Raw genomic sequence first — 142142 nt, 5'->3', positions numbered from 1 at the left:
CATTCAGTGGCAACCGCACCTCCCTAGACCTAGCGGATATTCCTCTACTTGCACTTCTAAGGATGCGTTATTGCCATAGCCACACATATCCCCATGAGGTCATGATCAGCTGGTTTCCCCCACACCTCCTCTCAGAGTCCCATGGTGCCTTCCCCCACCCTGGCCCTGGGACCGGCCATCTTCGTTCCTACATGCGTGAGCTTGCGTTTACATGTATTAACATGCCTGTTGTTTCCATGAGCTCCTCTTACCAAGCAACCCAGACAGCTCTGGAGAACTGCCCTGTTTCCATCGCTCTTCCCACTCGGCGTCCCCCACTCTGTGTCATCTGCAGGGCTTGCCAGGAGCGACTGTACAATTTCTTCCGGACAGCTGGTGAAGATGTTGACTCACCCTGGGCGAATGAGCTAGATACACCCTAATTATTTAGCCCGCAGCCGTCGCCAATGGGGGGCTCCCAAGCAAAGTGCTCCTGGGAGAAATCTGTGCCATTGCGCAATGCAGAATGCTGCAGAACTCAACGTGTGCGCAGAATTTCCTCCCCCTCCTGCAGGAATGGGCTGCAGTGCTCCTAGCCACCAGGAGGGGCGGCTGGACCCCGCCAAGCCCAGCTCTCTCTCATAAGACATTGCTGGAGGGAACCAGAGGGTTCCTGGCAGCAGGAGTTCCCCACGCGCCCTCAGGGAAGGAGGCGACAGGCAGGAAACTTCAGGCAAGCCTGGGACAGAGCATCAGGCACCAGTCTGTCCCGGAGGAGCAGGGGAGGTGGGCTGGGGAGCTGGAGTGGAGAGGGCGTGCCCAGGAGGCTGCCTGGGAAAGGTGTGAAGAAGGCAGACAAACGGGGCCTGGAGGCAGGCACCAGAAGCAGAGTGGAAGGGGCAGTGCTGTGGGGGGCGAGGGCATGAGGAGCACATCCCGGGGCCTGCAGGCCAGGAGGAGAAGCTGCATACGATGAGGGGGAGCCGCTGGAAGGAGTTCCACTGGGAGCGATGTGGCCAGAGCAGCAGGCCAGGTTGTCTTGGTTTGGGGGTTGCCTTTGCTAGGGGCTGCGGGTGACAGGGATGTGGAGGGGGCCGGAGAGGAGGCCGTGGCACAGACTGCCAGCTCTGGGGGGCAGGAATCGTCTCGTTCTGTTTGTCCAGCACCTGGCGCAGCGAGTCCGTGGCTGCCGTGACACATGTGTAATGAGCGTGGCGGTCGGGGGGAGAGAGTGAGGACTGCTGCCCGGCAGTGACCACGTCCCCTTCTGTGGACACGACCTCTGGAGGTGAGGAAGGCGGGAGAGGGAGGAGGCCAGCGCCTGGCCGGGTGACAGGGTAGATGGTTCGTGGTTCCTGGTCCCCCAAGCTACAGCAGGGCAAGATGGAAGTCAGGCCCTCGGGCCTTGCTGGGAGTGTGGGCCCGGAGCTGAGTATCGAATCCAACTTTGGATCCCTGGAGACCCCAGTGTTGGCATGTTTGGGGCACATCTGCCAAGGATTCAGCTCTGGGAACCAATGGCCAGGCGGGCCCTGGGGCGTAGGCATCTCAAGGCAGTGCCTGTTAACGTTCACTCGGGCTGTCGGGGCAGGGCTCCACGGGGGGCAGAGTAAAGGAGATGGGGTCTGGATAGGATTCCTGGGGGCGGGGGGACTGCCTAGGAAAGGGCTTCCCTGCCGAGCACTGTCTGAGGAAGGGCCTTGTGGGAGAGAGGCCCCGGGAGGTGACCATAGGGGGAGGGGCGATTTGCACTGTCTGAGGTAACCCAGGTCTGAGGCTGGGGAGCCAGGCTGGGGGGGTTCCAGGCATGGCAGGGGGACTAGCCATGGCAGGAGGGCAATTTGGGCAGCACAGTGCCCAAGGAGCGGGCTGTGGGCGGGGGGAGGCTCCCCAGCGCTGCTATCACACGTGCCAGGCTCCCCGTCAGCAGGGTGTTAAACTTCCCAAAGGCGTCCCTGTCCTGCCTGCCTCCGAGCAGAGTAACGGGCCGGGTTCCCGGGGATCAGACGAATGGGAATGTAGCTGTCGCCGCGGCCCCGTTCCGACTGGCCGGCTCGCCCACGCGCTGGGTAATTGACTCTTCTCCCTGTGACAGACCTTCCCGCCGTGGCAGTTAATGAAGGAATCGCAGCTTAATGTCATCCAGCTGGCTGCGCCGGCCACCCAGCCCTGGGTCTGTCTCGGGGCTGCCCAGGCGTTCGCCGCGCCGCTTCTCTCATCCCCCCAGCAGGGGCAGTGGCCTGTGGCACTCACCGCGGCTGACGGGGGAGCGGGGTGGGGAGAGTGAGCTGGGCCAGGCTGAGAAGGGGCACGCGTGTCTCCTTCCCGCACGGGCCCGTGCGCCCACACAACGCCTGCCTTCCCGTGAGAGGGGCGGGCATGATCTAAAGGGGAGGAACATGGCCGCCCCATGTGTCTCCTCTGCCCTGTGACCCCCCTCCAGCCTTGCACCCAATCCAGGGCCACGGTGCTCCCCTCACCCCCCCATTACCTGAGAGAGGGGCTGGGCCTGGGACTGCAGCACTCACAGGGAAAAATTGGTGGGTGCTGAGCACCCTCCGGTGGCCCCCATCAGCTCCCCACTTTCCACTCGCTGGTGGGCCTCTCCCTGCCTCCTGCCCGCCAGGATCAGCTGTTTTGTGGCTTTCTAGAGGCTCAGGGAAGGAGGGGGAGGAGCTAGGATGTGGGAGAGAGGGGGCAGAACTAGATGGGAAGAGATGGGGTGTGGGTGAGGCCTTGGGGGAGAGTGGGGGCAAGACCTGGAGCAAAGCCAGGCATCAAGCACCCCCCAGCACTTTTGAAAGTCATCGCCTAGGCCACAGCATATGCTCCGAGGAGAAAGTCCGGGATCTATAAACTTGAACATGCTCAAAACTGCCTTGTGCAAGCCAGGACGCTCCAGAAGAGAGACAGATCACGTCTCGGAAGGGCCAGCCACATGCCCACAGAGAATCTGCCTCAATACAGAAATAAAAATCTGTTCCACACCCCTAGTTCTCACCCTGCACTGGGACGCGTCATCATTCCATGATGCAACTAGGGAGGTCCTCGATGGGGACACCATCCTGAGGGAAATCTTTCCTGAACCCCCTCTTCTGGCTTCAACCGCCCCAAGGAGACCCCAACTCAAAACAGCGCCAGACCCTGCCAGAGCAACAGCGGCAAACCTGCAGACACAGCTCCGCTGCTCCGGTGGTCAACACCCAACCCGCCATACACCTTTCAAGTCCTCCTCATGCCTGTCATACTGTAACCCACACACCTGCTGGGTGTGGGGCCCTGTCCCTCCCACAGAGTGGCACTTAGACCAGTTACAGAGAGGAAGAATGCGTGTGCGCTACAGCCCGAGCTGAGAGCCAGCTGGCTTTTAGCTCAATCTGTAGAGCAGGGCTACTTAACATGCGGCCCGTGGCCCATTTATTTGCAGCCCGGGGTGTGGTTTAGGTTTATGCGGGGCTCAACACATGACCCGCGGGTGGGAGCCAAAACAAAAAAGTAGTCAATATAATGGTCTTCAATTGCTATGCGTTTTAGTAGTTCAATTCCTGGACTGTCATTGCTCATTAAAAGTGCTGGCATATGGGTGGAAATTGGGTAAATATTGCATTTCATTAATATCAGCAGAACTGACTTCAATGGGGCCTGTGTGTTGTGTAGTCTTGCCTTCATCTTTGTATTCATGCCCGTCAGTGTGAAAGAAGCTATTGGCATCTATTTGCATGTCTATGCAACCATACTTAAGTTGTGGCCCTTGGGATGTGCTGTGAGTATCACTGTGGCCCCCGGGGCTTCCAAAGTGGAGTAGCCCTGCTGTAGAGGCTCATGCACTACAGCTCCAGAGGTCCCCGGTTTGGTTCTGCCTGTTGGTGTTACAATAATGTGTGGTGTGTCTTAGCCAGTTCACTAAATACCCCAATAACTATGTGGGTGAAACCAGAAAATCATGATCCTCTCAGAGAAAAAGGCAAAAACTCCCTCTCACTGGTGGGGGAACACGTCTTCCAAAGCAATCACTCTAGCTGACCTTGCAGTCCTCATCCTCAAAGGGAACCTGCACAACACTTTCAAAAGTTTCAGTTCCTACGTTTGCTAGAAGCTAACAGTCATGGTCTTGCTCATTACAACCTGTAAGCCACTAACCTCCCCTTAATTCTAAGGCTGCAGGGGTGTTAACAGCCTGCTTCATCTGGAAGGGTCCCTTAGAAAAAGTGTTTCTCAACCAGTGGTCTGAGTACCCTAAGGGTTACTCGAGAGAAGTCTGGGGGATGCGTCAACACAACTGAAATTTGGAGAAAATGGAATTTTTGTTTTAAGTTTCACAGCGTTTTATTATTTTTGTACTTTTTACACCCAAAAATTTAATCACCCACCCAGCTACGATTAAGTTGTTTAAACAAATGTGTTGCAACAGTAGGAAAAAAATGGTGTGTCTGAAAACTGTAGGTACTGGGGGGCCATATAATTTTTTTTTTAAAAAAGGGGTACTTTATAAAAAAAGGTTGAGAAACACTGCCTTAGATTATGTGCTAATTACTTCTGCTAAACTATCTAACTTTCCACCTTGTATTTAGCTGTGACACTCTGGGTATGTCTAGACTGCATGGCTCCATCGACGGAGCCATGGAGATGAGTTTACTAGACATAGGAAAATGAAGCAGTGATTTAAATAATCGCCGCTTCATTTACATCAAAATGGCCGCCGCGCTGTGCCGATCAGCTGTTTGGCGGCACAGCGGGGCAGTCTGGACGCGCCGCGGTTGACAAGGGACGTCTTTGTCGATCGCTCTGGTATGCCTTGAGAAATGAGGTTTACCGGAGCAGTCGACAAAGGCTTCCCTTGTCGACCGCGGCGCGTCTAGATTGCCCCGCTGTGCCGCCAAACAGCTGATCGGCACAGTGCGGCGGCCATTTTGATGTAAATGAAGCGGCGATTATTTAAATCGCCGCTTCATTTACCTATGTCTAGTAAACTCATCTACACGGCTCCGTCGACAGAGCCATGTAGTCTAGACATACCCTCCGAGTGCTTTTCCCACCCCCAAAGCTACAACGCTTGTGCCTCTTACCAACAGAAATTGGTCAGTAGCAAATATTACCCACCGTGTCTCTCCAAAGCAGTGCTTCTCAACCAGGATTGTGTGCTCCTGGTGGTACAGGCAGGCAGCGCTCTCCCAGGAACTAAAGTAACAATGTCGGTACAAACTAAAAGTTCATACAATGCCTTGTTTATACGACTCTGTGTGCTATACACTGGAAGGCCAGTGCAATATTTATATCCCTATTGATTTATTTCGTAACTGTATGGTAAAAAAGAGAGCGCCATCAATTTTTCAGTAACGGTGTGCTGCGACACGTGGATTTTTATGTCTCCGTTTGTGGGCTGAGTCCCTCTCTCTGCAGGGTGTCGCAGGGACTCAGATCTAACACTCTGCACCTCTTCTCTTTACAGAGCGGCAGTGCTGGGAAGCGAAAGGACAGAATCCCGCGCCCCGACTTACCGAGATGAGCGGCAGATGTTACGGCCCAGGGACGTGGCGAGAGGCTGCAGGACCCTGGGGGAGCTCCTAGCATGCAGGGGGCAGGCCTGCCCCAACATCTGTAAGGTGGGTGGTGAGAAGTCCTGTGTCAGAGCGTGGGCAGGTGGGTTCCTTCCTGCCCCATAAGTCCGGGGCCTTTGGTATGCACCCAGCATGGTAGCGAGAACCTGCCCTGGCTTTTCCTGGCATAGGAACATGGGCAGAAAACTGCAAACGAAGCTCACAGCTAAACAGGCCCTGTTGTCCAACCGCAGTAAAAGGGCACCAGCCCTCCCCAATTTCCAGTGCGGTTGGCACCCGCCATGGGCACGGGGTGTGGCAAACCAGCTCTTCCGCTGTGGAGTCCGTCCACCAGGAGGTGACAGTGGGCCTGAGGCAGCAGACTCCCACTGGCGCTAGCACTCAGCAAGAGCAGTGTAGATGGCATTTGACATTGTGGCTCAGGTCCGCACTCAGGCTAACGAGCCTGCTCCCCCCACCGCCACCAAAAGCAGAGCCTCGTCACCCCCAGAAGGCAAGAACTGAGGCACAAGACCAAGGAGGCACTTGCCCAAAGTCTCTGGCAAAGCTGAGAACAGAACCCTGGGCTCCCCTTGTTCCACCCTGTGCTTTCGCCAGCACCCTGTCTCTTTTCCCATCACGTGGAAGGTGGCTGGGGCTAGCCGGCCACTTGTCCGGGTGGGGTCAGGGAGACAGCACTGTACCTGGCACAGCACACACCTGCTGGCTTGGAGTGGCACTGACCCCCGGCTGGGGGGACTGTAGCTACAGCGCCTCCAGGCAGGGCCAGGCACAAAGTAAACTCTCCTACCTGACTCTAGACCGCCCCTGAGAGTCCTCACACCAGCCAGTGCCTCCCCATCTGGCCTCAGGCGATCCCAGATGGAATTGCTGTGCCCAGCTGATCCCAGGGGCCACATGAGGGGAGCAAGACAGGGCTCTTGCTACAGTTCGAAAGCAGAAGCCCCGCAGGGAGCGTCCACTGGGGCTCTTGTACATTTCAAAAGGAAGCCCCCTGGCCCCATGCTCCCTGCCCGGTGGGGCTCCTGTAGGTTTCAAAAGCAGAATCGCAACAGAAGCGATGTGAGCAGAGATCGCTTCAGTCCCCGCTCGGGCCATTTCCCACTGTGCCTCTACCTCCCTCGTCCCCCATGGAGACTGTGCTGGGGGGAACCGGCTTTTAAGCCAGCTCCCTCCAGCACCGGCTCCTACCCCCCCCCCCCTTTGCTGCCTCTCTCTGATAGAGGCACCAAGGGGGGGCGGGAAACAACTAGTCACATCACTAGTCAATTTATCTGATAAGCTTCTGCTTATTGGATAGTTGACTAGTCTCTTAGGGTCTGTCTCCACTAGCCCCCTGGTTCGAACTAGGGAGGCTAATGTAGGCATTCGAAGTTGCAAATGAAGCCCAGGATTTAAATATCCCCGGCTTTATTTGCATGTTCCCGTCCCGTCCCGAACTAAGGACTTAGTTTGAATTACCGTTTCACTGCCGCGTGTAGCCACGGGCAGCTACTTTGGACTAGTGGAATTTAAAAATGGCAACCAGACGGGAACATGCAAATAAAGCCCGGGATATTTAAATCCCAGGCTCCATTTGCAACTTCGAATGCCTACATTAGCCTCCCTAGTTCGAACCAGGGGGCTAGTGTAGACAGACCCTTACATGCCTAGCTCTCTGGGTTAGAGGAGGCTGCGGTCATGCCACTCACCGGCTCTCAGAAGCTCCAGGGCTGGGGGAGGTTGGGGACTCTACCCTCGGGTAGGGAGGAGCAAGGGCCGGAAGCCACGTTGCAGGGGTGGAGGCTGGACAGGGGCCAGCAGTGCCCACAGTGGAGGGTACGGCCTGGGCTCTGGTGGACGGGGCTAAGGGGGCTTGCCTGGCACCCACAGCCCATGGAGTTGATGTAATACAAGGCGTTGAACTTGGCACTGCACCAGCATTTTGATTCAAACATCTAGACCAGGATAAAATTCACACAGCACGTAATAATTGGCTCAAAAGACGGCTAGGGGATAGGTCCCAGACATTAATTGTAAATGAGGAATCCTCACGGAGCGGCTGTGTTTGCAGAGAGGTCCTGCGAGGCTCAGTTCTTGACCTGCTACTATTTAGTATTTTTATCAAAGACCTGGAAGTTAACTTAAATAATCAGGGCGATGGGGTGTGCAGTAATTCCTCATTTAACACCTGCCTGCTTAACACCTTTTCGCAATAGCATGATTTTTGGGGGGGGATGTTTTTGGAATTACACGACCGTCCCCGGAATAACACAATTTCCCCAGCTGGCCCATTGCCTGCGGCTGCGTGGGGCTTCCCCTGCCCCCCTGCCATTGCATGATGACTCCCCCTCGCCGGACGCCTTGCCCTCTCTCCTCTGCCCCCGCCTGCAGGCTAGCAGCTGGGTTTCCCCAGCCGGCCCATCGTCGGCGGCTGTGCGGGTCTTCCCCTGCTTCCCTGCAAAGCGGCAGAGGGTTTGCTGCTCGCCGCGCCGTTCTCTGGCGACCCCCCCTCGCCGGACGCAGTAAGGGTCTCAGCAGACCCGTCACAGGGGCATACTCCCAACCCAATCCCCCTCTCCTCCCCTTCCCTTCCCTAGAGTCAAACACCTCCCCTCCCTGCTGTACCCCAGTCCCCTTTCTCCCCCAACCTTATGTCCTGGTCCAACAGACACCACCGCTTGAAACGTACCCCGCACCTTTTCCATTATTTTCAATGGGAACATTGACCCCGCATAACACGTTTTCACTTAATACGATCATTTTCTGAAACATCTCAATAGTGTTAAATGAGGAATTACTGTACCTGGGCCTTTGTGGCCCCCTGCTGGAGACTCGGCCGTCCTTCGCTGTGCCCTGCCCCAGGACGGAGCAGTAAAGGTGGGTCCTCCAGGCCTGCCTAGAAAAGCTGCACAGAAGCAGCCAATCAGAGCACAGCAGGGTCAGATAAAAAGAGCTGGCGGGGGTGGGGGAGGGAGGAGAGGGCATTCCCTGGCTAGGGCCCTAGGAGCAGTGGAAGAGACTCCTGGTTGACTGTCAGAGCTTGAGGAAGTCTCGGGGGATGGGTTCGGGTGGCAATTTGCACGTAGGGAGAAGGAAGAGGACCTGAGAACTTCACCCCTGAGGAGAAAGGGGCTAGGTGGGAAAAGGCCCAGGGAGCAGCAGCAGTGAGGGCATGTGGCTGGGCTTGCGCAGTGTCCCTGGGAGTTGAGGGGACTGGATTCCCCCACCGATGAGGTGGCCTAAGCCTGGAGAAGTGAACCAGGCTTGTTTAGAAGCTCGAATGGAGGGTGGGGCTGCACCGGTGGGGCTGCAGACCAGCGCTCCCTCCCATTTTCCCCGCCCTGCCTATTGGTGCATGTAACAAATGACCATGGTGGGGGAGCGAGGGAGGCCAAGGGGTAGAGGGGAGGGGACTCAGGCCTGGGGCAGAGGGTTGGGATGCAACGGTGAGAGGGCACTGGCTGTGGATGCAGGCTATGGGGTGGGGCTGGGTTGGAGGGTTTGGGGTGAGGGAGGGTGCTTTGGGGAAGACTCCCTCTAGCTCTTTCCTCACAGCCGTACCTAGACTGGGCGGAGGGGGAGGAGAAGGCATCTCTCCCCATCGTGGCAGCTCTGGGGCTGGGGCAGCGGGATGGGACATCCTTTCCCCACGCTTGCGCCCAGGCTGGGTTGGAGCTGGGGCTTGGCTGTGGTGGGGCTGGGTGTGTTGAGGCCCTGCGTGGTGCTCAATAGGCAGCCGTGCGGCCACGCAGCTTATAGGGAGCTTTGCTGAAGTCCCTGTTTCATGCAGAGAGTTTGAACTCTTTGCTGTGAAAGGGTTCATCCACATTGACTGTGTGACTTGGCTGGAGGGCTGAGCCGCCACAGACCTGCCTAGTGAGGTTGGCAGCCGACAAGGGGGGAGCAGAATTGCAGCGCCACCCAACTTATAGGAGGCACTTCCAAGAGGTGAGCGTCCCCCTTTGCAATCCCTGATGAAGTTTGCAGACGACCCAACCACGGGGAGAGTAGTGGATAATGTCGAGGGCAGGTCAGCATTGGAGAGGAATACAAGCCATGCTTACAGAACTGGGGGGTGGTATCGGAGAAGCAGTGACTCTGAAATTGCTAGGATTTGAGTTTCTGTTTATATATAGAAAAAATCCCCAACCCTTCGTAGTCATCAATTCCAAGACCAGAAGGGATGACTGAGCATCTTGCCTGACCTGTATAACACAAGGCAGAGACCGTCCTCAAAAATAATTCCCAACCCAGATCCTTGGAAAGACATATCCAGTCTTGACTTTAAAACGTCAGGTGATGGAGACTCCACCACCCCGTTGATAAAAAGGGATAACGCGACCTTTGGATGGCTAGAGGGGGAGTACGCAGCATTCTGAGACCAATCTGGGAGTAGAGCAGCCAGTTCTGACAGCAAACTTTTAAAAAAGGGTGTTGGAAAAATGGGAGTGGTGCAGAAATTCGAGTGATGGCAAAAATGCCCTAGAACAAAGGTAATCATTTATTTTTGTCAAGGTCCTACCAAAAAACCGCCCCTAAGTAAATTAAAAGATTTGGGGGTCTGTTCAGAAGTGTTGGGCTTTGGCCTGTGGCTGCCTGCCCCAGAGAGAGACTTCAAAGGCTCCATCTGTTTCGTTTATCAAAGCGGATAGTGTGAGAGGACTTTTGATTAGTGATAGGTGCCTCCATGGAGAGAAAAACTAGGGACTAAAGGGATCCTCAGTCTAGCAGAGAGGCAGAACAAGAACCAAGCGCTAGAGGATGAAGCCAAATAAATTCATTAGGTACAACTTTTTAAATGATGTGGGGGAGTAACCCCAGGAACAAACTACCAGAGGAAGTGCATTGTCCGTTACTTGATCACATCAGGATGGAATGCTCTTCTGGATGATGTGCTTTAGTTAAACAAAAGTCATTGGGGTCAATACAGTAATAGAATCATACAATACTAGAACTGGAAGTAGCCTCAAGAGGTTATGTCCTGTCGCCTGCACTCATAGGAGGACCAAGCACCATCTGACCATCCCTGCCAGGTGTCAATCTAACCTGCTCTTAAATATCTCCAATGATGGAGATTCCACAACCTCTCTAAGCAATTTATTTCAGTATTTATCCACCTTGACAGGAAGTTTTTCCTAATAGACAACCTAAACATTCCTTGTTGCAATTTAAGGTGATTGCTTCTTGTCCTATCACCAAAGGCCAAGAAGAACAATTTTTCTCCCTCCTCCTTGTAACACCCTTTTAGGCACTTGAAAACCATTGTCATGTTTCCTCTCAGTCGTCTCTTTTCTAGACTAAACAAATCCATTTCTTTCAATCTTCCCTCATAGCTCATGATTTCTAGATCTTTAATAATTTAGTTTTACTCTTCTCTGGACTCGCTCCAATTTGTTCACATCTTTCCTAAAATGTGGTGCCCAGAACTGGTCACAATACTTGAACTGAGATCTAATCAGTGCAGAGTAGAGCAGAAGAATGACTTCTCGTGTCTTGCTTAAAACACTCTTGTTAATGCATCCCAGAATGATGTTTTCTTTTTTTTGCAACAGTGTCACACTGTTGACTCGTATTTAGCTTGTGATCCACTATCACCCCTACATTCCTTTCTGCAGTGCTCCTTCCTAGACAGTCGCTTCCAATTCTGTATGCGTGAAAGTAATTATTCCTCTCTAAGTGGAGTAATTAGCATTTATCCTTATTAAATTTCATCCCATTTACCTCAAACCATTTCTCCAGTTTGCCTAGGTTGTTTTGGACATATTGGACAGAACTGGAGAAATGCATGGCCCTGTTGTACATGGGATGTCAGACTATATGATCTCATGTCTCTTCTGGCCTTAAATTTTCAAAATATCTGAAGTGCGGCATTAGAGTCAATCTCCCCTTTTTTATTCTTTTAATTTACAAGCAATAAAACCATCACACACACCCAAAAAAAACCCCAGTTCCGTATGTGAAATGTGCAGAGTTCAGAATTCACTTCTTTGGTCCTGAAATGAAAACAGACAGGTCAATTTCACAGGTTTTAGTCAGTTTCTTGCAAACATTTCTATGAGCTAGCACAGTGCAACATTACTGGCTTTCAGATGCTGCTGGGCAAGGTTTGTTTAAAATATTTCTTATGATTGGACTTCTTTTAACATAGCATGAAAGTGCTGCTAGTTTTCTAAGTTTTTTTTTTTAATTAAAAGCCTACATTTGGAACCAAGTTTGGCCTGTAAGTTCCCATTAAAGATCCCCAAAGGTCCAGTCTAAGCAAAATTACTTCACAGCGCCATCTAGTGAAGCGGAGAAGCACATCAGAATGAAAGTCCCTAGTTTTGAATGTCACATGAATTACATCTGTACAATCCAATGTAGCAACTCTGTAATTAAGAGTAAACAGTAGTTTGTCATAAGCCTGTTTTTGTATGCCACTATTAAGCCAATCCTAAAGCAGTACCTCATTAACCCACACTTCATTAATCCTCATGTTCAGGGAGCAATTAAGACAGGATCCACAGAGCTGGTGTTTTCTTCTTCCCTGACTTGACGGTTTGTGTAAGTTCCCAGCACAGTGTGAATTGCTAATATTACAATCAAATATACGCATCAAATCTCATTTGCAGTCAGTAGATCCCTGTACAGATACAAAATTGGTATCTGCATTCACATCTGCAAAAATGATCTGCGGATAGCCACATCCGTGGATGCACATACCCGTGGATATCGGCAAATGTGTAGGGTTCTAGATACAATTTGTGTTCACGTCCACATCAGCAAACGTGAGCTGCAGAAATCCGTATCCACATCTGTGGTTACCCATGGATGTAAAACAAATAGTCGTGGATTTGCAGGGCTCTATCTGCCAGCATTCTAGCTTAATTTGCTTCTCTGGCATCTGTGTCAGTGAGGCTGGAGTGGCTGGATGGGGCTGCAAAGCAAACCTGGAAGGGATGCAAACACTCGCCAAGAAAAGTCATTGTCAGACTGACAGATGTTTGCATGCCGTTTTGTAACCTAGCTACAGTCAGCTGCCATGCCCAGGCTTGGCGGGTGATCGCTAATGCACAGTCAGGATGCCCAGATGCAATCTCAAGGTAAGTTAGACTAGAGATGTGAAAAATCTGACATTGCAGTGCCCACATACCACTTAAGTCCCACTTAAACCTAAAAATAAGCCTTAAGTGGGCCGTGAGTGGCTCATAGACCTTTGTTGGATTGGCTTCCACCTCCAGGGCAATAATTAAAGTGTGTATTAGAATGAGGCAGAAACTGTACAATCGCTTCAGTTGGCTCAGCACCCGGGGGGAAGGGGAGACCCGAGCTGGACAGGGCTTTTGGTTAGGTTGGATCCAAGACTCAGTCTTAAATCAGATCTGCTCACACTGCACAGTACACCACAATAAGAGGTATGACTGCAGCCTGTGTCAACGTGCCCGACTAGTCCTGATCTAGCTACCCGGAACAGCAATAGCGCTGAAGAGTTGGCAGAACGGGCTAGCTGCTTATGTATCTACCCAGGGTTCCAAGCAAGCGTGTATGGCCCACACTGCCGTGCAGTGATTCTCCAACTGGAGTCTGCAACCCTCTTGCAGGTGGGCCGCAGGCTTGGGGCGCGCACCCCCCACCCAGGAGCCAGTGCTCTCTAGCCCTCCTCCTCCCCCAGCGAGGTTGGAGCACCTGCACTGGCTTCCCGTTGTTGGCTGGATCTGGCTTGCGGGGGAAGGAAGTAGTTCCATGTTTTGCCACTTCCTCTTTCCCCCAGCTGTGGGAATGGCAGTGCAGAAAACTGCTTGCCCGGAGGCTTTCTCTGCTGCTCCCATTGGCCAGAATCACAGCCAATAGGAGAAGCGAGGGGGTGCCTGGGAGTGTGGAGCCACATAAGCACTCCCATCCCCCTCCCACCGAGACCCCCAAGCCCCCGAAGTGTCATGTGAACCAGGTTCTCTCGCTCAGATGTATTGATTTGTGAAAGGCAGCTGCCTCCGGTAAGACTCTTGCTTTATTCTTTGCCTCTGATCTGAGTTGAAGTTGAAAGGGTAGGAGGCAAAGAAGGTCTCTAGAGAAGTGTTTGGCTCGACTCTGTATTGAATTTGCCCTCCAGAGTGGAAAGTGGAGTCTGGGTGACTTGAGCCTTGGCTGCTTGTTTAGAGTCTGTAACTACAGCTGCCCAGTATTGACATGTATCAAAGACCCCCCCAAGTTGTCTGGTGCTTGTAACTTCCCCTCTGAACATCCCTATTTGCTTTCAGAAGGGAAATCTCTTGACAAGCGGTTTGGTCCCTCCCCTTTCTCTCTGATGGGCTTGGGGTGCCCAGACCTGTGTGGCTGCAAGAGCGGAGGTTGCGTTTGCCTGACTGACATGAGTATCCTCGCCGGGAGGGGGTTCTAAAGGAAGGGAATAACTCAGGTCTCAGGCGTAATTCTGCCAGAGGATCATGCCCAGCACGAAGATCAATGATTCAGAAAAATGGCCCAAGGATACTCCAGTCCCCAGTGTGCCAGACCAGTGCCCTGGGATCAGCAACCCTTTTGCTCGCAACGTTTAAGCATTAGACAGGGACTCAATACAGTGTGGAAATCTCTGGCCCTGGGGCGGTTTGGGAATGATGGATGGATTGATTCCTCCCTGGCCCTTTCATCTCCTTTACTGCCCACGCAAAGGGGCGGGCCGGTTTTTGCCAAGAAGCATGTTGTCAGCAGGTGTGTTTGCAGCTGGAGCCACGTCATGGGGGAGGGGCGCTGTTTTGGCTCTGAAAACCCCCCCGCACAAGAGGGCTGGCTGGGCTGAGCGAGAAGCTGGAAATGCTGTGGCAAGCGGTCTGGGGCGCTGGGAGTGTGGCAAATGCGAGTTTCCACATGCACTGTAGAGAGGACTCAGCCTGGAGCGAGTGTGTGATCACAAGGGGGGCTCTGTGTGTTCTACCCACGGCTCCTTACCAGGAACAGGGGAGGGTGTCATTATATGAGCCAACTGCAGGGAGGCTGGGACAACAAAGCAGGCCAGGGCCCCCCTTAAGAACCAGCGTGGCAGAGCATTGAATGCAAAGTGTGATCCAAAGGCCGAATGCCCCATTGTAGCCTCCCTGTTCCCTCGCAGCTTCTCGGGGGTGCAAGCTGTAAGATCCTGCCTCTGCTCCCACTGCCTGGAGGAGCCGCGGGGCGAGGGAGGGCTGGGGATGTCTTGTCAGCAATGAAAACCGTTGCTCTCAGCTGTAAGGAGCTGGCAGCTGCGAACGTGCCCTCTGCCATGCTAGGCACCGCTCGTGCCCTCGGTGGGCTTGCATGGTTATCGCTGCCGGACCACCCCCAGGCCATGCCCACAGCAGATGCGTCCCAGCATCCGGCCCGGGGACTGTTCCGGCGCGGCCAAGGGTGGGTAGAACAACTCGTTATCGGCGACTCTGGTGATAGTCACAAGTGCAACCCTGGTCTGCACTTTCCCAGCATCTGGGGATCTCAAGCGCGGCTCCTGGCAGCGCAGGGATGCTGCAGGTCTGGGCGAATCCCGAGCTGCTGCTGGCCCCGGCTGCAGGTCCAGCTGCTGCCTGCAGAGGCTGCCCCAGGGTGGGTTCAGTCCCGCCCCTGCCCAGGACATCAGCTGAAGCCAGCGTAGTGGGGTGGATCCTGGTGGCCTAATGGATAAGGCTGGGGACTTGCCTGGCCCCACATGGCACTGCCCTGGGGAGAGGGGAGAACGAAGAGAGCCAGGAGCTTGTGCCCTCTCCATGCCCCCAGCCCACTGCACTGCCAGGCATCTGGCACCTGACATGGCACTCGCACGTAGCAGCCACCAGCAGCCCCACACGCCTTCTGAGCAGCAGCAGGCCGTGCCTCTGGCCAGCAAAGACCACCGAGCTCTCGTCTCGCTCCACCCCCTCTGCTGGATCCCTGGCGCGAGGGGCCCACAGGGCAAGAGGAGAGGCCCAGTTCAGTGCCAGGCCCTTGGCCTCCCATCTGCAGCCGGTTACAACTGACTGCTCCAAGCAAAGATGCCCGGCCCAGCCACTTCCCCCAGGCTGCCTCCCTCAGCATCCGGACCAGCCCCAACACGGCTGCTGCTCCCCAGGCCTTGGCCACCACCCTGTCTCTCCCGCAGCCCCCACCCCACTTCCAGCTGCAGTCCCTGTGCCCAGCACCCCTCCAGCCCTCGGTGTCTGCACCAAACCCAGCTGCTACCCTCAGCTGAGCCGCCCCTCACAGACACCGACTTTCCCCAGGCCCATGCAGCTCCAGGCCCAGTGACCAGGGTTGCCAGGCGTCCGGTATTCACCCGGACAGTCCGGTATTCGCGTCCCCCGTCTGGACGGTATTTCCTGTTTCCCTCGGACGGAAACCCGGTGGGGACAGTTTTCCCCTGCCGCATCTGGCGAGGGTTGGGGGAGTGAGGAGCGCGGGGCCGTTTAAAGGCGCAGTGCTTTTTTTGTTTTTTGCTTAACAATTTTGGTCCCCCTCCCCTTTTTTTCTCAATAGAATTTTCCCCCCTTTTTTGGGGGGGGGGTGTTTGGTATTTTTGGTTAAACCATCTGGCAACCCTAGGCCCTGCCCCCACTAGGCTTTGGGCAGGCCGTGTTCCCCTGACGCCAGAACCATCGATAATAAATTCACCGAGTGTGGGGGCCAGGCAGGAGAGCGCAGACCAGAGAACCTTGCCCCTGCAGAGAGCCCAGTGCCCCCAGTTTGGCAAAAGCCTCGCCCAGAAAGCCAGGGACTGAGAACTGGCCGCCTCCCGGGGTAGCTTGTTCCAGTGCTTAACCCCCCTCGCTCCTGATATTGGTGCCAGATCTCTGACCTGAATTTGTCTGGCTTCATCTTCCAGCCACTGGTTCTTGTTCTGCCTTCTCCGTCAGGCCCACGAGTGCATCAGGGCCCAGGATTTCCCAAAAGCACCTTCTTGTGGCCAGGCGCGGGGTAGCAGCTGGCTCCCTGCAGCATGCTCCCTGCCAGCAGTCACTCTGTTGCAGCTGTGGTCTGTCTCTGGTCCCAAAGCTTGGTCCCCTTGCTTACTATCTTCCTGGACCACTTCCTCCCTTGTCTGACTCCAGAGAGTGACTGCAGACTTTCTCCCTGCAGCCTTTTCTGTCCTGGTGAAGCAGACTCTACTAAATCCATACCTGCCACCTGCTGAAATTCCTAACTACTCGGGTATTCTCACTCCGTCCTGTGTCCTTCAGGTATTGAAACACCTTTCTAATATGATCCCATTTCCCGGATTATTGTTACTAAATAACTGACTGTAACTTTTGTTACCTTACGATGTTTCAATTCCCCAGAAAGCTTTTACCTTTCTTTATCAAAGCCCTTACAGACCCATAAAAGGGGACCAGTTGTTTCCTCACTGTACCAGAGCACAAGACTTCTGCTGACGCCACAATGGCCAGTTAATACTCCTCAATAAAACCACGTTGTTTTCCCATATGTCAAACCCCTTTGACGCTGAAGTATGTCAAACCCTAGGTGCAATTCATAAAAATGTTCTTCTATTTTTCATTAATCCAATATTTTTTGTCATTTTTCTTGTAAATGTTTCTATATTACACTTCTGAATTCTTCACTGCTTGCGAGGGTATTCCCGTCAACCTTTCCAATTCAGACAGCGTTTTCACTTGCCTGGTCTGTCATTTTCTCCCTCGTCATCCCAGCATGCACTGGGACCCGAGCCAAAGCTGTATGTATCCCAATCTGTACTAACTGCTAGAAATATAATGTCACTGATCAGATCACTTCTGCATACGGAGGCATCTTTATCACCATATGGTCTGAAATTGAATCTGAATAAAATGACCACTGCGGCTGGGCAGAGATGCCAGATCCAATGTAGTGCTGCTAGCATAATTGCTACTAGTTCTGTTGTCATGGCAGCTAAAAATCAGATGTTCTTTTAGATGTACTAAGTCTAAATTTCTCTTTTGGAGCCATCTCCCTATACAGTATTTGACAAAACCAACTCTACTTTTCATCTATAGACACTTCACTTGCAATAAAATATAAGCACACATTTGGATATGAAACTTTCCATCTATAACCAATAACCCCATGATCAGATGTTTCAATGTCATTTCCTTTTTCCTTGCCTTTCAGGTACTTCACATGCCATTCAAATTAAATAAAGCGTGGGTGATGTTCTAACATAGTGTGCTACAGTATAGTTCACGGATTGAATTCCCAACTGTTCTTATACAGTATTTGTTTGGTACTTTCATTAATTGCAGTTTCCATTAACTTTGACCTAGAAAGTTAGGTCCCATAGGCTGTGTCCAGACTCAGGGGTTTTTTTGGGAAAAGTAGCCTTTTCCCGAAAAAACTTCCCCTGCGTCCAGACTCAAGCCGCGTTCTTTCGAAATTATTTTCTTTCGATGGCGGTAAACCTCGTTTCATGAGGAAGAACGCCTTCTTTCGAAAGCTCCTCTTTCGAAAGAAGGCATTCTTCAATGTAAATAGGGCTTCCTCGAAAGAGAGCATCCAGACTCGCTGGGTGCTCTCTTTCGAAAAAGCGGATTGCTCTTTCGAAAGATCCGCCTGCAGTCTAGACGCGATCTTTCGAAAGAGGCTCTTTCGAAAGATGCTTTCGAAAGAGCCTCTTTCGAAAGAAGCCTGCAGTCTAGACATAGCCGTAGTTTCATCAGTAATGTAACTGGCATTTAGCAGTAACATGCATATATGTGCTGTAATAAGCGCACCACTTTCAGTTCTAAGTGCCAGGCTTGTATTACATAATTTTTTGATTTAGATTCTGATTTTGATGCCGACCCAAAGGCTTGGCAACTTCAGTTAATAACCAGTTTGATTTCAGGTGCTATAAAATATCAGAAGCACTTTTATATCCACCCCACATTTTAGTTCTAAGTAAGACTTTTATAAAAATGACGTTTTCTTGTGCATTTGTCTTTAACATAATTTAGATGAGCTTTCCAAAGTAATTTAGTATCGGATATTACTCTTTGGGTACGTCTACACAGCGTGGCTATTTTGGGATACCAGCGGTATCTTAACAAGCCGCCCATTATTTCAAAATATTTTTCAAAATAACGGGTGCTGTTTCGACATCCCTGTAACCCTCATTCCACAAGGCTTAAGGGATGTCTTGAAACAGTGCGTTATTTTGAAATTTGGCACTGTGTAGACACGCTGAGCAATAAGCTATTTTGAAATAGAATCAAAGTAAGATACGCAATTTGTGTAGCACAAGTTGCGCATCGTATTTCGAGTTTAGGATGCTGTGTAGACACACCCTTAGGAATTTGAATCTTTTAACCCTATTCATTTGTTCTCCATATAGATACAGTGGACAGTGCCTTGTAATCTTCCTGTTTTATAGAATCAATCCTTTGGTGTTGGCAGCGGAGCACTTTAATTCCCACGCATCGCCTCCCTCAGAGGTCTCTAGTAACTCATCACTGGTTCTCTTTTCTGCTACTTCAGCATTCTTGTTCCTAGCCCCCAGTGCACAATCGTCTGCAAATAGAATGACACCTGCCTCTGGCACTCATTTGGGCAGATCATTTCTCAGATACATAAGGTTGGGCTGAGAACTCTTCCTGAGATGATGGATTGTCAGCGTAACTTGCCAAGCTCTGACGGGCATGGTCCTTTCACTCAAAAAGCCTCTAGTCCATCCCATACATTCTTCCCCTTATTGCTAGTGCCCCTACTTTGTACAGCAAGTCTTCCCTCCAGGGATCACGCCGTAGGCCATTTCACTATCTAGAAAGACAGTTATTGTGTGACCTTTGCAGTTTCCTCTTCTAATTTACCAAAGTGGTTAACAGGGCCATCTCTAGGGAGGGTTCAGGGCCTAACATGCCCCCATAGGCTCCGCCCCTTTCCCTGAGCAATGCGACCCGGGACATTAAAGGGGAGCATGGTGCCGACAGTAGGGGTCAGGTCCCCCCCCACACACTCACTGTGGTGGCTCCCAGCTGCAATGCTCGGGGGACAGGAGTGGGCAGCGGCTGGGTCGCCCCACTTCCCACCTCGGGGGTGAAGCAGAGCAACTTGGGTGGGAGATGACAAGGCAGGCAGGAGCGGGGTTGCTCCCCTTCCCAGAGCTCCCACTGACTCTTGTGAATGTGAGGGCAGGTCCGACCTCTGCTGTCAGTGCCAGGACCCCCAATGAGCCCTCAGGCTACTTTGGGCCCTGCAGGGCCCCCCAAAGTGCAGGGCCCATGGCGGCTGCCCCAAACCATCCTATGGGTGGGATGATTCTGGTGATCAGTGGTGCATCTTCCTCTCCTAAAGCCACCTTGCACCTTATCTGTAATGCCATGTTTTTCCAAGTAGGCAACCAATCTTCCATTCACCATTCTCTCCATTCTTTCACCCAGGCAGAACAGAAGGGCAATAGATCTGTAACCTTCCACTTCTGCAGTTAGCTTGTCTCGTGCTCATATGGGAATTACTTCTGCACGTTTCCACCCTACCAGTATCACGTTCCCACCCCTGGTATCATATAATTCCAGGAGACACTTCAAACTACCACCAGAGAGATTTAAACATCATTGTGCTCATATTATCTTTACGTAGGGATATATTCTTGCTGCTATCCTAAGCTCATTTCAGGTTCTCACATAAAAACCCATCCAGTTGGGACAGTATCTTTACTCCTTCTACACAATAGTTCAGGACTCCCTTCAATTGTCCTTTTAAGCTAGCAGAAAACTGCCTGCACTCCCATTTTCATCATTATTCGCCCCTTGGAAAGTTTCTGTTTAAACTTCTACGTTCTCATTATCAGAACTTTTAACTGTTTTATCACTAGGCGCTAGTCTGGATTCATTTCTTTCCAATGGGTTTGTATTTCTGATGTCTTGGTATCTTTCTTTATCTGCCCACAGCATTTCCTCCAGCTTTTTGTTTTGGTTTATTTGGGTAAATTTTTGTGCTACCGCCTTCAATCTTTACTGCTCGTTTTTTTGCTTTTTAAAAAATTATTGGCTTTTTCTTTAATTGCCGTTTTACACTCTTCATTTTATTGCGCAAATGAATCTTTAATTTTGGGATACTTTGATATCTTAGGCCAGACCTATGCTACAGACCTTCTCCATGTCATCACTCACAGTTTTCTTCCACACATTCAGTACAACTGTAAAGAGCCCTGAATTCGTTTTCTTAGCATTCCAAGTGGGTAACTTTCTATTACTTTCAGCCTTACCTTGCCCTTGAAAAGGACTAAGTATCGGGAAATAATCACTCCCCATTCCTTCTTTATATATTTCCTGGTTGCAGTAAGAGTTCCCTCTACATTTTTTCCATCCATGTGTGAATAAATTTTGCTATGTGCACCATGAGTAGGAATACATACTGCCACATGTGGGCGCTGTGCTAATCAGCCGGGCAGCACCTGAATCTCTCCTGGGCTGCCCTCGAGCATTCAGCTTACACAGGGCACTGGCTGCAATATCTGCTGTTATAAATCCCAGGTTTCGTTAAAAAAGGAAAATTACCATCTGCTGCATTACATCTGGTAGGGGTGCCATTGCTTAAAACCTCCAGATTGTTTTAATCAAAGAGCTTTTCTAAGCACGTGCCTTGATCAGTTGCCTTATTGCCCACTATTATGATGATTAGGTCACAATATAAAGTCTTTTAGCATTCTGTACAATTTCTTGTAGCTCTAAATTTTCTAACTTCCCACGTAGGCTATAGATACTATAAATCCTTACAGAAAATGACATCGGCACTGAGATCTCAACACCAGTATGTGCTAGACTTGTTACTTCATTCTCTGTTGCTATGTTCTTAATTGTTTCCCTTTGAAAGTACAATTGCTGTCTCCTCTTCCTAGCTTTTGGTCTTCCCTAAAGGCAATATACCTGGAATTTTAAAAGCAAGCTTTTCATTCCACCATGCTTCCTGGATATATACGACACATGGTATAGTTTTCATTTCCAGGATATTTGCTTTTGGTTCTTTGCTCACATGCAATCACGCTCCATCAAAGGATTGAGATTCCTGTACTAGTCATATTTTGTCATTAATTTCACTCAAAATCACGTGAATACAGTCTATTGACAGATTGCTAACATACACGTAGCTTTCAGCTGCCCTTGCTATAATTTTCATGTTTGCTGATCCTTCTCAATTTGTGATGTGCAATTGATCACTTCTGTCATAGATGCAGTACATGGTTTTTAGCTACTAGTCAATCATTCTTTGGCAGTGTTTCATATTTTTTAGAGTGAGGCTCTGTCTTCAGTTACTGCATTTGAACTCTGTCCCTTTCTAGGAAATTTTCACCAGAACGCTCTCCCCCACGCTTAGTACATCTTGTTTTCCCTTTACAAACAGCTGCTAGTGCCCATAGAGTAGCCGACAGCCAGGCTGGGCCCCTAGCAAGATGGGGGGAAGCTCTATACTCTCAGAAGGGGCGGGATCAGGACAGTCAGCCCTTAGAGCCGCCTGAAGCGCGCCACACCGGCACTCCCCCCCCAAGCCCTTAGAACCGCTTGGAGCGCACCAACTTATTTTAAAGGGCCCCAGCGATTTTAAAGGGCCCATGACTCAGACCCAGCTGCTATGAGTCCTGGGACCTTTTGGCTTGCAGTTGCCCTCTTTGCCCACCCTCCCCCAGTGGGCAGGCCTGCCCGCCCATACCATTGGCACATACAAAACCCAGAGTGAAGGAGGAGGGGATATATTACCTGGTTCTATGTAGAGCCCCTCCCTTACATTGAATCAGCATGGCTGTGGGTGGCTTGCTTACTTAATAAACTATCTTGTTAGTCTTTAAAGTGCTACATGACTGCTTTTTTTGTTTTACTCTTCCCTGTTTGCTAATTAGTAAATGGGTGACTAACACCTCATGCTTTGTGTTCCTCCTCATTAGGCAGTTCTACTGCCTGACTGTGTCAAATACAGGCAGTCCCCGGGTTATGTACAAGATAGGGACTGTAGGTTTGTTCTTAAGTTGAATTTGTATGTAAGTCGGAACTGGTACATATTGTAGGGGAAACTCTAGCCAAACATTTCACCAGAGCTCAGTTTTATTCTCCCACACCTCACTTCCCTCAGTCCTTTATTCTCAAGCTGAGGTGTCTGCTGAGAAAAGCCGCTCTGCATCTCCCTGGTCTGCTGGGGGGGCCTCTAGCTTCACGTCTCCCTGGTCTGCTGGGGGGAAGCAGCTAGTGCGGGGTTTCCTCACCCCGTTTGTAAGTAGGGATCCGATGTAAGTTGGATCCATGTAACCCAGGGACTGCCTGTACTTGAAAAGACAGCAACTTCTGTTAAGTTCCCTAGTATTTACATTCAGCTAACCTATCCCCATGTTGTGACCCTCTAACTTTTCTTATATTCTGTAAGACTTAAAAATAATCCAGTCAGCCACTTTCACAGGATTAACATCCCCGTATTTTATTTCTTTCGCTAGGGATCTTACAGTTACAGCCCTTCTAAGCTTTCCTTGTCATCAATATCCTCTGCTTCTGCTCTGCTTTTTTTTGGTTTCCCCTACTCCCTCCCGCCCCCGCCCCCCTTGCTAATAGACTCTTCTCCAGTTTTCCCAGAGAACCGCTCAGCCCCTTCCTGTTGCAAACTTCCAGGCTTTATAATCACCACCCAAGCCCTTCCAGCACTTTCTCTCTTGCAGGTGTCTGAACAATCCTCTTCCAGGGATTTTAATTGGCCTCTCTAGCCCACACCAATCCCTTACCACGCTGGCCGTTGGTGTACACACCCTATAACCTGTCCCCACAAAAGTCCTTATAGGTTGTAATCAAATCCCCTTTAGATCTTCTCTAGCTCTTGTTAATGCGATTTTCTCCTGCTCTCCTTTAATCTTTCAACCATATTTTAAAATGTGATCGAAATCCCTCCAGATCCTCATTTTCGCTCTGCCAACCCATGTGTCAGATTTTATCAGCTGTGAGTTTAATCGTTAGCTATTGCCAAAGAATGGATGGAAATGTGGAACAGCATCAGGTCTAGTACCGTCAAACCCCACTAGCAATACCCCCATTTTCAGAATTCCCCTTTCATACCTCCTTTTGAGCTCTGTCAGGCCAGCTGTTAATCCATTTACCGGGCTTAAAATATTCTACCCTATTGATAATCAGACTGCTTTGTGGGGCTAAGTCAAATGCCTTCCAAAAATCGAAGTGGAGGCAGTTACCTTTATCAACCCCCAAACGTGTGGTGTCTCCGTAAAGCCATGCTGATGGGCATTAACTCTATTCCTGTCCTGTAATTCCTTATCAATTTCATCCCCTGGTTTTGGGCCTGGGATTGATCATTTGATTTATGCAAATTAGCTAATTGTGTAACTCACACTGAACGGGACTTAGGCAGCTGCTCCAACCTGCTCATTGATGCACTCCTATCCCGCTGTGTCTCTCCAGCTCCTGCAATGGGACTCGGGAGAGGAAGCCAGGGTGCTGCTCTGGGAGGGAGGTGGCCAGGGACCAGAACTGCTGGCTGGAGGACGGAGAGCAGAGGAAAAGGAACTGAGCCCAGTGGTGGGAAAGGCAATAGCTGCAAGGTTTGGGATGGGGGGCGGGGAGCCAGAAGGGAGAGTTGGACAAGGTTAGAGGCCTGGTGGGGAGCAAGCTGGAGAAACAAGCATCTGTGAGAAGGGGCAACAGGTGATGCCCCCCAACTGCCATGGGCAGGAGGGGCAAGGGGGCAGACAGGTGCTGGGGGGGCCACAGTCCTGGGGGGAAGTGGGATAACTAGGGCTGCCAGATACTTTCACAAAAAAACCCAAACATGGCGGGGAAAAAATTGGTTGAGCAAAAAAACCAGGGGACCAAAGTTGTTGAGCAAAAAAAAAAAAAAATCCCCGTGCTTCTTGCTCCTCCGGCCCCCAGCAGACGTGGCAGGGGAAGAATGTCCCCACCGACCTTCTGTCCGAGAAAAACAGAAAATACCAGTATTTTCTGGGGGGTTTTACCAGACAGAAGCCACAAAAACTGGACTGTCCGGGTGAAAACCGGACACCTGGCAACCCTCAGGATGACACAATCAAGGGAGCAGAGCAAGCAGGGGCCCCATTGCTCTGCTTCCTCCACTGCTGTCAGTGAGTGTGGAGGTCCTGGCTGCCGGCCTTGCTAGTCCCACGACCCCGCTAGTTGCCTAGGCCACACTTGGCTCTGGGGCGGGAGGGGCTCCTAAAGTGCAGGAACCACCCCCATACACACGTTGCCCCTGGCAATGCATGCACACCTGTGCATATGCATACATCTATATGTGCACTCCCAGGCACAGGCGTGTGGACACACAGAGGGGCTAATTTTTCTTTGGAACTCAAACCTCAGAAAACAGACCCTGCACACACAATCTCTGTTTCTAAGCCACTCGTGAGGCTGGGAGAGCTATCCCAGGGGGGTTGAACTTTTGGGATTGGCAACACTGGAACATGCCCAGGCAGATGTTTGCTGAGTCAGAGCGGGGTGTTTGTACAGTCGCTTTTCAGAGAAGCGTTGCATTTTAAACAGGAAAAGCTCTATTCAGCTGCGATTACCTGGTAGAGCAAATCTCTCCCGGCTAACACCCCCACACCCACATGTATGAGTAATAGGCACAGAGCTGCCTTTCTGTGCAGAACTCTTCCTGAGCCTGGAAACATTACACATTTAAATGTGGTAACATTTAACTAGAGCTGGCAAGCGATTAAAAAAAGTGTGATTAATTGTGCTGTTAAAACAATAATAAAATACCATTTACTTAAACAGGTTTGGATGCTTTCTACACTTTCAAATATATTGATTTGCATTACAACACAGAGTACAAAGTGTAAAGTGCTCACGTTTGTTTTTTAGAGTGCAAATATTGTAATTAAAAACATATAGTATTTTCAGTTAATCTAATTCAAGTATAGTAGTGCAATCTCTTTATCCTGAAAATTGAACTTACACATCTATAATTGTGGACAAAAAAAAACTGCACTCAAGAACAAAACAATATAAAACTCCAGTCCACTGAGGCCTACTTCTTGTTCAACCACTTGTTCAGGCAAACAACTTTATTTACATTTGCAGGAGATAATGCTGCCCTCTTCTTGTCACCTCAAAGAAAGAACAGGCGTTCACATAGCACTGCTACAGTCGGCAGCACAATGTATGCCAGAGGTGCTAAAGATTCATATGTCCCTTCATGCTTCAACTGCCATTCTAGGGGACATTTGTCCATGCTGATAATAGGTTCCGCTTGATAAAGATCCCAAGCAGTGCAGGCTGACTTTCATTTTCATCATGTGAGTCAGATGCCATCCCATTGTTACCATCTCTGCGTTTTGTCAAATCTGCAGGGAAAATGTTTTTAAAATGAACATGTGCTGCGTCATCATCCAAGACTGCGCTAATGTGAACTATATAGCAGGAGACATGTCATTCTCCCCCAAGAAGTTTTGTCTCAAATGTTAACACTCTTTTTTTAAACAAGTGTTGTCAGCATGGAAGCATGCCCTCTAAAATGGTGGCCAAAGCATGAAGGGACATACGAATATTTAACATATCTGGCACATAAACATCTTGCAATAGCAGCTACAATAGTGACATGCAAATACCTGTTCTCACTTTCAAGAAACATTGTAAATAGGTGGGCACCTTTATAGAATCATAGAACACGAGAACTTTGAAGGGACCTCCAGAGATCATCAATCTAGTACCCTGCCCTCATGGCAGGACCAAACACGGTCAAGACCATCTCTTATAGATGTCTACCCAACCCTGCTCTTAAATATCTCCAGTGATGGAGATTCCACAACCCCCCTAGGCAATTTATTCCAGTGTTTCACCACCATGACAAGTAGGAAGTTTTTCCTAATGTCCAACCTAAACCTCCCTTGCTGTAGTTTAAGTCCACTGCTTCTTGTCTTATCATCAGAGGCCAAGGAGAAAAATTTTCCTCCCTCCTTCTTGTAAGATCCTTCCATAACTGAAAAAAAAGCTTGTTTATCTTAGAAATTGGCTGAACAAGAAGTAGGAACAAGTGGACTGGTAAACTCTAAAGTTTTACTTTGTTTTGGAGTGCAGTTATTTAACAAAAATGTCAACATCTGTAAATTGCACTTTCATGATAGCCTGCACCATTGTATTCATGAGGCGAATTTAAAAATACTATTATCATTTTTCTAGTACAAGTATTTGCAATCAAAATAATAGAAAGGGAGCACTGTACACTTTCCATTCTGGGTTGTAACAGAAATAAATATATTTGAAAATGTAGAAAAACATCCAAAATGTTTAATTTCAGTTGGTATTCAATGGTTCAATAGTGTGATTAAAGCTGCAATTTTTGAGCTAATGTGTGAGTTAACTGATTTGTTGACAGCCCTATATTTAACCATTAGGTTTTTTTTAAAAAAACAGTCTATATCTAGGTAGAACATGATTCCAATTATGCCCCTCTCAGAGTTATAGTGCATGTTGCTTTTCACATGGCTCCCCGAAAATGCCACTTCTTGGTGAGAACGTATGTCGACTCCAGCTGCAGAATATATTTAATCTGACTAGGGAAACCGGAGACCACAGGTCTCAAACTCCCAGCCTGCAGGCCATCCTCAGCCAGAGCAGTTGTGCAATATGGTGTAGTATGCCTGGTGGGGGACCTGTCCATTACTGCCCCAAGCCCTGCCCCTTCCCACTATTGCCCATCCTCTCCCCGCTCCATGGCACCCCATCCCTCAAGGATGCGGCTTCAGGGATCATGGGGAGGAGGGTGCCTGGTGTTGCAGTGGGCATGCTCCTTATACTACCTGCGAGTGCGTTTGACCAGTGTGCCCCACTTCCCCTGCTACTCCTGCTGCTGCAGGGAGTGAGGGGGGCCCATCCACTGCTACTGAGCCACACCAGGCCCCCTCCCTCCATAATCCCTGAAGCCCCATCCTCCAGGATGGGGTGCCATGGGTGGAGTGAGGAGTGATGGCATGAAGGGGCGGGGCTTGGGGGCCCGTAATGGACAATCCCCCTCCCCAGTCTGCCAGAGTCCCAGGCTGGATTGTGCAATTGCTCCAGCCAGAGATGTCCCATGGGCTGGGAACTTGAGACCCCTGCCAGAGACTAGACTGTCTGTTTTTTAACCAGGTGTAGCTGTTTGAGCTGAAAAGAGTGACTGATAAGACAAGTATCCCCTCCTCCACTGACACACATGTAAGGCTTGGACTATTTTTCAGGCAGACACATGGTATTAAACTGTGTTGCCTACTGAACTTTGGGAATCTGATAAGACCTCCTTCTCCAGCTTCAGCTCTGGAATCAGAGAGGTTTCTGGAGAATGAGGCTTTCCCTGGGCACTGCTCTGGTTGGCACCTTTCCAAGGGATCCTTCTTGGCTGAGGTTCTTCTGATCAGAGCCACTAGGAGAAAAAGAACAGGACTATTCTACACCCTCCCCCACCCTTGGGATCTGAGTCACCCCAGCATCAGCACATCAGCTGAGTCACTGGCGCCCCTTTCAGGGGCTGAAGGGAACCCACCTGCTGTCTGAGCCAATCACAGCCTCTGATTGTTTTACTCCCCCCTGTTCCCAGCATGCCGAGCAGGATCCTGCGCTGGAACTAGGTGCTATATGAGAACTGACTCATTAGGGAGCAGCTACTTGATAAGGCAGGTGGTGGTGGAGGGAAGGCAGGCAGCTCATCCTGCCCTAACTTTGTTATGGAGAGCGGTAACTGGGGTAGCTGGCATCCTCATTCCATGGTCCACCCCCAGGCTCCTAAGCCTATTGAATTTTTTTTTGAGTTTTATTATTAATTTGAAGGAACAAGCTACCAAACAAATAAAGGGAAAGAAAAGGAAAAACCCAGCTAATTGGGGTCAGAGCTGACGGACCCAGGCTGTCCACTGGCTCCTTTGTGGGGACAGGGATCTTGCCCGCTGTCCACAAAGTCCATCTTCTTCCTCTTTGATTTGTGAAGCCTGAGAGCTGAATCTCACCCCAACAGCCAAGTGGGAACCTGTCCCTGCTCTATTTTAAGGTGTACTGAAATGTATTAAAATGGATAAGTACCGTTTGACACGACATTGAAGCCGATACTGACTGCCTGGTATGCTTCAGGCAGGAGAAATGTACACAAGAGAAAAATCACAGATGTGAAGGGAAATGTCCCTTCAAATAAAGCCTTGTCCCTTGTTTTTCACAGGGTTTTTCCCTTACTGCAATCAGCAAAGATGATCGCTCTGTTCGGGTCTCCCACCAGGGCTGGGTTGGATGAAGGCTCTCCAGGCCTTTGGGAACAGCCCCACAATTGGCCCCTGTGGCCCCATTTGCGCACTTGACGTGGCAGTGCCCTCAGTTCCACGCTTGGAGAGGCAGGTACAGCAGCACGGAGCCCACTTCTTGCCTAGAAGCAGCAGCAAGTTTTCCTCCCTTTTGTGAGCAACAGGTTTCTCCTGTTCTTGTCCCAGCACCTGAAGTGGGTGGGCCAAGCCCCTCAGAGCAGGGGGGCTCACACTGCGGGGTGCACAGACCATAATCCCCTCCTCAGAGTTATTGAGTCAGGCTCCCTGCAGACTCTGGCATCCGTGACGCTTCTGCCCTGTTTTCAAACAATTCCACCCAGGCAGGCTAGACGTACAGGCTACATCTACATTGGCAAGATTTTGCGCAAATACTTTTAACGCAAGAGTTTTTGCGTTAAAGTATTTGAGCAAGAGAGCGTTTACACTGGCATGTGTTTTTGCGCAAGAGATGTGCTTTTGCGCAAAAGCATCCGTGCCAGTATAGACGCTCTCTTGCGCAAGAAAGCTCCGATGGCCATTTTAGCCATCGGGGTTTATTGCGCAAGAAAAGCATGTTGCCTGTCTACACTGGCCTCTTGCGCAAGAACAGTTGCGCAAGAGGAGGCCTTTTTCCTGAGCGGGAGCATCATAGTTCTTGCGCAAGAAGCACTGATTTCACACATTAGAAGTCAGTGTTCTTGCACAAGAACTCCCCGCCAGTGTAGAGAGGCAGCATGTTTTTGCGTAAAAGCGCTCGCTTTTGCGCAAAATCATGCCAATGTAGACACAACCTAACTGTTTGTGTCTACTAAAACAGAGATTGTGAGATTACCAGGACTCCAGGAGCTAGGGCCTAGCATTAGCTTTTGTGCCTCTGCCTCAGTCCCACCAGGGCTTTCCTCTGCCACACCGCAGAAGTGTTTGCAGTTGGAGCCAAGGTACCAACTTGGGTCTCTGAGGCTGTGGCCTTCCCTTTCCCCCCTTCCCTGGTCCCTCCTGACTCCCAGGACCTAGGACTGGAGGCGGGAGGAAAGAGTTGGAGCCTGTTCCTTATCAGGAGCCAGGCGTGTGCAGCAGCTGCAGAGGTAGCTAATGGGAAGCCGGGGATGGAGCCGAGCGCGCTGGTGGCGTTTCTCCCTGCAGGCTGCTGCGGGGACACGCTCGGGTTGCCTGTCTGAAGGTGCCTGTGGCCGCGGAGATGGGGACGGGGGGGTTTGATGCCGCTTAGAAGATCCCCGCCCCGGGAGCTGGCCCAGGTCCGCGGCTCGCCGAGAGGCAGGTTTTGCGTTTTCCGGGCACAGTTCGGACGTTTCCGCGTCTTCCCAGCGCCGGGGAACCGGAGCGGGCTCGGCCGGGCTCCCCGCCGCGCTGCAGGCGCCCGCTCCTCCTCAGCCGCCGGGGCCCTGCTGCGCCCCCCGGCTCGGGCTCCCGGCCCCGCGGCGGGCTCGGGCTCTCCCGCAGTACCGGGCGGAGGCGCGGGGGGCGCGGCGGAGCCGGTCTCTCCCGGCTGGGCTGAGCCGTGCGGGGCTCGCCGCTCTCCGTGTCGCCGCCAGAGCCCGCGGCCGCGGCCATGGGGGTCCCGGGCCGCCCGCCTTGCGCTGCTCCCCGGCGGCCGCCGCCCGCGCTCCCCGCCTGCCGCCGCGGCTGAGCCGCATGGGCCGGGCCCCGCGCCGCGGCTGCTCCGAGCGGGTGAGCGAGCGGAGCCAGGCCCAGGCCGAGCCGGGAGGCCGCCCCATTGTGGGGCCGCCGGGACGGGCCGCCGCTAGGCCGCTGGGGCCGGGCCGGGCGTGCGGGGGGCCGGGCTCCGGGGGTCCCGGGCCCCGCGTCCTGCCGGCTCAGGCGGAGCCGCGGCTGCTGTCAGCGCCCGGCCGGGGAGCCGGGAGGCAGCGGCCGCCCCTCGGGAGCCCCGATCCGCGCAGGGGGAGGTGACAGGCTGGAAATCCCGCGCCGGGCCCTCAGGCGGCGCGTGTGTCCCCGCGGCGTGGGCCGGGGCGCCCTGGCCTGGCGAGTCGCACCCGGGCCTGGCCCGCGCCTCGGAGCAAAATGGCTTGTGGGTCAGTGCGGGCGAGCGAGGCAACGCGCTGGGAAAGGGGGCGACGTTTCACGGGGGGCCGGGGACTCGCGGGTCCGTGTGGTGGGGCTCGGATGAACCCCGGGGCCTGGCTGCTCTCGTAGGGACGAGAAACGCACCGCGAACGGGGCAGAGGGCGGAATGATTGGATCCGAAATTGCAGGTGTTCAGGCAAACCTCAGCATAGCGCGCGTGTGTGTTTTGGCCCAGTAGCTGTGCTGAGTAACTGTATCTCTTGGCCTCAGGATCACAAAGCCAGTTGAAACCCACAGTTACCTGGGAATTAAAATCACTCAGCCTGGTTGTTTCCCATGTTGTCTTGTTTTGTGATGATGCGCAAACTGTCGGGTGTCTTGAAGGCCAGGAAGGGCACCTTCTAGCTGTATTTGTTCAGCTCGGGGAAAGTTGTCCAAAAGATGCATTGGTTTGTGTGGGCTTTGCTTTGTGAGAGTGGCTTTTATTTCACAATTATTTCCCTTGGTATATTTTCACATGCAGTTGAGTTAGTCCATTTAAAGAAGTGCTCTGTGAGACAGCTGCAGCTTTACAGCATTCAGGTTTTTTATCCGAGGGGGAGCCGTGTTAGTCTGAATCTGCAAAAGCGGCGAGGAGTCCTGTGGCACCTTTCGTGGGCAAAGACCACTTCGTCAGATGCATGACTCACATGCATCTGACGAAGTGGGTCTTTGTCCACAAAAGCTTATGCTCCTACACTTCAGTTAGTCGATAAGGTGCCACAGGATTCCTCGCCACTTTTGCAGGTTTTTTAGTTGACCCAGAATTATTTTGTAACACTCAACTTTTGTTAGTGTCTTGAAAGAATTTAGGTTATATTGATTTAGTACACAAGTAGGTACCAGAGGTTGTACAACTCTACTCCTGTCTCCAGACATACCTTTTTTTTTGCACCATGTTGGTTCAAATTACTTTTTTAAATATTGTTTGATTATTTCTTCTCAGGTGGTGGCTAGGACTGTTCTCAGGGTCAGCAGCAAATAATGTTTGTTAGCTTATGTGAAACTTCAGTAAATAGCTCCTGCTCCATGAAGTATGATGATATATTCAATAGTGCTGTGCCATACACACAATTTTTACATTATGTTCCTTTATTACAGGAGTGTCATTGAGAAATATGCAAAATATTCTGGGAATGATGATGCTTTTAATTTCACTAAGGGATATTATTCACTTACCCTAATTAATGCTCAAAATGCTTTTCAAGTGCTGAGGTGATGTCAAAATGTGCCAAGGACTGGAGGGGAATTTCATAGTGTGTAATGGTGATTGTATTGGAACGTATATGGCTTGATTACATTATATTCTTGATTTTTAGTGCTAATTGGGAGTATTTTCAGAGAATTTTTTCATACTCTGAAAGAAATTCCAAAATTGTTATGGAGATGTGAATTTACCTAGTATTTAGCTATGTAAAACTACTGCTTATTTTATGAGTTTAGGATATACATGTTAAAATTCAAGTAAATCTCCTCTTTATGAAATATATAAATCCTTTTAGGATTGTTTGTTTCAGTACCTCTGTAATAGAAATATTGGCGTGCTCTAAAAATAGTCACGTTAGAATTTTTGTCTGCAGTATTTTTAATTTTGTTCTCGTTTTGTTTCAACAGGACAAACACATTCACTCTGGAACTCCTGATACTGGTGTTTTGAGGCTTAGCCTGGTCCCTCCTTGTTTCTGTGCAAGCAGGCACCATAAAAATGAATATCCACGGGAAAGGCTTCCCTTTGGATCTTGGGGGAAGCTTCACCGAAGATGCTCCAAGGCCACCGGTCCCTGGTGAGGAGGGTGAGCTAGTTTCTACGGATCCAAGGCCAATCAGCCATGGCTTCTATTCTGGGAAAAGTGACGTGATTAAAAATGAGACTTCTACAGCAACCCCAAGGCGCTCTGATTTGGATTTGGGGTACGAGCCTGAAGGGAGTGCTTCTCCGACTCCACCCTACTTGAGATGGGCCGAGTCGCTGCACTCCTTGTTGGATGATCAAGATGGGATAAATCTGTTCAGGACTTTCCTGAAGCAGGAGGACTGTGGAGATTTGCTGGACTTCTGGTTTGCCTGCAGTGGCTTCAGGAAGCTAGAGCCCTGTGTCGCCAATGAAGAAAAGAGGCTCAAATTGGCTAAAGCAATTTACAAAAAATACATTCTGGATAATAATGGGATCGTGTCCCGGCAAATCAAACCAGCCACTAAAAGCTTCATTAAAGATTGTGTCATGAAACTGCAAATTGATCCGGACATGTTTGACCAGGCCCAAACTGAGATTCAGTGCATGATCGAAGATAATACCTATCCTTTGTTCCTTAAGTCCGATATTTATTTGGAATATACAAGGACAGGTGGGGAAAGTCCTAAAATTTATAGTGATCAGAGCTCAGGGTCTGGGACAGGGAAAGGACTGCCTGGATATTTGCCTACCCTTAACGAGGATGAGGAGTGGAAGTGTGACCAAGACACCGAAGAGGAAACCAGCCGAGATTCAGCCCCGTCCAGCAGGCTCACTCAAAAGCTGCTTTTGGAGACAGCTACTCAGCGTGCCACATCAACCAGGAGATACAGTGAGGGGAGAGAGTTCAGGTATGTTAGTGAGAGAACTCAATTGCAAGTGTTTTGTGACTGTAGAACTTTCATGAAAGCTGTTGGACCATGGGTCTTGCTGGGCCAGAGAGACTGGCTGAGAGTGGGGGTGGCCCGGCCAGTGCCAGTGGGGCCAGAGGCCAGGAACGCAGCCCAGCAGTGGGGAGGGCTGTCCTGGCTGGTACTGGTGGCAGTGGGGCTAGGAGCAGAGCCCAGTGGCTGGACCTGGTGCCCAGGAGTGGGGCTGATGGCCGGGAAGGGAGCCTTGACTTCCCCTGATCCAGAAAACTCCCTGGTTCGGGTCCTGAGTGTTCCGGACCAGGGAGGTCCAACCTATATCAATTTTGGGGATGACTGCTGCCTTTTCATTGGAAATTTTCTCTGGCATGCAAGCTTTTTTTTTTGCTAGTCAGTCTGAATTATCTGTGGACACTGAGAATTGTGCCTGGCGGTTTATCATTTCTGTTAATCATCCCCAACCCATGTTTCTAATCTTGAGGAGCTGATGGAGAGCCCGATGTGATGCTAGGGCTGGTGAAAGATGTAGGGATAATGCATCAGTCATGGTCCTGGGTGGTCCTCTCATGTATACTGAAGAGTGATTCAAATGAGCTGCATTTTCAGGTTTGCATTTGGCTCGTCGGAAGGAGTGTCAGCATGTGGTAGTGGGTTTGTCAATTTTATGTATTTGTGATAGAGCTTTTCTGTGTAACTATGGAATGGGATGCTTGGTGTGACCGGACGGCTGGTGACTACATGTTCTTTATCGCTTGAGTGACAGGCCCATCATATTCCTCTGTACCAAATGGAGCACATAGCAATCCCTGGAAGTGTTTTTGCTTTGGCCTCAAAGGCTTCCTGACACTGGATTCTCCCCATGCCATCCAAAAGTAGAAGTTGCCAAATTTAGCCGTTTGTTTTCCATTGAAGGCCTTCGCTTTCCTGCACATAATTGCGTTCCATAAATAAGTTACTTTTTCCTGTCATTCCTCCCATGTCCTCCCAGCTAGTACAGATTTGTAAGTTCGGTTCAATTCCAGATATTGAACTGAGTTGGGTGATCTTTAGGATATGTGACAGTGTTTGAATCAAAGAAAACTTCCAGAATGTGTCCTTATTTCATTGAAATAAAATCGCTTTTTTAAAGACCATCTTAAACTAAAATTTGTCCACTTAGCAAGGGTTATAAAATGAAGCAGCTAAAAGTGTCCTGATCAAAGCTGCCCTAGCCTTAGGAGAAGGTATTTATGGATTTAATCTCACTCAGCAGTCCCTTTAGACTGGCAGCTGGAAATTCATCCCTCCCTCTGCGAAGCCTCAGCCCGCTGCAGATGTTGAAGCGTTTTCATTTTGATCCTTGTTTTCGTACAGATTTTGAGGAGGGAATGTTGAATGTGAAACTTTGGCAAAAGGGGGGAATTCATGTGAAACCCTGCTGGTTTAATCAAGAGTCTGAAAACCAAAATCCCACATCCTGGGATTTTCCCGGGGAGTTAATAAACCTTGAACGTTTCTTGAAGCACAGTTTGGCTGAGCAATTGGATGCCTTCTCTAAGGGGAGATTAGAACATTTTAAGATCTAAGTATCTTTTTATTTAAGTGATAAATAGCTTCTAAGATTGGAAATAGCTTGTTTGAGGTGCAGTTCCCTAGAACAGGTATCAAAAGAGCATTCAGCAATTCTGCATTTCTCAAATCTAATTTGGGGAAAATACTGTGAATGTATTGGTTGAATACATGTTTGCTGGATTTTAAAACTATATTAAGGCCACGCCACTGAAATAGTGGTACTATTTAATAAGGTTCATTAAGTTCAAAGGCTTTCATAGTAGAGCAGAGCAGTATGTAATGGCATTAAACACAGGTTGAGCATCTCAGCAAAAATAAACAGGGCTATTCATCTTTTGTAAAATTTTGTGCCCAACCGTGCATCACTGTGCCTACAGATTTTTCACGGTCAAGTGCCTCTTGGAAATTCTTGCCACCAATGGGCACTTAAGAGAGATGCATTTCCAAATCCTGTATTGCTGAATAGAAATACAGTTTTAAAAAATATTAATATATGTGTCACTGTAGGTTCAGAGGACCCATAGTGCAAAGAGGCTATATGCTGTATGGTGGACACACTCCATCTCCTTACCCCCCACCCTCCAAAAAAACTCATCTGCTAAAAGTAATCTGAGCTCTTAATTGCCAATCCATCCTGGTAGAAAAACCAAAATCCTCCAACGGTACAGTGTGCCAACTGTTTTGAGTGGTGTGATATTTAAACAATGGTTGCAGGAGCAAAGTCTTATTAAGTGCCTAAGTGCCTTTCTCCACAGTGGATTAAAAATTATTTTTAAAAACTCAGTTTTAATTTACAAAAATCAGGATTTTACTTTTAATTATGTATAATTATGACAATTTATGCTCACGCTTAAACTCATTGTAATATGTCAAAATAATTGTAACTAATGTTTTTAACAATAAAGCAGTATGTGTTTGCTGCCTAACTTTAAAGAAAGTCAGACCACTGAACTGGTAGATGTCACTGGCTAAGCTTCACTGCCTAACAAACCAGAATTTGTTAACATACTAAATCAGCTTTTGACAGCAATAGCCTCTTCTTCATATTCGTTTATTCAGCTAGTTCACTTCAATGAGTGGTTCATTTTGACATAAGAAACCAGTTGGGGGTTGTAAAAAAGCACGGAAGCTTGTTTTTTCCCCCGTCCAATCTCTGAATGAAAACTAGGAGTGAGAGGATGAAATCTACTAGTTCTAAATCTTGAGGGACAGCATGACTTGTCAGTTAAGTTCACTAACTACAGATGAGACTGCCAACATTTAATAAATAATTTCGTTTAAAAAAACTTTAGATAAACCTTTTTATTCTTACATACCCAGCACATTTAAGGCAGTCTTTTTTAACTTATAACCTCTCAATTCGTTTTAAAGGGTTTTTGTGTATTTTCAATTGAATTTGAACTTCCATCCAAATAAAACTTGACACAAGTAACAAGTAAAAATTAATACTCTACAAAATATAATTTACTGTTTTTTCTAACATAATTCAATATACAAATTAAAAATACGAATACATTTTAAATTAAGCTCTAGAATTACTTACATGACTACAGATCTAGTATTCTCTTGGTTAACAAAAATAAAAAAGGGGAGAGAGTTATATTTAATTGCAAAATAACATGTTGTAATGGTACCAGCCAATGACCATCAACCTTTCTTAGGAGAGGTATCAGCCAATGGTACCAGCCAATGGGAATCTACCTTTTCTTTAGGAAAATAACTGAAAAGTACAAATGCAAAACAAGATTAAAATCCATGATTTAAATCATGATTTAAATCACTTCCGTTTAAATTAACCCACTTTGCTTTTCTCTTGTGAACACTGCTTTTGAGGCCAATTGGACAATTTACATATGTAAATTTGTGTTATATATAAGCACTTAGTTCAGGGCCTTTGGTTATTTTGAACATTTTCACAATTCTTCCAGTTTTGTATGTAAGATAGTTTCTATTTTTTATTGAAGGACCACTAATATTAGCTTTTTTTTCCCATTCAGACTCCTACGTCTGCAGGTCTGTTTAATCTTCTCCAAATGTAACCTCTGCATGTTGCTTGACTTCCATGGAAATTGAATAAAGAAGAATTTGCACAGTTAGAAGTTAAACTATTTCTGTTTTTGTGAACGCGCATTTTGAGGCTTAAAGTTTAAATTACTCCTCCTCTTGAAAATATATAATTTAAATGGTCTGAGCAAATATTTTAATATAAGCCTGTTATTGGCATGATCTATTCCTGAAGATATGTTTATACTCATGGAGCATGGAGAGTATTGTTTAAAATATAAAGTGGGATTATATCACCTACTATGCGTGAGTACATGAAGGAAAAGGCCAATAGTCATTATAGGTAGGCTACTGCAAATTAATTGGACATTTGTTATGGATCAGCGAACTTCAAAGAAGGTAACCTCAGAAGATCTCGTGCATTAACACACAGCTTCCAAAATTGACAGTAGCATGGAAGTGAGTGTGACTAAATCTTTCATTAACCTTCTTTAGACATCCTCAAATCGGATTGTCTGAAGAGCAGAAATGTAACTTTTGCCTCAGAACTATTTTGCAGATTTATTTAAGTATTCCGATAAAATGTGCACGTTTTAAAGATTTGGAACTCTTGTTGTAGTTGTTAAGTTGCCAGGTTACATGTCATTCTTCTTTTATGTGTGCAGATTTCTTCTACTATTGATTTTCTTTATCTAAATTTGATCTAAGAATTCCCCTCTAACGGATGTCCATCTGGCGCTGTGGATGTCCTTGATTTGCACCATAAACTAGGAGTCACTAAACCTCCTGTTGAGCAGTGAGGTCATACTTGCTTTACTACAATCATAAACTCCCAGCCACTGTTTTGTTCTGTTAAAGAATAATTAACTTTGTTTTAGAAAACATCTGACACAGATTCTCGTGGTTTGGTTTTGGCATTGGTAATCAAGAAGGCAGTGTTGTATAACAACTGGTTTAAGAAAATTTAGCGGTATTTGGTTTCTCTGTTTTTGAAATTTTGTGTCACTGAAATGTTTCCTTGAATAAGACAGACATTAGGGAAAATAGGTGGAGCTGATGAGTGATTGGAGGGGAGCATGGTTAAAGGTGACATTCACTGTCATTGGATGTTAGAGGTGGGGAAGTTGCAAGAACTGGGGAATTTGTGGAAGGTGGTGGTGTCTGACTAACATGATGCTGTCTAGCTAATCTTTATTTTTCAGTCTTTGCAGAGTTGAATGCCCTGATGGATAATTCATTCTAATTATAGTAAGCGTAAAAGCCGTTGATTAATGCTGAAAATACTGTGCTGATTATCAAACTTCAGTATGAATTTATCTGACTTGGCATAAACAAAGTTGAAAGAAATAATAGGAAACAAGTGATTTAAGTTGACGGAAGTACTTAACTTCTGACAACGTTTACATTTACTTTGAAAGAGCTAAAGATAAGTGGGAGAACTGGACAGATCTGTGGTCATCTCGGAATGGCAAGTCAGGAACAAATGTGCATTTTATAAATTGGTTATTGAAGTGGAACGGTAGTACAATAATTTGAGCAAGTTTGGTGATCTTGCAAGTAAGACTTTGAAATAGGTATGTGATAGTGTAAGTCCCTGTTCTGGGCCATCCAGCGTCGATTCATACAAGCCGAGTGGTTTCTGTTTACCTTCAACATCCAACAGATGGCAAAGATCGATGGATGATTATGCCGTAATAATATTGAAAATTAAAGGCATTGACTTGCAATCTTCTTCATTCTAATAAATTGCCTTAATTATATCACTAAATGATCATCTTAAAGCAAGAGCGGGCAAACTTTTTGGCCTCAGGGCCACATCAGGTACCGAAATTGTATAGAGGGCTGGGTAGAGAAGGCCGGAGGAGGCTTTGCCTCCCCAATCAGCCAGGCCAGAGCTGCAGCCAGGCTGCCTAGAGTATCAGGGCTGGCGGCGAGTGCACCACACAGGCGTTGGGGAGCTGAGCCTACCACGGCAGAGGAGCAAAGGGACAGGAGCCAAAAGTTAGCCTCTCTGGGCAGGCCGGATCACCTGCTACTCCTGTTTGCCGTGCCGCTCGGGAGTTCAGCTGGCTCCTGGGCAAAGCTGTCCTGACCCCGCTCCGTGATGGGAGCTTGAGGCCCAGACTGGAAGGTCTAACAGGCTGGATGTGGCCCACAGGCTGTAATTAGCTCACTCTTGCTTTAAGCTGATCATTTAGTGATACTGTTAAGGCAATGTTGTTAGATGAAGAAGGTTACAACTTTCTTATCAAGTCAATGTCTTTAAAGGAATAACTAAAGCACTCATCTTGGATTTATCCTGCTGCAGGGTGGCTTGCTTAAAATAATCACCTTTAATCTGGTTTTGCATTTGTACCTTAGTTTCCTAAAAACAGAGAGAAATGGTTGATTCTCTTCAGTATGATTTGGCACCACTTCTTGCTAACTAGGCGAATATATTATATATACACAAAGTGTAAATAGTTAATAGCATAAGGCACATTTATTCAGAGTTTTAATTTTTACTTATCACTTGTTTCAAGCTGCACGTGGATGGAAATTAGAATTCAATTAAAATGCACAAAACCAACATTTTAAAATTCATTTTTAAATAAAAATTACCCTAAATATGCGGGATACAAAAGAAAAAAGTAAGTATATCAAAGCACAGTCTGCCTTTCAACTGAGTTACTCAACAAGTCATCTGTGGTAAGTGAAATGAACTGATTGTTCTTAAACATTTTAGAGCTAGTAGATCTCATCCTTGCACACTTTATTTTTTACTTCTAAATTGGAAAAATAAAAAAAAGCTTCCCTGCTTTTCCTCAACTCCCAATTGTTTTTCCAACTTTGCATAAATTAGTTATTGAATAAAGAGAAATAATTTGCTGCACCTGCAGAAGAGGAGGCTACTGCTCTCAAAAGGTCATTTGACACTTCAGCAGTTCTGGTTCCAGGTGCTTGGTCAGTGACTTTCTCCAGTTCCGTAGTGTTTTACTTTCTTTGAGACTTTGGCAACACGTGTAGTGCTTACATATTATTTGTGTGTATTAATTTAAATGATTGTTGTAGATTACAGTAAATGTCGGCTTTAATATAGTCTGTCATTTTCAAATTTAATTTTATATGGGGGTTCTAAAGCTGAAAGACCCCCATGGGTTGTATTAGGTATTTGCTTGTCAACTCCAAGGGCACTCTCATGCCCACGGGATAGTACAGGATACAAATGTCTCGTCCTTCATATTCAGGGTATATGTGGGACCTGTAGGGAAGCTAATGCTATTAGTGGATGACAACTCCAGCTCTCTGTTGCTCCATCCTGGGGTGGCCATTGGGCCACGGGGATGGCTGAGGCTCCACTGGACAAGGCCAGGGTGATGCTGGTCAGGTAGGAGAAACAACTATGAATGAAGGTGGAGAATTGGGAGCATTCAACCACCTTTGTAAAGCTGAAGGCTTAACTTGGGGATCTGACTCACTAGACCAATGGCTGGGTTTAGAGAATCACATAGGAGCCATGCTCAAGGAAGACTCTACCCCTGAATAGAAAGGGATCTTCTTCCAGCTGAGAGAGAGGCCTTTGTGTACAGTCCAGTAGCGCTGGTTTAACTAAACCCATTTTGAAATGGATGTTGCTAAACTGATGTGAGGTCCCTTCATGGACACAACTGATCAACAATTTCAAGTGTGGCATTACAGGATTTTGCTTGGATTTGAATTAAAAATTGATGTTTAAATCAGAGTAGTGTTTATGGATAGAGAAGCTGAGTTGAGGAAATAGTTCCTGTGTTGTTGTGGATGGGTGAGAATTGATATTTACATTCCTTTTTAGAGACACAGCAAACCTCTGGCCATTGCTTTTGATAAGCAGTTGACAGTGTTAGCTCTCTCCCCTTCCCTTTCCTTGCAAGAACTGAATCCTACGCTGATCACAAAACATATTTTTTTTAAAACAAGAATTTTAAATAGAATTAAATTGTCTTAGTCTTTCAAAGAGCTTTTAGAATGGCTTCTACATTCTAGTGTCCTTGGGCTTGTTTTCAGGCATGGAAGCTCTGAATTCACTGTTGATTTCTTACCATTAACCACCTCGTTAAAGGATGTCTTACCTTTCATGGAGAAGCTTGGCCTGATTTTATATGTAGCTTCATGTACAGCTCTACCTTGCTAGTGATATGTCCTGCTCAGCTTTCTCACAGTTCTGTGGACACCCACCCCAAAGTCTAGTATTTGGGAAACACAGTTGGAGTAATTTTGAATTCTGTGCAATTTCCAGAAAAACTAAATGAAAATTGATCTAATTCCAGAAATCTGGGCTGAATATACCCAATAGGTGGGCCATATGGCACATTTATGTGTTTTGCAGGTCAACCTTGAGTTTGGTGTATCTGTTTAGAGATGTCCACTGTCGTGGCTGCAAAGGGTTAATTTTCCCTGTGTAATTTCAGAATGCAGGACATTCATGCAATTACTGCATCTGGAACTCACTTTATACATGCGTCAGTCAGAGTCTGGGTGTTTTAACTATCAAGTTGTGCAGCGAAACCGTATTTCACTATGTTGAATAGGTTGTTGGGAGAGTTTCCTTCTTACAAGGGCGCTGCTCTTACAGAGCACCATCAAAGTCAGTGGAGAGCCACGTTGGAACGGATAATTGCCTGTGTGGATCATCTTGCAGGACAGCAATTTCAGTGCAGATGGGAGGAGTCAATTTTGGACCATTCTGATTTGCTTGGATTTCATTCTACTGTATTCATGTGTCCAGCACTACAGATGAGTGTATAAATAAACAGCATAGCAGTGGGTGGGTGTGGCAGTGACTAGAAGCCATGGCTTATGTTTTGACATCTTCAGGGCAGATACAGATGGAGAAATTTAGGGCTAAACACCCTCAAATCTTTCACTTTGCTGCTCAGCGGACAATCAACCTGTAGAACTCCTTGCCAAAGGATGTTGTGAAGACTAGGACTTTAACAGGGTTCAAAAAGAGGTAGATAAATTCATGGAGGTTAGGTCCATAGAACCACAGAACACTAGAACTGGAAGGGACCTCGAGAGGTCATCGAGTCCAGTCCCCTGCCCTTGTGGCAGGACCAAGCACTGTCAAGATCATCCCTGATAGGTGTCTGTTTATAGAACCATAGATCAGTGGCTATTAGCCAGGATGGGTAGGAATGGTGTCCCTAGCCTCTGTTTGTCTGGAAGTAGATGACAGGAGAGGGATCACGTGCTGATTACTTGTTCTGTTCGCTTCCACTGCGGCATCTGGCATTGGCCACTGTTGGAAGACAGGACTCTGGGGTAGATGGACCTTTGGTCTGACCCAGTGTGGCCATTCTTATGCTTTGATTGCAGCTTTTGTAGATCACCATACCTAAGAGGGGTAAAATGAGTGATTCATTTGTATCAAGCAGTTGCTGAACATTTTATTCAAAACCATTTTTCTAAATATGTTGGGGAAAAGAAAATTCCGGTTTGAAAAGTGGCCATTTATTTATTGCAGAAATGTGACGTTGTAAGAAAACTCTTAACAGAGGCTCTGACACCAGAATTCGCTTCATAGAAATGTCACCACTGGATTATTAGGTTCATTCTTAACTCTTTTAAGAAATTATAGATAGAAATTGAGAAGGAGCCCAGATCTTTCCGAAGACTCGTGTCTTTTAGCTACAGGTGGGAGCTGTAGTAACGATTTAATTTGCAATCTGCCACTGAGTGCACTGGATTAGTTGGTTTTTGTACTTTGAGGGATTTGAAATTGGATAGAAACTGAGGTTAATTGTGTGTTTAAAATGGAATATGTGAGGGCAACAAAAGCAAGAGCCCAGGCACTTTGGTATGGTTGGTGAAACTAGGCAGATTGTTTCAGAATGGAGGGATTTTTTTCTTCAGCTATAACAGTTTTAGTCACAGAAATGCACATGATTAAACAGCCAAATGGTTTGTGTGTGTAGCTTGGAAGATCTTGCTGTAAGAAATGAACGGGTTTTTTTTGGTGAGTGAAGACACAGCAGCTATACTGGAAACTAAAGCAGCAGTTGGTTTTCCCCCTGCCCTAGTGGGCAGTAGAAAGTATATTCTCTGTGTGCAATATCTCTCTGTCATTGGTCAGAGTAGTTACAATCAGTGGTTTATTATGAAGTTCTTTAGTGACAATGAACTGTCATAAAATTTCCAGTTGATTTTAATGGTGGTAATGTGGCTGTTAACCCATGTCTGGAGGAGCAGCTGCACTATAGGTATATTCAACAAGTCCAACATCATCGAACCTAATGCCAATAATTATCTAATGGCAGCCTACTTAACATGCACATGCAATTCTGTAGCCTTGAATCTACAAATTAGGTCCGTCTGTTGTAGAGCCAAGCCTCCCATCAGCGTACAGCTATTTTAGTGTCGATATGTTGACAAAACAAGGCAATTTTTGTTCTAAAACTGCAATATTTATGTTAGGACTTCAAAAATCATACCCGCGATAGTAATGAGCAATTTGACACATTTCTGTTGCTATCCCAGCATTAATATGAGATGCCGACAGTTGTGAAATGAATCTTTTGAAATAAAGAGCAGTGAATTCCATCATTTAAGGATAAGGGTCTATCAGCCCTCTTAGACTTAATTGTTCTTTAGATGCCTAAAAACCAAAATTGATCAAAAGACACATAGAACATTATTTTAAAACAGGGTGGGCATGATATGGTCCGTGGGCTGGATTCGACCCACCTCATCCGGTTCATGGCCCGCCTTGGTCGGGAAGAGACTTTGTGTGCTGCACGGGCCCTAGATCCCCTGATTGGCTTGGGGCAGAGTAGCGTGAGAAGTCTCTTTCTGCCGCCAGGGGCGTGCGTTGTGTGGATTGAATCGCAAGCTGTTCAAAATGACTGGTGGTTGCCTCTGCTCCGTGCGCCCCCGGTGTGGGGGAGGAGATTTTGCCTGTTCCCCTAAGGCCAATCGTCACAGCTGGGGGCAGGGGACTGTGCGAAGTCTCTCGCTCCCCGCCGGGGCGTGCAGCGCATAGACAGAGCTCTGCCAGCTGTTCACAATGGCGGGAGGTTCCCTCTAGGTGCTGCTTGACCCTGACCGGGGGCGGGGGGGTTCATGCATGCCTCCGCCCCCAGGACCCAATTGGCCTAGGGGCAGGGGAGCACACACTTGCAAAGTCTATTGCCCCAGGGACTCATGGCCCTGAGCAGTGCATGGAGGAAGTCCATGTGGCTGGGGCTGCTGCAGGAGGGAGCCTGCCCCAGGGACCCTGTCGGACTGCTGCAGCGGTCTCCAGCCTTTTGAGCATGAGATCACTTTTGGAATGCAACCCAAGATCTACCTCAAATACAAATACCTTTGTCCCGCCTCCTTCCCGCCCCTGCTCACTCCATCCTCCCGCTCTTGCCCAGCCTCACTCACTTTCAGCAGGCTCTGCTCTTGGATTAAGGGGTCTTGAGTGCGAGAGGGGCTCTGAGCTGCTCTTGGGACAGGCAGTTGGGATGTAGGAGGGGTTCTAGGTGCAGGCTCCGGGGCGGCGTTTGGATGCCGTGGTGCTCAAGGATTGGGCAGGGGTTTGGGGTGCAGGAGGGGGTTCGTGACTGGGGCAGAGGTTCGGAGCTGGCTCCAGCTGGGCACTGCTGACCTCAGGTGGCTCCTGGGTGGTGGTGCAGGGGGGCTAAGGCAGGCTCCCCCCTGCCCCGGCCCTGCACCACTCCCGAAAGCAGCCAGCAGACTCCATCCCAAGTCCTGGTGTGCCCCCTCTCTGCTCTGCTCTGTGGAGAAAGGATAATTGGGAGGGGGCACCATGACTTCAGCGCCCCTCTTCTCCTTCCCCTGCCCTGCACAGCAAGCAGGCGGCTCCCCCGCAGAAGGGAGGAGCTCCAAGGCAAAGGGCACAGCATTGTGGGGAGGGTGGCTGAAGCGCCGGCACTTGAGAACCTCTTGGCCAAACCAGTCAGGATCCCCTGTTAGAGGCTCCAAGATCCACCAGTACGTCCCGATCTGCGGGTTGGTGACCACTGGTACTGGCTGGGAGCCGCCTAAGGTAAGTGACTCCCGGCCAGAGTCTGTCTCTGGCACCTCAGCCCCTCCCATTTCTTAACTCCCGGCCCCAGGCCATCACCTCCTTCTGCCCTAGGTCAGTGGCTCCCAACCGCCAGTCCGCAGACTGGTGCAGGGCCACGAACCGCTGGCTCCCGAGCTGCGGCATGGTGCCAGGCCATGCCTATGCCTTGATGACTGGCTTGGGGGGACTCTGGGGCAAGGCCCAGTCTGCCCAGGAACCCCCTTTCCTCTCTCCCCGAGATTCTCTTCTCCCTGCGCCCAGTGCTGCATTGGCTTCCCTGCACGATGCTGCCTTGCTGTAGGGGCGCTGCACGAGCCCGGGGCGGGAGGGCCCCCAGCGGCATGGGCGGCAGTGTGGCGAGTTGCTTGCTAGGACCCAGAAGCTACGGGCAGGGGCTCTGGGAGCCAGGGCTGGGCTCAACCCCCTTGGCAGGAAGCGACTTGCAGCAGTGAGTCTGGGCCGGATCCCCGAGTCCCAGCAGGTGGGGGAGGGCTGCTGCTGGGCCCCTGGAGCCTGGGCTGCAGCTGGGAGGGGGTGTCTCCAGCAGGGCCAGTCCCACTGCTACCCAGGAGCCTCTCCCAAGGCGGCGCCCCCAGCCTGCGCCAGGGTAGGCAGCACTTGAGGGGCAGGTAAGAGAGACCCCCCTTCTCCGGGTGCTATGCCCCCCGAGGCTTCAGGGGGAGGATTTGGCCCCAGGCTTCTCCCAACAGAGCTGGCTGTGATCCCTGCCTGGGGCCCACAGAAGCTGCTGCCAGCTCCCAGCTTGTGCAGGGTGGGGGGAACCAGCCCGGGGGGGGCCATCGGGGGCTGAAGAGGGGCAGGGGCAGATAAAAAGGGATGAGGGGGAACAGGGATGAGGAGGGGGATGCAGGAGGCGCTGAAGGGAGGTGGGGGGAGCAGGCGTGCAATGGAGGGAAACTCTGAGGGAGGACACGGAGGGAAAGAGGGGATGCTGTGGGAGCGAGAGCCTGTCTGGGGAAAGCAGACACACAGAGAAGGGGTTATACAGAAGGAGATGAGGGAGATACAATGGCGGCTCCCCCACCCCATGGGGCAGGAGGGAGGAAGGGAAGAGGCTACTGGTGGTAGCACTTGGGGGCACCAGATCCTTTGCCCCTGACAAAATTTCAGGTGCTAAATACAGTGCCTCACGTGTCCCCTGACATGGGGGTGCCCCTTCCTGCACCCCCCCGCTGCAGGCCCCGGTTGCCCCTGGGGTGGGGCTGCCCACCCAGCAGCCAGAGGGGAATTCTTCCTGTGAATTTGTGTGAGTGTTGTAGATATCTGCAAACTCTGATCCGTTACGACATGTATTGTGTGCGGACAGATGCGATGTAACACAACACGTGACCTTTCAAATTAATTACCATAATGAATATGCAAACATGCAAATAACATGTTACCAGTGTGCCAAAAGCTTATGAATGAGTTTGCCGGTCCATGGTATCAAAAAGGTTGGGAACACTGCCCTAGGTAACCACCCAAATCCTCTGCACATGGTCCCCAATCACAATTTCCTCTCAGACCCGATACCCCCTACTAGACCCTTCCCCCAGGTCAAACTTCACTCCTGCACCCTACGCCCTAATCCCCTGCCCAAGGTCACAACCCCCTGCTTCACCAAGCTTACTAGCAAAGGGGGAGCAGGAGCCAGTGCAGGGGGGAGCCAGTTTAAAAGCTGGTTCCCCCCAGCACCGTCTCCAAGGGGGGCAGGGGAAGCAGAGGCGCAGCGGGGGACCAAGCGTGAGCTGGGAATCAACCGATTCCCGGCTCACGCCTGCTCTCAGATGCTGTTCCTCTGCTTTTTAAATGTAGCAAGAGCTGGCAGGGGGTTAGCTCCCAGGGTGGTGCTTGCGGGGACTGCTTAGCTGCAGCCTGGCTCCTACTACGCTTAAACTGCAGAGCCGCAGCGGGGATAGCGAGTGCCCCCCCCCCATCCACTGACTACTCGATTTACTGATTATCTGCATTTTAACATCCTTGTCTCAGACCCCACTCCCTCTCCTGCACCCCAGTCCTCTACCCTGATCTCCCTTCTGCACCCAACCTCCATCCCAGACTCCGCACTTCCTCCATAGAAATGCGGCTCTTGACCGCTTGCCAAAATCTTGGAGTGGCCCCTGAGCAAAAATTATTGCCCACCCCTGTTCTAAAACATGCTTGTACATTGAAGACAATAAACTGCCTGATTTCCTGCTGTAAGCAGAATTTGCTTCTTGTCTGGCTAGACATACAAGAATCTTGGTCTCTCTCAAGTATAATAGGAAAAGTCTTTCTCTAAATTGAGGTCCTGTATTATTTATCCTTCTTGAGTCTTTCTTTGTCCACTGAAAAACAAGGCTCTGTTCAGTACTATAGTGGAATCACAGGGGCATATTTGAACCTTCCTTTGCCAAGTCTGTGTGTTTTAGCAAGGTTACAATTACGTTCTGAGACACATCCGTCTCCTCATTCATCTCTCTGCCAGTGTGAGAGTTCGCATGGCCCATTTTCCCATCTGTCTGAAGGTCTGTATGACGTTACTGTGATGGGTTCAGGCACAGAGATCCCCTTGAGACTCAGTCAGAGGGACTTGACACCCCCAGGTGCACAGTCCCAGTGGGACCAAACCTCCCCCCCCCCCCGATAAATCCATCTCGCTATGCATTGTCTCTACTGAGCGAGCTCATAAGTTGTTCAACCTCTTTATCAATGAAAGAGAGCACTTCACAGCTGTTATCCCCCCAGGAAGCAGTTATTAACACTGGGTTTATTATTAAACACAAATGATTTTATTAGATATAAAAATAGGAGGTAAGTGATTACAAGTTTAGCAACAGATCCAAGTAAGTTTCTAAGCAATATAAAACAAAACGCACCAGCTAAGCTTACTACTCTAAGAAACGTGTTACATGCAATTGCTTACCCTAACAGTACTTCTAGTCCCCTTTTCTCCCAAATTAGGCAGCCTCCCAAACTGTGCCTGATCCTTCCCCCTTGTTCAGTCTTAGATGATCCCAGGAGACATCTTAGGTGGTAACTAGGTAACATCTGGCAGCAGCCCCTGTTGTTTGGTTTCATGCCTTTCTATAGATTTTGCCCCAGGTGGGAATCCTCTGTGTACAGATCAAACTCTTCTCATCTTGTGTGGAAAAGCCCAGCATCCAAAATGGTTCCCAGCATCAGGTGACCTGGTCACATGTCTTTGTAGGTCCAACCATGTGGTATCCCAGCGTGTGGGGAGGTGAGAGCAGCTCCTGCCTCTCCCCCCCCCCCATGTTGGGGGGCCAGCACCAGGAGCTGGCAGCCGAGCACGAAGGGGGCTGACATCTGCTCCTGCCCCCCAACCCCATGCATGGGGCTGCTACTGCCACCAGTCCTCCTGTGCGGAGGGGGGCAACCTTGCACATGGGGATATGGGCTCCTGCTGCATGAAAGGGGCCAGTTCCCAACCCCCACAGGGCTGGAGCAGTCCTCTGTCTGTGGTGGGCTACTGTCCGGGGCTGCTCCCTGGTAGCCGGTACTAACTGGGTGATGCTTGCTGGGTATGTGTGTGTGTGTGTGTGTGTGTGTGTGTGTGTGTGTGTGTGTGTGTGTTGGAAAAAGGATTCTTCTACCTCTCAACTTGGCTGGCCTAGGCGCTGTGATTGGCAGTAGAAGTGCCAGCGAGCAAGAGCGTGGGCACTCTGCTGTGCTCCCCCGACCAGCTGTTGCTTGTTCACCCTCCCACAGAGAGAAGGCTCCTCACAAATAGTGCATGCCAGCCAGAGGTTTGCCCTCCTCCAGACAGGGTAGGCTTTCCACCCCCACGCTTCCTGAGCTACAGATGGAGCAGTCCTGCTAGGGACCCCCAGAGTGACACGGCCATCTCCAGGGTTGCTAGAACTACTGCAATCCTAGCCGAGGGCAGCAACCCTGAAGGAGCCTTTGGAGAGAGACATCGCCGGGTCCCTGAAGGGGCTGTGACAATCCTCTGGCTTTTCCCCACAGATAGCTGTTCCGGGTGCCTGTGCATCGGAGAGGCAGTAAGATGGCTTCTGAGATGTGTGGGAGTCCCCAGGAATGTGAGGACAAGCGGTCTGAACGAGCCAGGCATTCCCTGTCATCTGCAAGGTCATAGTGTGATCAAAAATAGATCAGGCTGTATTGCAGGGCGGGCAGTCATTTCTGATGGGGGCGGCATGCCCAGATTTTGGTAAGTGGTCAAGGGTTGCATTTTTCTGTGGAGGGAGTGGGGAATCTGGGACAGAGGTTAGGTGCAGAAAGGATCTTGGGATAGAGGACTGGGGTGCAGGATAGAGATGTAAAATCCTGCTTAAAATATTAACTGGTTAAATGATACATTTAACTGACTAACTGGCCTGCTACATCGGGCCGCGGGTGGGGGCGCTGCTGGAGCAGCCCCTGCCCCTGGCACGGTGGACTCGGCCAAGCCCCAGATGTCAGTTAACTGGTTGTGTCGGTAAGCATGTGCTGGGGGTGCGGGCAGCACAAAAAGCCTCTCCCACAGTGTGGCACAGAAAGCCACAGGGAGCAGCTAGCCACTTTGAGCAGCGTGGGACTGCTCCATGTTGCAGGCTGCGGGCCTGGTTAAAAGCCTTGGCGGGCTGGATGCGTGAAGTGTATGGAAGATCGGAGGAGCTCAGAAACTGGGCTACCTGAAGTCAGTACAGACCGTAGCTGATTACAGCTTTGAGGGCATCCTCTCTGCAGTGTGTATGTAGGTGGGCCCGGGGAGTTTAGTAGCAGCTGCGCAGTTGGTGGCAGCAACTGAAGATCAAGTGTAGAACATTTTCCGAATGATTCATCCGTGATTATTTTAAAACATTTGGAATTTACTCTTAAGCTTGGGCGGAGGGGAGAGGGGGAGATTCTTGCAAGTCTGGCACTTAGAGCGTGGGATGTTTGTACACCTGAGTAAACGGCTGTCTCAGCAGTTTAAGGTTGAGTGCTCCAGATATAAATCCCTTCTAGGGTAGCTCTTACCCACCTTCGCCTGTACTAGCTTTTTTCTGTATAATTTCCACTAGTGCAAGTCCACCAGTCAAAGCAACAGTGGAAGGAAGATGGCAGATGCCACTATTTTAACCACTGTAGCCATTGCCACTGCGGCTGTGTTATCTGTTGCATTGTGATCGTCTAGCTTCATTTCATTCCTATTTGCTGAGACCTACCCCAGTATCCGTAGGTGTCTCAGCTATAGTAGCAGGAGGCAAGGGAAGAGCGTAAAGGATAGAAGAGGTGTTTACTCAGAACCTGACAAAGGGGCAAATTCAGTACTCCCACCTACCCTTCCTGCCCTTTTCTAGGGCATGGAGAGGGTTCATCTTTCTCGTCATTTATCCAGGCTTTGGGATATTGTCTAACATCTAGCCATGTCAGATTCAAGATCTTGTTGTTTAATTCTCCAAAGTACTCAAAGGGGGCACTAATCCACATGTTATCAGGGTGGACTAAGTCCAAGTACTTTGAATCACTGATTTAAATCACCTTAGTCTAAATACTTGATTTTGCATTTACACTTCTTAGTTACTTTCTTAATGAAAGGTTGATTCTCACTGGTTTGTAACTAGCAAATGACGTTGATTTGCAAATAAATATATCCATGAAGCTACATTAGGTGCTTTTTGTTAACCACAGGGGTATGCTATATCTATACACATTTATTTCAGCAATTATACAGCAATATACATTTATTCAGTCTTCATTTTACATTTTTATTATGTTAGAAAACAGTGAATAATGCATTTCTTATTTACTAGCTGGTGATTTTTTTTCTTATGGTTTTTGTCAAGCTGTATTTGGATGGAAATTGGAATTCAATTAAAATGCACAAGAACGGTATTTAAAATATTTTTATGAAATAAAATTGTCTTAAATTGCTGGATATGGAAGGAAAAGGTCTAACAAAATGTTTTGTATTTCAGACTGATTTATTTAATTATAGAAAGTATTATTAGCAATGAGCAAATTCAGGTCTTCATTTCTGGACACCGTATGTTCAGGGTTTTAGAACTAGTAGATCTCACCCTCTTGCACCCAGTTTTATTCATAGGTAGGAAGAGGAAAACAAGCTTTTCTGCTTTTCAACTCCCAACTGGTTCCTTCCTTTTGAATGAACTAATCATTGAAAGGAAGAAAATATTCTCTTTGGATTCTGGTTTCAGGTGCTTAGCCAGTGACTTCCATCAGCTCTGGGGTTGGATATTCTTTGTTCTTGAGTTTTATTTGAGTGTTTAATTGTAAAAAATTGTCATAGCTGGTGAAGCCTTAATGTAGGATGTAAATTTTAAATTTCAATGTAAATGTGTGGGAGTCTGGGCTCTAGGACCGTGGGAAGGTCCCAGACCTTGTCTGCAGCCTGGGCCTAAACATCTGTACTGCAGTTAAATAGACCCTTAGTCCAGGGAGCCTGAGTCATCTAATTGCAGTGTAGACACAGCTTGTAAGTGAACTCTTAGGGCGGCCACTTGATGTCCGTCCACGCTTTGGGGAGGCAGCACTGCCTAGACTTGACCCCCGTGGCAAAGATGGCAGAGTTGAGGGCAGTCCTTCTGCCTTAGCAATCTTTGGGGAAAAGCCGGGATCCTCCCTACTTAAGACATTCTCTCTCCTCTCCAGTCTGCCATGGTCTGCTGCAGAGTTGTCCTGGGTGCTTCACTCACATGTTGCCTCTCGCTCCACACACACAAACCTGTCACCCACATTTGGTGGTGCTTTCCACCCATGGTAGCTGGCTCATCCGGGCTACAAGCTAAATGAGACTTTCACTCGGGCTGGTACCCTGCTCGCGCTGCAGCGAGGATGCAGACTGAAGCTCTCGAGAGCTGATAGTCCTCCAGTGCTATCCCACAATTCCCCCATGCACCCAGAAGGACGGACTAGTTCTACCAGTATTTGCTGGCAGAGAATCAGAACAGCTCAACTTCTGCCACACAGAGGAGTGTGGAATGTACCCCCACAGTCCTGCAGACACAAGCGAGTGCAGCGCCAGGGAGAGCGCATGCTAGCACATGGCTTTGCTGTGTGGCTGCGCACACTCAAGTGAGGCTGACCCTGGTGCGGATCTCTCAACGGCCTGCAGTGAAGACCTACCGTGTGAGGGCTCTTCTCATTCTGTGGTGGTTCTCCTAGGCAGCGCCATTGGCCATGCGTCAGGCAAACCTGATTTCCCCGTTAATTACCCTCCTGTGGCTTGGCATCCGCCAGCCCTCAAGTAGCCCATCCAGAGCTGTGGGTTTGGGTGTTGCGCGTAGCCTCAGGTAATGCAGAGCAGGATAATCCCTTGATTTCACAGCCTTGGAAGTCACCCTTAGGCTCAGCTCCCAGGGTATGTCTACACTTGCACCTTCTTTCGAGAGAGTGATGCAAATGAAGACATTTGAAATTGCAAATGAAGCCAGGATTTAAATATCCCACACTTCATTTGCATATTCTCAAAATAACAGACGTTGTTAAGACGCGGTTATTTCGAGAGAGAACCCTTATTCCTCAGACAATGAGGTTTACCAGTTATTTTGAGAAGGGTTTTCTCTCGAAATAACCGCGTCTTAACAGCGTCTGTTGTTTTGAAATAGCGCCATAACGCAAATATCCTACGCTTCATTTGCATATTTAAATCCCGGCTTCATTTGCAATTTCGAAAGTCTTCATTTTCATCCCTCTCTCGAAAGAGGGTACAAGTGTAGACATACCCTAAGGAGAAAGCGGGTGGGACTGGAGCCAAACCACTTTTTCCTGATGGGACAGCAGCAACAGGAGCACACTGTTTTCCGCATTGGGGTTGCCAAGCTTCAGGAAGCAATGAACAAGGGAAGGAACATTTGCTGCTTCTAAAATCTGAATGTTACCTATATTTTTGGGGGGAGGCAAAACGCGGGACTGCAGGAGCAAGCACCTGAAACCAGAAATCTTCTAGCTAGCTTGCTCCCTTCAGCTCAGCCAAGCTATTTTGCCGCATGACATTTAAGGATGTAAAGGACTAGTCGACGGTCTGATAAGCAAATCCTTATTGGACAGTTGACAGGATAGTCAGCTAGTTGCTTCCACACCCTCCACCCCGGTGCCTCTATCAAATAGAGGCAGCAAGGGAGGGGAGAAGAGGAGAGTACTTCAAAGCAGCAGCACTGCACGGAGCCCGGGGTCAGCTAAGAAGTCCCCAGCTGACCCCTGGCTTCAGCGCTTTCGCCTTTTTGAAGTGTAGCAACAGCCTGTTGCTACACTTCAAAGATGGAGGTGCCCTATTGACTAATCAAATAGTCCATGCATTTTTGCATCGACTATTCGATTAGTCAATTACCCTATACTTAACATCCTTAATGATATTAAATTGTCTCCAGATAGAGACTTTGTTCCATCATCAAGCCCAAAGTTCACTTGTACCATCCAGATTGCAGGCCCTCAGCACAGAAGACCAGTAACCACAAAGTTGGACGACATTCTATTGAAAGTTATTGGAAGGTCGGCTGTTTCTAGGAAGTTGTTATATACACAGTGGTTGTGGGAATAGAATTTGAAAAGTATCATTTTACCTCATTTGGAGGGGTCAGTGTTCAGAGGTCTAGATCCAGTGTGTCAAATTTGATGGCAAGGATTGGTCTTCAGGGCTTAAAACGTCTCCCCAAGTTCTTTCTCCTCTACAGAGAATTTGCCTTTTGCTTTCTTTCCCTTCCTCCCCTCCCTACAGACTGTCCCTGCCAGGCGCTGGGTTATAGTGTTAATAATCCAGTGGTTTTCACCTGCCAGTGGCTTAAATGTTAGTTTACAAAGTCCGTGTAGGAAGTGTGCAGAGTGCGGGTTTGGAAACGAAAGGCAGGGCTTGGCAAAAGCAGCTGTCGAAGAATACACTGGTAAAGATGCTTTGTGGCAGCTTCCCAGCCACCGCTCTGCATTGCTGCTGCTGGTGCTCTGGGCTTCTGCAGCCGATACCTGGGCTCCGCCTTTAGAACGCAGGTCAGAGAAAGGGGATTTGGAGCATAGCAGGGAGCATACTGACTAGCTCCCTGGAGGAGGCTCATGATTCACAGACTACACAGAGGAACTTGCTCCCTGCCCCAAATTGCACACGGGCTACATTTGAGATGTGATGGGTCGAGACGTTAGAGTGCGGATGGGGTGCTGGAAGACAACAGCTGATAGCAGTATGGTTGGGGAGGGGGCACTCCTCCATCCCCTCTCTGCTTTCCCGTCATCTCACATCTGCTGTTCAGATTGCACCCCCTTTGGGGCAGGGAACTCGGTGTTCTCTCCCTTCTGCATTGCACCAGCTCACCATGCGAGCTTGCACCTCTAACCTCTCCTGGTCTCTGAGCCTGCCGCCTGTCAGGTCTCCCTCCCTCCCTCCCTCCTGCCTGTCTCTCGGGGTGGAATCACGCGGTTCTCCCACTCTCAGACGGGGCCCTGATACCAGTGGTTAATGCATCAGCAGGTCTGACTTAGGTCCTGAGCCTGCACTTCTGTTCCCTCCAGGCCTGTGGTGGTGGTAATCATGAGTGAGTGCACAGCCTCCTTAAAGCTGTCTCCTGAGAAGTCAGTATCCCACAAGTGAACTTACCTCTCCCCACCCCCCAAGGAGCTTTTTAAGTGTCGAGTGTTCTTTCGATCGCCAGGTTCCAAGCCTGAGAACACAAGCTTGCATCTCCCTTGCATCCATGACTCCTTAAGCCTGTGGTTCTCAACTGGTGGTCCATGGTGACTTTTTCAGTGGTCCACGGGAACATTGTCCAAAGTCACACGGCGTGAGCAGGCGCCGCCATTAAGCTGTTTTATGCCATGTTCACAAGCACACAGCGCGTCATCCATAGCGTCACCTAGGACGCAACCGCGTTGTGTTGCCAGTAACTTCCATCTGAGGCTCTGAGCGTCGGTGTAGCTGCCGCCATCGTGCTGAGCGGTTGCTGTGTCGTTCGTCCTGTGCTGGAGGTGGTCCATGAACATTTTTTGATTGGCCTGGTGGTCCATGCCTTAAGCGAATAGCTTGCCTTGTTTCCCAGTAAAGAATGGGACGTCCTTATCTAGAGCTATTGTGTGGCTTTCCTCTTTGCTCGTCCCTCTTATTAAGCTAGATCAGTACAATCATAAGGACATTCTGAATAACACTGTGGTTTTCAAACTGCGGTTCGGGACTCACAACTGGGGCATGGGCTGTCAGGATCTCACTGCAAGGTGATCAGGTGACCAGTGGCCGGCAACAGGATCGGCTCCTGGGGGAGAGGGCTCCATGCAGTGCCCCTTCCCCGGGCACTAGCACCACGCTCCCATTGGCTAGGAACCTGCTACTGGCTGCTTCTGGGGCACAACATGGTCTGTGGTTCCAGGGGAGGCAGGAAGCTGCCTTAGCCGCCTCCCCCCCCCCCCCCCCGCTGCACTACTGACTGGGAGCCGTTCCAGGTAAGCCCCTCCTGCCCCAGCCCTGATACCCCCCCAAAGCTGGAGCCCACTCGTGTACCCCAAAACTCTCATCCTCAGCGCCCGTTCCAGAGCTTACACTCCAGTCAAATTACATTGGGTTGTGGCATCCACAATTTTTTTCAACTGGGTCATGAGGGAAAAAAAAGTTTGAAACCCGCTGTAATAACACATCATGTAACTTTCCCTCTCTAACCAGCTCACTTCCGCCATTCATACTGCGTGTTACCTACCTCTGTTCATACCGGCTGCTCTTCCGTCACACGCGCACCTTGGTGTCTGTCAGGTTCTCCATACGGAGCTGTTGTTGGCTCACAGAGGGCATTGTGCAATATTCCAGGCTGGCACGCACAGCAGTGAAATGGAGAAAGGGAGGCGCTCACAGCTGCAGTGATAGGAGAGACGTTTCCATTGCCTGGAAGAGCTGGGAAATGAACGGATAGCTTGGAGGGCTACTCTCCGATTTTAAAATTATTTCCTTCCCCGTGACAAATAAACCGTTGACAAATAAAAGAGAGAAATGTCCTTTATATGCTCCTGTTTATGCTTTTTGTTCACAGTTTTGAATTTCTCATTTCTTGGACAGTGAGACCAGGCACTCACTTCTCGAGTATGTTTACTGTGCATTTATTTCTGGTTCTTGTGCATAAGCTTGGTGCTACGGGATTGGGGTTGCAAACACAACATGTAAATGTTTATTTGTTAAACAATACTGTTTCCATTGGAACTTTTAAGAGCCTTAGAAATATTTCTCTTGATAGTTGTTGATTAATAAAACCTAATTTTGAGGCTAAATTAGGCTGGACACCATTCCTTTCAAATCATTGGGGCTAATGTCAAAATTGGGTACTATTAAAATAAATGAGTTCCCTTTACTAGAGATGTGACTGGAAGGATGTCAACGAGTAGTTGACCAGACCAGTGTTTCTCAACCAGTGGTACGAGTACCCTTACTCGAGGGAAGTCTGGGGGAACATCAACACAGCTGAAATTTAGAGAAAACTGAATTTTTGTTCTAAGTTTTATAGCACTTTATTATTTTTGGACTTTTTACACCCACAAATTTCATCCCCCACCCAGCTATGATTAAATTGTTTAAACAAATGTTTTGCAATGGTAGAAAAAATTTTGTGTCTGAAAACTGTAGGTACTGGGGGTACTTATAATTTTTTTTTTTTTTTTTTTTTTTGAAAAAGGGATACTCTATATATTAAAAAAAAAAAAGGTTGAGAAACACTGGACTAGACAGTTAACCGATAAGCCTTGGCTTATTGGTTAATCATGTCAACTATTTGCGTCCCCCCTCACCCATTTGCTGTCTCTCTATCAAAGGCAGCAAGGGGTAGGGGGAAGCAGGATCTGGTGCTGGGGGGAGCTGGCTTAAAAGCTGGTTCCCCCCAGCACCGGCTCCGCAGTGCTGCCTCCCCGCCTCCGCTCTTCCCCTGCTACTGTCTTTATCGGGGGAGGCTGCTCTGCATTTCCCGGAGCAACCTCTGTCTGTGGTGAGCCTGGGCCCTCCACAGGCAGAGGCTGCTTTGTGGTAGCAGCTCCTAGCCGTGGGGACTCTGAGCTCCCCATGGACAGAGGCTGCTGCCACCCCGCGCTGCTGCCTCTGTACCAGAGACAGCAGTGCTGGGCGGCAGGCAGCCAGTCCGCAAGGGGAGCTAATTTTACATTGGATTCCCTTTAGGGATGGAAGTGACCAGTCGACTAGTCAACAACCTGATAAACCTAGGTAGCAGCTGATACAGAAGCAGCAGCATGGGGTGGCAAGGGGCTCCCCAGGAGTGGGGAGGGGAGCGCACTGGCTGCTGGCCCCGCCCCCGGGGACAGGCAAATGGTTGTGTAACCGCTAAGATTTCATGCAGGTACATGACTGTTCAATTACCCGATGGCTCACATCCCTAGTGGCTGGTTTAGTCACAGAGATCCCCTTGTGACTGTCACTCGATATACTGAAATACCACAAAGCCAGCCTTCCTGCCTTCCGGGGCACCTCCTTTACTCTGTCTTTCTGAGCCAGGCCCTCCAGCCTCCTCCAGTACTGGCACAGAGCTGGGGTCACAGCCCTTGTCAGTATATTACTGACACTGAGATCAGCTCAGCTCTGGGAAGGCTCAGTCAAAGGGACTCATCTCAGCACTCAAGTGCACAGCTCCAATGGGACCTGAACTAGGGATGTGAGTGACTGGTCGACTACCCAATAAGCAAATGCTTTTAGAGTAGAGTAGGAACTCGACTAGTCACTCTCCCCCCCCTCCGTCAGACAGCGGGGGAACAAGAGCACCATCTCCGCAGTGGGGTAACAGCACAAGTGGGGATTGAGACAGTCCCATTCGTGCCAGTCTCAGCTGCTGCTCCTCTCCCTTTGAAATTACATTTCAAAGGAAGAGGTACAGAGGGAACCCGCTGCCAGCAGGGACTGCTTTGGTCCCCCTGCTTCTCTCCCTTTGAAATGTACAAGAGCTGCCCCTGGCTCTTGTACATTTCAAAGGGAGAGGTGCTATTGACTAATCCAGTAGTCAATGGAAATTCCATCAACTACTACTCGATTAGCTGATTAATTGAAATTTAACATCCCTAACCTGAACCCCAGATACACACACAGTCACACTCTCTCTCTCTGTCGTTAATATCTAATGTGCTACAGGACTACTCATTTTTTACAGGTTAATGCTTTATATTTCTAACTTCAAGTACAGGAATGACACATGCACACACAGACTATCCACATTCAGCAGATTGTAACTTTTCAAATGATACCTTACAAGAAGTATTTTGCACAAGGCATTTTCCAGTTATGCATATTGATAGCCTCCTGATGATAGATTCATGTTAGGGGGCAGTTTTTGGCTTGACCTGGTGCATGAATTAATAGCTTTTCAGATCTTAAATATCTGATATAAGATCAGTCTTTTTGGGAGGAAGTGTGAATTTTCATTCTACAGAGCTGCAAAATTCACTACTTCTCTCACATCCCTGGAGAATGGTGATATTATTCAGGGACTATGAGTTGACTGAATAAATCCAACACCCTATTTTGAAACTAAGTTACATGCCAAGATTCGCATGCGGTGTTCTCCAGATCTGTCTTTGAAGGCTTGTGTAAATCACTCCAAATTACCTGCAATTTGTTGGGAGTTGCCGTTTCTCAGTGTTTATTGCAGCTGTGGATATCTGAGGAAGCACTTGATTATCCTCAACTGTAAAGTTTAATTGGCCATTTTGTAATTATTGTCCTCTGTGGAAACAATATCATTTCCTGTAGTGTACAGTGTTTTGTTTGCTAGTGCCACAAACAGGAAACCAGGCGAGTGTGCTTGGGATAAGTTTGGGGACTCAGTTATTAAAGGTAATTTACACAGGGTGATTTTAAAAGAATTAAATGCTTCGTTTTGTTCATACTGGGCAGTTACATAGTTCTTTGCGGCTTTCAAAATCTTAAATGTCTGTCAATGTCCGTGCACGGATAACTGGGCCATACTTGATTAAAACATTCACTGTTGACACGAGTGAAATCCTTTCAGTGGGGTGGTTTCTCCTTTTCTTAATCTCATGCAGCGGATGAGGTGTCCTGCAAAGAGAGCAGTTCCAGCGCAGGCTGGAGAAATGGGATTACTCTGCGCTCTTGCTGATGCTCACTACAGCTATAAAGGGAAATAAAAGTAAGGCAGAAATCAGGAGTTTCGAGTAAGCCGAGGAATTCAGGAATCCCCCTGGCCCGGCCTTTTCTAGCAGGGGGAGAGAGAGCACTGTATGGGACCTGAAAGGGGTGCCGAGAAGGAATCTGAACGCCATAGTGCAGCTGCAGTCCTGCACAGTGAGGACTTCCATGCCTTCCCCTATGTCTGTGGCTCACTATTAGGCATACTGCTATGGACAGAAGCTGCCAACAGTGCTCTGGGGCTGCCAAGTGCATGAGGGGCATTGCTGCTGTTTGAGGCAGTGCTAACCTTCCAGGGCTTTTTCTATGGCTTGCCGGCAGTCTGAAGGTAGGAGCAGCATGCTGGTAAGTGATGCTTACAGGTTAACCGGAGCCCAGCCTGGTGGGAGTGCCCCTCCCTCCCCCCACCGCCCCCACTCTCCTGCTTGAGGCTGCTGCAGCCAGGCCGGGCCAGCTGGACCATGGGCAGGGGAGGCTCCATTTCTGCACAGCCGGAGCAGCTGTTTACTGTGGTGTGACAGAGCAGGCCCGTTAAACATATCGTTTAACCGATTAACATTTTACACAGGATTTTACATCCCTATTTCCTGTGGTAGCGATGGTGAGAGTGCCGGGTGTATCCTGGGTGCTAGTATTCCATCCTCCGTGTCCTCCAGGCTGGATCTGAGCTGCACTGTTACTGTGGGGGGAGAGAATGCACTAGTGTGGACAGGCAGCCTAGGTGGTACTGTCAGGGCTTCATGTTCTGAGGTAATGAGTAAATCAAATAAAAAGTGAAAGTTAAGCTGTCCCAGCCTCAGCTGAGGCAGCCGTAGGAACTGTGCCAAGACAGGCTGCTTTATGAATGGCTCTGCCAGGGTTTCCAGAACATTTCTGTTGGCATTTTTCTTATATTTTTTTTTCTTAAACTTAGTCAGTAGGCTCAACTGTCCCCCTGTTTGTTTTGTCACTAGAACATGTGTCGAAAGTCACAACCACCTAGTTGCCGGGAGCAAATGGAGAGCAGTAAAAGTCCCTTTGAGGAATTTTTAAAACAAAAACGTGAAATTAAAAAAATCCTCTTTTACTAAACTAATGACAGTGAACATGCAGTAGCGTTGGGTTTATTTATTTATTGTCTGCGGCGCCGCAGCTGGGCAATGGTGGAATAGCTCTTGGGGAAGGGAGTGAATCGGCTCACTCAACAGTGAATCTTATTGAAAGATTTAAGGAGTGGTATTGATGTCTGTCTGATCGTTGCTGGGGCTTGGCTTCGGGAGAGGAAGGCTAAAATACCCTGGAGGACAGAGGGAAACCGAAGTCCCAGAGTGTTTTCATTTGGTCCATAAAATGTTAACTATAAGAACGCTGCACACTTTGATACTCCAGGCTATCCTGCCCTGAGCCTTCTTCAGGAAGCATATGCTATTCAACTCCTGTCTGTCTTCACACTAGAGGCCAGCCAGTTTTCAACATAACACAATCTTAACTATTTTATTGCTTAATTTAGGCCATAAAGTGCCTTTGATGTGTGGTGCAATGCAAAGTTCACTCTGGGTGGAGTAGCTATACAGTGTTATAAAAATAAATAAAGCGCCTGGCAGGAGTTTGAAATCCCATGGCGGGTCTCTTCTAGCCACAGATAAGTTGATTGTTGAGAGAGCGGAGATCTTGCTTAATATCTAACTTTGGGTAATTTATTTTTCCCCTGGCCTTTCATCTCCAGTACATACTGGGTTATCTTGTGACTTCTAATCTGATTGTTTTAAGCGTGATCAAAGAAAGCCAGAGAATACAGTTTATTTTCCCACTGTTTTGAATAGAATGTTGTTTGTCCAGTGCATTACATCACCTGCCCCTGCGGCTCGGGAATTGTGCACCAAATGTTTGTGGTATAAATAGAATACATAATAGACTTGTAGGGGGTGATGAAACTTGTCCCACTTACGCAGTAAAACAGAGGTAACCGACTGAATAAGTTCTTCAGATCTAGTTCTGCCTTGGCACACACTAGCATAGACTGGGAATAGTTTAAATAATTGGTTTGTGAGCAACATTTCGCTGAAATTAGGCCGGTTAGAGGAACTGTCCTAAAAATGTGCCAGAGTTTGCAGGCAGGACGGTAGGGGGATTCTTGTAGTGCAAATAGCTGAGATTCTTTCCAGGCGGTGGACTTCAAGGTTCTGAGCTTTGAATACAAAATGAAATCATTGGGCTTTACTAGCGGTCGTATCTGTGCAAATACCAAGTGCCTGCTACTGGGCAGCCGCAGAGGAATTGTGAACATTTCAAACCATTGGCATTAAATCTTGAGGGAGGGATTTTCAAACTTGCCAAAGGGGGTTAGACCTGCAGCGCTCTTTGACTTGCGGTAGGACGTGGGCTCGCAGCTTCCTAATGGGCTGTCTGCACTGTAGCTTCTACAGATGTGTTAAAGAGGTGGTGTGGAAATTTCCTAGCTATTGGCTGTAGGACACACATGTAGGTTCTTTACCCTTGGCACATCCGAACGGTAAACCACAAATGCTGTACCCTGCCACAAGCATTTGGGGAGTGCCCACACTGGACTAGCCTTTACAAAGTGGTCAGTGCCTGGAGTTAATTGCCAGGGGAAAACCTTGCCAGCCCATCCTCTGTAAACGTGTTGCATGTGGCTTAGAAGAGATCTGAACTATGCCAGAGGTCATGAAACACTTTTCATGACAAATGTCAGTGTTCTCTTTAGTAATGGGAACAGAGCACTTCTTACTATTGAAGTGCTTTGGAGACCCTCTCTAATAGCGTATGTAGTCAGAAGTATTGATCATGCAGAAACAGCGCTTGACACATTTTCCCAAGCACCCAATAGCAGAGGACTGAACATTCTAACCAAAGGCACGCAGGAATGGTGAAGATGAGACACCGCACCAGCGAGGTCTGGGGCAACAACCGATTGAGAAGTCCTGTCCTCTGCCATTTTAGTTCCTGGGAGCCCCAGAGAGCACAGAGCAGAAGTTCAGGTGGATCTGCATGTGCATGGGGGGGGGAGGACTGGGGTTCCTACCAAGGATGGGGGCGGGGAGACTGACACAAACTAACCTGAGACAAAACCACTCGAGGGGAAACCCCAGGAGAGGATTGATTTGTGGGTGGTTCTTGTTGACAGGCAGGAGCAGAACAGGGCAGAGAATCTATTTGCTCCTTATACAGATTGAGGCCTCTTGACCATAGGGAACATGGTTGTCAGGGTGAAAGGTTTGGAGATCCCCCATCTGTATTTACTTTGCTCAATTTCATTTAGACAAGGGCTTCCCAGCTGCAGATGGGAGCTCAGACACTGTAGGTTCTGTGGCCAAAGAAATCAGAATAAATATGTAGGGAGGCTTTCATGTCTGACATTCCCAAGAATGTTCTAATGGAATGAAAGCTTTTCTTGGAAGGGTGGGAAGCTCCATTGAAACCACACATGTCTCTGTGGGTCTTTGCATTGGAACATCTTTCAAATTTTTGAGATTCAGTTGAATTGTGCAATTGCAGTGTCATGGCCTGGACAATTGCATCATTTAAACATCAGCTGCTTTTGTTTGAAGTTGGCTTAAAAAATCTGAACCTGGGTCAAAAAAAAATTGTTTTTTTTTTTGCTCTAGAAGTAAAAATAATGTAATGTTTCCTTTTGTGAAACTAAAGTCCTTCCAGCCAGGCTCAACTTCCTCCTAATCTAACCTCAACCAGCCCTCCCAGTGCCAGGCTGATTTTCACCTGTAGCTAAGTCTGGGCAAGTGATATTGATAGAAATAGGAAAAGAGTTGGGGCTCTACCTTTGACAGATGTGGTAAATACCTACCTGCAATATCTTTGGGAGATCGCACTGTACAAAGTGTTTGTATCATGTGGGCCACAGATTGTATGGAATTCCATGGGGAAACGTGACTATAGCTCATCCAGGAACTAAGAACATTTGGGGGATGATGAGACGAATTCCCTCCGCTTGTAACAGCTCCAGAAAAGTAGCACGTCTTAAAGAGGCTCTCGTAGACGCCTTCAGACTGGATTCGCTAGAGAGCAATGAACAAAGAAAGGACTTTTGGGAACATAGTCTGACTTCAAGATTCCTCGGGGGCTTCTTTCTGATCCAACAAATGAACAGGCCCTAGCCCTTCCTAGGAAGGGTTAGAAGGGCTTTGGTCACTGAGTTCCCGTAAAACTCCTGGGTGACCTTTGGTAAGCTTTTTGGCATACCTATAGAAACTTTAATGTCTTTTCTTCAAGGCTTTAGCCATGGGAATAAATATGCTTACAAAAGGCTGTGTCATGACTTGTGACTGCAAGCAATTGTAGCCGTTTGCAGACTTGGAAGAGCGCACCGGGCAGATGCTGGCCTGGCTAGGCGGTCGGGCTTGCTGGAGATATCACAGAATATGGTGCAGCTTAAACGCTGGTCAGGTGAGAGAGAAATAAGGGTGATGCCTGAGGAGCTTGGAGCCTAACCATGGGTGCATGTGCTGGACCACAGAAAGGAAATAGTCGTTGTTGCCCTGAACTCTGACGCTAATTACCACTTAGCATCACTCTAGCCTGAGGGATCTGCCCTCAAATAGGGGGATTCCACTCCTGTGAGTGCTCAAAGTGTAATGACTTTTTCCTGTGGGTGGGTGGGAGGCGACACCTTCTCCTTGTTACAGCGATGCACATCTTCATCACTTCCAGGCTGAATTAATGTAACTCCTCAGAGTTAGGAGCAAGTTGACCACCCTTAACAGCACTTCACTTCACTTTGGCCCCCTGTAGCAATCTGCCTGCTCAGCAGTGCCTTGTGCAGCTGATGCATTCACTACTCTGACTCTCCTTATCATTCTGACTCTGATGCAAGATCAGAGTTTTCTTCTCAAAGGCCTTCTACGTTACTGGGTGTACTGAGACATGCAAGTGACTCTTCTGCCATATCACAGCAAAATGTTTCCCAGTCACACCCACTTGTACATGGGATTTTTGTCTGTTTGCTTTCACCCATAGACTGGCTCAAGATAGTAATTGCACAGGCTGCGGCATTTCTTGCTTGGTGTAACTGTGTTTTTCGCATACATTTATGGATGGATATTTTAATCATCTTTGCCTTTACTCTGTCTGGCAAGACCTATAATATCAGGTCAACTCAATGTTTTTCATTCAACCTATTTTTTTTTATTAGCATGAAACCTTAAAATGTGTAGGTAAGGTCGCCTAATACTTCTCATTCTATAAACTCTGTTTTCAGTTGCTTACAACTTTCCCAAACTGTAACTGCTCAGGCTGCAGTTTTCCATGCTGGGTCTCTGCCTAAAGCTGAAATATTTTGGAAAGTTTTAGCAAAAACAGAAAAAGATCTTGTTTGCCAATGGTAAAAAACAAGCCAAAACTTACAACAGTGGAGAAGCTACAGTTCCTCCATGCTGTGTAGCAGGGACAAGTCATTTGCCAAGGGAGTTGCCCAAGCATCTGAGGTGCCTTTTGATGTCCCTGTGAAAATTCACTCAAACATAGCTGAATTATAAGCCTCTGGAAATGGCTGTTTGCACATACTCACTAGAGACTTGTCAGTGTTCTGCACACAACCGCTCTGAAAGTTCCATGTGCAGTGAGTATGCTCCAACCCGGGCTGACCAGCACTTCCTGCGCTACCTTCTCCCCTGGACTTAGTCGCACGGTGACACCGGGTACTGGCACTGACGGCAAGGAGATTCTCTTTCCTGCGCTCAGTGCTTCCCCTACTGGTGTGCACACAACCTGTAGGAAGAAGCAGCAGCTTGAGTTGAATGGAGTTGGGCAATTAAGGACAGGCTGGATGGGCGAATGAGGAAAATAGGAGCAGGGGAGAATAGCAACACCGGAGGCCAGAATGGGACAGGCTGAGAATGGGACAGGGCAAAAAGTCTGTAACTACTAAAGGATGTTCCCCTCCAGAACCAGGACTAGAACCCAGGATTCCAGAGTTCCAAAATTCCTCTATTGTCCATCAAAAAGTAGTACTCCCCTTGGAGCCAGGTGTATTATTCCCTTCTAGTGACTGTTCCCCAGAGAGGATAACAGCCTACTGGTGCTACTCTGTAAGCCTACATGGTAGAAGTCCGGACTGTTGATCTGAAAGTCCTAATCTTACTAATGACCCATGTGGGAGTCACTCTAGTTCCACATAGAGGAATTTGTGTTCGGGTTTTTAAAATGGAAATTGCATGCAAAATATTTAAAGGACATTAAAGTTGGAAAGTCAAGCACGCAAAACTTTTAAACTGTGAGAATTAAGGTTGCCTGTTCAAATTTAATTCAGCCACTTTTGTGCCTTTGCAATACTATTTTTTCCACGGAAGCCTTACTTGAATGAGTATGCAGGGTGGGTGGTGCTGGGGGAATGAATCAGGGTTGCGTAGTGAGGCTGGCTGGCAGAAGTTGAAAGACGTGTGCTATATGGGGCAGAGGGCTGCAGGAAGAGAAGGGGTGACCCTGTGGTTAAGGCAGGTGATTGTGATCCTCGGAGAACTGCATTGTGTCTCTGCTGCAGAGTTGCTGTGTGAGGTAGGACAAGTCATTAAACCAAAACTTGTGCGTGCACACAAAGAGGAAATACAAATTCAGCAGATGACAACTTTTTAAATGATGTCACATGACATGCTTTGCGTAAGCAGCTTTGTTATGCATATTCATAAGCTAATTTTCATAAAGTAAGAGGGCTATTGGGCTTCAGCTTTGCCTTCCAACCCACTTGAAGTAGTGCGGTTTGTAGTTTGGGGCAGCAGGTCTCGGATGAGCTCAGGCTTTGCTCCCCCTTCCTGGGGTCATGTAGTAATTGGTTTAGTCAGAAGGGGATCACGGTGCAGTGCAGTTTGAGAGGCCCTGGCTTAATGCATGCTGGAAGGACGTTGCAGCTACCTTGAGAGGTCCTTTGTCTTGCATTGCTAGATGGAAGGTGCAGTTAAGCACAGTCAACTGAGAGCAGGGCCAGGTATGTATTGGGATAAAAGGCTGAGGTGACATGGGCAAAGGTTTGGATTCAGATGCCTGGGGCTTCACACCAAAAGAAAATATTTGAGTATTTCCCTTCTCTTTGGAAGGAGATCTATCCTTGGTATCCTGCCAGAATAACTTCCACATCCCCAGTTACTACTTGGGGTGTCTCTTTTGAGGCTGTCTGCCGTTAAAGTGATCTGAAAATGTTTTCAGCCCCTGACATTTCCTGCAGATCCGTTTCAGCCATATTTGTCTCCAGTGACTACTGCTTCGACACGGAGCACTCCCCAGCGTTACTCATAACTCTGCTTTCTTTCTGGGGGCCTGAAATTGCTGCCAGTCCCTAATAGACCTTTCCAGCAGGAGAGTCCTTACTCCTTAGCATGATGGCCAAGTCCATTCAAATTGAAAAGGATTCCCAGCCCCCAGCAGAGATGAGGAAGAGACTGCGCTGAGGTCTGTGTTCACTATGGACCCTGAGAAGTCTTAAGAGTTGGGCTCCACAGCAGTTGAAAGCTTTGTATAGCTTGAAGGTGTTTCAATTGACTAATTAATTAATTATCTGGCCTCAATATCATCGGATAAGTCAGGCTTGGGAGCTTGCGGGTTCTAGAGGCCTAGTACGAAGAGCCAGCTCTGTGGTACCTCAGTGTACCTTTACACAGCCGATAGCCAGGAGTCTCCCAGCCTGGGTCAACAGGCTGGCAGAGCTGGTGCTCTAGAAATAGCTCCGTGGGCCCTTTGAAGTCACAGTTTGGGCTTTGGATGCCATCTCCTCCCTAGGCGTCAGAGCCTGAGTTGCAACTTCAAAGCACAGCTATATTTAAAATGCTAGTGCAAGCCCCTCTACCCACGTCTATTGACCTGAGCCAGGAGGGTCACAGCCAGGGGCTATGTAGCTGTTTCCTTAGAGATCCTGCTTCTCTCCTGGAATGAAATCCAACAGTTGCAATCAGCTGAGACATTTGATCTGACAGTCCTCTGGTACAAACCAGTGGCTGGAGGCGGAGAATGCGCTGCACTCCCTGAAATGTTCTTTTCTGGTCTCTCAGAGCCTGGATTTGGGGCGATCTTTGGGCATCTTTCATAGCTTACCAGTTGACTAGGCTTTTCCAGCACTGGGAGTGAGGCTGAATTAGTCTGTGATGAGCAGTTTAGTGTGGTGGTTGGGAATGTGTTTTGGAGGGGGAAGGGAGGTAATTTGCACTATAGAGATTTTAATGATTGCACAAGGTCTGTAGCCTGGGCTCATAATAAATCATTAATATGACCGGCATCCAGCAAATCTGCAGCTCTTAAAAGAAACCTGATGGGTTAAAACAGTGCCAAAAGTCTCCTAGCAATTGTGTTTAATTTTAAAATATTTCAAAGATTTCAGCTTGAATGTGGCAGTAAAGTATTAATCACGTGTGTTCTCGTTACTCCGGCGAGTCCTCCATAAACAAATGTGTGAGCTGCGTGTTGCCGCCTTCATACCACACTAAAAGCAACCACAGTGCAGGAGCTTTCTCAATCAGATTCGTTTGGATAGTGAATCACCCACAATCATTTTCTCTTTAAAGAGTTTGTGTAAATAGGCCTCTCGGTGCTGAGCTGAGTTCCCCAAATATCTGGCGGGCAGAAACGGGTTGGATACATATTAGTTAAAGTTTTGCCAAAATCCTACAATATAACGGCATAGCAACAGTAGTTAAGATTAGGAGTGGCTTACTCTTTAAAAGGCAACTGTTCTAAGGGCCCTAAAATCCATATAATGACATAGATTGGCTCAACGTTTATTGTGCCTCATAGGGGTGCAAGGTGGGATGAGAGGTCTAGTTTCTTTTGCTACACTTGGTATTCAAATTATGCTTCCGCTCCTCCCCAAACTGATACCGCCCTGCACGGTGTATCTGAGCTAGTGCACAGAACTAAATGCCCCTTTTGCAGAAGCAGTATTGGAAAATCGTTTGGAGTCAACCCAAGCGAAATAGAGTGCAAATGCACATGTGCAGCAAGACATGGGCCAGAGGGTTTGTGGGCACATTTTTGTTACAGTAACTGGGTAGCTCGAGGAGACACGACATGGTCATTTAACCTGTGCGCCACCTCTGCCTTGAGATTTGGAGCCCTTCCCTGGGTAGTTTTCATAGAATCTTACTTGTGCATATTAGTAGAGCCCTGCACAGATACAAACCTTGTATCCACATCCAATCCGTGATCTGTAGCTATAAAGTGGATATCCACAGATTTGCAGGGCTCTGCATATTAGAAGCTCCCTTCCTCCTTTCTGCTGGGGATCCTTTTGGAAGTTTTTGACATAAGGCCAACATTTCTGGTTTAAGAGCGATAATGTAATGTGCCCTGAAATCCACAGGCAGACCTGATTTTACTTTGAAATATTGTCAAGGCAGTTAGCGTGAATTACTTAGCTGAAAACCAAAAGAGGTGAATAAGCAGCTGGGATAATGGAATCTTTATTCATATCCTTCACCTTTTTCCTGAACAATGGGACTGAGCATGGTGGAAGGAAAACAAGTTTCTGGGTCATTTGGTTAAAAGCCTCCTGGCATACAGCTATCTTAATGTGAGCTGTTCCTAATATCTTTAGGTTCTTGAAACATAGTACAATAAAGGCAATTGGAGTGCATGTGGATAAATATTGGAATTCAAATCTTCCAAACACAACACACATTCTCTTAGAACATCTTCATGTCTGCTTGTACTGACTTATTCCCAGTAGCTATTCCCAACACCAGGGGACAGAGTTAAGGTTGTAGTGCAGGAATGACCTGTACCTTCACTTTGACTGCCTGCTTTTCAAAAGTTTAATTTTGAGTTACCTTAACTCTTAGTTTTCAGAAGTTTGAATATAGCTGAACTTCACATTTTGGAACAGCACAAGGCACAACCAGGCATTAATGAAGATGGTGGGCATTTCATATTTAAAAAGTCAATTACTTGACCTTCTTTGCTTCATTTTCCAGCAAATTGGTATGGTACTGGATGGTACTAGTAGGTGAGATATTAATGCAATGGAAAGAGTATTATCACCATCATCATATGATGATACATGTTTTTTTCCCGAATACATAAGAGAAATATTTAATGAACAGATCTTCCTTTCTGAATTATTATTAATTCTGCCTTTTCCATGTTGTAATGGAGCAATGCCATTGTTAGGATTCTTTTTGCTCCTAATATACTTATAAACTTCTCCTTAACTATGCTGGCTGTAGATTTCGCCTTGTGTCCTTTTGCTTCCCTAATCAAATGTCTGCAATTCATAGCTTCTGGTTTATATTCATTGCTATCAACTTCCCTTTCTTCCATTCATTAAATATTTTTATTTTTTAAAGCTGCCTTAATTTCCCCTCTAAACCAGCTTGCTTTTTAACCAGCACTGCTTTTTTCCTTGATTTTTTTTGGGGGAGGGGGGACATTTCTAGTGAGTAGTTCTTAACCAGTTCCCTATTACTGTTCATATTTTTCTAATTAAATTCTTCCCACTGATTTGTCTCATAATAGTTTTCAGCTTTGTGACATTGGCTCTTTTAAAGCATAAGAACGGCCATACTGGGTCAGACCAAAGGTCCATCTAGCCCAGTATCTTGTCTGCCGACAGTGGCCGATGACAGATGCTCCAGAGGGAGGGAACAGAACAGGTAATCCTCATGTGATCCCTCTCCTGTCACCCATCTGCAGACAAACAGAGGCTATGGACACCATTCCTACCTATCCTGGCTATAGCCATTGATGGACCTAACCTTTATGAATCTATCTAGCTCTTTTTTTGAACCTTGTTAACGTTCTAGTCTTCACCACATCCTCTGGCAAGGAGTTCCACAGGTTGTGCGCTAAGTGAAGAAAAGCTTCCTTTTGTTTGTTTTCAACCTGCTGCCTATGAATTTCATTTGGTGACCCCTAGTTATTATATTGCGGGAATAATAAAGCATCAAGTATATATATTACTGGTCTCAACTTTATTCTCCTTGCACATTATGAATGTGAATAGAAGACATAATCACTTGTACCATAGTTGCCATTTATGTTTATTTCTGTGATCAGTTCCATTTATCTGTCAAGATGAAGTCTAATAGTTGGATGTAGCACTCTTTGCGTTAGGAATTGTCATCTATAATGGTTAAGGATTCCAGCTATGTTTTAGTACTGGCAGCATGAGATTCCAGCATGCCACTCAAACTGAAATCCCCCCTGATCATGCAGCTTTTGTTTCTAAGCCAATCATCCTGTTCCTACTGTGATTTGGACACCATCTAGTACTCCATCTTGTTAGGACCTTGATCCAGAAGCATTTAAGATAATTTTCTTTTGAGTTGTCAAAGTTACAGAAAGAGGTCATGCCATTTTCTATAGCGAGTGCCTCTCCCCTGCCCGTTTTCCCACCGAATTCTTCCTAAATTGGTTATAACCATGGATCTTAACATGACAATCGTAAGAATCATCCCACCAGGTTTCAGTTTCAACTAGATCGAATTTGTGCTCATGAGCAAGCAATTCCAATCCCTCATTTGTTATCCTACCATTAGTGTGAGCATTTCAGGAACTTCTTCTCTGTGTCCTTTGGTCTCTTAATTGCTTTTGATTCTCAAAATCGTAAGTTTGTGTGGAACTCAGTTTAGTTCAACAACAAGTTGCTGAGCATAATGCAGGAGTCCCTGGATGAAGTCCTATGTCCCCCTCCCGCCCCTTTTTTTGGTTGCATATCAGACTAAATAAACCTAATGGTCCTTTATCACTTTTACACGTGAGGTAGGTGCAGTGCTGCTGAAGGTGTGTTTTTTTTTATTAGGATGTGAAAGAGAGGACCTGACCTTTCGGCGGCTTTGAACATCTCATAGAGGTGCAAAAGTAGCAGTGTTGATTGTGCTGTCCTGACTCACCTCCAGTTTGGGTAATTCCATTTTGCTTGCTCCAGACTCCCCTTGCAAGGTTCCCCATGCGTCCTGCAGTTGCTGAGAGCAGAGGCAGCTACGTTTCCGTGATCTTGGGAGGTGATCACGTATGAATGCTTAGCAAGGAGAAGTATAACACAAGGTGTGGGGTTTGGTTGTTTTTTTACAAACTTTTAGTGCAGCTTGCTACCTTCTCTTTTCCTTCTCCTTGTATTTTAATGCTCAGTTGCCTCTTGTCTAGAGTATTCAGTAAAGTGGGGCCTGATCTTGTCTAGTGCCCCCAGGCCCTAATGTAGTACCTATGAGTAGGAATAAGTCTGCTGGCATGCTTGTGAATCTGAAAGAAATGAGGAGTAAGCATACTGTGCTTTCCCAGTGGAACACAGCTCTTGTATGGAAAGAAACGCTGGCCTTCATCCATATGTGTGCTGGTCCTTGGAGACTTTAGGATGGACAAACTATGGCCTGCAGGTCACATGCAGCCCACTGGGGCTCCTCCTGCAGCCCGTGGAACCCCTAGCTGCCTCCTTCTTCCACAAGCCCTGTCGTTCCTACGCCTCCCCCCACCCTCCCAGCACTTTTGGAGAAGCTTCAAATCGCCTGATTCGCAGTACGTCCACACTCCTCCTGCTCTCTCCCGGAGCTGGAATGCTACGAATAGCTGCTCTGGCCCACTGAGATGGAGAGCCACTCATGTTGCCCATTTCTGCTTTAGGAGCAGGTCTTTTCCATTTTCAGCTGCACAGGCAGTTCATCTAAGAATTTTTGTCACCGCTTACAAAGTTCCGCAACTTCATAGCTGCAGGTGCAGCAGATGTCCCCAGGAGACCACTTCAAAAGCTGGAGAAGAAACTAGCAAAGAGTAGAACTTAAAACTCCACTGAAAATGTGAAGTGCAAAATCCTGGGGATTTGTGGGGAACTACAAATGATTTAGAAACAAAGCGCGATGAGGACGGAGGTGTGTCTGATGTACATGAAAAGGTTCGCCAATAAATCCTGGAAAATAGCCAGTAGGATTAGCCTCAAGTCCAAAAGCAAAGAGGAAGACAGCTTTGGCTGAAATCAGCATAAGCAGAAGAGACTTTGTAAAAGATTATTAAGGCCTGTGTAAGGCAAATTTAATCACAGGGCACTATTTTCCTTGCCTGCCAGGGAGCTAACAGAGTTGAGTCCAGGTTCCCTGTGGTTTTCCCCTCATGATAAATCTCACTTTTCTGGAGAGCCGTTGTCAAGGGCTTTTATAAAGACAATGTTCTCAGAGCGTTTGCTTTGCATCATTTGTCATGCACTCTGCAGCCTAAAGATGTAATGGGGAGGGAAGAGCGTGGAGCGGGTGGGGGGGAAAGGAGGAGTAAAGAACACATCTCTTTTGCTCGTGGAGCGTAAAAGAGCAATCTAAAGCTAATGAGTTGTCTCATCCTGCCTATTATGAGGTAAGGAGGGCGAGGTGATCGCTCTCGTTGGACTGACTTCTGTTGGCAAGAGGGACAAGCTTTAGAGTTACACAGACTTGAAGACGAGCGGTGTGGCCCAAAAGCTTGTCTCTCCAGTAGAAGTCTCTCTCTCCAAAAGAGATTAACTCACCCACCTTCTTTCGCTAGTATCCTGGGACCAACACAGCTACCTCAATGCTGCATCCTTCCTTTTGAGCAGTGCAAGTTCCTTCCAAAGCTGTTCTTCACCCCGGTGCCTGCTCTCCCCATCAATTTGCTTCTCTGCCGCTCTAGTTCACAGTAGCTGCTTAGGCACTGTTTGCATTATTCCTCAGTTCTGGCTCTCAAGGGCATTGTGTGGTAGTCCAAGAAGATGTCTGCCTTTTGGAGTTCTCCAGGGAATACACCACCCATAACTGCTGGGTTTTATGGTGCTCATGTGCCAATCAGCAATCCTTGAGGTATGCTTTTTGGTATCCAGTTCCTGGTACTTTGAGTCTCAGAGACTGCCCCACTCCCTGGCTCTGCAGAAGAAGCTGCTGACTTTTTGTTGCGTTTCCTTTCTCTTGCCCTCAGCACCTGGTTTCCGGAGACTCATGAGGGCCATGTCTGTGTGCCCGCAGTTCCTCCTGGAAACAGGGCTTTATTCTCTTGCTTCCCTGCTGCCCTGCCCATGTACTCCTCCAAAGGTGGGGTACCTCTCCAGCAACATCCAGCATAGCTCAGCCACTGGTCCCGGGCCCCTGTGGCTGTGTTGCCTCTGAAGACTTGCTTTTCCAGTGTCCCCATCCAGGGCATTTTGGGTTCTGCCCTGTGGTCCATGCAGCCTAGCTTTGTCCACTTGTGACCAGGACATCATGCACCCACACAGATCACTCCCCGGGTTCTTGGGCCATTTCATCTCTTCTGGCGCTCTCCTACCTTTTCTCCACAGACAGACACGTCGTGACCAAGACATTCTGACACAGCAGTTATCAACCTCCTCTTAATATCTGTGTATTCCACTCGCCACCTGAGGTCTTCATGTTTCCACATGAGGAGCTATTCCCAAACAGGGGCGTTTGGTTTGGCCCCAGAGCTCATGTCCTGTCACCCCATTTACTTCCACAACTTCTATGCCTGTTTGAAATGAAGGGTGGCTGGTGCTGCTGTGCGTCAGCCTTGTTCAGGGATGGCTGATGTCGTTTCTTCCAGTTCGGACTGGTTCTGCTGTCCTGAGAAACTGTTTGTTGGTGATGTTCAGCAGAGCTTTGCTCTTTCTTGGTGTTCACCAAATAGCTCTTCCAACCCTCCCTCCTTCCCATGGGCAAGTGGATTAGAGTAGGGATGTAATAGTCTAATTGATTAGCCGATCAACTCGTAAGCAAAAGCATATCGGTTAATGCCATAGACTATGCGTATTTCTCCCTTCCCCCGGCCAGTCAATTTTTTAGCAGGCAAGACAGCAGCCGGCTCAGTCCTGGCTTGCTCCAGATCCAGGACCTACCCCCACTGCAACTCTACATATAAAGTGTATCAGGAGCCAGGCAGGCAGGCAGCACAGCTCAGTTCCGCCTTGTGCCGGATCCGGGAGCTCACACCTCCGCCTGGACAGGTGTTGCTGCCTCTGTATCAGGGCAACAGGCAGTCAGTCCATGAGGGGAGCTGGTTTTTCAACTGGCTGCCCTCGCAGACCAGCTCCCGCCTGGCATCCCGCGCTGCTGCCTCTGATACAGAGGCAGTGGTGCCAAGTGGCAGGGGGCTCCTCAGGAGTGGGGCCAGAGTCCCCACCCCTGGGACTGTAGAATAGTGGAGTAACCAGTAAGAATTTATAAGGTTACTCGACTGTTTAATTAACCGATATTTAACATCCCTAGATTAGAGACATTTTCTCCAAGCGGTGCACGTCCTACTCCGTTTGGGGGGCAATTCAGCTTGTTTCCTGAGAAAAATGGAGCTGGGGAGTGTGTATTTTCGGTAGAAAAATAAAAACCCTACAGTCTTGACTTGTCCCTTCTCAGCACGCTTGTACAGAAGGCCAGGTTCAGACTGGAGATGCTCATTGTCCCGTTATCACCTCACACCTCGTAGTGCCCAGTGGTTCAAAACAACCTATGTGCCTGTTCAGTCACTGCAGCATGGGAGCTTTATTTTCCCTGGGCTGCCAGCATTTGACTCCCACCTGTGAGGCTCCCCTCCGCAGCTGGGGGCACGTTGGAGCATTGTCATTGCCACAGGAGAGGGGACGAGATTCAGACTCTTATTCTCGGGCTGAGCTGTTGACTCACTGAGCTGTATCCAGGGCAAGTCCCACTGACCCTCCGGACTCCTGGTTTCATCATGATTTGGGAGAGGAGCCTTCCAGGGACTCTTACTGGCAGTGGAGGCCAAGAAGTTTCACAGCGCAGCTGGTCAGACATTCTCTTCGTCTCCTAGGCCTCAGCGTCCCAGTAGCAGACATTATGCACTGATACGCAGCCTTTCCAGCCGGGTGGGGTCACTGAGCAATCCCAGCCATGACTTCAGAAGCGGCTCTTTAATCCGCAGCCCTGTGAGAGCATCCTGCGGTCTTGTCCTCCGGTGTGATTGCCTCGAGAGTCACATGGGTACCAAGCCCTGTTAGGGATTGTGGTTCCCATCAGAATAATGGTTTCCCCCAGAGTTGAGCGCTGTTGGTCTGGCAGTCAGGAAAGCGCTTGCAGCCACACACACTGTGCAACGAGTGGACCGCCGTGGTATGTATGTATCAACAGGCATAGGGGCAGATTTCCCTTCAGATAACCCCCTGCCTCAGCCCCTGCTCCTGCTCCCCCAATATCTCACCACTGACTTACTTCTTCCCACCCCTGCCCCAGCTCCGTCCCCGAGCTCACCCCAGCCCCACTCCTCCCCCGCCCTCCCAAAGCTGCAAATCAGCCGCTCCCGGTGCTCTAGGAGGACAGAGGAGGAGTTGATCAGTGGGGCCCCCAGTGAGCGAGAGATGTGAGGGGAGGAGCCAAAGGAGGGAGCTTGGCACCAGTGAATGCTGAGCGCTCACTAATTGTTCCCTGTGAGTACTTCAGCCCTGGAGCAAGCAACCAGTCAGCGCCTTTGTTGACTGGGAGCCCAGGAGCTTGTCCCTCTGACTCAGGGCCCTCTGGATGCTCACCAAGATGAAGGAAGCCCCGCTGAATGGAGGCAGGCTGATTGAGTGTAACCACCATTTCCAAAGGAGAACAGGTTAATAGATTCCAAGGCAGGAAGGAACAATGTCGTCATGGAGTCCGATGGTTCTCAGCCACGGCTGCGTATACCCATGAGGGTACGCAGTGGTCTCCTGGGGGTACATCAGCTCATCTAGATATTTGGCTTGTGCAACAGGCTACATAAAAAGCCCTAGTGAAGTCAGTACAACTGACATTTCATACCGAAGACTTGTTTACACTGCTGTACATTCTGTACACTGAAATGTAAGTACAGTATTTATATTTCCATTGATTTATTTTATAATTCTATGGCAAAAGTGAGAACGCAAGCCATATTTCAGTAAGTGTGCTGTGACACTTTTCTATTTTTATCTCTCATTTTGTAAGCAAGCTATTTTCAAGCGAGGTCGTTTTTAAGGGAACACAGGCAGCAGTCTGGCTGGGCATGGGTGGGCTGTGCCTCTCACGGAGATGGAGTTGAAGTGCATGCAGGGCTTGTCTTTGCTTTGTGGAAGATCTCGATGCTGCCGTGATCGATATTCCGGAGTTTGATTTAGCGAGTCTAGTTAAGACTTGCTAAATCAAACTTAGAGGGCATCCCCACTGGTGTCCGATACTCCTGCTTTTGTGAGGAATAAGGGAAGCCAACAGGAGCACTTGCTCCTGTTGGCCTTCCGCTATGGGGACGCTGCCAAGCTTGGCTTAAGGTAAATCAACCAGTTACATATTCTGCATGGCTGGAGTTGCGTACCTTAAGCCAAGCTGCCAGGTCTAGTGTAGACCTGGCCTTACATTCCATATTGCATCACTCTGCAGTGCAGACCAGTGGGAGTTACCTGCGGCCAATGGGTCACATGGGGCCCATCGGGGGACCCGTAAGACATTGTGTTTACTGTTGTCCAGGCACAGTGTTGCCAGCTTCCACTAGTTTCCATCCGCGTAGGTTTTTTTGCTACCCAGGTTACTGAAGTGGCATGCACATGAAGCAAGGGCATGTGAAGTGAAGTGGGTGTGGATTGCATGCAGCATTGACTGTGCGAGCCGTGCACGCCCTCCGCAGCCACGCCAAGCACTGCGGGAGACGTTTTGGTTATGATAGTCTTACAGCCCAATCAGATGGAGGGCTTCTCACTAGCCTAGATGGCCCATTGCTGGGGTAGGTCAAGTCACACTTCAGTTTTTTTCAAGTCCTTATTTTGCTGGTTATTGTTTGCCAGTGTTCTAAGGACTGGACAGTCTCTGACTGGCTGTGCCAAGCCTCTCTGTGTCTTCACTTGGAATTGATGGGGAAAGGGAAACACCGCCTTTCAGAAAAGGCAGGGCAACCAACAGCACAGCACACCAGACAGAGTGTTACAGAGTGCCAAATTGAAGTCCTAGAATTGGATTTTCTTGCCTGGACCCAAGAGACTCTTCACATGATTTCCAGAAGAGAGTCTTCTTTTCCTTGTATCCCACTTGATTTGTAGCTGAGCACATAAGCTGGGTCCCGAATCCAGAGAGTCACCAATTTGCTCTTCTCAGCGTGTGTTGTCCTCCTTTGTACTGTTTTGTTGCCTGCTTGTAGAGATGGGCCTGCGTCTCCTTATGTAGAATGCTGGTGGTGTCGGATGTTAGTGAGGGACAAGGCTAAGAAAACCCCCTAATCGTCATAGTTGAGGGAAATAATTGATCTGAAAACCTGGATCCTTCTAGAAAGGTTCCTTGCTGTCTCGAAAACAAAGTGCTTGCTCGCCTGGTTTAGTCATTAAATGCCTCTGTGGTGTGGCTGGAACCAGCAGGAATCCAGAGAAGCCGTTGAAATCCCGGGATTAATTTGATAGTTTGCAGGCATCGGTATTTGTAAACAGAGTGGCTGCTTGCTTTAGACTGTGCCCTGTGCTCCCTTCCCTGTCCCTCTCCAGTGCCTCGGTGACAGGCATTTGGAACTCATTTGTTTCAGAGAACCTCTCACCCATCAGCCCTTGCTGCGCCTGCCGACCCGGCGAGGGGAGGGCTGTGCTCTGCTGCGTTCTGTGAGGATTTCCCAAAGCCGGCACTCCAGGAGCTGCTTCCAGCTGCATTTCTTCCAGCTCCTTTCCTGAAATCAATACCGAGCGGGGCAAAGGGTTTAACTGCAGCTCTCGCACGCTCGGCATGTTTTCTGGAGGCTTTTAACCCTTGGGTTTTAGTTGTATGTTTTCCGCATGAAAACTATGACTGGCGATAAGGGCCTCCTGATGGCGTACTCCTCCCTCCTGGGTGGGTGGGCATCTTCCAGTGACGCACCTTCACCCCCCCTCCCAAAGTATTCCGCCTTCCAACTAAATGCTGGCTGCAGAGACTCCTGTACTGTTTGTGAAGGTGTGGCCAGGAGGTGCTGTCTTATCTGCTTGCTGTAATTGAAGGGGTGAGGGACTGGCTGGACAGGCTGCCCTGTGGGAGAGCCGTCACTCCCATGGGTTGCCTAAAGGGCTAGTTAGTCTGCATGCGTTCATGTCCTGAAATGGCTTTTCAGGGCAGCCTGGCTTTGTTTTGCTGTTGCAATGGTCTCTATCAAGCAGTTGTCCCCTCGAGGGGCGAGGAGGTATTTTTAATATGTCTTTTGATATGAGACCTACAGTGGTGGATCCTGGGAATTCCTTCTGTGACAGAAGTTGGTGAGGAGCCTCTGTTAGCCGGTTCCTCTGTGTAGTGTAGCAATCTTAGAGATGGTTCCCTTGTATGATACCTTCCCTTGGTGCTAGTAGGTACAGAGAGTACTGTTCCTCACATTTCCTCTTCTCCATGATATTTTCGGTTGAAACTGTTGCTCTCAGTGTAAAGTGCAGCTGCTGCATTTAAACTGTTAACTAGTGGATGTCACCGGAGACATTTAACGTCACCATTTTTAATCTCTCTCAACTCCAAGTGTTTCTTGCAAGTCCAGCCTAATTTGCTCAAATGAGCATGAACGAATACCGCATAACTCAACTGTAGTAAGGGGTTTGATACTGTCCCACATCACTTTCTCATAAGTAAACTAGGATATATAGCCTAGAAAGCCCACCTGCTGTAACATGGGAGCACAAGCGGTCAGAAAACAGTACTTGAAGATTGGCTGGCAGTGGTTTCCAGTCAAGCTGGAAGGGCGTATCAAGTGGACTGTCACAGGCATGTGTCACGGGTCTGGTTCTGTTCACTATCTTAATAAATGATTTGTGGATGATACCAACCTGGAAGGGGTTGCAAGTGTTTTGAAGAACAGTATTAGAACTCAACATGATCTCGAAAAATGGGATAATTAGTCTGCATTAAATGGGATGAAATTAAATAAGGACAAATGCAAAGTGCTACATTTGGGAGGAAATAATTGTAGACATACAGAATGGGAAACGGCTGCCTAGGAGGGAGTAGTGCAGAAAAGGATCAGTGGGTTGTAATATAGATTACAAATTAAATATGAGTCAACAATGTAATACTGTTGCGCCAAAAAAAAAAAAAAAAAAAAAGGCAAACATAATTCTGGGATGCAGTAGCAAGAGTGTTGTAGGCCAGACCTGAGAAGTAATTCTTCTACTCTGCTCAGCACTGATAAGGCCTCCATTGGATACTGTGTCCATAGCTGGCTACCACACTTTGAGAAGGATGTAGCCAAACTAGGAGAAGTCCAGAGGAGAGCAACAAAAATTAAAGGTCTAGAAATTATGACCTGTGAGGAGCTATTGAAAAAACTAGATTTGTTTAGTCTAGAACAGCAGTTCTCAAACTGTGGGTCAGGACCTCAAAGTGGGTTCACAGCCCCATTTGAACGGGGTCACCAGGGCTGGCTTAGACTTGCTTTGTTCTCTCCCCCCCCCCCCCCGGAGCTGTTGGGCTTGGATAGGCTCAAGCTAAAAGGGTGTCATAAGGAGGAGGGAGAAAACTTGTTCATCTTGGCCTCTGAGGATAGAACAAGAAGCAATGGGCTTAAACTGCAGCACGGGAGGTTTAGGTTGGACATTAGGAAAAGCTTCCTCACTGTCAGGGTGGTCAAACACTGGAATAAATTGCCCAGGGAGGTTGTGGAATCCCTATCTCTGGAGATATTTAAGAGTAGGTTAGATAAATGTCTATCAGGGATGGTCTAGACAGTATTTGGTCCTGCCATGAGGGCAGGGGACTGGACTCAATGACCTCTCGAGGTCCCTTCCAGTCCTAGTATTCTATGATTCTATGATAAGCTTTGGTCTCCCTTCCTGGGGTTATTAAGTAAGTTTTGTTGTCAGAAGAGGGTCGCAGTGCAATGAAGTTCGAGAGTCCCTGGTCTAGAGATGAGAAGACTGAGGGGCCCCGACAGCAGATTATTTTTTCAGTTTGTAGAAGGTTGTGATAAATGGTGGTTCTTATTCAGTAGGGGCAGGGCAAGAAGTAATTGGATTAAATTGCTGGCCGCATGATTTAGGTTAGACATGAGGGAAAACTTCCTAATTGTAAGGGTAGTTAAGCCCTAGAACAAATTACCTAGGGAGGTTGTGGGATTGATGTCTTTGGAGGATTGTGACAGCAGGTTAGACAAACACCTGTTGAGGATGGTCTAGATCAGGGCTACTCAACTTTGGAAGCCCCAGGGGCCACAGTGATACAGCACATGCCGAGGGCTGCAACTTAAGTGTGGCTGCATATGCATGCAATAGCTTCTTTCACACTAATACAAAGATTAAGGCAAGACTATACAACACACAGGCCCCATTTAAGTCAGTTCTGCTGATATTAATAAAATGCAATATTTACCCGATTTCTACCCATATGGCAGCACTTTTAATGAACAATAACAGTCCAGAAATTTAACTACTAAAACGCATATCACCAGAAGACCATTATATTGACTCGCTGTTGTAGAGCGTGTTCCCAGTGGAGGTCATGTTCAAAGGATCCCACCCGACGGGCCGCGTGTTAACACAGTACAGAGGCAGTTTTCCCTCTCTGAATAGTCACATCTTCACATCAAAGGCTGTGAACAAACCACTCCCACTTGGACTTGATTAGCCTTGTTAACACAAGCAACCTCTTCCTGCAGGGCAGGAGAGAAAATAGTCTGTAAAGGTAACTTCTTTGGCAGCTGTAAACTGTGAGGAATCCTGGTTATACCTGCACATGACAGACTACTGTTCCCTTTCAAACTACCTACATAGTTTATTTTTTGGAGGACCACATTTTGATTGGATGCCTTTCTAGGGTTGAGTGGGATGATTTTATTGCTTACCTTGCATGTGGCACAGTTAGAAGTTAACTTATTTTGATTTCCGTAAAGAACAGAATAACCTGTCCAAAGATGATCTGATCTTCAAAGGAAGCCGCTTCTGCCGAAAACCGCTGCTTTTAGCCTGGCTTGATGATAAAGTTGACACACACACAGTGGCATCTGGCCACGCAATCTATTGAGAAGGACTATGGACTGAGCAACTCTGAGGATTTGCTGTCAGATTATCAGATCAATCCCCAATTTCAGCCATTTGAATAGACTCTTTGAAATAAAAGTGTAGATTAAATTCTGGGCGAGAGGAAAGTTTGCTTCACTTTCATCTCCAGAAGATGCTGGCACTGTTCTTGAGAGTTCTGTAGCGTGAATCTCTCAGCACCACAATGAGGCACAACATCTAGTGTGTGCGACCTGCTTTATTTTATCATATTTGGATACTAAACCTTTCTGTTCAACTGATAAATAATCTTTTTCTCTCTCTAATGCCAAAACGCCTCTCTCTAATGCCTTGTAGATTTTATTCTAATCTCTTGATTAAAGGCAACTCCACCATTTGGGCTTTATTATCAGATAATTGAGAGCACATGATATTGAAACGTGCCAAGGGACTTGCTCAAGGTCAGATAGCATAGGATAATGAGTGCACATTTTTATTTGGCTGACTGTGACAGTAAAATTTAGCAGTGTGAGAAGAATTACTATATACTGTCCTGGATTCTTAATATATTTAGCGGGGAACTTGCTGTGTTTGACATATTGGTACAGAACTAAGGCCAGATCTACACTGGTGGAGAAAATCGATGCAAGATATGCAACTCCAACTACAATGAATTACGTAGATGGAATTGATGTACGTTACATCGATTTTTCTGGGGCAGCCCCGCAGCAGGAGGTCAACGGGAGAAACTCTCCTGCCAACTTCCCTTATTCCTCACGACAGCAAGGAGTACTGACACTGACGGGGGTGCCCTCGATATTCGATTTAGCAGGTCTTTACTAGACCCACTAAATTGAACCCTGGAAAATGGATTGCTGGAGTGTCGATCCTTCGGTAAGTGCAGACGTGGGGTAAGGCTGCTCTGAAAATCAGACTCCATTAGGACAGTTACTCATGTGCTTGAGTAGATGTAACTAACATGAACAAGAGAACTCTGTTTTAATAGATTTTGTCTGCCCAAGAATCAGCAAGTTGTCATTTCAAAGGCATCCCTTTTCAGGAAAGGAGAGGAATGGGATGTGCTTAGTTTTTCCACAAAGGCTACATCAGTGGGACATCTGAATTTAGCTGGAGAATTGTTTCAACATAGGCCACATCTTCACAATTGTGAAGACACTGCATTTCTTTAAGTTACTGCTTTTGGGGGTGGAGGTAGGAGGAGAGGAATCTGTCCCATTCAAGGACTGGAGGAACCCAAATCACATTGAAAGCGATTGTACCTTACTCCCAAAAGACAGTCAATTAAGGTATCCACTTGTGCTGTTAGACTGAAGGAGGACTAGGCGACTGTTTCCTGGAGAGGCAATTTTCACTTTTGGATTATATCCCTACAGTGTTCTGCGCTGATAGGTACTGTGGTGTCCTAGGCACTTCATAAATAAATGGGTGATGAACAAAACTGTAACATGCTTTTCGAACAGATAGAAGTACTGGTGCTTCACAAATGGAACAGACTGCATCATTAATGTTTTGAAGTGGAAAAAGCAATTATGCATTGAAAATCTTTAGTGCTAAGCTTGAAACATTAACTAGGCAGAAGGTTTAACCAAATCGCCAAAGGCTGATCTGAAAGGCAGGTAGGGGAGCACTGAGATTGAGGGTAGGTTGCAAGGATTCTAACTCGAGTGTGTGTAAGTGTTTCGATATGAGCACTCACATCGATGCAGATTGCAGTGTGTCCCGCTGGGCAACTTGCCACCATCCCGTGCAGGTTGTTTCGGGCAGTTTTTGCAAAGCTGGATGGGGCTGAAACAAGTCACGCAAGGGTGACTGGGCACATGGGGTCCATTTCCCATAATGCAGTGTTTGCCATCCCATAATTGCATATGCATCCCATAATATTGTGTGCCTTCTTTTTAAAAGCTCCACAAACCTGGGCATCCCTCCTTGCTTTTTGCTGTCTCTGAGGCATGGTACCAGCAAGCACAGGGTGCACAGCCCTTCAGAATTTGCAGGGCTGCCAGAGTTGCATAGGGACTCCAAAGCGAAATCCACACTGACAGCAGAAAAGCGAGTGGCAATTGCACCATGGAAACTTGCAGTCAGTTGTAAATCAGCTTGGAGTTGGAAAATCGACCACAGGGTCAGGGACATTAATCGCCTCCTGCCATTGGTGAGGGATGTTCCATTTAATCCACTGATTGACTAGTTGATGGAATTTACATCGACTAGTTGATTAATCGATAAACAGGGGAGCCACAGCAAGGCTAGCTCCCAGCCCCTGAAGCTAATCCTCCTGTGGCTCTGCCTTTTACGTGTATTAAGAGCAGGCAGACTCTTAATACATTTAAAAGACTGGTGCGCAGTGTGGGCTTAATCTCACGCTGAGTTCTCCCCCCGGCGCTTCTGATTTTTAAATGTTTTAAGAGACGGCAGGCTCTTAATATGTTTTAAAAGCAGAGGTGCAGCATCTGAGACTGGGCACGAGCCAGGAATCAGCTGATTCCCAGTTTGCACCCGTTCTCTGCTACTCCTCTGCCTCTCCTGCCCTCTCGGGAAGACAGTGCTGGGGGAACCAGCTTTTAAGCCGTCTTACTCCCCCTTTGCTGCCTCTGGTAGAGATAGCAAGGAGGGGGGAAGAAGTGACTAGTCAAGGGACTAGTCGACTATCCAATAAGCTTATGCTTATCAAATAGTTGATTAGTTGCTTAAATCCCTATGCAGGACACAGTGGATGGATTTTCAGCAGTGGGCCAATAGGTAACACGCGTATCCCTATTTTAGCACCAGATCATCTCTCAGAATACATCAGCAGGAAGGGCTATGTTTCTGTGGTATTGCAAGTGCAGATAGATCACTGGGGATATTTTAGCAACATCAGTGTTAGCTGCTCCTGGTAGGTGCACAATGCACACATCTTCAAGAACACAGGATTGTTCAATAAGCTGCAAGCGGGGACTTCCTTTCCCAGCCAGTGGATTACCCCTGGGAATGTTGAAATGCAATAATGGTCCTGGGTGACCCAGCCTACCCGTGACTCCTATGGCTCGTGAAGCAGTACACAGGCCATCTCAACAGCATCAGGATTATTTCAGCTACAAACTCAGCAGTTGAATGTGCCTTTGGTTGTTTGAAGGGTCTCTGCTGCTGTTTGCTTACGAGATTGGACCTCAGTGAGAAAAATATCCCAATGGTTATAGCTGCCTGCTGTGTCCTATATAATATCTGTGACACCAAGGGGGAGACGTTGATACTGGGGTGGAGGACCGAGGTGGAATGGCTTTCTGCTGAATTTCAACAGCCAGATGCCAGGGCTGTAAATAAAAGCTCAGCACAGAGCTATCTGGTTCAGGAAGGCTTTGAAAGACCCTTGTGACTTTCAATAGTAAGTCAGAGTAGCGTGTGGTAATGTAGTGTACTTCTAGCTGGCCTGGCTTTTTTGCAGCCTGGTCTGACACTTATGTTTTCTCTGTATGCAGGAATATGACATTGTCAGTGCAGCTATAAATACTGCCTGCGAATGGTGGTGTGGGTTCTATGAAAAAATGAGTGACAAATAGCTGATGGGTGTCAGACCTGCACTGCGCCAGACAGCACATGTGAACTAATCAAGGTGGATTTTATTCCAGAAAATAGAATCTTATTCTGTAACATGAACCAGGCTGGATCGGAGCGGTTCCTTCCCACCATCTCCTGTGTACTCCAAGCAGGAGCGTGTCTGCAGTGCTCACCAGCCCAGAAAGCTGGGCAGTTGCACTTAACAGTGGAGAGCTGCTAAGTGCGCTGGCCAACCAGGAAAAAGGAATTTAAAAAAATTTCAGTCTTCAAAGGGGAGGGGCAGCTTCCTGTCTGCTTGATCGCTGGGCAGTAGAATTCACAGCAGTGACCAGAGCAGTCAGCATGGGAAATTGTGAGACAGCATCTGGAGGAGTCAGTCCAAATAACATTATGTCCACCCTATCACTGCGTTGACCTACCAAGGCCAACTGTGATTGGCCTCTGCTCGGAGAGGTGGTGTATTAAGCACAGCAAATCACGTGTGTTGTCGGGAGCCAAACTGAAGTGAAGACACCTCCACAGTTAGGTCAGTGTAAGATGCCTTGCATCCACCTAACCTTGTAGTGTCGGCCAGGGCTTAGCCACTCATGTTTAAGCTCCAGAGTTTAGCACCACTGAAGTTGAGAACATCGTACTTACATGCTCTTTTTGCCTCTACACTAGGGGTGAAAAATAAGAAGTTGCTCTTTGGGCAGTGGAGAGCGGCTACAGGGGAACACACAAATACCTTTCTCCTCTGCAGATATTGCAGTTGTGTAAGCAAGTGCGTTTGATAATATCAGGATCCCGTGTTGGTTGTCTAGAATTCCCCTGATCATCTTAACTCAAAGAAATATGTTTTTGTTTGTTCAGCTTAATGTTCAGAAGCAGAATATGTCTTTACTCAAGGTGAGGGTGGGTACTGCCCTAGTATGATGTTTCTTGTTTTCCCAAGATGTCTTTGGCACATGCAAATATTCAGCGAATGCCAAGACTTGGGGAGAAGAGAGACTTGATCCAGGTCTCACAGTAGCCTCTGCAGCTATCTTTCAAAGCAGACACACTTGTCCAAAATTGTCTGGTGCCTCCTACATCTCCAGGGTGGTGCCTGCAGGATATGGACAGAAAGCCCCCCTGTTGCTGAGCCCTCTTTCCTGCGTTCCTGCCATGCTGTCACTGCTTGGGTTAAGGATGGTTTTCTCTCCCCGGGCTTTTCAATGGTTAGTTCATTGGATCATTAATCCAGTTTTAATTGTTCTGTAGGTGACTGCTTTAGAAATCAAACAGCGGAGAGATCAAGGTTTAAGCGCGTCTTATGACCTTGTGAAATTATTGTACAGGTTGAAACTCTCTGCTCCGGGACTCTGTGGTCCAGCAACATCCACAGTCCTGCTGGAGCAGAGAGCCCTGGTGGGGAGCAGCTAGACGCCAAGCTCTAGCAGCCCAGGCAGTGGAGCCCCGACGACCCCAGACCTGTGGAGTCCAACAGCCTTAGGGCAGCTGAGCCCCAGCAACCTGGGGTAGGGGACCCTGGTGATCTATTGACAGATCCCAGGAGATCCCAGTCTTTTAGCAGAGGGACCGACCTCCCCTTGTCCATCCACCTCCCTTCTTCGGGATTGGTCAGGCCCTGAGGATGTCGGACCAGAGAGCTCCACACTGTAGTGGTTTCCTCCTGCTGCTGAGATAAACGTAATTTCAGAAATCCAGAAGAACTTCTAAAGTGTTTGTTTACCCTCTTCACTCCTCAGTCAGAGGGGCAGGACGAGTTTGCTTCTGGTGTGTTGGTGTCGTTAACAGAAATTGAAAATCAGTGGGAGTGAGTTTGCTCCTTCAGTAGCAGTATCTCCTTGAAAGAAAAGAGGGTCAGTTGCTCCTAGTTAGACTGCCTGCGCTGTGTAGTTCTTTGTAACTGCTGCCAGTGTTCTTCAGAGGCACGACGTGAGCCGTTCAAAGAATGAGCCGGTCCGGCTGAAGAGAGTTGTCAGGGCAAGAGAACATTCAGAGAAGGATGGAGTGCAGATGGATTCCTCCGAAGTAACGTCACCTGTTAGGATTGCTTTGAAATCCTATACGCTTTACTTATGCCTGCCCAGAGTTTACATTCACGTTTGCGTAGGAGAGGCCCGAGCTAAGCTGTAAGTAATCCCTCCTGTATACATGCTTAAGTGCATAATTTTAACTAAACATAACAGTTGAGACTAACCCCTTTCCTGTGTTCTCAGTGGAAAGTTCACAGCCGTGTAGATTTTAATAGGAGAGTCTTATCTTCTTCAGGCCTCAGGAACTGACTGGAATCAAAGGCACCCATCTGTTCCGAGTTATCCTTTTGGCATTTCTTCAGCCATCGCAAATGGATACGCAAAGAATTCCTCGTAGCAGTGCTCGGCGGGGGTGGGGGCTGCCTTATTTCTCTCTGTATCGGCACCAGTCAGCTCTTTAATTTCACTTTTCTTGGGGGGGTGTTGCTCCTGGCAGAGGTAGGAGGAGCTGAGCTGGTGGGGCTTTCCCAGCACACAGATTTGTCTGCTGTCAAACATTGCCCTCCAAGGGCCATGGGAGAAGTGCTAGGATTTGGTTTTCTTTGGACTTTTCACACCAACTCTGGCACTAAGAGAGGGAGCTGAGAGTTTGTCTCAAGATACTGAAAGAAGAAGACGATGCCAAGTAGGGGTGTTAAATATCAGTTAATTGAATAGTCAATTAACCCCATGAATTCTTATTGGTTACTCGACTATTCTGTAGTTCCCAGGGGTGGGGCCAGCAGCCAGTGCACTCCAGCCCCACTCCCAAGGAGTCCTCTGCCGCTCCGTACTGCTGCCTCTGTATCAGAAGCAGCAGCGTGAGGTGCCAGACGGGAAGTGGTCTGCACGGGAGACCCAACGCGAGCTGGAACTGAGCCGGGCTGCCTGCCCATCTGGCTCCTAATACATTTTAAATGTAGAGCCTCAGCAGGGTTAGATCCTGGACCTGGCGCAAGCCAGGACTGAGCTGGGCTGCTGGCTAGCCTGCTAAAAAGTTTACTGATGGGGGGGGAGGGGAAGGGGAAATGCGTGTAGTCGATTAATCGACTATACTATTACATCCCTAAAGCCAAGGCAGACTGGAACCCTCCCTCCTGAAGCCTGATGAAGTGTCTTCCTTGCTCAGCGAGAGGGGTTGCTAGGACCATGGAGACAGACTGAGTAGCGTGTCTCTGGGGGGTGAGATATTGAACTGGATCTCAAATACCTGCAATGCTGCTAGTGTGCTGGATGGAAAGCCACCCCATTAACATTAAGTGTTGTTGATGGTCCAGCAGGCCTCTTCCAGCAGCCTGCTGCTGCTCCTGCTTTTTGCCTCCTCTCTTGAATGTTTTTATTCTCTTCTTTTTTCTGCCTCCTTAACCTTTTCCCTCCTCCATCCTTGTGCTCTTGCTCCTACAGGTAGTGCCCTTCTAGCAGCAGCTGCGGAATGAAATGATGCCTCTTGGTCACTGCAGAAGTGCTAGCCAAGCCTGACCCTCTGTTGTTTTTGAGGCCGCAGGGAGAATGGGAGATGAAGGAAAGAGACTAGCTTCTCTCTTCCCCAAGTGATGGTGGTGGAGGGAGGATTCTTGGGTGGTGGAGAATTGGTCCTGTGTGACTTCCACACGGTGCCTGCCCAGGCGGACCAGAGAGCGTCGTGAAGAAGCTGGGGAATTTTGCTGAGCTGCCTTTCCTGAGAACACGCTTTGTGTTGGAACAGCAGCGTAGCTGGAGACCTCCCCCCGCAAGGGGATTGTGTGAATCGCTGCGGGATTCCGACAACAAATTCAGCCCTGTCATTTGCAAAGAATGGACAAAACGGAGCATGTTAACTATAGCAATAACATAAGGGCTTTGTTTTTCTCATACACATTAGTATTAGGCCAATATTGCGGTATCAATAGGGTTAATCTCGGAGGGGTTTTCTTTTCCTTCTCTTGGGCCTAGATTCCATGATCAGCTAATATAAAATAAGACTCGATAAATCAGATTATCTTCTATAGGGCACACAGCATGTTGTAGTTCAATGCATAATAAACTGCTTGCTGTATTTAAATGTAGTGCTGGGAAAATCTAATGCCGGCCAAGAGAGTACCTGGCAAAGAGTCCACTAGAAGGTGGTGTTCCATTTTAATTGGGTTATCCAAAAAAGCATCCATCTCGTTTGCCCGCAGGGAAGGCCTTACCTATCCATCATTCTCTTCCCAACGTAAGAAGTTCTATCTGCCTCCGTAGTGCCAAGTGTCATATCAAACTTGACAGGTGGATTATACTCCATGCTGTTTCTTTAGCATTCAAAACTGACCATCAGTTCCAGGGGAGAGAGGCGCATGGGAAATGCTAATGGCGACTTGTTATGCCTAGCTGTTTAGAGCACAGTTGTTCAATTTATTTCCTTGCCCTAGAAACCTGTTCTGAGACCTAATGGAAAACAGAACTGCAGTTCTGCCAGCACATCTAGAGCGAGAGCTGGAAAGTTTGCTTTGCTAGAAAAAGAACACGATGACCTCCCATCGGAAGACAGGGCTTAGAGCAACCGTATTTCATGCCTAAGGATTGCCAGGTAGTTCCAGATTCTGGAGAGCACTCGCAGGATTCTCTCTACATAGCTCACCGAGAACTGAAACCGTCGTGACACTTTGTGAGCCTTAAAAATTCTGCCGCATCTGCGTGCTTGGGAAGAGCTGGTTTTTGACAAGCGAGTGAAATATTGAGGTTTTCGTTATCATAGCAACAGGCAAGTAGGTCTTGTGTCTTGGGTGGTAAATTTTCCTGGCTGTTTGTTGCTGATTCCACAATAGGCCTTCATCCAATGCCATCACTTTGTGTTAGTTGCGTGTGACTAGAATGGTCTTCTTTTAACAATACGTTACCATGAGAAATGGAAACTTCCTAGTTCTGAGAGGTAAAAACAGTCTTATGCTTAGATGCATGTGATAGGCCAGTGTGATTTATCTTCCAGATACAATTTCTTTCAGCACATATGTCAGCAGTAAAAGAGAAAATACGGGTCACACTAATTATACCCTATTCTGTAGAAAACTCACAGGAGTTTATTAAACTGGGATGCTGACACAAAATATATCCATAGGAAAAGAGGACTGCGCAAAAACCTGCTCCGATACAGTGCGTAGAGTTTCTTGGTGCTATTTTATCTGTAGAACCAAGTAAGTGATCATATAGTCGCAGGCTAATTGGCCCACAAGAAACTCTCTGGAAATGTAACTCATTTTGGGGCCACCCCTCTGTATGGGAGCAAATGGGGGGGGGGCACAACCCCTGGCAGGGGGAAGATTAAGGAGAATTGCAGGGAGTCCCTGCAATAGCAGGGGATGGAAGGGTGGCCCACAGGAAATGAGAGGGGGAGATGCAAGGAGCCTATGGGGAATACAGTGCTCTTGACCTATACACGCTACACACCTCTGTAGGGACAGCTGATTTTCCAGGTTTGGCTACTGTGCTAGTGACACTCAGACTTCAGTGGTTCAGGAGCCAAATGAGCACTTAACATTACCCCAAAAAGCCCCAGTAGTACAGCATGGCAGGGCTGAGTTTATATAGCTGGTCATATTCATTTGCACAGCAAAGGCGTTTATAGCAGTGCACATCATTTATTCCAGTGTTTAATGACAGGTAGGACGTTTTTCTTAATTTTCAACCTAACCTCCCTTATTGCAATTAAGCCCATTGCTTCTTGTCCTATCATCAGAGGCCAAGGAGAACAATTTTCCCCCTCCTCCCTGTGACACCCTTTTAGATACCTGAAAACCGCTATCATGTCCCCTCTCAGACTTCTCTTTTCCAGACTAAACAAGCCCAGTTCCTTCGGTCTTGCCTCGTACCTCATGTATTCTAGACCTTTAATCATATTTGTTGCTCTTCTCTGGTCCTTCTCCAATTTCTCCACATCTTTCTTGAAATGCGGTGCCCAGAATTGGACACAATACTCCAACTGAGGCCTAATCTGCGCAGAGTAGGGCGGAAGAATGACTTCTCGTGTCTTGCTCACAACACACCTGTTAATGCCTCCCAGAATCACTTTTGCTTTTTTTGCAACAGTGTCACACTTGTCAATGGCCAAACTTATCAATGTAAGTTATCAGTGATCTCAATATCTAGTCTTCAGCTGACCACTGTGATATGATGGAAGTTGAATTGGATTCTTCCCATTAACAAACTTTTTTAAAATTGAAGGTATTTTCCTATTGTGAAGAGTTAAAAAAAAATAACTTTAGCTTCACTGTGGTGGCATCCAGGGCTGAGCTATAGTTTCCAGGGTGGAGATGGCAGTGGGAAAATGCCTGATCTCCATCAAATGTGCAATAAATCCATCAAAGGTGGGCTAAAAATAACCATGCAGACAGTGCTTTCTGTGAGCAAGGAGCGCAAAACAGGGATGTAACCTCAGCCTGACCCTTTTCTATATGTAGATCCGTGCGCTCCCAGAGTTACTGACCCTGTGCCCAAACCCCAGACTTCAGTACACTGCATGCCAGTGACTGGACATGCTCTCACCCATGCAAGATGGCTTCCAAAGGGTGTTTTCACCCACTCGGCCATGCTGAGATGTCTGGAACCTGCATGTCAACCTGAAAAAATTCATATTCCAGGAAAAATCCCCCAAAGAAATTAAACTTTTCCATGTCTGAGTCAAAATAACACACCCAAGCTGTACAGAATCGAGAACCGGTCACGGGCTGTAAGAGAATGCCCAGCAGAAGCTATGCACGCCTGCCGTGATTAGAGAACTTGCTAGATAACTCAATAATCCTCCACGTACTTGCTGCTAAACCTGTTTGATTATAATTCAACCCATTCTTCTATAAGAGGGTGAATTCCAGGGCTCGGCCTTCAGCACCTGCTGTTCCAGTTGAGATAAAGCCCTGGAATAACTTCTCTCCAGCTCAGTAACCGGAAGGGAGCACGCCGGTACCGCTCCCATTTTAGCCAAAACACCATGCCCCTGCAGCTGCAGAGCATCAGAGGGTTAAAAGCTGAATCAAGAGAGTTTATTCAGGCCTAGATAATATCCTTCCGAGGCCTCGACAGCAATAACTTCCTGGCCAACAGGATCAAGAATCTCACCAAAAAGGATGTTCAGGATATCGGACCAAAGCCGAAAACCCTGATATATGACACCCTGGGGAAAACAGAACAGCCAGGCGTCTCTAGAACCTAACACAGGGATGGGCAACAATTTTTGTTGGGGGGCCACTCCCAAGATTTTGGTACGTGGTCAAGAGCCACACTTGTCTATGGAGGTGGTGATTGGGCTGGGGTGGGAACAGTGTGCGGAGTTTCCCCTCTCCCGCCAGGGGCGTGCACGCTGCCCTAGAGGGAGCCACCGGCCATTGTGAGCAGCCTCTGGTGGCAGCGAGCAGAGCGGGCCACATGCTGGGTCAAAAGGCTTGGCCGGCCGCATCCGGCCAGTGAGCCGCTTCTTGCCCATCCCTGCCCTAACACGAATCCAGAGAGGAATGACTGCAATCCATGTGATACAGGAGAGGTGAAGATAAAGACGTTTTCCACTCCAGTCCCCCCCATCGCAGGGAGTATGAGGGAGCTTTCCTTGTGGTGTTAGAAATGATCCTGTCCCTAAAAAGTGATGACAGAAAACTGCATAACCCTGAGAGAGGGGAAAGCGACCGCCAAGAACCATCTCGCTGCATACCCCACCTGTCACCAAATCCAGACGGCACCAAGAGAAATGGTGGTGCCCTGAGTCCTGGGCAGAGGTTTAGTCTGTTGGATCTCCATCTGACAGACTCTGGTGCCAGCACCTGTCTGTCTCGTCATGCTGCTGAACCATGCAGCGATGCCACACAGGCGGCTTGGTATGTTGTTGGTACTGAAGTGCGAGTCGCCCAGCGCCCGCTGTCCTCACAGGGCAGGCAGAGCTACCATTCTGGCTTCCGCCTGAGTGCTCTGCGTGATCAGTGCTAGTAACGTGAGACGGTGGTGCCAAGTCGCTGTGGAAGTCAGCGCGGCTGCAGCGCTGGGGAATATTGTCGGAGGGAGCTGCCTGGTATTCTTGCTCTGACACTAGAAGGCAAGAACCGCCCTGGGCCTTGCTGTGTAGCTGCCAGGAGCAAGTCTTGCTACCATCCTGTACGGACCTTCCTGCTCGGGCAAGAGCCCAGGTTCTGAAGCCGAGGAAGGGGAGTGGCTCTCAGAGCCCAAGCTCCGTCCCGAGCCCATTCATCAAAGCAACTGCAGTTATTTCTGGCCTGCTAGCATACGCTCCGCTAACGGACGTCTCTCGCCCCCAGCTGCGGGACTTGCCCAGGTCCAGTGGGACGTGCCCAGGTCCAGTGGGGCTAAGTGGAAAGGGGATGCACTAGGCAGTAGCAGGGGTGTGGCTGAGGATGCTGCATTTCTCCACCCAGTGCAAAGGAGACCCAGAGATTTAATGAGGATACTAAATTGTCTGTGGCATATTATCAGAGTAGGTGTTTGCCCTCGCGCCCCTCCCGAGGGTTTTGTGTATGCTGGCTGCTGCCGTCTGCCCTGGGAGGGGCTGCCCATCGCTGGTGTTCACTGTAGAGGGGCGCAGTCCTAGGAGGTCCTCTCGTTGGTGAGGTGAAGTCTACAGAAGAATAGAGTGAAGGGGGATTTGATAGCAGCCTTCAACTCCCTAAAGGGGGGTTCCAGAGAGGCTGGAGAGAGGCTGTTCTCAGGGGTGGCAGATGGCAGAACAAGGAGCAATGGGCTCAAGATGCAGTGGGTGATGTCTAAGTTGGATATTAGGGAAATCCATTTCCCTAGGAGGGAGGTGAAGCACTGGGACGGGTTCCCTAGGGAGGGGTGGCATCTCCAGCCCTAGAGGTTTTTAAGGCCCAGCTTGACAATGCCCTGGCCAGGATGATTTAATTGGGTTTTGTCCCGGTTTGAGCGTGGGGCTGGAATCGATGACTCCTGAGGTCCCTTCCAGCCCTGGGGTTCTCTGATTCTAAGTGCTTTGGGATGAAAGGAGCAATATACAATATTGCATTAAATATGACTCTGCTTGCAGTCGAGTTCTCGTGGTAAGTAACCCTGCATCCAGTCTAGCCTAGAGCTTTACAGTGAAGTGTTGGTGTATCTCCTAGTTATACCGTCATAATGTGGGTGCTGTTTCTTGTTTCCACTTACGAGCCTATGTTCTTTGCAGCTCACTCTCTTTGCTGTCTCTGCCACCGTCCCTGGAAGAGCCTTTATTGTATTTAATATGAAGAAAATCCATAAAATAGCTGCAGATTCTTGCTGGTTTGGAGAAATAACGTGCTGTAGCAACAGCAATTAAGATTGTCATCTGAATGGTGTTGTGTTTTGTATGTTTCCAGGCATGGCCCCTGGAGAGAGCCAGTTAACCCCTACTATGTCAACACCGGCTATGCGCTGGCACCGGCCACCAGTGCCAATGACAGTGAACAGCAGAGCATGTCTAGCGATGCGGACACCATCTCGCTGACAGACAGCAGTGTGTAAGTAGCCTGCCTGGGGAGGGGCGGGCAGAGCATGACGTGGAATAAAGTGAGACATCGTGTATCTATTGCCTGGCCGCTGGAAATACTGAATGCATGCTTATTAGGGATGTGAGTGGTTAACTAGTTAACTGGTAAGCATCACCCATACCAGGTGATGCTGACCGGTTACAGTTAACCAGCACCCTCCTGCCCCTGCTCCTGTTTAAACTGTTAACCTTTCTCTGCCACAGTAGAGCGCCCTTTATTGAATACACTTTAACCTGGGTACAACGGGTGTCCCTGATCCAGGTGTTCCTGATTCATGGTTCAGCCCTTGGTGGGGGGAGGAGGAAGTGGCTCTGGGCGGCCGTTCTCCCTCCCTCCCCCTCAGCTCGGGGAATGGCAACGCAGCACTTCTCTGGAGACTTCCCCTGCCACTGCCATAGCAGGGGTGTGGAGCCATGTGCCCCCTCTTGGAGCGGGGTGCAGGGTAAGCGCTCCACCTCCAACCCCTTCGTGCACCCTCCATCCCGTCCAAACCCCACCCTCCATAGTCCACAAAAATTCCTTAATCCAGCAACACCCTATTTCCCAGGGTTGCTGGATTAAAGAGGTTTAAGTGTATTTGTTAAATAAAGTAACCTGGGTTCTGAAAGAACAAACTATGGGAGGGAGATCGTTACCGGCTTGAAAGACTAAGAACATGCAATGAACTTAGTTTATCTGGACTTCACCAAAGCTTTTGCTCCAGTCCCGTAGAGCAAACGAATCAGGACCTGGAAAGATGTGTTCCAGTTGTGACTTGACTTTCATTGAGGCTTAAAGTCTCAGAGGTGCCAATGTCACTCTTGAAAACAGGACTTAAGCTCCTATGTCACTTAAGTACTTTTGAAAATTGTCTCCTAAATCACATGCCTGCATTGTGGAGATTTGTTTATCGCGCTGGTCTCATATTCTACGTATCCTAGCAATTAACAGGGCAATCCACCCGCTGCGTTTTGTAAAGCCAGGTTCTGACGTATTCCAGACTTCTAAATATCAAGGAATAAGCCACAAAAGCAAGACTCTCTTGGAGCATTAGTGAAATGAGAGTTGTCCCTACTCTTCTCTCTAAACATTGTGTAACCATGGGGTGCTTACGCTGGCTGTGTGTTCACACGGGGGAAGAAGGGACCAGTGGGAATGAGAAGGAGAAAGATACAGCCCACATTCCCCTCGCACACCAGAGCCTGGGGAGGCCCTGGCTAGTAGATTTTGTGTGCTCGCGCCCCGCGGTGGGGCGGCAGGGAGGCTGGAATGCCAGCCTGGGCTCCCCAAATGTCCTGAGCTTTGGGGGCCAAATCCCTCCCCTGGGCCTTAGGTTCCCCGCCCCAATATAGGACTTGCCTGTGCCATGAAAACTTATAGTAAACAGCAAATGAGAGTGGTTGAGAGAGAAGATATAAGGGTTAAAACCAAGGTGTGTTGCAAATTGCAAAAGAATCCTCTGCCTTCAGCTCAGCATGTTTCATTGAGTGAAGTAGGGAATGCCAGGGGAGTAGATAACACTGCAGTGGAGGTCGGTGGTGGACAGGAAGAGGAGATTAGTGATCAGTGGGTTTGCGGGCTGGTGTACTAGAAAAGGAATGTCATAACAATGGGATACTAAAGTCCCTAACCCCCAGTAAGGAAAACCTCGGCCTTCTCTCCTAATAAGGAAAGTTCAAAAAACCCAACCTTGTTCTAATCAAATGTGCTGAGCCTCCAGCTGGAAGCGCTGGCTTTCAAAGCTGAGATTTGGCATGCTGTGCAGGGGAGGGGAGGGGAGAGCAGCCGCAATACTGCTTTAAGCTTTTGAAGTATCCTTTTCCATACGTGCTGGCTGGGATTCTGTCAGTGGGAAAGGGTCTCCTGATTTGCTGTTGAGAAGAAATAGGAATGTAGATGATGACTGAGGATGCATAGAAAAGCTACCGACCATGCAAGAAAACTCTGGCGCGCAGGCTACAAAAGAGAACCGATTGTACGGTATCAGACCAGGGGAAGGAACGTGGGGCAGATGCAAGCTGACTTCCCAGCCTGCCGTTCGAATGGAATGAAGGGACCCTGGGAAGTCAGTTGCAGCATGTTGAGGGTAATCTTTCCAGACACAAAACAGCGGAGAAATGCACATGCTGGGAAACCTGAATATTTCTGCATTAGCATTGGCTCAGTGGGCTGATCTGCAAGGCCAGCCTGAGGGCCTGGGAGCAAGTAGATGTGCTTTCCTACAGGACTGAGCACTTGAGCAGCCCAGTCATCATGGTAGGATCCCATTACGACGACTGAAAAGAAAGTCTGTGTACCAGACATGCTGGGTCATGTGCGTGTCTGGTACGTAGACTGCCGGAAGGGTCAGTTTCCGGCAAGGAGAATGGATTAGCCCTTCGGCCCATTGTGGGGATGTCTTTGTCCCTGGATTGTCGATACAGTTTTGAAGGCCGGAAGGGAACGTTACAACCATGTTTGACCTCTTGTGTCCCACCGGCCAGAGACGTGCTCCCAGCAGTTCCTGCATCAAGCCTGTCCTTCATGGTTGAGCCAGAGCAGATCTTTTATAAGACGACCTCCCTTCTTGATTTGAAGCCTCCAAACGAAGGAGACTCCGCCATGTTCATAGGTGAAACGCACATTTTCCTCGCGTGTAAAACCCATGGAACAGATGGTTAGAAGCCACTTCTTCCTGAAGTGAACTTAGAAACCATCAAAATATCAGAGCATTCAAATTATTTCTCCAAACGTATATTACTGTGCACTTGTTTGTGTTAAACTAGAAGATTTACCCGGCGTTGCTCAAGTCCTTAACTCAAATAAGTGTGGGTGGGTTTTTTCATGTGTCAGTGCCCTGGGGTAGGGCTGGGGAGGAGGGGTTCAATAGGCAGGCTGCCCTAGGGAGAGAGGATAACCACAGCCCTCTGTCACTGCAGCAGCTTGGGGCTCTGTTGTAAGTCCTTTTTCTGTCTCTGTTTCTAACATTATGAGGGAACTTTATCTCTCCCCCTCCAACTCCTTAATTCCCTTCAAGGTAACCTGAAAAATTAAACAAAAGATCAGTCTTGTGCTCCGTTTTGCTTCATTGTGATGGATGAAGAAGAGTGAATCTTCCAGCTAAAAAGGATTTACAGAATCAGACCTTCTGCTGCCAACATGCAGGTTCTCTGAACTTACTTGGGGTCACGGTGAATGCTGAAATTTGCCGAGCCTCCCGGAAGAAATCACTGATTTCACCCAGTGGCTTAATGTTATGTTGGGATCCGATGCTGCCAGTTGTGTCATTACAATGAGACAATGAATGCGTAATATGGCTGTGGATGTTTAGGAGGAACTAGAGGTCGCGAGGACAATTTTTTTCAGCACAACCGATAAAGCTACAGATGGAGTATTACTGTCGTATGAGTGCAAAGGCTCCGTGCAGGAGGCCTGCTGGTTTTGCTTTCCCTGGAGGGAGTGTGCTCCTGGGGAAAGAAATGTAGAAGCTTTTCAACAGCCAGGTTTTGCGGCAGATTGGATGGACTGCAGTGTACTGGTGCCTGAGCTGTGGCAAGAAAATAGGGTGGTTAGTGCTTAGAGTCCAACCAACTGTGCTTCAAGCCACTTGGCCTCATCGTTCGACTCATCGGGACGTGTTTGTGGCAAAGAAGTTGCCAGTGCAACTGAAGGAAGGACTTGCGGGAGCCACAAACGGTGTGGACTGTTATAGGTGAGCCGGTGGCTATGTGGCAGGGAACCTGATATCTAATTGACTCTGTGCTATGAAGAGAAGAGCGCTTCTCTTCGCATAGTGTCTCTCTAGGTGTTCCACTTCTCGAGCCATGGAATTCCCATTTAGCTGTGTCCGTGTGGCCTGCTCGTGGGCCCTGTGCCTTCTCTGGCTGGACACCAAGGCAATATAGGGATGTTCAGGTGAACTGCCTCCCTTTTCCTTCTCAACTGCCACAGCCTGAGGTGGAGCTGTAATGTTGCCACCTTGAGCAGGCCTCAGCTTTCTGTTTCTCTGTAGTTGTGGAGATGAGTCAGTAGAGTTTGCTGTTGGTATAATCATCGTTACTTAGATGAGGGATGAGGTGTGAGAGGATTGCTTTTCTCCACTCTCCCGGCTCCGGGAGACTTATTTTTCCTGGCAGAGCATGGCCAGCTGGCCAGCTTTCAAACTCTGCCTCTCCAGGCTAGTGGATCTCCCTGTGAGCAGCAACCGCAGCTTGGGGGAGTCCCACGTCTCCCAGAAGTGCAACTTCTGCCTGGCCCCCAAGCCCACGGCAAGGAACATTAAACGTTTTCCACCCGCATGTAAATGGGCATATAAGAAAAATTATGGTCCCCCTAAGATTCTGACTTCTTGTTCTCCCACGTTCACCTAACTCCCTGTTGGCAGCTGTAGTCAATGAGAGGGACAGGCAGCATTTCTCTGCCTACCCCTTGGAGAAAGACCAGAAAAGATTGGATCTCTTTGGACGAAAGGGCTATCCATCAGGAACCCTGCAGTTCAGGCTGGCGTGCTGCCGGGTGGTTGTGGCCAGATACGATGTTACAAATAAGAAATTTGCAGCCTTTATTGAACATGTGCCATGAGAGGATAGGGCGCAATTCCAGCCTGCCCCCCCTCCTCCCGAGTGCCCGTTATTGGCCAGAACTGCTCTTCAAAGCTATGGGTGCTGTTGCCAGGTCCGTTTCCCCACCCAGGGCATCATGCTTCCAGCTCTGTACTTGAGACACTGTTGAGGATGGGTGTAAGCTTTCCTTGGGTCCTGTGCGTGCACTGAAAGAGTCTCGGGCTACCCACCCACTTCCATGTCCTGCTTCGGGGACTCCTTTCACACTTTCACTGAGATGAGCTGTGGACTCTTTCCTTTGGATTAGGAGCAGTACAACCTAATAAGGGCAAGAGGTTTTATCCTAAGTATTTCCTTGGGCCAAAAAGCAACAGAGAGTGGAGATGGATCTTAGATCTGAAACTTCTAAGGAAGTGTGTAGAAGTCTCAGAAGTTCAGGGTAGTGATTCTGGCAGCCATATTTGCTCTCCTGGAGAAGGGGGATTGGTTTTCAGCCCTTGACGTACAATACACCTGTTTCCAATATAATGATGCACCCATTGTACAGGAAAGTCCTATGCTTCCCTCTAAGCCAGGACCGTTTCCAATGCTTCCCTTTGGCCTTTTCCCAGCCCCAAAATGGTTGTTAAAGGTCCCAATTATGGTGGTGGCTCTACTTCCAACAAGAAGAGATCCTAGTCTTCCCATACCTCAGTGACTTGCTACTCACGTACTGCTCCTACCAAGCAGTGCTATCTTCCACCCAGATGGTCCTGGCCCTATTCCGGGGGGGGTTCTGTAGCAAGATGTAAAAAACTCCATATAAATCCCTGTACAGGAAAAAATCAGCTTAGGGTGTATTTGGGCTTGAGAGGTGCATGCCTACCTGAAGTGGCGTGTCCGGGGACATGCATCTCCGAGAACTGCAGTTACTGTGTCTTCTTCCACATCGGCAGTCCTCCCACACTGAAGTTTGCTGACTTTCCCATAGCTGAGTTTTTAATCGAGTGTCCAAGCTCAGACACACAAAGAGTTTCCTTGCTAAATGTGGCTCTGCCCATAATGTATCAGTGAAATCAGTATTGGCTTGTTTGGAGTGCACCTCTCCAAGGAATGGGCCGTGCCATAGGTTCTCAACCGGGCAGTCACAGACAGTTGGCATCCGACTTCCCCTTCCTGTATTGCTCACTGGGGGTCAGCATGTGGCCATCTACTATGGAAAGGGTTTAGAGCCACTCGCTTAAAGGGGTGGGTTTGATGCAAATCCTCTGTTGATCCCTCCATCTCCACCAGTGCCTCATCTTCAAAAGAGCAGGTGCCATATTGCTCAGTTGTCCTCGGGGAAGAAGACCGAGGGCAGTATTCTTGGCAGTATTCTCACCTCCCTCTAGCTAACACTAACCTCAGTCTACCTCCAGACGCTCACAGGCTTCCTGCCTTCAAGATGATATTTTTAAAGCATGTGTGTTTTATGTCCTTGACTATTTGCTCAAGTTTCCTCTTAGCCCTTCGGATCTTTATTTTAGCGGCCATAATGAGTTCCGTCTGTTTTTTATTTGAGTAATTTCTTCCCATTTATCCATCCTGTGTTTTCTTGACTTCCTGTATCCCTCTTCTTTCAGTGTCTGCCTCCCGTCTGTGACTCTGTTAGGATATGCTAATGTTGAACCTTGGGATTTGAACTGCTATCAAGACTTGATATTTGCTACTTTCCATGTTAGGAATTGGTATAAGTTCTGTGGCTCATTTTAAATAAACTGACATGGCCATGTGGACTTAACATGTTTTCATTCAATGCGTGTTCTTCAAATTAGGCCACATGCACTATTACCCCAGACTGAACTACAGAGGCAAAATTCTGACCTTTGACTTACAACTCAATATAGAGTGAACATTTTTTTCATTGTGTAGTGCCAAAGTCTTACTGGTTTTCATGATCTTTTATATGGAATTCCTGAAGCTATAGTCCTGCTGAGTTTCAAAGGAATTTCTGCTGAATTGCTGAAGGCCGCCAAAAATGAAACTCGACCAGAAGCAGCCGCTGAAAAAGGGCCTTCCACTTCTTGACTCTGAATTCTGGCCACCTGTGACTGGGTGGGTAGGCCCTGAGGCCCACTGCTGGAGGCATTGTGGCTCTGCCACACCCAACTCCAGAAAAGGGCAGTGGAGAGGTTCTCCGAACTACCTAGAGCACCTACTGTAGGCAGTGTTGCTGCCCCTGATGCCCACGCTCCCCATGCTCCGGGGAGGCTGGGTCCTGCATGTGTGCTCTTCCCCTCCCCGAGGTGGGGAGGGACACATGCGCTTGGAGTGCTGCTTCTCCTCCCCTCCCGTCCCTATGGTGGGGATGGGGCCTCAGCAGAGGAGGCGGGGCTGTAGGTGGGGCTGGGGTCTGCTTCCCCAGCTGCACCATCCGCCCATGGCTGGCTGCTGTGAGTGAAGGCTGACGAATCAAAGATTGATGGTCGTGCAGTGGTAGAAGTGATGCTTCAGAAACTGGCGTCTTATTGCTTCCTGATTGGCCAGGCATCCCAAAATGATCTTAAAAATGCTGATACTTGTCGCGTGTTAACAGTCTTCATTTAGAAAACCCAAGTACTTATCCCAAGTTCATGGTTAATGGATTGGATTTAGGTGCTATCTCCTTGGGAGAAAAGGAAAAGGAGCCCTGATGGAACAAAAGACTCAGTCATTACTGGTTGTGGCTGCCTACCTGTCTTGAAAGGCAAGGAAGCCCCAGTGTTTCCAGACTAGCAGATCAGAAATTTATCATTAAATAATTATCATTGATTAAAAAGAAAAGATAGGCACAAACCCTCTCCCCGGCTCTCCCTTGTAATCCAACAGCGGTTCTTAGTACCAGCAAAGATCATGCAGTCAAACATGTCAATTCAGTTTTATAAAGTTACTTAAAAGTTGCAGTGAAAAAAAAATCACTGACTACTTTTTAACTTCTCGAGCTATTGAAAATCTCTCCAAGAAAGTTACCTGACAAAAGGAAAACAAAAAGTGTGGTGTTGGTTTTCATTGCGTTCCCCAGCTGTTGAATGAGGTTTTGTTGGGATAAAATTAAAGTGCTTATCTTTTGAGTTTACTTCCTCTGGTTGAGTTGGCATAGTGCATTGAACGAAGGAATGTTCCGAGTTCAGAGGTGGCACTGGGGAATCTAGTTAAAGTGACATCAAAGGCGGCACAGCAGGGCTGAACATGTGTTTGAAGCTGGATAGATTAGAGGCCATTATCAATCTTTCGCTACTGTGCTCTGAACAAAAGTCTGCTCTTTCCTCTGGGACTGGTGCTGCAGAGAATTAACGACAACAAAAAAATCCTCCCAGCACCCAACCTGCCAGCATAATGCTGCATTTACCACGAATGTTTAAGCTGCTTAGAATATGAGTTGTGCTGTGCTACAGTGTTCAGTGTTTAGCCATCGATCAGCTCACCAGCCTTTACCAGGCCTTCACTTTACAACCAAAATAGATCAAACGATTCCGTTCAGAACGTGTATTCTGTAAAATGGTCAGTAGCTCTATTGTCATTGGTCTGGAGAGCGCTACATATTGAGTTGACATGGATAAAATTGTCTTGTTTAACTAGTGTGGGTCTCAAATTATTTTCCACGTGAACATTCACTATTAAAGAAAATGATGCCTTCCAATGAAAACCATCATTTTGTTGTTGTTATAGCAACACTGCCACAGTACAACTCTCAGAGAAACACTTGGCTCTTTGGGTGACGTTCCTGACTTGGTGCAGTGTAGGTAATATTCTGAGATGTGTGTTTTTCTTATTCCATCGCTTGCAACCAATACGTAGAATCATAATTAGCCTAAATTTCCGTTTTGTCAGTTTTTTTCGTATTGAAAAGCACTTGGAATGGAATTTCATTTTGCGTGTTTGGGTTGCTAAATAAAATTCCATTCACATGAAGTAATTGAGTCCCACTTGCAAACTGTAGCCACCCTCTGTGCCTACAGTAATAAGAAAAGAGAATCGTCCTCTGAGGACAATGTGAATTTTAGCTACTCACATTTGAAAGAGAGCAAGTGAATGAAGTGCCTGTTGCAATAGCGGTTTGGTAGCAAACATAAATTGCAATCCAAGTCTGCTCTTTTATTGTCCTTGGAACAGCTTGGTCGTTGTAATTCTTTGGTTGCTCAGGCTTTGCGTACAGTAAGCAGTCTGTTCTCATTGTCTAACAGTCTGTGAAGGGGCATGCGGGAACTGGTAATGGGACAGTTTGCAACAGCTTTGTTTTCTACAATATTTAGAAGCAACTGTACCGAATATATTTTGCAGTTGTTGTTTAACACAATAACAACTACAGCTGGCCTATGCCGGGGTGAATTATCTAAACATAACACGTTGCATTGCAAGTGGATTACTTGTGCTGTTTCTCAGAAGGAAGAGAGTGGCTATTTGTTGTTGGAGTTGTGTAGTTGAACTGTTGTCGGGAGAAGTTGTCTGTCTAATGAAACACTGTCTGCAAATTCGAAACACTCCCTTCGCGAGGTTCGCTTGTATTTCAAAGCTTTCCGATTTCATTGCTCTTGCTTTGTCGAGAGAAACAGTAAGAACCTCCAAAATTAAAATGCCAACCTTCCAAACTATTTCCCCCTCTTGATTTATTTCTAAAGAATCCAGTTTTATTGGGTGATAAGCCTGTTTTCGGGGGTTTAAAACAGTCTCCACAGATTGATCTCCTCTCTGAGCACCACTTCTGTTACGTTTGTACTTGTGTATTTGTCAATGTAGGGTTGGTAAATAAGCTTTTGAGACAGATGGGGCTTGGTGAAAATAAGGCTACAATTCTTGGGGTTTTCTTACAGTTGGGTGACCACCCTTGCTCAGTCTGTTACATGGTTAAATGATTCCCTGAGGAGCTATGGTTGTGGGAGGTGTGACAGCACCCCCGTGGCTTTGGGGCTCCACAGCTGTCCCTGCATCTGGGGATCCCAGCTGTCCTACTGCATCCAGGGTATGCTGCAGCTTAGGATATTGGTGTGTCCGGATCCTGGCATCTGGGGCAGACCCTGGGCATGGGACCAGCATCTCTGAGGGACCCCAGCATGCTGGATGCACAGTGATGCTGGAGTGGTGGGCAGCAATAGAGCCCCCAGCATGTGACCAGCAGCCCAGAGGGTCCCTGGGCATGTGGGGTGGCACCTGAGACCTTGAGCATGGGGTAGAGTTTAACCATTAACAGAAACCAGTTACATTCTTGTTTCCCTTCTATTAGCAATGATGATCTGAGATGGTGTCCCTAGTCTGTTTGCCACAATCTAGGATTGGGTGACTGAATGGATCACTTGGTGATCACCTGTTCTGTTCATTCCCTCTGGGGCAGCTGGCACTGGCCACTGCTGGAAGACAGGACACTGGGCTAGATGGCCCTTGATCTGAGCCAGTCTGGCCATTCTCATGTTCTTCAAACCTCGTACCAGCAACACCTGCAAAAGACCCTGTGTCAGCCCTCAAGTTCGATACCAGCAACAGGAGTAGGTACAACAGTTTCCTGCAAGATCTTAAAAACTGTCTTTGGATTAAATGTACATGGTGTTGGACTCCATTGCACGAAATGTAAAGGTTACGTGTTGTTGTGAGCCCGGGAAGCGGAGGGAGTGTTTGGAACGTCAAAGAATTCTATTGAACAATGAGCCAGAGGAGAATGGACTTTTGGACAGCATCAAGTGGTTTGCCTTGAGGCTTCTAGGTAGAGGTGATGCAACTTCCTCCCCCGATTATTCAGACGCCTAGCTTTTTCAAGCGACGCCCCAAGGAGTGGGCCAGTTGCCAGAATCTGAAGATCAAAGGCCCAAGCTTTGATCAAAAGGCAAGACTAACCTAATCATGGGTGTGCTGGGTCGGAGCTCAGGCTGAACGTGTAACCATGGTATGGCGTTGCTCTCCTGTATGGAAATAGGCTGATGAATGTGACATAACTGGCACATGCTTCATGCAACATATCATTAGAAAAGTTATAATCTGCTCTGTGTGGCTATTCTGTTTGTGTGCGTGTGTCATTCCCGTGTTCGGAGTGAGAAATATGAAGTAATAGAAGATTTGCCCAGAGTTGCTTGGGTCCTTAACTTAAATACATTTTTTTCATTTAAATCATTGTTTTGGGGTGGGGCTGGGGAGGTCAGTAGGCAGGCTGCCCTAGGGAGAGAGGACAACCCCAGCCCTCTCTCACCACAGCAGCTTGGGGCCAGGTGAGAAGTGCTTCTCTGTGGCTGCTGCAGCTGCAGTGGGCACAGCCCAGGGAGGGATGCATATCCCCCAGGTTGGGGGACAGACAGACAAACAGACAAACTCTCTGAAATATATAGTAGATGTCCCTTTCTCCGCCTACTGCTGGCCCAGTTGAGCTATAGCTGTTCTGGTCCCCATCTCTGGCCCCTTGCTTCCTCCTTGTGGTCATTCTACAGTATAACTCCCTCTTGCCAGACTCCTCCCTTTCTATTTTATGAGAAATAGTCGAATTCCATGTTGACTTTTTCCCAACAAATTATGTTCTTCTGGGTGTCTGACACTTTTATTCCTTACTATTGTTTCAACTAATTTGCCTGGTACTGATGTTATGCTTACTGGGCTGTAATAGTTTCCCCCAATCTCCAACGAGCTGAAACTGAGACTGGGTGACTAGGGATGAGTCACTCAAAATCCCCTTGTTCTGTTCGTGCTCTTCGAAGCACCTGACATTGGCCACAGTCAGAAGCTGGAATGCTGAGCCAGATCGGTGGTTCTCCCTGGGAGTTCTCACAACAGGCCTCAAAGAGCACGAGCAAAGTCAGGACCAAATGAAATGTCCCAATCCAGGGTTTGTTTAGGCTGTTCGCTATGCTGTACGCTGAAATGGAAGTACAGTATTTAGATTTCAGGTGATTTATTTGATAATGATATGGCAAAAATAAGGAAGTCAGCAACGTTTCATAACAGTGTGGGGTGACGCTTGGGTATTTTCATGGCTGATTTTGTAGGTTTCCAATTGAGGTGAAACTTGGGGGTTCACAAGACAAACCAGACTCTTGAAAGGGATACAGCAGCCTGGAAAGATTGAGAGCCATGGAGCTGGATGGCCATTGATTGGAGCCTATATGGCCGTTCTTATAACTAACCACTAACTCCTACCAACAACGCATCTCATTCTGTTCAAAACTCTAGAAAGTAAAAGAGACAAACGTCCTTAATACAGAGTTCAGGTTCCATGGCTGAAGCTCCCGCCCTTCCAGAATGTCAAGATCAGCAAAATTCACAAGTTGTGAAAACCAGGAAATACAACTAAGGTGCACACCCATTTAACCTTAACTCTGCCCTCTTAAGGCCAAGTCACATTATGCCCATAGCGCACACTCTCTCGGCCTTTGCATCGCACTGACCAGGAGCAACCTACACCTGCCGCATGCCCGCATGTTTAGCGTACTCCACAGAAAGAACACATCATAAGCTTCACACCCCTTCAGTAGTCCCTTGGCTTTATGCACTTGATGCCATCTGTCACCATTCTTTCCCTTACTCTTCGGTGAAGGAGGGAGAAAAATTATACTCCTTGGCCTCTGAGGATAGAACAAGAAGCAATGGGCTTAAACTGCACCAAGGGAGGTTTTGGTCGAACATTAGGAAAAACTTCCTCACTGTCAGGGTGATGAAACACTGGAATAAATTGCTTGGGGAGGATGTAGAATTTCCATCACTGGAGATATTTAAGAGCAGGGTCGGCGTGCTTGGTCCTGCCATGAGGGCAGGGGACTGGACTTGACCTCTCGAGGTCCCTTCCAGTTCTAGTTTCTGTGATTCATTAAACCCACAGAGCGCCCAAGTCCCCACGTAGCGAATTCCTCCGCCTTTCCAGACAGCTGGGCATAACACAGCGCAGTGCTGCTACAGTCCATGCAAATAATTCCCAGGGCCTCTTGCCAGCGTCAGAGGGCAAACTGGAGTTTGCAGAGGCGTGTGTCTTATCTCTTCAGTTCCTCTACCTTACCTGTATTTCACAACTTCTGAGTTTTGCTGAAGTTGACACTCTGGCTGGGCAGGAGGCACCAGCCGAGACTATTAGCTGTGTAATGACTGTGGCGTGGTGGGGGGGCTGTCTGCTCTGTGTCCCCCTGCGCTGTGATGTGATTCCAACTGACTCACCCAACGTGTATTAACCCAGACCCCAGGCTCAGCCTCCCAGGGGGAGAGACAAAGGGAGGAAGATGGAGACCAACACCTGGCTGGGGGGCAGGGCTTTGGGGGGAGGCAGTGGCTCTCTGGGAAGCATGGAGAGAACGAGCTAAGCTGGGGGCTAGGGGCGATGGACCCTAACCCTAGGGGCCTGAGCCATCCTGGCCCTGCCCCCAGTAGCCTCATCACGTATGTGCTGGGCTGTATTCTGGAAAATCAATAAACCCCTCTATGCTACTGGCTGCTGATGTGACGGCGAGTTGGGCTTTCTGCACCCCCGTACCAGCCAGAACAGACGCCGCCACATCTCTCCCCCTCCACGAGCGAACTGAGCAGGGTCGGCGTGAAGTTGGTTCCCTGGACACTCTGGCTGGGCAGGAGGCACCAGGAGGGACTGTGCGGTGACGCTTTGTTTGGCCCTGGAATGCAGAGCGTTCCCCCCCTGCAGCCGCGTGGGGCCACGTGCTTGCCAGCATAGCAGCATGGTCATTGTTGGGTCCACAAATGGCGCTACCCTGCCCAGAAAGAAAGGAAGCCTGGGCTGGAGAGCGCAGAATCATGGGACCCAAAATTCCACCGGCTTCTGCCTGGCTTCTGTTATGGACCCCACCGTGCACAACAAGCAAAATCCAAAAGCGCATCCGGCACAGCAGTGAAGCAAAGGAGCATGGGACACCTTTGTAGATTACCACGTGCTCAGTACATACCTTGTCCCCTCTGTGTGCATACACCGATGTGAACTGAAACTGGGCTCAGCCATCCCGTGTGCGTGCTATTTGTGAGGCTGGCATATTGCACATCAATTCTGTGCCAACAAAACCCCCATGGTCGACACAGCCAAAGAAGAAGAATAGCTGGGGGGCATGCACAGAAATGCTGGCATTAGTGGCAGAAGGGGGATCCTGGTATGGGAGGCAGGCAAAGGAACGGGACATGACCTTTGGTTGGCAGGAAGGTTGGGGAAACCAATATGGGACAGTGTAAAATGGTTTAAATCAAAGCAATTTAAATCACTAATTTTAATCATGTTTCAGATCAGGGCTATTCAACTTTGGAAGTCCCGGGGGCCACAATGATACTTCACAGCACATACCAAGGGCCACAACTTAGGTGTGGTTGCATACACATATAAATCAATGCAAATAGCTTCTTTCACACTAACGGGCATGAGTACAAAGCTTAAGGCAAGACTACACAACACACAGGCCCCATTTAAGTCAGTTCTGTTGATATTAATAAAATGCAATGTTTACGCAATTTCCACCCATATAACAGCATTTTTAATGAGCAATGACAGTCCAGGAATTTAACTGCTAAAGCACATATCAACAGAAGACCATTATCTTGACTACTTTTTTGTTTTGGCTCTTACCTGCGGGTCATGTGTTGAGCCCCGTGTAAACCTAAACTTAAACCACACCATGGGCCGCAAACAAATAGGCCGCAGATGACATGTTGAGTCCTGTTTTAGATCATCAAGCAAGAAACCTTGATTTAATTGTTTTTTGAGTTTGTACTTTTTAGGTATTTTCCTAAAGAGAGATTAATTCTTGTTGGCTGGTAACCATTAAAATGCTGATTTATAATTAAATATACACTTTTCTCTAAAGTTGATACTACTTTTTGCTAATCAGCAGGATACACTATTTTGTACATCTATATTTAAGCAATTATATAGCTTGACACACATTTATACAGTCTTAATTTTTACTTTCATTTGTTAGAAAATGACTGATGTGTTTCTTATTTACTAGATGATGATTTTTTTCTTTTGATTTGTTCTAACCTGTTTGGATGGACATTCAAAATCAATTGACAATTCACGAAAGCGGCAGTTTTTAATTAAAATAAAACTACATGAAATGTACTGAATTCATATGAAGAGGGGTGGGAGGTTTTGCATATTTTGCACTACAAAGTTATCTGTCAAACATAGGAGATATCTGTAAGTTGGTGAATTGAACTGTCCGTTTTGGACACACTGTCCTTCCAGCTTTTAGAACTAGTAGAACTCATCCTCTTGGGATAGTTTGTGATAGGTGATCCTAGGGTTTAGTCATAGATTGGGAAAGGAAAACAAGCTTTCCTCCTTGAACTGGAAGAGCAGAAAAGGGGTCTCACAGAGCCCCTGGCCAGGAGGAGGTTGTCCGGAGCGGTGGGGAGAGCGGAAAAGGGTGGGATGGGAGAGTGGCACACAGACAGGTGGAGATGAATACATGAAAGGATCCTAAGAGCCCCTGAAGTGTGCAGTAAGTTTGGCCTATGCAAGCTATGAAGTGTGTGACTCTCTAGCATTTACACAAAACAGGCCTCTCTCCCTTCTGCTCTGGGAAGCTGTCATTGGCCCCACATGGTATTGCTGCCAGCAGATGCCCGATAAATTCACCCAAAGGCTGATCTGCTGTGTGCTACTGCCGCAGGGACTTGTGTGTGTGTGTGTGTGTCCTTTGAGTGCACTCTTTTGTCCTTAACCTGTGCACTTGACAAGCCAACACAGTTTCTCCGTCAGTTTCCTTATCTATGCTACAGAGAGAATTCCCGCCTCGGATTACGAGTTGTCAGTGACTGTATTGTGCTTTGCGATCACCTGATGGAAGGCACTAAAGTGGTGCGTCTTGTCATTTTGTCCTGGCAGAGATGGGATCCCACCGTACAGACTCCGAAAGCAGCATCGCCGAGAGATGCAGGAAAGTGCCAAAGCAAATGGACGTGTGCCACTACCTCACATTCCTGTAAGTAGCAGCTTCCTGCCTTTCGGAGACCTTTGTTACCTCCCAGCAGGAGGGAGACGGCAGCAAAAGCTCACGTCCCCGTTGGCTCTCACTGTAGGATTGGGGTCACATGGGAGCACGCTGCTTTGGGAAGTGGTAGCCCATGGGGCTTTCGAAAGGCAAAGGGGGATAGTCCACGTCTCCGCTCTTACACAGCTCCTGATTTCAAAATGCACAGCCTGGTAGGGGGGTTGGTTAAGAGCTGCCTGTTTATGGATCCCGCAGAGGAGCTGGGTTGTTGGGTCGGGGGGCCTGGCTAGCTGCAGTTGCAAGCTGCCATGGCATCTCTCAGTCTACGCTTTGCAGCTCATCTCGAGTGTCTTTCTGTAGCGTGTCACTAACCCTCTAGCGCTGAGCAGAGAAACGGTAAACGGAGGGGCCACGGAGGGGGCTGGGTTGGTGGCTATTTCATAGACTAGACAAATGCCACTTCCCCAGCCCGTATTTCAGTCGTGGACTGACAAGGGCAGCCCAGCCTGATGCCAAGAAGCACTATTAGCGAGGTGGGATCCTGTCTTGGCTCTAGTTTTTCCCCAGTCTCATCAGGGCAAACAGTGACCCTCAATCCGCAGCTCGCGAGCCATATGTGGCTCTTTGTGATGTAGCCTGCGGCTCCTTCCGGCTCCCTCCCTGAGCACCACAAACAGCTGATCCACGGCACTCCTGGTGGGAGGAAGCTCTCGCTCTTCCCCCACCGTACCCACGTGCCGGGAACAGCTGATCTGCACCATTCCTGGAGGGCACAGAGCCAGATTAATGCAGGGGCTTTAGGACCCTACAAAAAGATCTCCGAGCCCTCCTCCACTCAGGGCCCTGAGTAAACCCCCTGCTTTAATCTGACTGATGGGGCAGTTCCTCACACGGCTGCCCCATGCCCCACCCACACTCTGGGCGGGAGCTCCAACACTCTGCCCATGTGCTGCCCTCACCCGCAGGCACCCTCTCCGCAACTCCCATTGGCCAGGAATCACGGCCAATGGGAACTGCGGGGGTGGGGCCTGCAGGTAGGGGCAGTGCATAGAGCCACGTGCCCTCCCGTGCCAGCCACTTCTAGGAATGACGGGAGGCCAGGGCAGGCAGGGAGCCTCGGCCCCGCTGCACCACCAGTAGGGAGCTGGCTGAGGTAAATACCCTGCACCCCAACCTGCTGCCACAGCCTTGAACACCCTCCCACACTTCATAGCTGCTGCAACTCCATTGGGCACAGCCTGGGGGGAGGGGTGCCTGTCTCCTGACTGGGCAGGTCTAGGGATGTGAATAGTTAACGAATCCCCAGGACCAGCCCACCACAGGTGGAGGCCTAAGGTTTAAGCGGTTAATGGATTACATCCCTAGGCAGGTCCGAGTTCGTCGGCCCCATGCGCTCCCCAGCCAGAGTGAGGAATGCAGCAAACTGTGCACTTTCCCCTCGCTCCCTGATAAAAGGGAACAGCCAGCAAGTGTTTCCATATGAATCCGAGGGGAGGAGTGAGGGGAGCTTTAGGCCCCTCTCTGTCCTTCCCAACCAGTGCTTGGTGGGGGGCGAGGCTCAGGGCTGGGACAGTTCCAGAGGAGGGTGCTCCCAGCAGCCCACCCCTTTCACCTGCCTGGTGATTGCCTCTTTTCTGTATGGTTTGATGAGAAGCAAATCCCATTCCAGGCACTTCCCATTTTCCTGGCACAACCCCTCCCCTTGCTTGAAGTTATGATGATAGGAGGCTGTGTATCGAATTTGGTGATCCTAGCTCTTACTGTTTAGGAGGAGTTCTTAGAGAAACTCAAATACATAGTAAGTGGGGTGGGGGGGCTGATGCGCAGGGCATGCAATAGTCATGTGGCTCCTTTGGTTAATGGTGGTTGCAAATGTGGCTCCCGAGTCACAGAACTGTGAGTCCCGCTGCATTAGCTCCTTCGCACAACCCTTAGGAGTCTTTAGCAACGTCTGTACCTTTGCTGATCGCTGTGTGTATTTTTCCCCTGAACAAAACATGGCAGGGGACATGGCATGTCCAGGAGAGAGTAAAGAGATTTCTTTCCTCTGGGGCAGCTGTCCTAGCACAAATCAAACCAAGAAAATATCCCTGTCTCCCCGAGAAATGACTCCAGCCCGGATAGCTGCTCTCCTCTGGCCTGCTCAGAAGCAGAGCAGGCAAAATCCAGCCTTGTTTGAATCCAGTGTTTGAAATCTTTGCTTTGCCTTTGAAATTAGATTATTTTCCTGAAGATTTCAGAGGGTCTTCTGTGCTTTGATCATTGGGTTTGGAAGAAAAGCCCTGGTTGTGGAATCTTACTCGCCACTGTTGTTCAGCCTTTTCTCCTTTCACATTGTCACTTTCACAGTGTGGTTGCTGTCGAAAAGACTGGCTGGGGGCCTTTTTAGTTCCTGCTGCTGCCGTTTTTACTGTAAGCATTGCTTTCTGGGAGTGGAAATTTGAAGGCTTGGCCTTTTTTTTTTTTAAAGTTGCCGAACAGTGGGAACCATGGAGTGAATATTCTCTGACTTCAAAGCCTGTCAACAGCTTTACCTTTTGGATAAAAATAATAGTGGCTTTCTATTGATCATGTGTACTGGCAACGCTTCAGTGAACCGCAGGTTATAAATTCTGAGTGTGGCACATAAAATATGTATGGCGAACTCTGCTTTAACGAACTTCCATCTGCCAGATCTTCCTTTTGTTCCGATGAATCAAGTGTCATTCTAGCAGTGGTGACTCGCAAGCTAATTAGTTTTACTTAGCATGGAATTGTATTGACTTTTGGGGGGAAAAACGTTTTTTTTAAAGGCGAGGTTTAAATTGGACGCCTGCGGCTTGTAAATGTTTCTCCTCTAGAGCTGATCTGCATGTTCTTTGCGAATTATCTGCTCCTTGTAAATTTCACACACACACACACACACACACACACACACACACACACACGCTGCACCCAGATTTCGCAGGGAAGGATAGTTTTCCCATTGGATTTTGTGCTTTAATTCAAAGTCCCAGGGAGAAGGTGTATCAATGCATATTTATATTTGAGAGGAGGACTGAGGTGGCAAGTTAGTTCTAGTCTCTCTCCAGGGAATAAGAGTTTAGTTCAGACACTGCGGTGCCTCCTGCCTGCCAATTACTGGCATGGAATTGGCATAGACTTCAGAGGCAGTGCTGTGCTCTCACTTTGTCCAGCTGCTGGGAAAAGCGAAGGTAATTAGACCGTGCGGTTTAGCATATGCCAGTGCGGCATTTTAGAATGTTTGGTTTTTAATATTAAAATTCAGTGCAAGTGTGTCGAATTAAACCTTGTCAATTAACATCTAAGCAGGCACGTTGTCCTTTGTTGCTTTCCAAAATCAATCGCTTCTATGTAGGATAGCCCATAGTTCAAGTAATCCCGGCACCTATCTAGGCCTGGTGCGTGGCACACTCTTGGACAGCCTCTTAACTTTCTTCTGGTGGATGGTTTCACACCAGGACACAGCCCTTATGAGAGTAGCCTAGCACAGGCCGTTCAGAGAGCTCTCGCAAATTGCATTGCATGATACCCTTAGCGGGATAGAAAGCCACCATTCCCGGCAAGGAAGAAGAGTTCATAAAATCCACTAAGGATGTCTCTATTCATTTACCAGTGAAGTCTCTATTCATTTACCTGCTGCTCTGATGAGCGCTACGCAAATGCGGAAAATGATTCCAGAGCCTTTTAGGAGAGCACCTGTGCATTGAGGTGTATAAGATACAGCCTAGTCAGGTTACCCGATGGTGCTCGGGAGAGAGTGAACCAGCAGGTGTTCAGCAATGGCCAAGCCAATCAGAAATGACGAGGCCACACGTGTGTTTTGTGGGGCACCTGGGAAGAGCTCCTGTAAAACATGTAATCCAACTTGTGCTACCCTGAGTTCTGCATGTTCCACACATCTCTGTGTCTAGACACGTTAGGAGTTTAGTGTTTTCTTCTCTCAAACAGGCTCTTGCCTTTGGGCTGCGGATTTGTCTCACCTGCCTCTCAGGAACATAAGAATGGCCAGACTGGGTCAGTCCTAAGGTCCATCTAGACCGATATCCTGTTTGCCCGCAGTGGCCAAAGCCAGGTCCCTCAGAGGGACAGGACGGAACAGGGAATCGTCCCGTGATCCCTCTCCTGTCAGCCATTTCCAGCCTCTGACAAACAGAGGCCAGGGACACCGTTTCTGCTCATCCTGGCTAATAAGTATTGATGAATCCTATCCTCTATGAATTTATCTAGCTCTTCTTTGAACCCTGTTAAAGTCTTGGTCCTCACAACATCCTCTGGCAGGGAGTTCCACAGGTTGACTGTGTGTTGCATGAAGAAAAACATCCTTTTGTTTTCTGTTTAATTATCCATCAGATAAAATCGTTGGGCCCCATTCCTCCCTTCTCCAGCATGTGCTGAGACCTTTTTCAGATCTGCTGTTCCCTGACTCCACCCCTGCCTGTGCTGGGCAGGCCAGTAGCAGGGTTGGTTGCACCTGGAAGCATTATTTCTGTCCTCCTTATTGGACTGTAGGTTAACCCGCACATTCACTTGAAGCCTGTGATTTGATCTCTGCTCCTCCGTCTGTAGGATGCCCAGGTGGAACGGTCTTTCTGGTGTCGTAGCCATGTCATCCTGCATGTGACGGTGTCCATCAGACCGTCTATCATTCGGGGCGAAACTCTGGTCCCTCCCCCCCCCCACACAACACCCTTGCCTAGGAAGATCCTTCACAGGATTTAGTCCTCAAAGGGTCTAGAAAGGCCAGAAAGAGACTGTAACCAATCAGGAGCCGGCAGGCACTACTACTTTCCTGGGGGAGTGACAGGTGGAGCTGGGTCTGGGAGGGGAGACCAGTTCTTCATCCTAGCCAGGAATCCTGGGCCAGGTCGGGACCCTTGCTTAAACACAGTGATCAAGTGGTTGCTGTTTGTTTGCTTACCAGTGTAAAGACTCAGACAACCACGTTTTGAGTTGATCTGCTAACTGGTGGCGTTGAGTGCACTGCACAAGTGCTCCTGTTCCGGACGGGCCAACATGTGGTTTTGCTTTCCTGTTTCGTTGGTTTGCCTCTGGTCGCAAAAAATATCTCCCGCCCCCTTTTCTCTAGTAGCATACACAACCTTTACATTTTCCTGTGACTGTGCTTTCTGGCATCACCGTTCATGGACACTTCAATTGGGTTAAGTCATTTCGTTATCGTTGTCAGCATAGTAATACAGGCAAACCTTTCTGGTCCTGCAGTATCTGGGTCCAGCATGATTTTAGTTAGCCAGATGTCCACTTATGATGGGTGTGGCCAAGTTCCCCGCAGTCTCAAAGTTAATTTACTGCCACCCGTCCTGGCTGTCAGTGTTCTGTTCGGTTATTTAGTTCTAATTTACTCCTAAACGTCTCCTAATAACGCAGCAAGCAGTGGAAGTGTTGGTAATGCTGCTAGACAATATTGACCTCTCGTGGTCTGGCAAATTCTCCAGTTTGGCCCCGGTTAGATCTCGAAGGTGCCGGACTAGAGAGTTCCATCTGTACAATAAAGGATAATGGAGAAAATGAAGTTGTCACTTCGATAGTTCGCTACCGGGCTATGCTACTGTTCTGCAGTTCAGCTCTGAAGTGCAGCATTGTTTAGTCTGGGGGAAAGAAAAAAGTAGTTGGCCTCTTCTACTCTGTGGAGGGGCATCTCTGTGACTCACGGAACGGCAGCAACGAATTCTTTTCTCAGTCTTGTTACCTTAACAAAAAGCTCCTTTAGTTTTTCTTCCCAGGCCCTGCCTTCCCATCTGGCCAGCTCAGGACAGCAGGCTGCCTTTTAGCAGTATCAGTAAACGTAAGGCTTTCTCTAGCGAATGCCAGTGATATATAGCTTCTTGCACTTTGTAAAGTGACAAAATATTGCTATTGTGCCGAGACCACACAGCAGCTGTGCGTGACCGCACAGAGAACTAGATGCACTTGTGCCGAGAGCTAGATGCATTTGGACGTCCAATTAGAGAGGATGCTTCATGGGAAACAGTTGCCTTTTGTGCGCGGGTAAAGTAGCACAAATTGTGTGGGATGTAACAGGAAGGAAGATCCTAGCAGGCCGGCGGCCATAAGAGTTTGGCCTCTTTTGGGCACCTAGAGCCAGGTTTGCACAGATAAGTGGACGTGGCGTACCTAGACTTTAGTAAGGCATTTGTTATGGTCTTGTGTGACCTTATCAATAAACTAGGGAAATACAACCTAGGTGGGTGCATAACTGGCTGGATAACTGTTCTCAGAGAGTAGTTATTAATGGTTCACAGTCAGGCTGGAAGGGCATAACATGTGGGGTTCCACAGGGGTCTGTTTTAGGACCGGTTCTGTTCAATATCTTCATCAATGATTTAGATCAGTGGTTCTTAACCTGGGGTGCACGCACCCCATGGGGGTGCGAGATGCCCTTCTGGGAGTGCGAGACATGCCAGATATTTATGCTATATCTTAGGTTTAAAACTGACCTACTTCGACAATTTTTAATAAGGGGTGTGAGAACATATTTTGAAAACCAAAGGAGTGCAGGCTGCAGTAAGGTTAAGAACCACTGATTTAGATGATGGCATAAAGCATACGCTTATAAAGTTTGCAGATGATACAAAGCTGGGAGGGGTTGCAAGTGCTTTGGAGGGTAGAGTCGTCATTCAAAATGATCCTGACAAACTGGAGAAATGGTCTGAGGTAAATAGGATGAAGTTCAATAAGGAGAAATGCCAAGTACTCCACATAGGAAGGAACAATCCATTTCGCATATACAGAATGGGAAGTGACTGTCTAGGAAAATACTGCAGAAAGGGATGTGGGGTCATAGTAGACCACAAACTAAATGAGTCAGCAGCAGTGTGACACTTGCAAAAAAAGCAAACATGATTCTGGGAATTAACAGCAGTGTTGTGAGAGACACGAGAAGGAATTCCTCTGCTCTACTCTGCGCTGATTAGGCCTCTATTGGAGTATTGTGTCCAGTTCTGGGCACCACATTTAAAGAAACATGTGGAGAAATTGGAGACGGTCCAGAGAAGAGCAACAAAAATGATTAAAGTTCTAGAATACGTGAGCTATCAGGGAAGTCTGAAAGGATTGGGCTTGTTTAATTTGGAAAAGAGAAGACTTAGAGGGAACATAATAGCGTTTTTCAAGTATCTAAAAGGGTGTCACAAGGAGGAGAGAGAAAAATTGTTCTCCTTGGCCTCTGATGATGAGAGAAGAAGCAATGGGCTTAAACTACAGCATGAGAGATTTTGGTTGGGCATTAGGGGAAACTTCCTACCTGTCAGGAGTTCAGCACTGGAATAAATTGCCTGTGGAGCTTATGAAATCTCCCTCGGTGGAGGTATTTAAGAGCAGGTGAGATAAACATCTTTCAGGGATGATGTAGATGGTGCCTGGTCCTGCCATGAGGGCAGGAGATTGGACTTGATGACCTCTCAAGGTCCCTTCCAGTTCAAGTATCTGTGATTCTATCAGTAGGTAATCTTTGTCAGCCTAGATCAGTGGGTCTACATGACAGAAGCCAGACATGTATGTTAGAACACCCTGGCCTGTTAAGTGAAAAGATGGTAAGTTTTCTGCTACAAATTCCTGATGCTTCAGTATTCGCTTGTTAAATGTACCTTGTGTAACTGACTGAGTCCTGGCCTGACTGACTGATGATACATCCCCAGAGTGGTCTGTCTAGAGCATCTCTCCTCGTTAAGGAGCTGTGCACAGCGGGTGGGGAAGGAGGTCCCCGTAAGGCGAGCAGAACTCCAGTTCCATCAGGGGAATGCTGTTGGCATGGATTGTTCACCAGCCTGTCCAAATTCTACCCTGCTAGTGCTGCCTGATCCCCAGTAGGCCCATGGCTTTCCAGGCTGAGCCTTTCAGATTTGAAAGTTTTTGCTTCGGTTCATTGCCCCTTTTGCTAACGGGTGGTGTGTTCTTTCTTCAGCGTACATACCGAATGCCAAAGGATATCCACGTCGAACCCCAGAAGTTTGCTGCAGAGCTGATCAATCGCCTAGAGGAAGTACAAAGGGAACGCGAAGCTGAGGAGAAATTAGAGGAGCGCCTTAAACGTGTCCGAGCGGTTAGTAGCAGGCTCAGCATTTCTGGAACCTGGAACGTAGACGTGGTTGGAATAGCTTGTACCATGGGAACTAGGGGTGTTAAATATCAGTTAATTGAATAGTCGATTAATCTCATGCACTCTTATCGGTTACTCAACTGTTCTGTAGTCCCCAGGAGTGAGGCCGGCAGCCAGTGTGCTCCAGCCCCACTCCCGAGGAGCGCCCAGGCAGGAGCTAGTCTGCAAGGGGAGCCAGTTTAAAAACCAGCTCCCCTATCTGGACTGGTTGCCTGTTGACCAGTATGGGGGAGCAGCAGCCCCTGTCCAAGAGTTTCTGAGCTCCCAGGTCAAGCCAGAACTTAGCTGGACTGACTGCCTACCTGGCTTCTAATACATTTTAAATGCAGAGCCACAGCAGGGATAGGTCCCGGATCCAGCACAAGCCAGGACTGAACCGGGCTGCTGGCCAGCCTCCTAAAAAATTGACTTGGGCGGGGAGAACTATAGCATTAACCTATAAGCTTTTGCTGGACCCTCTCCAGTGCGTCCACATCCTTTTTGTAGTGGGGGGCCCAGAACTGGACACAATACTCCAGATGTGGCCTCACCAGAGCCGAATAAAGGGGAATAATGACATCTCTGGATCTGCTGGCAATGCTCCTCTTAATGCAACCTAATATGCCATTAGCCTTCTTGGCTACAAGGACACACTGTTGACTCATATCCAGCTTCTCATCCACTGTAACCCCCAGGTCCTTTTCTGCAGAACTGCTACTTAACTGGTTGGTCCCCAGCTTGTAACTATGCTTGGGATTCTTCTGTCCCAAGTGCAGGACTCTACACGTGTCCTTGTTGAACCTCATCAGATTTCTTGTGGCCCAATCCTCCAGTTTGTCTAAGTCATTCTGGACCCTATCTCTGCCCTTAAGTGTATCTACCTCTCCCCCCAGCTTAGTGTCATCTGCAAACTTGCTGAGGGTGCAATCCATCCCCTCATCCGATCATTAATCAAGATATTGAACAAAACTGGTCCTAGAACCGAACCTTGGGGCACTCCGCTAGAAACAGTCCGCCATCCTGACATCGAGCCATTGATCACTACCCACTAGGCCTGACCTTCTAGCCATCTTTCTATCCATCTTACCGTCCATTTATCCAATCCACATTCCCTTAACTTGCTGGCAAAAAACCTCCAGGGTCTCTGCCAATCTACCCTGTCAGAGATCAGAGGTGTTAACATGATCCTGGAACGATTCAACATGAACCATGTCAGACAAGGTTCAGAGTATGGCATACAGAGCCTGCCACGGCAATCGCACCATTCCCCAGCGAGACGCGCCGATAGCTCTTGTGGGGGTTCTTCCCAGGGTAACACAAAGCAGAGCTGGGGACCTTGTTTGTGTCAGGGGTCACCCACCCACGGAAAAATCCATCGGGGGCCGCGCACGAGTCAGAAGCAAAAACACCAAACCAAACCCTCACCGACCTGGTCCCTGACTGTGAAGGGGAGAGACCTCCTCCATCCCCTCACACTGCAGAGACTGGCGGGGGGTGGGGGATTGTGTGTGTTCCAGCCCCGTGGCAGAGTGGGGGGCTGGAGCACCAGCGCGGGCTCCCCAATGCTGGGGAGGGGCCATGAGCCTCAGAGGCCGGATCCAGCAAGGCCTGAGGTTCCCCACCGCTGAGGTAAAGCACTGCTACTCTGACTAGAAAGGGAACTTTTGAGCATTGTTTTTGCTCAGTGGCATCCCTGGCAATGCAGATGCATCAGGGGAATGTGATAATTTGATGGGCAGGCAGGAGGAGAAACGGATTGCCGGTTCGACGGGCCGTCGGTGTGTTTCGACGGACGGGGCTGCGCAGACTTCCCCGGGCCGTAGTGTCATCGAGGGACAGGAGGCAGCTGTTGCATTCTAGGCCTGATGAAAGGGGCCTCTGACAATACTGTAACCCCCAAACCCCCTCTAGTGGGCACGGCCGACCTGGCTTTCGTCGTTCTGGTTTGGAAAGTGCCATCTGCAGAGGCCGCGCTGTCTCCAAAATGGTATCAGCAATGCTTCCTTCCCAGCCGCACTGCAATTCCTGCTGCGAGCTGCCCCAGCCAGGGCTAGGCCACCTGCCCCCCAGACCTGCTTGCCTGCCTTGCCCAAAGATGCCTTCTCATTACAGCGTTCAGGAGATTGCTATCTGCACATCTCAGCCGTTTGTCTCTGATGCGGCAGAGGGGGGCAAATACCAGCCTGCAGGCTGGATCCGGTCTGCCGGAGTTACCCCCTGGGGGGCCCCCACACCGCTGCATTTACCTGCACCCCCGCAGGTCCGGGGGATCGCAGCGCCCGTTGGCTGTGATCCACTGTGGGAGCTGCGATCGCCCGCACCTGCGGAGGTGCAGGTAAATATAGCAGCCTGCCAGGAGCTAACCCTGGTGAACCGCCACAGTTTGATTGCCCACACAGGCGCACGCAGGCAGGCAGGCACACCCCTCAAGTTTTCTCCTCCCATTTCCCCCCAGGAAGAAGAAGGCGAGGACGCGGACGTCTCTTCTGGCCCTTCTGTCGTTAGCCACAAGCTGCCTTCCGCCCAGGTCTTTCATCACTTCGCCCCCCGTTACTCCGAGATGGGCTGTGCGGGGATGCCGCTGCGAGACGCGCATGAAGAAAACCCGGAGAGCATCCTCGACGAACACGTGCAGCGTGTCATGAAAACGCCCGGCTGCCAGTCCCCCGGGCCCGGCCGCCATTCCCCCAAGCCCCGCTCCCCGGAAAGCGGCCCCGCTGGAAAGGTGCCAGTGACAATACCTCCCGGGCATGGCAAGCATGCCACCAAATCAGGAATGAAACTGGACGCCGCTAACTTGTACCACCACAAACACGTCTACCACCACGTGCACCACCACGGCGGGCTGAAACCGAAAGAGCAGATCGAGGCGGAAGCCACCCAGCGAGTGCAGAACAGCTTTGCTTGGAATGTAGATTCCCATAACTATGCAACGAAATCCCGGAACTACACGGAAGGCATGGGCCTGGCGCCCAACCCCGCGGATGCCTTGGGCTACAGGTGAGTGCAGGACCAGTGGAGACCTACGCCCATTGCTTTGGCACCGGGTCATTGGGGATGACTGCCCCGCGTACATACACGTGCGGAATGGGATAGGTCCCCCCAGGTGGCATTGGTGTGGAATTCGGGGGTGACTCTCGGCCAGTCTCCGAGCAGGGCAGCCCATGGGGTGGAGGACCCTGGAGCCTTGGGGGTTGGATTCAGGTGAGCCAGGGGCTGCATCCGGCCCCCGGGCCTGAGGTTCCCCACCCCTGGCCTAAACGTTGGCTTCTCCTCACATCCTTCAATTCACGGCTTTGCTTCAAGCCCTTATTAATGGGGAGGGGGTGAGTACGAGAGCAGTAAGAGCCCTGCATCGTTCAGGACCAGAGGGACTTGCTGGAACCCTCTTGCCCGGTCTCGTGAAAGTAACTAAGATTGGCTGGATTGACCGAGGCCTCCGTCCCAAGTTCAGCCTGAGGGGCGGGGCTGTCGTTTCTCAGTGACGGGGCGGTTTCTTGGGACCATCTGCCTGAGGACGGTCGCTGGAGGATCTCGGCTTCCTTCCTGTTCCTCTTCCCTTCCCCTCTTTCCACCTGCGGGGTCGACGGCAGAGAGGCGCGCTTGTCCTGTTCCGTTAGGCCAGGCTTCATTAGTTACATGACTCCTGTAGGCTTCACCCAGGTCTCTTTCTGGCCCGGCTAATGGGCGCTCAGGAAATCCCCCGTGCTAATAAATGCCACAGTGAGTAACTAATTGAGAGGGCTGCCTGGCTGCAGGAACCCTCGAATGAATGTTTGTCAGGTGGGGCCAGGCATGGCAGATCTGCTCAGCCGCAAGCCCCGGGCAGCACAAGTCCTGGTGGGGCTGGAGAGTCCCTCCTAGGCTGGGAGGCAGCGGGTGGAGGAGCAGAGGGGCTGGAGCTGCTCCGTTTTCCCCCAGGAGGAAGGGGAGGAGAGCGGAGGTGCTACCCCTAGACGAGCAGGGCAGGTGGGGTCAGAGAACAGAGAGGTCGGGGCAGGAGCACCCTGGGAGCAGAAGAGCCCACGAAGCAGACATGGAAGGGACACGAGAATTGTTTCTTTGGGGGTTGGGGGGGTGATGGGCTGGCGTGAGCTCGTTCTGCAGGACTCTGGGGGAGGGCTCCTTAAGGACTCCACGAGACAGGCTGATGGGAAGTCCCTGCGGGGGGCAGGAGTCGAAGACTCTAAAAGCCCTGGGTTGGGGACTGGGCACTGCAGCCCGGCAGAGGCTCTCGGGTTGCTGCATGTCCTCGCTCTGCGCTCGCTGTAACTGGAGGCGAGCCTGTTGGATTGCAGCGCGGCTTTGCGGTGTACCCGGGCTGTAAGCTGAGAGCCTTTGAGGGGGCAGGAAGCCGTTCCCTCTCTGCACCGTCATTTGCTGCGTTCAGAGACATCGAGTGCTGGCCGTGGCGAGAGGAGAGCACTGGGTACGTGGGGGCTGGGGTATCAGGCCCCCAGTGAGTTCACGGTCTGATCGGGAGGCAGAGACGTGGGGCAAGGCCAGGATCTGGAAAGGCAAGCCCTGTTCTAGGTGGGCCGTGTTACCACGCTGAGGCTGAGCTTGGCACTCAGCCCCATCTGTCGCCCCCTCGCCAGGATCTCGGAGATCTGCCGAGCATTGCGTCCCATCGCCGTGCCTGACGGGGAACCGCTGGGGCGAGGGGCTGGCATCCTTGGGACACCCGGGGGACACTGCCTCAGCCCTTCCTACTTCCCTGGCAATTTTTAACCAGAAGGGGCCGGTAGTTCATCTAGCCTGATGCTCCAGGCCAGCCAGTTTCACCCAGTGAGTTACCGCTGCTTTGGGGGGACGGAAGCGCCTCAGTCCTTAGGAGACTCGCCTGTTGCCTTGCGCAGACAGAGGAGAGGCGAGACCGAGACACCATCATGGTCCCAGGCCCCTGCAGCGGCAGCTAGGTGGTTGGGTTGGATGCGCCTGGATGATCCAGGCCTCAGGCAGCTCTCCGCCCAAAGCGCAGCCTCGCCTCTGAGCTAACTACGCTGCTCGCAGTGGGTCTGGGCGAGGAGCTGACGCCTGGAGCCTTCTTCTTGCAGCGGGAAGGCGGGGCTGCTCTCCAAAAGAAACGTCAAGAAGACGGATTCAGGGAAGAGCGACGGGGCCAGCTACGATATGCCCGGCTCTCCTGAGGACGTGGAGAGGAACCAGAAAATCCTGCAGTGGATCATAGAAGGAGAGAAGGAGATCAGCCGGCATAAGAAAACAAGCCATGGGTAAGGGCAAGGCAGCCTGTGTGCCATTGGCCAGCAGCATTCCTGGGGGCGGTGGGGAGACTGAGGTTTTGCTCTTGGGGAGCCCTGTGGCTTGCTCAGGCGCCCCACGTGGGGAGGGCCAGAGTCTGAATCGAGGTGCCACGAGCCACTGGCGGGTGCGCAGGGTTTGGTTTCACAGCCTTTTCATGAGCCCAGTTGGATCAAAGTGCCCCCCCCCCCCCCAGCCTAGCTGTGCCTGGCTACAGGGATCCCTGGGGATCGCTCTTCAGGCATGGCTGGAAGCAGGCCTCCTGGCAGCGCCAGCTGGTGGCCGTGTTCCGCTCCACACCCTGGAGCAATCAGCCCTTGGACGTGTGGGTGGAAAAGAGACTTTCCCAAAAGGCCCTTTCTAACTTGGCAGCTCTGCTCCCAGCCTGGCCTGGGTGCGGGAGGATGGGTCGACCTGGCAGCCCTAGCTTGACAGAGCCAGCAGTTCTGGGAGCTGGATTCCAGTCCGGCTGTGCATCACCAACACAGCCATTAACTAAGCTCTGACTGCCACTGTGGCCAGCTTGAGCTGCCCCCGGCAGTGCAGGATGGAACGTCCGGGGCTTGTCCTGTACCTGCAAGCACTTCCAGCCCTCGGCTTCCCCTTGCTGGGATTCCTGGCCTGGAGAGGGGGCTGTGGGAATCCTGGTTGGGAACTGCGCAAGGAGGGGAGGAATGAGTGTGTCTTGGAGGAGCATCCCATGGGGGCTGCACTCCAGGTGCCCACTCGCCTGCCGACAGAGATTTTCATTAGCGTGTCCGTTCATCCCACACACCCGCTGCTGATATCCTCGCTCCCCGCCCCCGGGCGTCTCAGGCTGCACACGGGCCCCAGGCCCTCTCGCCCAGCTTGGCCTGAGATGGATCTGAGCATGTCTTCATGCGTGTGTCCCGGCCACTTGCTGCCTTAGTAGGTTAGCTGGCTGGTTAGCTGGTTAGTTACTGACTGTTTGAGAGAGGGTTTTATTTCCTCCAGGGAAATCCTCCATGCAAGGGGCAAGCCCTGTTCTGCGGGGTTCAAACGGTGCCTCTCGTGTAGAGAGGCTACCCCGGTCGGTGACGGATGCTCTAAGTGCATTTGCTGCCTTGGAGAGTCTCACATCTTGCAGAAGTGTCACGTCTGTTTAGCCTTCCATTCCTGGGGCCGAAAGAACCGGGAACCACGCTCTGACCGTTAATGACAGCGTGCCCCCCTCACCCCACTCGTGCAGCTGTCCAGGAGAACACCCCTGGGCATTCATTCCTTTGCCCCGGGCCTCTGATTCTCAGAGTGGTGAACAAAATCATTCAGGACCAGGCCAGAGTTATCCTACTAGCCCTGACGTGGCTGAGGCATGCTTTGCCTACCGCTTCGCCTCGGCGCTCCGCAGCTCCCCTCCCAGGATGGTGGGCCCCGGCTGCATCCGTTCTGCGCGTTCCTTGCCTCGAGGAATGGCTCCTTGGTTTGCAGGGCGTCATTGGCTTGTTCTGCAGCGCTACAACAGAAGTGGTAGGGAAAGAGGTTTAGTCGCTGCTGTGAACTCCAGAGAGCTGTTCCCAAACCTACCTCGCTTCCGCTTGTTCTGGATTGCCTGCTGCGATGAAAGCCATCCGGACTGTCAGTTCTCTCGGGGTTCGAACACCACCATTGAGGTGTTCTTGCTGGTTGCCCGCCCACAACCATATGGTTCATGAAGGTTCTAGGAAACCTTTTCCTGCGGGCAAAAGTCTCCTCCCCAGTTTGGGACCTTAATATTGTTCTAAAAACTCATGAAACCTCCTTTTGAGCTGATGGCGACCTGCCCTTATTTGTCTATGCAGACTGCCTGTTTGGGGGTTATTACATCAGCCCACCGAGGCAGCAAGATTGGGACCTTAGTGGCAAATCCTCTGTTCCCCGCGTCCTACAAGGGCTGGGTTTCCTTACAGCCACCTCCCAGGTTTCTTCCTACAGTGCCACTGTTTACCTACAAGTTTTCTTTCCAGCCCCACAGAATTCCAATCTGGAGACGGCTTTCCGTCCTGGAGCAATCAAGAGCACGTTAGCCCTCCGCCTAGATAAGACCAAAGCATTTTGTAAGTCTCCTAGGGTACGTCTAGACTACATGCCTCTGCTGACGGAGGCATGTAAAATAGGCTACCCGACATAGTCAATGAAGCAGGGATTTAAATAGCCCCGGCTTCATTAAAATAAAAATGGCTGCCGCGCTGTGCCGGCTCAGCTGATGGTCAGCACGGCACGGCAGTCGGGACGCGGATCGGTCGACAAGGGAAGCCTTTGTTGACCGCTCCGTTATGCCTCGTGAAAGGGGGACCGTGTGGTAACGGTGGCTCTTTGAAATGTGCCCCCTCCGGGTGCTCCGTTACCCGCCAGCCCTCCCCTCTGCTTTGGAGTTTCCTTCTGAGACTCCTCAGCGGAGGAGGAGGCGAGGGGGGTTTGCTCATGTGGGGAGGGGCACGAGGATTTCTGCAGCCGAACGGACACTGCTAATGAAAATCTCCCGGTGAGGGCAGGCGTAGGGACACCCTGGTGAGACACGTTCCCGCACAGAGTGAGTAACCGCTCTCTCCTGCTGCTTTTATTTACCCGTATCGGGCAGGGCGCACGACTTCATCCCAGGCCCATGGTGTAGGGGGCCGGTTGCTCTCACAGTGGCCTTGCAGAATTCCTCTAGACCCCGCGCTCCCTCTCGCTGGCTGACTGTGCCGAGGGGCGGGCGTTGGCCGTGCTTAGCCAGTGCAGCACTGAGATGTCGAGCCGTGGCCGTCCGTGTCAAGTGTGTATGTGTGTGTGTGTGTGTGTGTGAAGTTCCTCAGGTGCCAAGAAGCAGCTGGCCCACGATATGCCCAGACCCCTGTCGATCGAGCGGCCCGTCGCCGTGCACCCCTGGGTCAGCGCCCAGCTCCGGAACATCGTCCAGCCCTCGCACCCCTTCATTCAAGACCCGACCATGCCGCCCAACCCCGCCCCCAACCCCCTCACGCAGCTGGAGGAGGCACGCAGGCGCCTGGAGGAGGAGGAGAAGAGGGGTAGCAAGCTGCCCCTCAAACAGAGGTGAGATGGTTTAGTCTGGCCTGGGGGGGGGGGTTGTTCTGGAGCAGAACCTAAAGCAGGGCGGGCCGCCTGCGACCCCTTGGGGTTCTGTGTGGGGCCCACGAGGCATTGTGTTCACTGCCCACGATTCCGCTGGCTTCCATTGGTGCAGTTAGCCAAGCTGCCCTCTCCTGGGAGACCACCCACGCCGCCCACTCACTAGCCTCGGTTGCCCATCGCTGCCCTGGAGGCCAGGAGGGATAGACATGGTGACCCACGTCCTGTGTCCGTTCCTGAGAAGGAGCTGAGAGAGCACTCGCTATGGGAATCGCCCTCTCTCGCTGTCCAGCAGTGCTCACAGGGCTCCACGCTGGGAGGAGGTCTTCAGGGCTTCGTATAATTTTAACAGCCTTTATTTTCTGTGGGGCAGTAAAGCGACTTCCTGTATCTGACAGCTGTAAAATAGTCTCCTCTTTGCTGGTATCCTTAACAGTCAAAGTGGCTGATGGTTCTCGTGGCAGGCACAGCGAGGAGAGAGACAGAAACACTGGGTTCTAGTTCTGTTCTGCCACTGAATCACTGTGCAGCCCTGGTCAAGTCACTTCACCTCTCTGTGACTCCGTTTCCTCATTTATTAAACAGACGCTCCTGCAGTGTTCCAGAGACACGAAACTTCAGTGTCTGCCTACAAACACAGACTTAATTTTTCAAAGGCACCCTTTAATTGCCCGGCTTTAATTATTTTCTCATGCAACTGCCTGAATGGCTGGCAAGCGTGTAATTAAAAAGCACTGCCAAGTAGGTTAAGTCCCAGATATTCAGCCTGCCTTTAAACGGGTGTCATCAGATAGGGATCGTCCTCTTGGCTCCAGAGAGCCCCGGCCCTCCCAGAAAATAGACACACAGACACGTGGCCTGTCTATAGAGCTCCATGCTACCGCAGATTAAAAATAGTATTTCAAGTATAGAAAACTTTCTCTGTAGGACCTACTTGGCGGTGTGGGGTGTGTGCTGTTGTGTGGTGGAGTGTCTGTTAAGGATGTAAACATGGCGTTTAACCAGTTCGCGTTACATCCCTACTATCTAGACGTCCTTTTGAAGAGGCCAGCTGGCAGAACGTTCACAGATGACACGGGACAAGGTAGAACAGCAAGGGGCTGGTAGAACAGGCAGCGAAGTGGTCGTGTCCTGGCTTGATTTTTTACAGGGGTCAAAGGTTACTCCCAGCCAGCCCCCCTGAGCTGCAGTTTCTGGAGGACACTGTATGTTGGGTCCATCCATTGCCCTAATACACCGTTCTGCTCCCAAAAGCAGCAGCTCTGAGACTTTTGATCTTGTTCAAAACGAATAGGCAGCAGGTTTAAAACAAAGCAAAGGAAGTTTTTCTTCACTCAGCGCACAGTCGACCTGTGGAACTCCTTGCCAGAGGATGCGGTGAAGGCTAGGACGTAAACAGGGTTCAAAAAAGAGCTAGCTAGATTCATGGAGGTTAGGTCCATCAATGGCTATTAGCCAGGCTGGGTAGGAATGGTGTCCCTGGCCTGTTTGTCTGGAAATCGGTGATAGCGGAGGGATTATGTGAGGATTCCCTGTTGTGTTCCTTCCCTCTGGGACATCTGGTATAGGCCACTGTCAGCGGACAGGATACTGGACTGGATGGACCATTGTGACCCAGTCACATGTTCCCCAGTCGACCGGGCCCCTCGCTAGCTGGACGTTCTGATCGCGGCTCCGGGGGCTTGGCAAAGAAGCCCCGTGTGCCGTGCTCTTTGCAGCGCCGAGACAGGCATATCGGAAGGAGCAGCTTCTCCATGCAGGCTGCTGCCCTGAGGGGAGAGTGCCGGCTCGGTCGCACTGTCCCCCCTTTCTCCAAAGCGGCTGCATTTTGGCTGGTGGTTCAGTCAAGCCGCCAGTCTGGTTTTTCGGGCCTGTGCTTAGGGCTTGTTTACAGCTAAACTCCATTCACGTGAGGCAGAGAGGTTGTGGGTGGCTGTGCCAAAGCGCGGCTGAGAAGAGGTGTGCGCCGTTCCCAGCAGGAGGGCGTTTTTCTCTTGGAAACCAGGTCCAGGTGAGGGGGAGACGCATGGCACAGGCAGGTCCCTAGCTGTGCAGGCGGGGAAGATCTCCTGGGGGGTGTAGAGCGCTCTTGTAGGAGGAGCGGGGCGGATACACCTGTAACGGTCCCCAGCGTTCCCTGGAAGCCCAGCAGAGAGTGAAACGGCGCCCAGCCGATCCGCAGCGTGCCCACTGCCGGCAGCACGTGTTTCTCCTGGCAGTGCACGTCCCCACGTGCCTGGGGGCACAACATCTTTTTTCCACACGTGGATGTTAAAAATGAGAGACATCCCAGCAGCCCCCCCCACCCCCCCACTCGTGCCTGGTTGCTGAGATTGTCCGTGAGGTTCATTTGCCAGCTGTAGCACCCACTGGCTCGGCCGCAGGTCCTCTGGCTCTGGATGCCTCCCTCGTCCTGTGCCTGTCTGCCCCAGAGCCGGCAGCCCACCCTGCGCTGATCTACGGCAAAGGGGGGCAGGATCTAGCCCCATAAGCAGTACCAGAGGAAAAGGACAGGCGCTCTAGCCATGGTGTTGGCATTTCTCCCTCCCTCCCTTCCAGCGAGGCCCTTGGAACAAGGGAAGCGCCAGAGCTGGGACCCAGCAGGGCACCACGAAACCATCAGGTTGGGCTGCTTCTCCAGGCGGGAGAGTGGAAATGTGCCTGAACACAGGACCCGTGGGCTCCGGAAGGGGTCGTGGCCCCCGGCACCGGGGCCCTTCCTCGGGCTGCCGTGGGAGAGCGGGGGCCGGCCAAGCTGCCGGCGTTTCTCGGCCTTCCGGTTCCTGACCGCGCCGAGCCTGTGGCTTCCCTCCGCAGCTGGCCCTTCCCTCCCCAGACACGCACCCCCCTCAGCCCCTGCCCTGGCAGGGCTCGGAGAAGCGCAGGGAGGGAACTGCCAGCCCTCTCGGCTTGTCTGCGCTCACAACTTGCCCGACTCTGGGAACGGTTTTTACTGGGGTTGCAGCTGGGTTGGCTCCAAGGAGGATCCCGTGTTTGAACCTTCCCCTGGTGCCCGATGGGACGCGGCGTGAACAGGCTGCGAAGCTGCGCTAGCGCCACGGGGCTGCGGGAGGCCCTGCTCTCTGCTTCCCCGGCTCTTCTGAGCAGAACAGCGGAACAGCCACGCTGGGTCAGAGCATCCCGCCCCGGCTGACTCCTTTGCTGGCCGACTCCTTTGCTGGCCGGGAGGTTTCAGCCAGGGCTGTGAGCACCTGCCTTTCCCAGCAGGCAGCCTCTGCCCCCTGGTGGGCAAATCGGGAGCGGTGCTGATGTGGGGCTGGAGCGGAGGAGCACAAAACCTGTGTCCCCATTTTAAACCAGCCAGAGCCAAACCTCTCCCCAGCCCCCCCGCTCTCCTCAGAGAGTCTCTTCCCGCAAGGCCTGGGAGGGACAGGACCAGCTACAGGATGTCCTGAAGGAGGACCATGGTTTAAAACCAAATGCCACCCTCCCCCCCCAACAGAAGGGGTCTGAGTGGGGATGCCCCCCAGCAACGTTCCCTCTAATCTTTTCCATCCATGTGCGGATTTTCCCATTCATGTGTGGAATAAAAGTTTGGTCTGCGCCAAGGCATGTGTAGATGTGCACCACCATAGATGCAAAAACCTAGCTGTGGGCGCTCTGCTAATTAGCTGGCCAGCAATTGACTCTCTCCTGAGCAGCTGCACAAGCACCCAGCTTGCATGGAACGCTGACCCCAGGGCCTGCTTCCTGCTGCCCTCATGTGGGCATCGGGTCGTCCCTGCCTGGCTGTCGTGGGCCAGGCTGCTGAGCTTCTGCTCCCCCAGGGCAGCCCAGGAAGCAGAGGGGGAGCTTGGGCTGTGCCTTGTGGCCCTGGCTGATGCTGGAAATGAAGAAATCAGGCCAGGCGGGACAGGCGTTCCCCTGCAGGCCGGCGGTCCCCTCCGCCCCTCTCCCCGCAGCCTTCCTCCGTTCCTTGCCACCCAGGACCGCTCAGTGGGGCAGGAGATTCCTACGGGGCCGTGGCTCCCACTTCACTGAGGAGCTGGGATCCAATTCCCTGACCCTGGGAGTCCAGGACCCACCAGTCCCGTGTCAGCCGGTGCCCACTCGGGCATATCGGCATTCACCATTACCCTGAGGGAGGCCAGGCTCCTGGAGCCTCTGCCACAAGGGCCACCCAGCCCGGCGCCCTGACTCAGCGGGGACGCTCTTGTCTCTCCTGGCAGGTTGAAGCCCCAGAAGAGACCAGGCAACGGCACGTCGCAGCCGTGTGAGAACATCGTGGTGGCCTACTACTTCTGTGGAGAGCCCATCCCCTACCGCACCTTGGTCAAGGGGCGCGTGGTGACGCTGGGGCAGTTTAAGGAGCTGCTCACCAAGAAAGGGAACTACAGGTAAGGCCCCTTCGGCTCAGCCTGCTCCTGCTCTGCTGTGCCCACACGGCCATCGCCTTTGCCTTCTGGGCTCCTCCCTTTGCCCTGAGGCGGAGCCATGCAAGGGAGGCGCTGGCCCTGAGTCGCCTGGGCATGCTGCAAAGGGGACAAGGCCCGCGTGGGGCAGAGGGTGTGTGACCATCTCCATGGCCCTCGGGGCAGGGGCTGCAGGGGGCAGGAGGAGCTGGGGAATCTTCCCCACTTCGAAAGCCCTCGCGAGGGTGAGGAGGGAGGAGGAGCCGCCGGGCACAGAGCCGGGGGTGAGAGAAACGAGCAGGCTCGTCCCGGAAAAACGCACGGCTGGTCCACGCCGCGGGCAGCAGTGCAGGCCATGCTGCGGGGAGCACTTTGCCTTCGCCGTGCAGCCCTAGCAACGGGGCACCCAAGCGAGTTGTGTCCTGGCAGAGACGGATTCGTGAGCCAGGTGCAGGGGCTGCCCCTGGGGCTCTGCCCTCCTGCTGGCACTAGCGGGGAGGATGCTCCGTGGCTAAGCAGGCCTCCGGGGGGGGTGTTTAAAAGCCGGGCAGAGAGCCCCCCAGGAGCTACTTTCAAGGTGGGCCTGCTAGGTCGGGGCAGGAGCTGCGCCTTGGCCCTGAGCGTGCTCGCTGCGTGGTACCGAAGTGGCTGGGATCGGGTTCCAGGCCCCACTTGTGCCGTGCTGCAGTCCGGCCGGGGTGCCCCTGCTGCTGGACTCCGCAGGGCAGACAAGGCCGTGGGGCCCCGCGCGCGTTTTCCAGCACAGGCTCTGACGCGGACCAGGGTCACAGCCGCTGCCGAAAACCCTGCTTGTGCACTAAGGCTGCCAGGGCTGCCTGCCGTTTGCATGGAGGCCAGTTGCATTCTGGGACCGGTCGCCTCCCTGAGCCGGAGCTCCGGCCTCCATAGGGGAGCAGCGTGGGTCCGTCCTGTGGGACCGTCCGGGTTTGGGCTGCCAGCCCAGCTGGATAGCCCCTGATGGCAGGAGCGCCAGGCGTGTCCTCTCCTCCATCTGTTCTTGCTAGGACTGGCAACTCCGGCCTTGGGCAGCCGACCAGCACCTGCAGATACCGACAGGAGCCATGGGCTGGTCCTTGAGTCCAGGCCTCTGGCATCTCCTGTCATGCTGCTTTGAAAGGGGGGGGCAGGAGAGGGGGTTTAGTGCGACCCTGGCCGGGCTGGGTGCTGTGGATGTTGATTGACCCCTGGCTCCATAGACTCGGGTGAGCAGCCTGGTTTGGGGGTCTCACCCATTGGGCGGGACCCTGCAGGGCCCCGGGCTGGCGCTAGCTGGACGAGCCATTCACGAGGCCCCCTCTGCTCCGCAGGTATTACTTCAAAAAAGTGAGCCACGAGTTTGACTGCGGCGTGGTGTTTGAGGAGGTGCGCGAGGACGAGGCCACCCTGCCCATCTTCGAGGAGAAAATCATCGGGAAGGTGGAGAAGATCGACTAAGGGGGCCTGGGCAGGCTTTGGAAAGCTAGACGGCCTGGAACGGCCCCCGAGTCGGAGCGCAGGGCAGCACGGATCCCTCGGCGCTGGGCAGACCCGGGCTGAGGGAGGCACCTCGTCCCCTCCAGGAGCGACGCCCTGCCAGTGGGAGGCCTTCCGCCGCGCAGACCTGCCGGTGGGGGCCCGGGCGAGCTCCCTCGCCAGGCAGAGCCTTCCGTGTGTTGTAGCATTGTACAGTCGCGTTAGAAATGTAAGATGACCTTGTTTACTAAAGCTGCATATTTTTGATATATTGTAATAAAAGGAAAATCTTTCCAATGTCACAGTGCTCTTATGTAAATGTGAGGCCGACAGGTACTTCGGAGCTCCCCCGCGTGTACAGCCATCCGCCTAGCTCGGCGTGGAGCCTCGCCTGCATCCCACCCTCCCCGCCTCCTGACAGAGCGTGTGTGTGTCTGTGTGTGTGTGGAGAGCTCCCTCGGGGACCTTCACCCAAGCTGCTATCTCAGATGCTGACATGGACGCCCGTGTGTTGGCTGGCTCGCAAAGGCCGCCCTGGTGTGGGCGCGAAAGCCTGGGCGTGACGGGGGTTGTTCATGCCGCTACAAGCCACGTTTCACCTCGCCAATATTTAAGCCCCCGGATCTAGGCGTTTTTTCTCCGAGCATTCTTGTGAGCAAGCGAGCACTGGCGGAAAGGGCTTGCATTTAGGAGCCCTTGACAGCCGGCGCTCTGTTAGAGCGCCTAAGTCACTGGAGTCAGTGGCTGGTTCCTGCCTCGCAGCTGCACCCAATCCAGCCAGAAGGGGGCGCCCCAGCGCACCACGATGAGGGGCGGGATCGGCAGGTTCGGCTTTGGTAAGCGCTTCCTTTGTGAAGTGCCATCTCCTGCTCTTTCGCCACAGATCAAGCTGGTGGTGCCTGCTCCCAGCCATGAGCCTTTCCTGAGTGTGGGCATCACCAGAGGGCCCTCGCCTACGTAATTAGCGGTCAGAGCCCTCCGCTGAGACTGGAGTGTCCCGTCCCACCGGGGGATTTGGTCGTGCTGAGATCTCATGCGGGCGTGGGACTCCTAGCAAGAGCGAATGTCGTGCAGAGGGAAAACCACTTGGAAACGTGCAGCTTCCGTTGCCTGCTGCAGAGCCCTCGAGTCACCATGGGGCTCCCTCCGCAGGGCGATTCCTCCTTGGAGCACTGCTGCTAAGGCCCAAACCCTCTGGCAGGGCTCTCTGGAGTAGTGTTTCTGACACTGTGTTCCACGGCACGCCCATGTGCCACGAGGCAGTCGGAGGTGTGCCGCGGAGAACAAAAATTCAAAATGGCCGCCCTTAAAGGGGCAGGCACTCTTTTTTTCTCAACAAAGAATCCTTGGTGTTCCTCATTTAAAAAAAATATGATTTGGTGTTCCTCGGTCTTAAAACAAGAAACACTTCTCTAGAGAGACTAACGGAGGCAGTAATTCCCGGGGCCGGAGACAGCCTTTGGCTGTGTTTGTGGCCACATAACGAATCGAGCTGTTTCTGCCTCTTCCCCCCTCGATGGGCGTGTGTGGGACCATTTCTCCTCCGCGGAGGATGCCCTCTGTGCCCAGAATCTCCTGGGAGGCTGCACTTCCGAAGGAGAGCTGGCTGAGAAACGGCTGCAGGGGAGACAGGATCCTCAGGACAGGTTCCCAAAGGGCCTGTGTGTGCTCAGAAGCAAGAATGCTGGGAGCTCAGAATCCAAAGCAAATTGTTAAATCTGCTTCTTCCCGATCATGCAAGGTGATCCTGAGAAGCGGAGAATCCAGGGCGCAGCCCTGAGGTCTCTCTTCACCGACCCTCTGCAGACCAGCCCTACACACGCCGATCACTGGGCCTCTCTACCGGTCAATTTCTGCCACAGGGTAAAAGCGAGAGGGCTTTTGCCTCAGCACCACCTCTGGTGTTCAGTGGTATGTTGCCAGCTCCGCTGTGCTGCTCCCGCCGGGGGCAGCACCGTGAGACAGGCGTGGCGCTGACCGTCAGAGGTGATCCCGGGGGCTGCGCTTGTGCAGTTGTGTATCCGCCCAGCGAGGTTTGCCCTCGCTCTATTGTATATGTCACAGAGTGCCTTTGAACACGGTTCTGTAACTTGCCTATCACTATGTGAAGTCCAGCAAATGAGAAATTTGTTTTCATCCAGGGAACTGCATTACAAGCATTTTTCTTCTTTTTTTAAGTTGGGATCGTTTTCTGTGTCTGGTGAGATTGTGAATGTACCCAACAGCCACAGGTTTTCAATTTGCCCTTGTTTCTGAAGGGTGCCACTGTAAATATGTACATTGTCGAACTGCTGCGTCAGCCGCCAGCGGCGTGCCACCGACTGCGTCTCCTGAGCGTTTTCATGTGCCGACTTGTACAATGATCTTTTCAAAGGTACTTGGATAATAACGAAATAATAAAAAAAACCCAAACCCAACCTCGAAGTGGCTGCTGATTTCCTTCCTTCTCGGGAGCGCGGAGGACGGCAGGGCTCCGCAAAATCCGCCCGGCGGGTCGGGAGCTGAAGTAGGGAGCTGGGAGGGCAGCGGGGCTGTGGAGATTCAAGCAAGGTGGCAGCAATTGGGGAGGGTGGCCCTCAGGACCTTGCTGCGACCTGGGTGCAAGCTGTGGAATCCAGAAAAGCCCCGTTTACCAAGCCTTCCCCGGTGTGCAGCCATCTCTGCTGGAGTCTGGCTGCAGAGATCAGTCCTCCCGGGGGACTTGCTGCAGGTGCACAGAATGCCTTAGTTAAAACAGCAGAGAGAATTGGAAATTTGGCCAAGACCCCGGGGTCACAGGGCCTGCCACTTACACAGAGCGCCAGGGACTTGGGATTGGTGTAAGAAAAGGAGGGCGGTTCCTGCAAATCGACTGCAAAGCAAGCGCCAGCTGCACCAGCCGGGTCTCTCTTCCCTGGTCTCGCTGGGCTCCGTTCCCACCCTGTCCTCACCCACCGTCATCCCACCATGAGTGGGTCCCAGGAATCCAGCTGCGGTCACTCAGTTAGGGTGAACCGCAAAGAGGAGGGGCAGCCAGTCCCCAGACCGGTGGCTATTTAAATGTACTAAGCCAGCACAAAACAGCCTCCGTGATACCTTCCCGGTTACCCAGGAACCAACCACAGAGCCCCTTAAAGAAGCCAGGCCTTAGGCCTCCGCCCAGACACCCATGGCAAATACGAAGAGGATCATTGAAAATCTCATCCATCACACAGAGATGTTTTACCAGTCCCAAAGGATGGGACACGTTCCTTCCCAGGTTAATGAATATTTCACATCTTCCAAACACCCACTGATCAATTATTAACTAAACTCATCTGTATTAGAGCGAGCGTGTGAGCGCTGGTTGCAAGAGAGCAGCACCCAGGCAGACAGGAGGCCCGTCCTGAGATGCGGTTCAGAGCAGAGACGTTGAGCGGTGTCGTTGCAAAGAGTTCTCTCCGAATTAGTCCCGTCGCCATAGGGAGATCCCCATGGGACCGGAGAGCTCAATCCTACGACTCCCCAAGGATCAGTCCTAGGACCAATCCTGTTCAACTTATTCATAAATGATCTGGAGAAAGGGGTAAGCAGTGAGGTGGTAAAGTTTGCAGATGATACCAAACTGTTTAGGATAGTCAAGACACAAGCAGACTGTGAGGGACTCCAAGAAGATCTCACCAAACTGAGGGATTGGGCGACAAAATGGCAAATGAAATTTAATGTGGATAAGTGTAAAGTAATGCACATCGGGAAAAATAACCCCAACTATACGTACAGTATGATGGGGGCTAATTTGGCTACGACAAATCAGGAAAGGGATCTTGGAGTTATCGTGGACAGTTCTCTGAAAACTTCCACACAGTGTGCAGCGGTGGCCAAAAAGGCAAATAGGATGCTAGGAATTATTAGGAAAGGGATAGAAAATAAGACCCAGAATATCTTACTGCCCCTGTATAAAACTATGATACGCCCACATCCTGAATTCTGTGTACAGATGTGGTCTCCTCACCTCAAAAAAGATATTTTGGCCTTGGAAAGGGTTCACAAAAGGGCAACTAAAATGATTAGGGGTTTGGAACGGGTGCCATATGAGGAGAGGTTAAAGCGACTGGGACTTTTCAGTTTAGAAAAGAGGAGACTGAGGAGGGATATGATAGAGGTCTATAAAATCATGAGTGGTGTGGAGAGGGCCGATAAAGAAAAGTTATTTATTAGTTCCCTAAATAAAAGAACTAGAGGACACCAAATGAAATTAATGGGGAGCAGGTTTAAAACTAATAAAAGAAAGTTCTTCTTCACACAGCGTGTAGTCAACCTGTGGAACTCCTTGCCAGAGGAGGCTGTGAAGGCTAGGACTATAACAGAGTTTAAAGAGAAGCTAGATAATTTCATGGAGGTTAGGTCCATAAAAGGCTATTAGCCAGGGGATAAAATGGTGTCCTTGGCCTCTGTTTGTCAGAGGCTGGAGAGGGATGGCAGGAGACAAATCGCTTGATCATTGTCTTCAGTCCACCCTCTCTGGGGCACTTGGTGCTGGCCACTGTTGGCAGACAGGATACTGGGCTAGAAGGACCTTTGGTCTGACCCAGTGTGGCCGCCTTATGTTTATGTTCTTATGACTCAGCGCTTTCCCTGGTAAAGCCTCAGGCGGAGCTGAGGTAAAACGAGCCAGGACCCAAGGGTCTAGATAAAGTCCCAGGTTTCTCTTCATTCTGGAGACTTATTTCCAGGCGTCACTGGTAACTAGCTACCCAGATCAATCCGCAACAGTGCCGTCCTTCCCCGGCCACTTGCTGTACGCTTCCCAGAGAGGCATAGGGTGTAGCCGACACGGAGAAGCCTCGTGGCACCCTAAAAATGAACAGAGCTGAGCACAAGCTTTCCAGGCCTGGAGCCTGTTTCGGCAGAGGTGGGTTTGACCCACGAAAGCTTGTGCCAAATAAATCTTAGTCTATAAGATGCCCTAGGACTCCTCGGTTTTGCGGAGACAGCACGATGCGGCGCCCCTGTCATCCAGTACGGACAGGAACCATTTGGTTACGTTGTTAACCTTCAGCAGTAGAAACGGCGCCACCCAAAAGCACAAACATCCACAGGGATGCCCCTAAAGGTTGAATTTGGGTCACTTACCCTGCAGGATGCTTAACCCTTTCTTGGCCACGTGTCACACCCGCGCACAGGCAGGGCAGGCACATTCGGACGCTTTCGGGGGGGCGGAGCCTGGGTGCTCCTGGGCTTGTGAAAAGTGTGCTAGTTTTCGGGGGTTGGAAGGAGAGGGTGGAGGCGCTGGGGCGGCAGCGAGGCGAGGCTGGCGGTGGGAGTAGGGCGCGGGCGAGGAGCGGTGGCGAAGGACCCGAGGTTTGGAAAGCAAGGACCACGCTGGAGGGTGAGAGGAGGGGACGTGTCCAAGCAGCGGGTAAGGGGCTTTGGGCTGTGGTGGGCTGCAGGGGGACAAGATGTAGGTGGCTCCCTGGCCTGGGACGATCGCTTGGGGCGGCAGGACCCGCAGCAGCAAGGACGGGGCTGCCTGTTGCTGTGGGGCAGGAGCTGCAGCGGTGGGGGGAGAGCTCAGGTCTGTACAACTCAGCGGGCGCCGCCTCTCCACTGATGCCACCGTGTTCCCCTCCCCTCCCCGGGAGCTGAGCCTGCAGCCCCAAGCCCAGTGCTCCGGGCAGGGTCAGCCGCACAATCCCCAGGGTGGGCGGAGTTATCTTTGGGGGGGGCCTTCTCCCCTCCCCCAGAGCTGGAGGGCTCCCTGTCAGGCGAGGGGGGTGGCCAAGCCAGCCTCAGCCCCCAGCACTCCTCCCCAGGGCCCCCTTGCAGCAAACGCTGTGGAGTGGCCTTGTGTATGGGCTGTAGCCCTCAGCCAGCCAAGGCCTCCTGGCTCAAAGCCCTGGACCAGGAATCGACCCTGCAGGGCCTGGGGAGAGCAGTTCCTCCGGCAGCCCTGAGCCTCTCGACTTGCCAGGGCTAGGAGAGGACGGGGTGGGGGCCGCGCCCCTCCCCCAGTTGCCAGGCAGCTCTGGGACACCCTCGCCCCAGGCCAGGCCCCCTCGTGCAATGGGCTGGACAGGCAGAGACGCCGCTGCCCAGGACCAGACGCGACAGCGGCTCTCCCAGCTGGTCCCGGGCTACTGGGTGGGGACTAGCCGTGTGCACAGCTGGGGGAGGGGTGAGCGGAGCAGCGAGCCCGGGCCAGGGCTCCGGTGTCAGCGGGGTTGGTAGCCGTGGCAACGCGCCCTGCAGCTTTGCCCCTGCCGGCTGGCATGGAGACACCTTGCGGGTAAGATGGGCGCGGAGGGGAGGCCGAAACGTTGGACTCAAATCGGTGCCACGGCTGCAAGGTGCCTCACCTGGCGGTTTGCAGGCCGGGGCCTGGGGGCTCGGAGCCCTTGCAGCCCTGGGCTGTCAGGTGGGAAGTAAAATCGCTCCTCCAGCCCCTTTCATTGCTGAGCGCAGGGCAGGGGCCCGGGAGGGGGAGGAATCGGATGAGCCAAACCCTTGTGGCTCTGATCCTGCTCCGGTTTACAGTCACCGATTAACCAGCTGGCCTGGGCCCCGGGCTGCCAGCCGTGGCAGGGGGCTGTGGGGTGGGAGGCTGCCATGTGCCCGCCGAGGGAGCGTGGGCCTGGCTCAGCCGCTGGCGTGGAGTGAGCCCCGTGCCCAGCTGGCTGTAACCCTCCTGACCCGCCGAATGCCTGGCACCTCCTGAGAGCGGCTCGCTGCCAGCCGAGAGCATGGCCCTGCGTCCCACGGAGCCCTCCCCGCCACGCGTGGAGCCTGGACCCTGCTGTGAGACTAGCCCCGGGCTCACGTCCTTGGGCGCAGCCTGGGCCGGCCTCTGCCCCAGCTGGGAAAGGGTCAAGCGAGACGGGCCCCAGGCCATCGGAGGGGAATGTTCTTGCTCTGTTCAGGGCACCACAGAGGGAGGGAGGCACCCCTGGGTGTCCAGATATGGGCTGCCGGGTCTCGCTGCCAGGTGGGTTCTAACAGGGACCCCTCTGCCCCTTCCAGGCGGCCGCTGAGCCTGGCTGGGGCTCGGGCCTGGCTGCTCCATCTCTGCTGTCCACAGGCACTTCATGCGCCTTCCTGGGAGAACCTTCACCTGGGCTCCAGCTGAAGCAAAGGCCGCTCCTCCCGGGGGCTGGGATCCCTGCGGGGGCTCGGGGTGGGGGCGAGACCTCAGCCGTGCGAAAGGTCTGAGTCACGGGGCAGGCTGGCGTGAGGGCGGCGAGGAACGAGGCGCTGCCCATACGCCAGAGCTTTCTCAGAGCCCTCTGCCCTGCCAAGCAGCCTCAGCCGCCCGGGGTCCTGCCAGCCTGCCTGTGCTTCTGGAAGCAGAGCCCCCTCTAGTGCCCGGCGCGGCAAGTGGAGTCTGATCTCCTGCTGCCAGGCCGGGGAGGGGGTGATGAGATGGAGGGAGGTGCTCTCACGGGGCTCCCCAGCCCAGCTCTGAGAACACAAAGCTCTGTGCTAATGGGGGATTTGAACTATCGTCTCACGGACCTGTCCCGGCAGGGCAGGATTCGGCGAGAAAGTGTCTGCAGCTAGTCCTGGAACCCACCGGGGGAGAGACGAGCCTGGATTTAGTGCTAAGCGGGGCATGGGGTCTGGTCCAAGAGGTGACTCTAGCTGGGCCGCTCGATTACCATAATGTAATTAAATGTAGCATCCTGCGAGGGCGAGCTACCAAGGAAGCCCACCACCGTAGCCACGCACTTCAAAAAGGGGCGCGACACAAAAATGAGGAGGCTAATTAAAGGGAAATGAAAAGCCACAGTCCCAATCGGGAAAGGCCTGCAGGCTGCATTCAAACTATTTGAGAGGCACAAATTAAATGGAGTCACCCAATGACAAAGGAGTAAGGGGACCAAAAATGACACTGGGGCTAAGCAGCAGAGAAAAGGAGGCCGCTCGAGGCAAAAAGGCAGCCTTTACAAATTGGAAGGCAGATCCTTCTGGCGACTCAAGTGCAGTTGGGCCATAAAAGACTTGGAAGAGCAGCTGCCAAGAGACACAGGAACAGCACAAACTTGGTACATCCCTCAGACGTGGGGAGGCAGCCAGTCCGCGGGGGCACTGGACAATCAAGGCGCTAAAGGAGCATTCTGTGACTTCCCACGGCCACGGTGGCAGAAGCTAGGTGAATGTTTTGCATCAGGCTTCACGGGAGGCCTGAGCCATTTGTAGCAGGTGACAGATCTGAGGAAGCGGCTCAGATTGAGGTGGCCATAGCAGGGAGGTTTGGGAACACGCTGAGAACTTAAACAGGAAAACATCACTCGGCCCAGGGGGTGACTGAGAGCTCTGCAGGAACTCAGGGGGGAAGTGCAGCGTTCCGAACTGTGGGATACAACCTCTGGCTCAAAGCAGCCTCTGAGCAGATGGCAGGAGGATAGCGGATGCCATTTTTCTATGTGGCTCTGGGGGCGACCCTGGCAATCAGTTTGCTCTCAGTTGACTGTGACGGGGGAGAAAGACCTGCTGGGTCGCGGGATGCCTGTGAGCTGCCGGCGTGATGGGCCCACAAGAAAGGCCAGTCTGGTTTGAAGACGCGGCGGGGGAGGTATTTCCAGGAGCGGCAGGGAAGCGTTCGCACCGAACCAGGCGCTGGGCGTTCAGAAAGACCCATTCAGACTGAACAGGTGCAGGATGATCCCAAAGTGCAACTGAGCTCGGAAAAGAATTTGTACGTTCACGGAGGCCAGGTCCATAGGCAGCTAGTAGCCAGGGTGGTCTGGGAGCCCGCCCCAGGCTGGGGGTGTCGCTCTGGGTCACTCAATAACAGCCTGGCTCTGTCCATTCCCTTGGAAGCACGTGGCAGTGGCCAGGGTCGGAAGACAGAGGCCGGGTTAGACCGTTGGTCTGTGTGCCGGGAGCCTGGACCTGCCCAGGGCTTGGCAAGGAAGGGTGCGACAGGGAGGGCAGAGCTGCACGGGCCGTGGTCTGCATCAGGCAGCCAGCGCAGGACGGGCTGATGTGGGGAGCTGGACCCACAGGCCCGGAGCGCCCCCGAGGGCTGCACCCCTCCCGCTGCCCCTCGGGCCTACACCAGCTGCTTGGCATCTTTGCACCTGCTGCCCAGCTGCCTCGCCCCGCCTTGTCCCAAAGCGCTACGCCATGGGGTCAGCCTTTGCCTCCACGCAGCATCTCCCTGGGGTGCGCGGGGGTGCTGCTGGGCACTGTCCCTGGGCTCTTGTGGCCTGCCTGGGCCGGGGGCTCCTCCTGCAGCATGTGGGGCTGGCTCCTGGACGGCTGCTGTGCTGATAGCTGTGGGGTTCCTGGCCTCCCTGCCCCACCCCTCTCCCTGCGGCCTGAGCCCTCTCTCGACATCTGCCTGCCTCTCCAGCTCCCTGGGCTCCCCCCAGCTTGAGGCCAAGCCCCCCGGCTGCTCAGCTCCTCCCGCTGGGCCTGCTCCCTGCTCAGGCCACTGAGCTGGGAAGCAATGTGGGGCCTGCCTCCTTGGAGGGAGCACGTGGGCCCAGGGCCTGCGACCCAGCCGGGCAGCTTTCCCCCAACGGGCTCCGGAGCCAGGGCGGAAGGGGGCGACTAGCGGCTCGGGCCCACACGGGGCGTCAGCAGAAAGGCCGCGCTGGCCACCGTGACAAACGGAATCGATGCCTGAGAGGTCCAGCCCGAGACCGGGACGAATTGCTGCCAGCCCCCGGCAGCTGCTCCCCTGCCAGCCTGGGAAGTGGGGGGTGGTTCCCGGGAGCACCCCCAGGCCGGGGGGGATGAAGAAGCCTACGAGGAGGAGGCTGAGAGGACGGACCGATGGCCTGGGGGTGCAGAGGGGCTGCCGTAGGGGGGCTGTACTGGCGGAGGGTTCTGAGTGGAAGGGGGGAGTGGAGCCTTGGGGGCCAATGGGGCAGCAGCCCCCGTCTCTCAGCGTGGGGAGAGGGAGCTGCAGGGCCGGCAGCCGGAGAGCCACGCGGGTCTCTGTGAGCGGGGTTCTGCCTGGTCCTGCCGGTGGGGCCGCGTCCCTCCCCCATGCACCCGAGCTCGGCTCTTGGGAGCCAGCTCCTGGAGCAAGGTGCTGCCTGAGGCCTCCCCTTTCCACTGCCCCATCCGGGGCGCCCTCCTGGCCGCAGGGACCCCAGCGCCGCACCCCCAGGGAGACACGGAGCCACTCCTGGTTGTCAGGTCACAGGGTGTTTATGCCGATCTCACACTTCGGGACACGGCCCTTGGGCGCTGTGGAGGGAGCCGGGCCCTCGGTGCTGCAGGGCGGGGGGGGGTCTGGGAGCAGGTGGGGGCCACGGCTCCCCTCTGCCCCCTGGGCCCTGTTCCCAGCCCGGGCGGGGGCCGCTCTGCAAAGGGAGGAGGTGCCAGGCTGTGCCCCCGTTGGGAGAGCAGCTGCGGCCCGAGGGGCCAGGCCAGCCCCGTGAGGGCTCAGTTCAGGGTCCCCAGGTGGGTGGCAGCTGTCCGCCAGGCGGCGGGGTGCAGGGTGCAGCTCACAATTCCTCTCTGCTCTCAGGGGCATCGGCCAGGCGGCTCCCGTTTGTGTCGCTGGGCTCCTGCGGGCTCTCGGGAACCTAGGAAACGGGGTGGGGGGGTTACATGGGTGCTGGGGGAAGGGAGGGCTGGGGGAGGCAAACTCCCCAGCCCCGCCCCTTCTGCCCAGGCCCCACCCCCTGCACCATGGGGAGGAAGGAGGCTGCATGGCCCCAGCCTTTGTGCCCCCGGTTCACCTAC

General features: G+C 50.2%; 2 protein-coding genes across 6 annotated transcripts in view; one reads left to right on the top strand and one right to left on the bottom strand.

Moving 5' to 3' along the window:
• The first annotated feature begins 29729 nt into the window (after positions 1–29729).
• Positions 29730–131788, top strand: AXIN1 (axin 1). Of its 5 annotated transcripts, none has more exons than XM_075899160.1 (10): positions 29730–29836; positions 32356–33324; positions 93632–93772; positions 109106–109202; positions 117136–117273; positions 119765–120309; positions 122367–122543; positions 125359–125604; positions 129831–129998; positions 131342–131788. In XM_075899160.1, exons 2-10 carry the CDS (start codon positions 32447–32449, stop codon positions 131466–131468), a joined length of 2517 nt encoding a protein of 838 aa, XP_075755275.1. In that variant the 5' UTR covers positions 29730–29836; positions 32356–32446; the 3' UTR covers positions 131469–131788. The 5 variants fall into 5 exon arrangements, with proteins under 5 accessions (XP_075755275.1, XP_075755274.1, XP_075755277.1 ...); XM_075899159.1 differs by having other exon boundaries at positions 29810–29931; XM_075899158.1 differs by lacking the exon at positions 29730–29836 and adding an exon at positions 30057–30345.
• Positions 131789–141583: 9795 nt separating this feature from the next.
• PDIA2 (protein disulfide isomerase family A member 2) overlaps positions 141584–142142 on the bottom strand; it is a 15141-nt gene continuing 14582 nt past the window's right edge. Inside the window, exon 11 of the mRNA XM_075899164.1 lies at positions 141584–141982. Within this exon, the coding sequence (XP_075755279.1) occupies positions 141902–141982 (81 nt within the window). The 3' untranslated portion in view covers positions 141584–141901. The remainder of the gene's footprint in view (positions 141983–142142) is intronic.

The sequence above is a fragment of the Pelodiscus sinensis genome, chromosome 16, assembly GCF_049634645.1.
Source record: "Pelodiscus sinensis isolate JC-2024 chromosome 16, ASM4963464v1, whole genome shotgun sequence".
NCBI classification, from domain to species: Eukaryota; Metazoa; Chordata; order Testudines; family Trionychidae; genus Pelodiscus; species Pelodiscus sinensis.
Note: the sequence above shows the minus strand (reverse complement) of the source record. Positions and strands in the feature narration are given on the sequence as shown.

Bases quoted from the DNA above. Each gene is read 5' to 3' on its own strand.
- AXIN1 (XM_075899160.1), top strand. From the start codon at position 32,447: ATGAATATCCACGGGAAAGGCTTCCCTTTGGATCTTGGGGGAAGCTTC. The intron at 109,203-117,135 runs GTAAGTAGCAGC...TTCTTTCTTCAG, and splicing joins TGCCACTACCTCACATTCCT to CGTACATACCGAATGCCAAA. The intron at 129,999-131,341 runs GTAAGGCCCCTT...TCTGCTCCGCAG, and splicing joins ACCAAGAAAGGGAACTACAG to GTATTACTTCAAAAAAGTGA.